The sequence below is a fragment of the Quercus robur genome, chromosome 7 (assembly GCF_932294415.1).
Source record: "Quercus robur chromosome 7, dhQueRobu3.1, whole genome shotgun sequence".
In the NCBI taxonomy this organism is placed as follows: Eukaryota; Viridiplantae; Streptophyta; class Magnoliopsida; order Fagales; family Fagaceae; genus Quercus; species Quercus robur.
In genome coordinates, this window is record NC_065540.1 from 13,092,346 (window position 1) to 13,236,524 (window position 144,179).

A 144,179-nucleotide genomic window follows, 5' to 3' on the forward strand; every position below is an offset into this window, starting at 1 on the left:
CAAAACGTCACTATAGGTATGGGGCGATTAAACTTTAAAAAAAAAAAAAAAAAAAAAAAAAATTGCAACTCGAGTTCCAAAATGCCATTATAGGGTCTTAAAACGTCACTATAGGTCTCCTTAAAACACTACTATAGGGTTCCAGAATTTTTTTTTTCTTTTTTTTCAGTTTGTTATAACTCGATTGTCCAAAAATCGAGTTTTAAGCTAAAACTCGATTTTTAGAAAGTCGAGTTTCAAAAGAGAGGCGTTTCCCTAATTAGTTTGGAAAATTGGGCAAAATGATGGATTATTTTTTTAAAAAAGGCAGAGACCAATTTTCTCCAAGGATCAAGTTAATAGGTGTCCTTTTTCTTTTTCCATAAATTTTTTTTAAATGGTTTACTAACAAATGCCCTTAGGATATTCTTTAACATTTCCCTTCCAATATAGAGATGCTAGCCTTTGGAAACCTCTTTTGGTTTAAAGTATTTACAAGTTCAAATGAAAAAAATTAATAACTACGCACCTGTATAGTGAAGTGGGGATTCTGGGTAATAACTCTTCCAACAAGAAACTGTCGGATCATCTCATGGACTTTTTGAAACTTGTCAACAGTTATTATTCCATGTTTTCAACAATATGGTTTTAAATTTTAAAATAATAATAATAATATTAATTTCAACAATAAGATTTCTGCTTATCTGAATTAGTAATAAAATGTGTTAACATGCTTTATGAATAGATTCATTCTATGGTTCAAATTAATTATATATTACAATTCTAATCATGAATATATTAATAAGTCATTTAAAATTTTAAATAACGTGATACTGTGCATATATATTCTTACATACAAGAATATGCTAAAAATAAAATACTAACGGTAATATAAAAACTCTCTCTAGAATTCACTTGGAATAGAGATGATTTTTTATAAAGTGTTTTGTCTAATCCTGCCCTAGTTTTCTTTGAATCATGATTTTGACACTCTGTCTTGTTAGGAATATAACCTAATTCATAGAACATGTGAGAAATAAAATAGAGTAAAAAAGTGCACAACAAACAATCACGAGAGATAAAGATTTACATGATTCAATAATATGTCTATGTCCACAGCAGAGGTAGCTTAACGCATTTGAGGACTTAAGGCGAAAATTAAATTAAGGCATTTTATATATATTACTTAAACTATATTCTCTTATTTTAGATGCAAAATTACTAATTTACATTAATCACGTAGATTTTTTTTTCTTATTGAGAAAGTTTATAAACACAAAAAAAATAAATAAATAAAATAACAAAACTTTTCACACTTGTTGATATGACATATTGACAGTGGTAAGTAAAAATTAATGTTACTAGTAGACTTAAATGAAAATTAGTAAAGGTTTGCCAACTTAATTGTTATGAAAAATGTTGTGAAATTTTCTGGGTATTGCCTTTTTTTTTTTTTTTGAGAAGTATTACATTCACAAAATTTTAACAACAAATCCTAAGTATTAAGTTGTTACTGGTTATAATTTGAATCCTAGGTATTAAGTTGTTACTGGTTATAATTTGAACCCACCACTTAAATTACTCTTTTGCCCACCAATGACAACCACTTAGAGTTTGTTGTGAAAATGTTGTGGACGTAGCATTTCTCACCTCTTTTTTTTCTTGTCTTTCATTTGATAAAAAAATATTATATTATTTATTAGCTAATATTTGCACTTAATTAATACTATAAAAATGAAATAAATAAACCTATTGGTTAAACTTTGGAGGTTTAGGCAACCACCTCAGTTGCCTATGCTATAGATCCGACCTTGGTCCACAGAGTTATAGTGATGACACTATATTAAAGAGAATAATATAAAAGTGATAGTACAATACAATGACACAACAAACCCTACTTTTGAAACGTCAAATATTACCCTAAACAATAAATCTAAAACAGGCAAAAATGAGCACTTCGGCTTGGGCCGATAGCCCAAGCCTCCACTCTATAGACTAAGTTTCACAAACCCCAAAAATAAAATAAAAATTAAACTATAACTCTTTTTTTTTTTTTTTTTTTGATAAGTAAACTATAACTCTTCCAAGTTAAATTGGGTAAGAAACGAATCAAGTACAAAATCAGGCTCACATACCACCGGCCTGTTGAGTTACACATGCGGTTGTCTTCTCCGGCCGGCAATTTAGACCCACTACCAAACCTATTTTAATTGGAGCTCTAAACGATAAATCGGCGTATTAATGATTAGTGCCATTGTCTAAGAGAGCCATCAAATGATTATGATGGGGACCTAAATTAAAGAGTCCAAAATTCTGCTCAGACTCAGGAACTCTCCCGAAATTAGTTACTTTCCCAAATTTGAACACAAAACGTGGTTGTTTGAAATTTCATGTATGTACACTGCTTGAAATAAACTCTCAAACGTGATTTTAGAGAGAAAGTGTCCAACATTTGTTTCGCGTTGAACATGCTAATCTATTTCATTTGGGTCAAAAGAATTAGGCTTTGTTGGAACCATCCTAGCAATTGGGTTTTGCCCTGTAAACTTACCATGAATGTGAATTTCCCAGAAGCAGGACTTAATAGCGCACATGCATGCAGCACATAGTTGTGGTTTCTCATTGATGTTGATTAAAATGAAAGTTAGTGTCTTTGTACTACTCATACGAGTGCATTTAACTATTCATGATATCAACAATTTTGTAAGCTAGTGCTTTTGTTTTTTTTTGCCGCGTTAACTGTACGGTCATATGTTCGTATCATATTGGACCAGTGCATAGAAGTCGTTGGACCTAAACTTCTCCCATTTTTCTAAAGATCTTTTCATATTTCTTGTATTTAGACATTGCTTTTGTTTTTTTTGGCCACGTTAACTGTACGGTCATATGTTCATACCGTATTGGACCCAATGCACAGAAGTCGTTGGACCCAAACTTCTCCCATTTTTCTAAAGATCTATTCATATTTCATGTATTTAGACATTTTTTCTCCTTTGGTTTTATGGCTTCATTGAGCAAATGACATGCATCTTAGACTTGGGAACTGGAGGTCTTGACATAGAAAATCCCAAAGCTACTCCTAATTATTTATATGACATCATTTGACCTAATAAATATCCAATATGAGACTCAGTATACACCCTCATAACATACACTTATTATATTCAATCGACATATTTTGAAGTATCACAATCTTTGCTACTTAAATTTTTGAAGTCCTCATTGAATCTCACATGTTATAGTGTCTCTAGCCACATAGCGTTATCAGGTTGGCCACTCAAATATCATTTTTCATTATCTAGAGAAGTGTCAGTCATGTTTGTGTTGTACCCAAAAATAATTAGTTAAATTATAATTGGAGCTTTATTGTATGTACATCTCAATTCGACCTAACAAACACTAAGGTAAAACTTAATACTTGTCCACACAACACACATTTATCCAATGAAATCCACATAACCCCAATATACAGCATAGCTAATTATTTTCCTAAAATACTCACATGTTACCATTAACTAACCACATGTATGATAAAATTGCCTGGTATTAACTAAATTAATGTCAATTTCAGAGACATCACTATTCCCCATGCAATTTTCAGCCACATGCTCCCATGTTACAGTGCCATATCTTCTTATCACTTCAAATACCATGTCATCATGCCACGTGTCATTTCATCACATGCTGAGCTCTTTTATAATACAAGAACTATTGGTTTTCAGAATTATTTTCTTCCTCTGTTCAATTTGTTTGGAATTTTGAGATCCTTCCCTATAACAATAGTACAACTTGTTAAGAATAATGGCACACTAGTTTTTTACTTCCAAACCACAATCTATTGAGTTTTTGAATAATTTAACAAAAGTATAGTCTAAAACCTAGTACACTATATCCCTAGAGAATGGACAACAGCATACATTATATGAATCTAAACTAAAAAATGGATATGAATCCCGAGGATCTTGCTAAAGTAAACTCTATCATAAAAGAGCAAGGAACAAGTCGGTCATGACTCATCAGTTAGGCCCTTCAACCAGGGGCGGCGGTACTCGAAGGCCAGGCCCTGACCTGAAATTTTTTTTTTTTTTTTTATATAATAATTTAAAATTTTATATTTGTTTACCCTTCAAAAAAAATTTTGAGATCATCTTCAATTTTTTTTATGTCAATAAAATTAAAGTTTACTTTATAATTTATTCTACTTAACAATATATTGGAGCTTTCAAGCAAAAAGAAGCCCAAAAAAAAAAATTTTGAACTAAAATCTGAAAAAAAAAAAAAAAATATATATATATATATATATATATATAACATGGCCCAATAGACTAGGAAAAAAGTTTAAGATCTATCTCTTTTATTAGATGGTATAATTTATGCTTCTTAAAAAACTTATGGATAAAAATTCCTGAAACTGTCTTCAACTATGATTCAACTCCTACTTCCTAGGCTCCTTGGCCCTTCCATACTTCATCTTTGTCACAGTGCAGGTCAATCTATCTTTAGCGACAGCAATAAATTTCCTGAAACTGTCTTCAACTATGATCCAGCTCCTACTTCCTAGGCTCATAGGCCCTTCCATACTTCATCTTTTTCACAGTGCAGGTCAATCTATCTTTAGCAACAGCAATAAATTAAAAAAAAAAAAAAAAAAAAAAAAAAAAAAAAAAACTGCAACATTTTGCTGCTACTATTAGAGCATTAGCATTGGTTTTTGCTGATTGTTCTTCCGATTTGTGGGCTTTTTTTTTTTTTTTTTGCTGGTTTTTGTTCAGACAGATTTTTCTGCTCGTTTTTTTTTGTGGTTTTCGCGGGTTTTTTTTCCCCAACCTGTGGGTTTTTCATGCTGATTTTTTTCTGCTGGTTTTTGTTTATTTTTTAATTCTTTTTTTCTGATCTGTGGGTTTTTTCTACTTGTATTTCTACTCGCTTTTTCTTTCTGGTTTTTCTGCTCTTTTTTTTGGTTCTTCTTTGCTAGTTCTTGATGAGTTTTGGTCACGGTGGTGGGCTTATGGCGCTATGCGGTTGTTTCCATGACTATGATAGTGGTTGTGATTGCAATTGCATTATAACTTTTTGAATCATATATTATTTTATTATGTTAAATACTAAAATAAAATTATTAATATTAAGTGTTATATAAAATAGAATAAATAAAGTAACTTTTTATAATATAAATTATTAAATTTTTAAAATCACTAATATTTATGCTTACATATAATCCAGAGCGTCACAAATCTCAACACTAGCTTTTACAGTTAGAAAAAAAAAAAAAAACCTTGAAGTTGTTGGCGCCATGTGTACTCCTTCTCCTACACCCTCACTGGCCACGTCACCATTATAAAACATCATACACAAAAAAGAGGTCCAGTCATAAAGAGATAAGAAAAATAAGCCTGTAACTAGTTGCCACTAACAAGTTGTTAGTAACAACCATTCAAGGAAGTACAACAAAGCCTCACCTCAAGTGCGTGAATCCTTCAGCAAAAAAAAAAAAAAAAAAGGTGCGTGAATCCAATTCCTCTATTTAAACACCTTCAACTCCAAGCTTTCCCTCTCACACTTACACGCACTCTTTGTTTTAACACTATAAACCCCCATTCAACATAAAAAAAAATGCCTTCTTCTTCGGTGTCTATAGTTTCAAAATGCACCATATGCCCACAAAAAAAATCAGAATCCAACACTAAAAAACCGCTTCTTAAGCTCTCAGTTTCAGACTTGCCTATGCTCTCCTGCCACTATATTCAAAAGGGTGTTTTACTCGCTTACCCACCTTACTCTCTAGACGACCTCGTTTCATTCCTCAAACACTCTCTCTCCTCGGCTCTCACTCACTTTCCCGCCTTAGCTGGCCGTTTGGTAACGGACTCTAACGGCTACGTTCACGTCGAGTGTAACGACGCCGGCGTCGATTTCATTCTTGCCAGGGCCAAACACCTCTCTACCAAACCGATCCTCTCCCCGTTACATGACGTCCCTGGCTGTTTCAGGGAGTTCTTCGCTTTCGACAGGACGTTAAGTTACTCGGGGCACTTCAGGCCCTTGGTTGCCGTTCAAGTAACGGAGCTATCTGACGGCGTTTTCATCGGCTGTACCGTTAATCACGCCGTTACTGACGGAACCTCCTTCTGGCATTTCTTCAACACCTTCGCTGAGATTTGCAAAGGCGAGACGAAGAAGATTACGAAGCTGCCGAATTTCGGCCGCGACACCGTGTTTAACTCGCCGGCGGTGCTCGAATTCCCTCCCGGCGGCCCGAAAGTCACTTTCTCCGGCAACGAGCCTTTGCGCGAGCGAATCTTTCACTTCACTAGAGAATCGATTCTGAAACTGAAACTCAGAGCTAACAGCAGCAGCAACGGTAATAATAACTATAATAATCAGTTACAGAAAGTTACGCGCAGTAACGGTCACGACGAATCCGCCGAGATTCTCGGGAAGCAATGCAACGACTTGGCTTGGAGAGCCGTTAAGAATCGGGCGGCGGAGATTTCGTCGTTCCAGTCCCTCTGCGCTCAGCTGTGGAGATCGGTGACGCGTGCGAGGAAATTAGATACCAACAAAACGACGACGTTCCGTATGGCGGTGAATTGCCGCCACCGCCTCGAGCCGAAGATGGATCCTTACTACTTCGGCAACGCGATTCAGAGCATCCCGACCGTCGCGACGGTCGGAGACGTTGTCAATCGAGATCTACGGTGGTGCGGGGATCTCCTACACAAAAACGTAGTGTCGCACGATAACGAAACGGTGCGTCGCGGAGTCAAGGACTGGGAGAGAGAGCCGAGGCTTTTTCCGTTGGGGAATTTCGACGGTGCAATGATAACGATGGGAAGTTCGCCGAGATTTCCGATGTACGATAACGATTTCGGGTGGGGCAAACCTTTGGCGATACGGAGCGGTGGAGCTAATAAATTCGACGGTAAGATTTCGGCTTTTCCGGGAAGAGAAGGCAACGGAAGCGTGGATCTGGAGGTGGTTTTGTCGCCGGAAACGCTGGCCGGACTTGAATCCGATTCGGAGTTCATGCAATATGTATCGGAACCGGTTTAATTTTAGTTATAAAATAAAAGGGCAAAACTGTCATATCCCCACTTTTCTGTTTTTCACGGTTAATTGTGGCGGGTATGGGTGGAATTTGGACCGTTAAAGACTGTGATGTTACGGGTCGTTGGATTTGAATGCTCTGGATAGGTGGACGGTTGTGATTGTTTTTGTTTGTATCCTCAAGTGGGAAATGAATAGTCAAAGCGGGGACGTTTTGGCTGTTTGTACTTTGTAACGAAAAAAGTTTGTTGGTGTGTATTGGATTGGTACTGTTTTGGCCAATTTGGACTGAGAAATATCTTTTGATCAAAATCCTTGTACGTGTTTTTATCGCCTTCTATGTGTGACTGTTGACTGGTACTGAGCCCATTGCAGTGAAAAACTTAGGTAATAAAGTATCTTGGATGCAGTAGATTAGATTTATTAATAATGCGTTCGAGCAGCAGAATTTTTGTATGTGAGTTTCGATTTCAGAAATGCTATATTTACAATACTTGTGACAGATTGTTATTAAGTATTATTGATAGGTAAAAATGTAATTTTAATTATAGATTTAAATTATAATAACTAATAACAACTTGTTACTTAAAATTTGTTGTAAATGTGTTATAAAAATGTTGTAAATGTAGTCATTCTCTTTGAATTTGGTTCTGGATTGGTTGGGTCATTAGCATGATAAAAACGGAACATTATTTGCGGTTTCAACCACAGCAGCATTCACCTCAACAGGTGCATTTTGAATAGTAGCTCATTATTAGTAGTAGGTATCGTTTCAATGATAGGCAGTGCCTGTATTGGTAGCATTGGTTCTTGGAACATAAGTCATTCTCAATATGCTTTAATAGACTACTCATAGAAACTCTTTAGGAGTCAAATTATTAAAATCAAAATATCTTATTTTGATAGTTTAAAAAGATCAACGATAAGGATTTTAAACTCTGAAGCCTTTGAATTTGAAATAATATCTAAACCTATGAAATTTAAAATCAAATTCAAATCTAAATTCAAGTACCCAAATGTAACATAATTGAATTCAAAAACTTTGTTGTTGTTGACCAATTAAACATAAATAGTATTATATTTTTCAAATAAATAAATAAATTTAAAACAACTATATGTTTGAATTCAACTAAAAACTAATAATATACTCGTAATTAGTAAAATATGATATGTGTATATTACGGTAAACATACGGACGGGTACAATTCGGTATCTTTCAATAAAAGTACATTTCAAAATTTTGGCATAAAAATACGGAAACGGAAAAGTAACATGGTATTAAGCGTTTCTTTTTTAAAAGTTCGTATAAAAAAAAGATAGAAACATTTAGCATATATTTTGTAAGGACCAAAAAAACTAGCAGCCTAAGCCCACTTAGAATAATGGCTGGATCAGTCCAACCGTGGCCCAAAATAATGAATTTGTATGAGCAGGAAACAAACAACCAAAGCGGGGCTCCCCCCGAGAAGGAAAATAAGGAAGAAAAGATAGACTTGTTTAAATGGATGAACCGCTTTTTCTCAATGCAAGTTGGCCCAAAGAGGCCACATTTACATAAGAAATGTTACTGTTCACTCTTTTTTTTCTTAGTGTTCTCCCTGTTTCTTTTTTATATCTTGGTACTTATGTCTGGCCCCTTTCTCTGTAAACCCCCTTTTTCTTATATACTTCTCATTCTCTCATATCTCAACCATCCATCCTGCCTAACATACCTCCTCTCAAGACTCTTGTCTCTTTTTGTACCTGAAGAAGGTGGCGGAAGGAATTTGTTTAGTTATGACTTGTACTGTTCAGTTCACTTCCTCATCAATGCAGTTGATAAAACTGTTGCCCACCATTTAATGTGGAGGCAACAAGGTACTCCAAACTAGAAACTTCCCCTATGATCACAGATTCTCTCTCTTCATGTCCTTCTTTCTACTTGGAACACCTCAAAGTCCTATGACTCATCCCTTCCTCTCCTCGGGTGACCTTCCTCCTCGGGCCCGTGGCCCGTGGCATCCTCTCACCAATACTGCAACTTTTCAACTTCATCCTCAGTCATTGAGCACCCACATATTTTTTGTGAGATAAATACAATTATTAATATATACTCACTTACAATTAGTATCTGTTTGACTTGAGCTTATAAACTCAACTTTTAACTTTTATATATAACTTTTAAAATTGCATTTTTTCCTCACTTTTTTAAAGTACAAATATACTTTAACATACTTTCAACCATTTTTTTTTAATAAAAAATCTAGATAAGTTGTTCTCAAATGGATACTTATTATTGTGCCCTCTAACTAGTGAAGGGATGAAGCATGGCAATAGGTTGCGGCAATTTTTTTGTTTAACTTTTTGTGAGTCTAACAATTTAATAAAATAAATAATAAAGCAGGAACACAACTGTGGGGCCCGGCCCAAAAATGATGGGCTATTTCAAGCTCAGGCCCGTCCGAGGAGCGTCCTGTCCAACGAAAAGCCTCATATGAAGCGCTATTCAACCCCAATAGCGTCAAGGAAACCTGTCCGAGGAGTAACTCCTCCTCGGACATCACGAAGCCCAGACGAGAAACTCTGCTCAGCCATTTCAGCTCACCTTCCCCAACATATAAAACGAATTAAATTCAAAATATCTCACGGAAGGCTACCACCACATTAATTGCGCCCCAACCACCCTCTTGGCCGCATTAATGAGGAAAAGACTCCTGAACAGTACCGCCTTGACCTCTGCAACTCACAAAGGGTCTGATAAGGGCGTCTGATGGGACAGGTGCTCGAGTGGATGCTGGGATGACTAACAGGTGTAAGGCTGGGATGAAAAGGAGGGAAATATATAATGTAGTGAAATCCCTCAAAGAAGGGACAGCAGAATTGTAAGGGGAACAAGAGAAATAAAATCAGACTTGAGGAATCCTTCTTTACGTTCTTATTTCCTTCTGCAAATAGCACATTACATGCATTAGACTTGTCAGTTTCACTGAGGCCAAGTTCTTTAACCCATTCTCTACAAGTATTTATTGTGGGTTGTGCTTTGGACCAAGGCCTGATCAACAGCAGTTGGGCCAGGAAAATCGTGCAACCACAACAACATTTTTAAAATAATTTTACAATAGAGCTTTGGTGTTAAGCGATTAATGGTAAATAAAAAAATAATATTAGTGATGAACTTAGATAAATTTACTACCTAAATTTTATTGTAAAATTATTGTGAAAATATTGTTTGCTGTATCACTATTTTAAAATAAATAAATAAAATAAGTTTTATTTTATATATAAAAAAAAAAAATTAAGCTTATTATTTGTGTTTGAACTTTGAGGGCGAGTGCAATACATTTCCTTTAGAGATTATTTTAATCGTTTATATTTAGTGTCCCATTTTGAGTCTTTGTCAGCAACAATAACTCAATAAGTTCATTAAAATTTTTTTATCTTTTGTATATATATCCGTATATAACAAACCATTCTCTACGTATTTTAACCTGGACATGTAACATATTTTTAGTCCCAAAAGTTAGCGTAGAATTCTGTACCTTTGAAAACAAAACGGAAGACACATGCTTTTTTGTTGTTTACGTACATACGCGTAATAAATGTGTAAGATACGTGTATATTAAGTATTGTATATTAAGTTTTATACTTTTATTTTTCTTGCACTAAAACAGGATAAGTCCATTTATAGATAGCCACGAGCTAGACTTAGCACACTTTCCTTTCCTTTCCTAATAATAGGAATTATAGGATGGAGGGTAATCAATATGAGAAGTGAGAAAACGTTAAGAAAATGAACTTTATATGAGTCTAAAATCTAGTAGCCATACTTTCGGTCAAAGTACAGAGGTCCTACAATTAGATTGAGGTAGAGAATGATACTGTTTAATTATAATAATTCCTTTTTATTAAAATTTTGGCTAAATATTAGGAAATTTTTAGGGCTTAAGGTGTGAAGCATTGTGATAGGCTGAGAGTACCCCCCCTTGGTCCAAAAATTGACCAATTGGGATGTCCTATGCCTTCCAAACCCAAATCTAATTGCACATCAAACTGTGTTAAAATCTCCTACTAGTATGATTTCAAATTTTAGGAACGAGCAAAATCTTCTTACTTTCACTATATTTTAGTAAAGTGGTCATAATAAATAAATTAACTATCTTTCTCTCTCCTCTCATCTCATATAAATGTAAGCTAAATGATGTTTAAGTAAGAAATGGGGACTTTACTCCGATGTTACTACTAATTAATATAATTTATAATTATCTATATTCCATACACATTCTCAAAAAATATATATATATATATATAACCAGTAATGTAACTTCTTATTTTATATACATATTTAGCATTGCCACATGACAATATATAAAAAGTGTGGTATAATTACATTAAACTCACCTCCAAATCTAAGTTTTTTTTTTTTTTTTTTTTTTTTTTTTTTAAACAGCACAAATTGATCATATCTTATGGTCCATATAATGCACAAGAAAGACTCTCATCAGTCATGTCAAACCAATTGATTACACATAATAAGCAGTAATTCCATTAATATTCCGTGCGATGGCAACAGGCTAGGTATAGCCATTTACAATGAAAAAATTTTGTTCTAGATTCAGAAAAGATGCTCAAGTTTAAAGGCACTCATCATGTGGATTATATAAATATGGTGGTAAGTCATTGTTGGTGAGATCATAGTACGAAACTCTTGGTCATTTAGTCTCTTGGTGTTTATTAATTTAGCTTGTAATTTTGTAAAAAATTCTTTGCATCTAATCAAAAACCTAAGATCAAAATCCAACCTAGGCAATGATCATTGCTATTTAATTATTAAAGAGAACTGTCTTTAATTAGACAAAGAGTTTTTAAATTCAAACATATTTATTTTCTTCAAAACTTTTGTAAAGTTGTTGAATTGTGGTGAACGCATCATAATTAAATGAATATAAAGTCTCTATTATACATATGTCAGATCCACGAATATCAATTCGATTTGAATTATTGAGCTCCATTATAATATAATGGAGGTATCATAATTAGATATATGTATCGTTTCTCTCACGCAAGTGCAAGTGTGCGTATACATTGAATTCATGAGATTTACAATATTGATAGTACATTGTAAGCATCATGATTGTACAAGTACTACAGGAATGTTACACACATCCCCCACATGTAATAGTTTGGGTGCAAGGGCAAGCCACCACAATTGACTGGTAGGGAATGACCTCAACCGTCCAATTTAGGAGCATAGAGCATAGATGAATAGGGGATGCACTGAAATAGCAAAGTGCATCGAATCCAAAAGCATAGATGTTTAGGGGGATGTGTGGTTCATGCCCCATGGCCACACCTAGCTAGAAGACTATATGTATATATTGCGGCCACGGGTTAGTAACATTCGTCATGTATAACATGTTTTTTTTTTAGGAGTCATGTATAACATGTTACTTTCAATACATTCTTACCTACACGACCCAATACAAAAACATAGGAGAAATCTAGGCATGAACGAATCTTTTCTCCTAGGCCCAATGTCTAAGCTAAAGCGATCTCGTGAAGATTGGTCCTCACCGAAAAAGAAATACTTGGTGATTGAGTTAAGGGATGGCAAAAATGACATATCCTACCCCCGTTGTGCTCGGAGTGGATTTTCCTTGCTCCAAAGAGGTAACAAGACGGGGTTGTTTTGCTTTCCCTGCCTCCCCTTGAATTTATTTCATATATATTTAACCTATTTATACAAATTATATAGTTTTCTTTCAATACGTATTCCAATTATAATATTTTTTTTATACATATTTTATATACTATTTTCAAAACATTAGTCTCTATTTCTTTTTTAGTATTCCCACTCTTTCCCTTTATGTTTCATATTTATTTTATCAATATTAAAGCCATTTCATTAAGATTAGTAAAGTAATTCCAATCTGCCCTGAATCTGACTTGCCCCACTACTGTCTCGTGTGGGTTTTTCCCATCATAAATAGGACACTATGAGAATGAGGCACCCATTATTCGATACTACCTCACCCCAATGCTACCCTTGAACCAGCACAACTACACAAGACCACCCATGGTGTGTTTGGGATAAATGTTTTTTTTTTTTTTTTTTTTTAAATTCGATAATTAGGGGTGAGGGGATTTGAAGTTTGAACCCTATATATCTCAATTGAAAACACTAGGAGGTGCTAACTAAAATACAAAATTTTGGTGTTTGGGATAAAAGAATTTGTTTCAGTATGCAGTCAATCACTCCCATTTACAGAAAATAAGCATCTTAAGAAAGTCTCAGTATATCACATCTGCATATTTCTTACGTTGTAGCAATCCTCAATTTCACATTTAATGATACAAGATAGAGAAGCATCCACTTATAGCCGTGGTTGTAGCAGTTTAAGCTCAGGTATCCTCATCCAACCCGAGGGATTGATAGATTGTTGAACCTTCCCCCTTCATAGAGAAATATTAACCAAACTCTGCCAACAAAATCTTATAAATGGAATACCCCTTCCTAAATCATTAATATGTATTCATTTCCTAACTGCCATTGTCACTATGCAGTTTTTCTTCTAAACCACTTCATTGCAACAAAAGAGGGCTTCTGAATCAACCCCAGTGGTTGATCCTCCAGAAAGTAGTTGCACTCCCTGAGTGCTTCCTCAACAATGATTGATCGTTTCGCCATTCTTATTTGGCCAAAACCCCTGTTGTGATTCTTATTCTTCAACCTATACACCTAAAATATACACAGATATGAGAAAACATAGTTATCCTTAAGGATGACTGAAAATGTGTCCTGATAATGCTTTTCCAGCCAATTCTCTACCCAGTGGAAAAGGAGGCTCTCTTTGTAGCTTCATCTGGTTAACACCTGTATGCTGCCTCATAAGACAAACAGTTTGATATGCTTGGAAATACTAAGCAATGTCATAGACAAATACCAGGAAAAATTACTTAACTTAAACTTAAAAATGTTCTCCTGTTATTACATTTAAAACTGACATCTAAGTTAATCATGCCACAAAATACAGCACAGCTGACCATTACTGAATGGTCCATTCATTATATACAGCAAATGAATGTATCGCAATCACACGTTCATCGTTCTTTGAAGTCCAGAGCAAAGCTGACAAACCACTAATGAACTGAAGGAATTTTTTTGCGTCACCTATATAACCTCTGGGGATGGAAAAAGGCGTTTTGCCAGCCATTGAAGAGGTCTCAGTAGCTGTGCTCTCTTCTTGCGCCAGAACCAGATGGCAGCATTGTATTGTTCATTGCGAATCGTTCTTGTGGCTGCCTTCCAATCATACTTCTCCATTTCTTCACGTGCGGCTTTCCCCATGGTCTCTCTCAATTCTCGGTCATGCAACAAAGGCTTCAATTTGCTCAAGCAATCATCAAGGTCGCCGGGACTATATAGATAACCAGTTTTGCCCTCCTGTTCTGGAGGTATTATATCTGGAATTCCACCAGCACGAACCCCCACAACAGGAATTCCAGAAGACATGGATTCCAAAACGACTAGCCCAAGTGTCTCAGATTCTGAAGGCATAAGAAAAACATCCCCACTGGCATATGCCTGTGAAAGCTCTTCACCTCCTAGCATCCCTGTAAAAACTGCGGGCATGCCAGCAAACAGTTTTTCCAGCTCCTCCCTGCCAAGAAAGGTATGTTTTGTAAAATGAAGTGCAGATGAACTCAAAGTAATTAGAGTAATATTTAACTTCTATTGGCTAAATCAGCACAGTTCATAGAAATGATATCCTGGAGCTGGTCGATCAGACTACAGAATTCATTATTTTGGGACCCCCTCAGTGCTGTGATGTCTCCCTCTCTAAAAGTGGGGTTGGTAATCATGATGGAATGCAATATAAGAATACTGATATTCTCTTAGAATGGCCTTCAAAATAGTAAGAAAGTATGCAACTGATCAAGTGTCAAAGTAGATTACCTATATGGCCCATCTCCAATAAAAGCAATTCGTGCCTCTGGAAGCTTATCCATTACCCTGTTAAAACATGAGTTTCAAATGTCAGCAATTGGAGAGGGAGGTGGAAAAAGTGTGTAAACATTACCCAAAAAAATATAAAGGACAGCAAATTGGAAAATTGAAACTTAAACCATCAGTGCATAGAAAACTTTGTTACTGCATTAGTTTTTCCAACTATGTATAGACAGGACTAAAGAGGAGGAGAACACCAGTTATTCATTTCCAATCTTTGTGATCGAAGAGCACTACCTCTTGGTGAAATCCAAACTTTTCTCAACTCCTAGACGTCCAACATGAACTATCAATGGCTTCTCAGGTTCACCATTGCTGTGCAAGAGGAAGTATATATGGCATAAGTGAAACTCATTGTACATGGGTAATTACAAGACAAGAAAAAAGGATTTGAGGGCTGTAATACCTTAGTCGTAATCGCATTTCTTGAGAGCGGAAACGGGGGTTGAAGCTATCAGAATCAACACCCTTCTTCCAAAGACGAATCTTGTTGGCTGTAAACAAGCATAACAAAGCAAGTCAATTTAGGATAGAGCTGCCTGGGCAAAGATGCAAGTTTTTTAGCTAAAACTTCCACAAAGGGAACTTTGGAGGCTATTAAATGAAACTATTACTGTGAGGGGGAAAAAGAGAATCCTTAAAAAAAATGAGTTTGGTGCATAATGGTATATAACAACCCCATAATGACTGAAGTCATTATAGTGTGGTTATTAAGAAGGTGCTTGACAGTTTATAGTTATACTCACCAGCTGTCACTCTAGCTGCTTCAAGATCCCTGCCAATAGCAACTGAGGGCACCAGTGTAAGATCAGCTGCTCTGTGTAGAAACTCTGCAAATGAAAGACCAAATCGTTACCTAAAGGCTCCAGTGTCAACAGTTAAGAAGGAAGCGAGGAGGGCAGGGAGGAAAAAAGAAGAGAGAGAGGGAAGCATTTACATACTTATAACCAACCACATGGGTGTCACCAGCCAACTGAATGTATATCTTGGGATATATCTGCAAATGAAAACTACAATCAGCCTACTTGACATATCTCATAGAAATTCAGCAATATATTAGAGAGAACGTACACACATGGGACTTGGAACATTATTAAACTTATTAGAGAAGCAGCCTTTGAATTTGTGAGTTTCCCACTCATCTATTTATTTTTTACTGGTAACTAACGCTTTGTTGTTCTTGTATTGGTGAGTTACACATGCACCCAATGAACCCACAGCCTAACCCTCCATGCCATAATTTTGGGAGGGGTGAATACCATTTGAGTTGGAGCTCATTAGCAATTTTCCACTCATTTAAAGTGAGAAATTAATTGTAGTATATTTCATGAAATAGTCTCTTTTCAATAATATTATTTTTACCAATCAAAAACAGAAGTTAATTGTAATATGTGCATAATAAGAATTTGGTCAAGAATAGCATTAAACTTACACTGGCACATGAGTGTGGTAAGACATAACTATGGGGACACACAATAGTTTTGCAATGGCGAGAGCTCCAAATACCTACAATACAGTCAATAAATGTCACCCACCAGCAAAGCAATATTCTTTCTTTATTACTTCAAAACACCCCCATTCGCAACAAAAAATTAAAGAAATAAGAAGACGACAAAAAATTCTAGCAAGAATTGAAAATTTACCATTATTCCTGGTGATGAAGCATGAATTATATCGGGCTTAAATCGGGCAACCTCTGAAATTATTCTAGGACTGAGTGCCAGGGAAAGTGGCACTTTCTGGTACCAGGGACATGGAAAGCTGAAAAAAAATATATATATGAGAAAATTAGGCAGACAGATAATGCTTTCACACCTACATCATTAACCAAAACAATTTTTCTTGTTTGTAAGTCAAACACTTCATCCAAAAAATTAGACGCTGAAATGGTAAAAGTGGATTGACTTAGAAATATGCAAGAAAGTATAAGGAGTTGAAGAGTGGCAATATGATGAAACCGAGAATAAGGAATGAATGCATTTGTTATACAAGTATCTTGGATGCATAGGTATGTGTGACTAATTGATTTATCATGAAGGCATGAAAGGACAAAGGACTGCCTTAAATAAAGAAATGAGCTATGGAGAAAACATGTGATTGTCAAGGACTTAGCAATGGCTGCCTGAAAATGATTCAAGAAAAAAAATCTCTAGTAGCTTAGATGCAACCTCGGGCTAATCTGAACAGGAGTAAGGGGTCAAGATGTGGAAAGCAAACTGATTAGAAATCTGATGGTTCAGCTATTGTAAAATTTAAGAATTGAACCTTAACTTCAAAAACCTTAGAACGTACGATGAAGGGGCAACCCACAACACAATCAAATACTTTTTTTGTAATAAGAAAGGATAACTAGATTTACTTATATTTGTCTATTACTTTGTTTGCCCAGTTTATAATTTTAATGAGCTCAATAAATATTATCATATGAGTTTTCTTGAAGACAAGTAATCACCTAACTTGACACTGCTATGGAATTTGAATACCTTAGATTAGTAAATACATAGTGATCTATGATTTAAAAAGTTTGTTTTGCCTTAATTACACTATAAATTGCAAGTTATTTATCAACAAAATAAAACAGCTTATATTCAATGTGACAGAAGTTAAAGAGCAATTAGGTATTGATGAGGAGATAGTTATAAGGACAAAGCATTTCAAATTAAGTAGTAAGAGCAACCTCCGCGATCCAATCAATTTTGCTCCATAAAATTCCTGGGGCACTCCTTCATGTGTGGTCACAACCATCACCTACATCATCAATAAGATGTCAGTTAATCAAAGAAGCACATTTAGAATCTAAGGCAAACTTTATGTTATACTTCTGCAGGTTTTTTTTTTTTTTTTTTTTTTTAAAGACAAAGGCAACTTCCATGGGGGTTTTTATATAAGCCAATCTAATATCAATTTGACTAGATATTGCTAATACAAGAACAAGCTAAAGTTCAGTTGAGCTTGATGAGGATGGTTTTTTTGATAGACTGGTAGTAAAATGCATATCTAAATTATCTAATTTAATTTTAATCAAAATCAGCACCAGGAAAATAAATATTTAATAAATACAACTTCAGGAAACAAGATGCTCAAGTATGATACCCTGCATAATTTGCAATGAGGCTCAGGTTAAGTTTGCATGGCTTAAAATTAAAAGGTTTGGTCAAGGACACCCCTAGACAAACAGAAAACACAGCTGCAGAGATATAAATAACATACCTCATCCCCCATTTCACGTAAATTTCTAATAAAATTCTGGAACCGGTTTTTATACCCTGATACATATCTGCAGGTAAAACAGAGAACAGACATCTTTCAGTAAAAATCCATCTTTGATATAAAGAAACACGATACAATTTATTGTAGCTCACCATATGATTCTACATGCTTATTTATAATATGACTGAACCACATTTATCCCAAAAAATACTACTACAAATCATGCATTTGTGTCAAACATTCTTAACATTTATTTAAAACCAAGATGCAGATAAAACATATTCATAATAGCATCTAAAATAACTGGCATTCTCCTCTTAAGAATGTTTGAACAGATTGTAGTGCTTTAAACCAATTTCATGTCATATGGACTCTCTGCCACTTAAGGTATCCCAAGAAACAGACATTGAACTGATTAATATTACCTGGAACTTTCTAATCATGAATCCATTAGTGCATGCAGTTTAGGATAATTATTGTGATTACTTGCAGAGCTTATATGGACCATAGCTATTTAACTCAACCTCAAGGAAGAAAACAGAGAGAAGTACAGAGTCCATATGCAAAAAAAATGAATTCTAAATTTTTTAAGAATGGCTTCTCCAGTCTGGACTGTAATTCAATATCTAATGCCAATTACCAAATGATTGGCATTGGCAATGCATATATGAGAGGCAAATCACCAATTACAAATTCTATAATTTGTGCCTCTTCCCAGGTTTCATGGTTTGGCACAATTGAGAATAACAGGAAAGTGAGGGCAAGTAGGTGCAAAAATTACAAGGTTCATAACTCATAGCCTCATAACCAAGATGGGTATGCAAAGTACAAACCAAATATGAACAAATTTAAGACCCACAGACTTACAAATAAACTCAAGAAAAATTATCAGCTAGTATAATGTGATCCACATTTGAAACATGCATAATAGTCACAGAAGCCATCATCAAAGGTCCACAAATACCACAACCGAAGCCATTGGTAAAATGCACCAGCTAAATCACAAAATCCACATAGTAGGCTATAAGACCACATCAATTCAGAACAACCACACAAATATCTGTAAGAGCCAAATGTAGCAATACAGCAACTTAAATCCAAGCTAAAAGTATCCAAGAACACCTTCTCACCAAATAATGTTTTACACTCAGAAAGCAGCCAACTGATAGAGCCAGCACAATCACATACATATAGAAAGAATTAACCAATGACACTACACATAAAAATAACAAAACCCAAAAAGCTGTAGCCGAAATTTAGCAAGTTATCCGAGTCATTCCAATTATAGAGAAATTACTCAGATCTAAACTTCAACAGCCACTTATGTTACCATACTATAATTATAGCTGTGTTGACCACCATAAAAGCAAAGCAAGAGTAGAAATAAAAAATTACATAGTCCAATATCAATTACATCAAAAACAACTAAAAAATGAATGACATCTTACCTACGAAAAGAACAAATAACCAATAAAAATAAAATAAAAAATCTTTCAAATATTTCTAAACCTAAAACAAAAAACTCACTGGATAATGCAAACAATTGCCAAGTCAAAACAAAAACAAGAAAGTCAAAAATTGACCGAAAAACAAAAGCAACAAAGCATTTGAGTAAATGGGTCTCTCATGGTTGAAGATCTAATCAAACTAAACACCCATAAAGTCTGATCAAGTACAGAATTTTCAAAGAAACTCACGCAAAAGGAGAAGGCTCAACAAAGAGAGCAATACGGCGAGGCCTTGATAAGGCCTCAGCATCAAGCAAAGGGGCATCCATCTCCTCTTCTTCTCTAACCTCAGTGATAGTCATATTGTTATTGTCAATGTTACCGTCTGCTTTAACAACAAAAATCTCTCTCTTTTTATGGCTCAAACTCTTTGGCCCTTCAAGAAAACACAACCCGGAAGCTTGTTTGGCAAAAAGGTTAATGGGTTTTGTTCTTTGGGAGCTAAAGTTGGAAACTTTAACGGGAAACTTTGAGTACAAAGAAGGAGAAGAATAAGGTGATGAAGAACAGGCAGAGAAAGATGGAGGAGAGAGAGTGGGATTTATAGAGAGAGAAGACGTGGTCATGATGGTTAAATGAGAGAGAGTGTTTGTTTATAAATATTCTCTAGGCTGCGTATATTTGTGTGTGTCATGAGTGCATTTGTGTGTGTGCGACTATGTGTGTTTTTGAGTTTTTTTGGTTTTTGGGGGTTTTGATAGAATAATATTCGAATTCGTATGGTGGGTGTGAGTGATTTTGAAGGAATCTCGGAGACTTGTAAGGGACTCTCGTATTGGATATTCTTTTCATGGAGGGGACTTTGTAAGGTATCAAACAAAATGTCTTTGAGCATATGCTATTGGCTAGTGCCCATTGGGTAACCTTCTCTCTATGCCTTCTTTCTTTGCCCAATTACCAATTTTGGCCTCCCTTTTTTTACATTTTTGGCAGTTTTAAAATTTTACAATTAAATCTTTGTAATTTTAGAAAATTAGTAAATTACCCAATTTTATTGTTGAAATTTTTGTGTCTTTTACTTTCATATCCATCTTTTAAGTTTTGAACTTTTGTATAGGCTTACTATGTCATTGTATATTTGGATGGTGTTGAAAAACACTTTTCAGTTGTGTCCTGCGTTTCTCAATAGGTCCTGTGAACAGTGCACGAAACCCATGGAACCCACAAGTACTTTTTTCTGTAATGTCAAAATTAGGTTCCACGGCACTATTCATACATTTAAAAATTATTTTGTTACAGTATTTTCAGTTTTTAGTTTTCAGCAATAAACGGTATCCAAACACATCCTCAATGCCAATTTTATAAATCCTAAATCATGGTGTTCTATACTATTTTGTATACATGCTAGTTAACACAAGTGGCTCTTATTTTTAGTTTATGAGTAAGTGAGAGTAACTAACGTAAGTAGAAATATTATTTTATCTATGCTGTCACTTATCTCCTAGCTGTATACAAATAAATTCAACTATAATTGTGTGTTATTCAAAAAATATGATTCAAGTTGTGATTCAAGCTGTTTTTTTTATTAAAAAAAAAAGAAAAAAAAAAGAAGGCAATCTTTCTTTTATTTTGATATACAAATATTATATATATATATATATATATATATATATAAACTTTCAAATAACGAGACCAACACCTGTTGTCTTACCACTTGGCCACACCCTATTTTTTATTTCTATTCAACATTTATAAAGACTAATATTGGTATTAGTTGTTCATCAATTCTAATAAAAATCCCTTTAGAATAAATTAGATTGTAGTGGGATTTTAAAACATATAGACAGCAAATTAAACGACATTTATTGATTTAATATATTATACGAAAACTTGATATTTTATATTCTCTTTTGATTTGATAATTGAAAGTTTTTTAATTGGGTTAATTCAAATAAAAAAATTATAATAACTCAATCAAATTAAATAAAACAAAGAACAAAATTTGTTTATGTTTAATTTTCTGGTTTGGTCTGTTAAAATATGAAAATATTTTTCTTTTTTCTTTTTTTTGCTAGAAAGACTAACAACTTCATTAAACAAAAAAAATTACATTACGGTAAAAAGCTTGTTCAAGAAAACAATGATTCTCTTCCACCAAAACAAAAATAAATAAATAAATAAAAATTTACAATGCCTAAAGCATGAAAATCTTTTTTTTTTTTTTTTTTTTTTGAGAAACATCATGAAATTTAATTTGTTTTATATCACGTCAAATTGAGTTATCAAGGTAGGTATGTCGCACTTTTAACTCATTTAGACTGTTAGCGTCTTATTGTTGAGTAATTGCATGACACATTTACACCCAAATTAAAGTATGGACCGAATTGGATCACTTTTAAAATTTTAAGGATTTAATTGTTACTTTTGAAATTCTAAGGACTAAATAAAAAAATAGGACAAACTTTAAGGACTACGTTTGACAATTTTTCATTTGTTTTATTTCTTTTCTTATACGGTTAGGTTTATCATTGCAAACCAATCTTTAAAAAATTCATTCCATAATAAATTAAGAATTGCCTAGGTTTCTTTTTTATAATTATTTTAGTCCCTCAGGGAAAGATTGTTTTATAATAAAAATTTGTGAAATGTCGTGAGTGTTACGTAGTTATTTTTTTATTATATTATTTTTTTATGAATTATTTAACATATATTATTATAAACATGAATATTATAATGTAATATATTTTTAGTGAAATTTTGGTATGTTCTCTGGCGTATGGTGTATCAAATATCAATGAATCTAAGTTATTTTAAATTTTGAATTGCTTGTCACATTGTTCATTTAACGTATCTTTCATTCTAATATAAGCTTCTGACCAAATCAAATTTATATTTGACACTCTTCTCAAAGTTTATTAACATTTTAAGCTTTAAAAAAAAGTGAAAGAAGATATTGCAATTAAAAAGAATCAGACCTGGAAAAAAAATATAGGACATTAAAAAGTTAATAAAATATGTCACAAAACAACTTTAATTGGAGTTTTTTTATTTCCCCAAGAATTTATCAATTTAATAGTCAGGGAGAGACTAGTTCAAAAGCATGGCAACATATATCATTGAGTTACAAGACTATTCGCTTTAATTTAAGTTTTGTATAGTTCGTATTTGTTAGCTTATTTTACTTGAGAAATAAACCAAAAAGTAATACAAATGTACATTAAAAAAAATGATTTTAAGAATTTGTGGACTTAGAGGTTGCGATTGGCATTGGCTGAAAATACTATTTTTTTTTACTATTTAGTTTATTTTTATTACTATTTATGGGTCCCATTGTATTTTTTGGTACTATTTATGGGTCTCACTTACTATTTCAGTTAGCTTTTAGATTTATCTACAATAATTTCAGTAAAAAGTTTTCAGTTTCAACTAAATAAATTGTTTCTAAATAAACACATAATTACTAAAATAAATTAAATACACTAAGACAACGAAAAATTCTTAAGAAAAGAAACAATATATTACACGCATATCTATGACCGAAGTGAAATAAAGGTTGAAATTGTGCCAACTCATTTAAAAAACTGATAACTGTAGTTTAGTTTAACCACAGTTAAATTAAATCAGTCAAAGTTTAAATGAGTGGATAGAATTTAGGCCATAAATTTTCTTTGCTTTAAATTTATGGCCCTTAAATGGGAACTTTTTATTTCATTTTAAGACCAAATGAAGGCTTCAAATATAGAGCAGCACAAAAATTAGGAGTCAGGGACATAGGTAAGACTTAGATACAGTATTTAGATATTGTTCCTTAGGTTCCCTTCCTAAAATTATGTCATATAGATTTTCTCTCATGAAATGGAAGTATATTTTACAGTTAAGTAATTACATGACTAAATTTAAATAAAAAAATAAATTTAAAAGACAATATTTAAGATACTGTACTTAAATTTTATCCGACATATTGTTAAGAAGGCAGAACAGACCTTCGCTTTCACCCTCAGATAAATATCAATGTTGTCAACTAGCATTGATAACTGCCATTCTAGCCAACATACACAGTCAACTTCTATTCTCCTCACCTATCTCTAAAAAAAAAAAAAAAAAAAACACTTCTAGTCTCATCGTCATCATCACCACTCAACTAAATATACAGGTAATTCCTTGTACCATCTTCTTGATCACGTGGAGATGAAGTGTACTTTTCCAACAAAAAGCAAGACAAACATTTAAAGCATGTGAATTATGAAGTGCATTTTTTTTGGATTTAAATAAGTGCTGTATATTTCCAAGTCTATATTCACAAAGACAGAACCTATTTAAACTTTTTTAAAAAAAAAAAGAAAGTGTCAACTAAAAAAAAAGAAAAAGAAAGACAAACAAATGTTTGACACAATGCAACGTCGTTAATAGCATTTACATTGGTGGTACTAATTTTTTAACTTTTAGCTACTTAAAAAATACTTTATTTATTTTAACATTTCATTTTATAATATACTTAACATTAAATATTTTATTTTGTTACATTTTTATTTAAATATTCTTTTATTAACACTGCGTGCTACAATAATGAAAAGATGTGACTTCCACAGAATAAACTAAAATTTTTTATAACTTTGTGTCAGTTTACGGTAGCTAGTTTGTATAAATTTTTAACTTTATCACCACTAATGTAACATGCTTTTTAGTATTTTGGCTACTAAAATAGCCACCAATATGAATGCTCTAAATTGAGCCCTATCTACTTTGATCAATGCTAAAAATTGAAATTCTAACTCTCAATTTTTCCCACTACTTTCTTATCCCAATTTTCTCTACTCACACAAATAGTTACACTCGCTCACTCGCTTACTAAAGTAATAATTATAAGTGAAATTTTGACTTTGAAAAAAAATTATAACACAACTTACTCATATATTAAAAAATTCTAACAAATAAACATAATAAATTGATATACTATCTTTTTAAGTATTTACACAAGTGTTATTTTATTGTTTAAATTGATCTCAAGTATTATATATGTATGTGTATACAGTGTGTGCTAATTAATTGTAAAATTTGTCCTCCATGAAATCAAATTTAGGCTTCATCAGTAATTACGTTTTGATTTATTCTTTTGTTAGAGTTACTCTTACAATCCTGTAATTAGTTTTTTATTTTGAGTGTGTTTAGAATGTTCTACTTACTATCTAAACCGACGAATTTCTTCTCTTCCCTATATACTTTTTTTCCTCCTTGTATGCTCAGTAAAAATTACGTTTCGATTTATTCTTTTGTTAAAATTAATCTTACAAGCTTGTCATTAGTTTTTTATTCTGAGCGTGTTTAGAATGTTCCACTTACTATTCGAACCGACAAACCTCCTCTCCCTTAGATACCTTTTGTCTTCATTGTATACTTAGTGCTAAGGAAGTAAATCTAGTGTCACAAATATTTTCACAATTTTATCACAATTTTATTACGTGACGGCTTGTAAATAGTGAAAATAAAATAGTCATTTTATATGAGTTTATAATTTCATCACTTATAAGTCGTCATATTGTAAAATTGTGAAAAAATTTGTAACACTAAATCTACTCCGACAAAAGGGTGCATCATGCATGGTCGGCTAGGTAATGTTCACTTATTGGATTGAGAGTTGTGACATTCGTGACTTGATATGCCTATTCTGAAAGAAAAAAAGATACTTTGTCACAGTAAACTCTGCCACAGGTGTCATGTCATTTTTTTATTTTCTTTCTATCCTCTTTTTCATTTTGTGGCCCCAGGGGTGTGTATGTCGATCCCTGGTGTGCTGATAAAACCTACAAACCCAAAAGATAAAAGATCATATTCTAATAGCCTACTCAATTTGTTCTACATAGGGTCCAGCCTTTTGCACTGGGAATTTTTTTTTTCTTTATAAACAAAAATTGAAAGCAATATGTGCTCAAATGGCTCATCCAGCTATCAACATGTGGCATTTGGCCTTTTTCATTATAGCTAGGTGCTCCCTTGTGGCTTTTTATATAGATTCTTTGCCTACCATCGTTTTAGACAATTTGATCATTCTTAGCACTATAGGAAATATATGTGTATGAATTACTAAAGTTAACCCTCTTTTATTTTGGTGAAACAAACACAATTTGACTTTCCATGTGTCCATGACAGGTTTTGATAGTGTTTTCTTTTTCACTTTCATGAAAACTTCATACCCTTTGATTTATCACAGATAAACCCCCAGAATAAGCAATTTGACACAATTTTTTTATTAAAAGAGAAAGCAATGTGACACTCGATGACAAATGTTTTTGGGAATTTGTCTGGGATAATGACCTACTCTACCTTTTTCTTTTTATAGTATAAAAATATGTAACAATCAGGAGATTTGCTCTATGATCCAATTCAATTAATATAGATTATAGAATCACTATTGATGATTATTCTAAAGTCAAATTGTATATTATTGTAGCCTAAATTTCTAAGAATCATAAGATATTCCAGTGCATGTCCTCTTGCTTCTTGGGTATTTGGGTCTCAATGGTCCAACCCTAAGCATGAGTCATCATTATATTTGAAACTTGTTTTATATTACGTAAAGGATATATTTTTATTTATTTATTTTAATGGTGCCTTAATTCAATTTAAAAAAAATAAAAAAAGGAGGAGTGCCTTAATTCGTATTATTGTGTGGCACATGCACTCAAACTTAATTGAGAATTGAAAGCAACATCAAATTGAATTTGAGTTTGGCTCTATCTTTGTTTCAAGTCCATTTCCATTTTGGTGAAGTAAAGAACATGAAAACCCCTGCTGTTTCTCCTCTCTGCAATGAGTTGTCATTGGTCAATACAGCTTTCGTAAAACACCAAACAACAAGTTAAAAATGAGTTGGAAACATAGGAAGAGTAGACGTTATTATTGGTGCATATACATGATTTGTCATGATATATTCTTTTCACATGTATATATACATGGTGTAAATTTAAATAATATTATATTATTTAATAATAATTTTTTATAAGGTTAATATTTTGAAAACTCTACCGCTAGATTACATATTTATTAAATTTTTAATACTCACATTAAATTTCATATCAATTGAAATGTTATTTATTATTTAATTTATAAACTTATCTATTATGCATAATTTTATAATATAAAAACTTGAATTTTAAATATTTATAGATGAGATAGATATTGATCTTTAATTAACTTGAGACTAGCGTGTACATGGAGGTTATATGGATAAAATGTAATTTTAAACACTAAACAACAAGTTAAAAATGAGTTGGAAACATAGGAAGAGTAAACGTTATTGTAGGGTCAATTTTTGGGGCCCAGGCCCAGCAGGTAGGTGATTCTGGCCCAAAAAGCCCTAGACAATGAATTTGTAGAGAGCGGGTTACAGAACTAGGACTTAACGAAGTAAGTGTTAGTTAATTTTGGGCCATGCAGCGATTGAACGTAAGAATATATCCTTTATGTCCACTGGATGTTCGGTCCAAGGAGACGTGTGGGTGCACTTCTATTCCTGATCAAAGGCTATGCTCTTTCTCTCTCTATCTCTCCTTCTTTCTTTCTCCTTTTTTTCGATCCCCTCTTCATGGGGATGTCCTTCTCTTATATAGCCTCCTTAAAGTAATCAGAGCCTTACACTTGTTGATCATCTGGACCTTCACTTGAGTGCCCGTCCCATCGGACATCTACCCTATCTTTCTGTGAGTTGCAGTGGCTAAGGTAACACTGTTCGCCTGTCCTCTCCACATTAATACGGTCAGAAAAGTAGCTTCCCTGCATTTAATGCGGCAGTTGTGATCTCCTCCTGGACATCCTATACTCTCTTCCTTCTCCTGACTTTGTGAGGCTCGTCCTTACTACCAATATTTGCTGGAGTGATTCCTTATTATGGATAGGGTGCACGTTTGGTCCATATTTGGCACGTCCGATGAGACATTCCTCCTCGGACCTCTTTTTAAATAAGTTTGGACTCATCAGAGTTGGGCCGGAAGTCCTTTTGGCGCCCCATTTTCTCCTCGGACGTGGCTGGACTTTGTATGGAGCCCAAGGCCCATTGTTTGATTTGGGAATTTTACCCCTACAGTTATTATTGGTGCATATACATGATTTGTCATGATATATTCTTTTCAAATGGATATACATGGCGTAAATTTAGGTAATATTATATTATTTAATAATAATTTTTCATAAGATTAATATTTTGAAAACTCCACCGCTAGATTACATATTTACTAAATTTTTAATACTCATGTTAAATTTTATATCAATTGAAATGTTATTTATTATTTAATTTATAAACTTATTTTTTATGCATAATTTTATAATATAAAAACTTGAATTTTAAACATTTATAGATGAGATAAATATTGATCTTTAATTAACTTGAGACTAGCGTGGACTTGGAGGTTATATGGATAAAATGTAATTCAACTGTGGACTTGTTGAAATTCGCATCCAATAAAAAAAAAAAAGAATTAAGATGTGTAAGATTGTTTGAAGTTAGACCATGTATAACTTGAACTCATCCTACAAGAAAGGAAATTCAAAAAGTTATTGACTTATTCTTCTTCTTCTTCTTTTTATTTATTAGTATTATTTTTATACTTTTTAAAGGAATTCTAATGGTTTTTGGTGTAGGTTTTGATCATCAAACCTCTTGTGTTTAGATTAATTTTTTGTTGATTTGCTAATTCATTGGAAGTGGGTAAAATTGAGTTTCAATTAACTCAATTAATAAAGTCTTTATAGTTAAATAAAAGATTTTGAATTCAATTTCTGACTATACCAAAAATTGATTGATATTTGGTCTGATGATAAAGACTATAATTATTATTAAAAAAAAATTGTCGGTAAAAGAACCCGTTATATTTAGAAAAATTGAGATTTTTTTTTTTTTTTTTTGAGTTAAGAAAAATGGAGATTCTAAAATAGGGGATATGAAGTATGAACAAATAAAGTAAAAGTAAAAAAAAGCTAGTCTGAACGCATGCTTAAACAAAACGAATAAAACTAACAAATGGGCATATTATCTTCCGGAGAATACTGTACTATTTGTTCCTCAAAAAAAAAAAGAATACTGTACTATTTTGCTTATTCGTCCTTTAGAAAAAGTGAAAAAGAAGAAAGTAAAAGAAAGATCAACTGGGAAGAAAGGAAAATCCATGGTCTGACTTCTGTGCTCTTATTTTATTCCCAGAAAGGACAGATATTAAAGGTTAATTGTGCTGCGAACATGTGAGTGATAGGCTCATGACAGTAATGTTTAGCATATAGTGACTGGCATTATGTTGGCAACTTTGTCATTAATCTGAAAGGGCTAAGCTAGCAGAAGAGACAGATCTCTGGCTCAAATTCAAAGTGTTCTTCAACTATATTAAACTTGAACAGGGCCAGTTGGTGTAGTCCAGAAAGGATAGAGCTGGGCCTGCTTTCATTCCTATTTTGTTTTCTATGCAGGCCTTTAGTCCAAACTCAAATGGGGTTGAGACCCATAGTTGTACTTGTATATGACTTTATTTATACCCCTATGATGGAAAAATTATATCACAACAACCTTCCTCTCATAATATGTGAGTCTCACGAATTGTGAGAGAGAGATCTTTTGAGACCGTCTCATGAGATGGAGTGGTGTTTATTTCATACATGCTATTGCAAACAAATTACACATAGCTTAACATAGCACAATTTTGCATTGAACTCGTGACTTGCCTATGTGTACTTTATATGTAATAGTGTGTGAAATGGTTATTACCCATTTATAGATTTGCTCCTTAGATACATTGCCTACAAAACTGCCAAAACAGCAACCAAACTATTGTCCTAAGATGACCACTAGATGGTAACTTTGGCAAGCTTTTCCATCAATATAGGACATTCAACTAGTATTATTGCAGAATTATTGGCTGTTAAGGAAGGTTTAATTCTAGCTTAGAATATGGGTTTCACAAGTATTTTTCTTGAAATAAACTCCATTTTGCTATCCTTTTAAGTTTTAAAACAAGTTTTTTTTTTTTTTTTTTTTTTTTTAAAGGTTTAAAACAAGTTGATGTTGTTGATTGAAAAAAAAAAGTTGATTTTGAATACATATTTTTTTAAGACAAATTTGAGGAATCTTTCTTAAATTGCAAAAGCATGCCTCATTTTATTTTTAAATTTTGATGACATTTTAATTTTGTCTTCTTTTTTTCAAAAAAACAACCATTTCCATTTTAGCCAATGGACAATACTAATAGTTTGAATTAGGAATCTAGTGCTTTTTTTTTTTTTTTTCTTTCTAAAATCATCCTAATAATTCTTCTTTTTTGGAATCAAATTGAGATTGAATTTTTATCTGTAACATTTGTCGACCTTATGTGTATATCATAGAGAAGTTGCATATATACTTATTACATTATTTGAGCTTTTGATTAACAAGAATAAAAAAAAAAAAAAAAGGCAACGATTTCTATTTTAGCCGACTGACAATAATAATAGTTTGAATTAAGAATCTAGTGCTTTTTTTTTTCCTTTCTAAAATCATCCTAATACTTCTTCTTTTTTTAGAATCAAATTGAGATTGAATTTTTATCTGTAACATCTGTCGACCTTATGTGTATATCATAGAGAAGTTGCATATATACTTGTTACATTATTTGAGCTTTCGATTAACGAGAATTAAAAAAAAAAAAAAAAAGGCAACGATTTCCATTTTAGCCGACTCACAATAATAATAGTTTGAATTAGGAATCTAGTGCTTTTTTTTTCTTTCTTTCTAAAATCATCCTAATACTTCTTCTCTTTTTGGAATCAAATTGAGATTGAATTTTTATCTGTAACATCTGTCGACCTTATGTGTATATCATAGAAAAGTTGCATATATACTTATTACATTATTTGAGCTTTTGATTAACAAGAATAAATAAATAAAAAAAGTGATTTTCAAAAAAAAAGAAAAAAGAATAAAAAAGTTAGTTCACACCTTAAGATTTCGTGGGAAACCTATTTCAGTAAATGATGCCCTTTGAAATTTCCAAATGCTTATAGACTCGGATGCCATTTCCACTTACCCTTTACATATTCAATGCACTTCGTACACTTGCAAAAAGAATCCTACTCTTGCAGTCCAAATGGGTTACAAAGAATCCTACTCTTGCAGTCCAAATGGATTCATACGAAGGAAATGGGCATCTCCTTTCAAAGGCGCATTTAAATCTTCTTGATACAAGTCCAAAACTCCCAAGTGGTCCATTTCAGATTACAAAAGCCTGTAGTTGAGTCATTTTTCCTATTTATGGGTCCAACTATTGACTTAGGTGCTTCTTATTTAATCTAATTTTTTTATTACATCCATTCCAATTTCCTTCCTTTCGTCTAAATGCAATAAATGCAAAGGGTAGAGACAAACTTAGTTATTCAACAATTTGATTCAAAGATTGGAAATTTGAACCCACATCATTGTTTTGATTTTTTTTTTTTGGAGCATTGCCAAACCAAATTTACTTTTAAGAGAAAATAAGGGCTGTACCCCGTAGGTGCTCATTAATGTATAGACACCTGGGGCGGCGCCACCTTAAGGCTAGGGTGGTCCCAGGACCACCTTGACCTGAATTTTTTTTTATATAATAATTTAAAAATTTTTATTTGTCTACCCTTCAAAAAAAATTTTGTGAACGCCCTCAGTTTTTTTTTTATGCTAATAAAATTAAATTTTATTCCATAATTTGTTCTATATTTAGTGGATGAATAATTACTTGGTTGTGTATATTGAAAGTGATGTAGCTTGTAGTATTGATAATGAGACTATCATATAACAATTTCAAAATATGAAAACTCGTAGAAGGCAATTGTAAACTTTATGTATTTAAGTTTTTTTTTATTGTTGTTGTTGTCAATATATGAATTTCTCTTTGTATTAGATTGTATAATTTATACTTCTTAAGGAATACCTTGAGAAAAATTCCTAGAGCCGCCCACTGTAGACACCCCATGAATTATGAAAGAAAATACTTGCTTAATTGAATAAATAGAAATTCATTTGCTTTTTATATGCAAAACTTAAATTTAGTCTAGAAAGAAATTCATTTTCATGGGCTGGCTAGCTTAGCATAGGCTCATCTTACACACACAAGTATTTCCTATAATTTCTTTGATTTCTTTTTTGGTGGATCTATTCCTTTTAGACATCCCATTTCCTCAATTGGCTCAATCCTATACCACAGTTTGTTTATCAATAAGTATAGTGAAACAAAATAAAAAATATTATAAATTTTTTCATAACTATTTGAGTTGACTGATAATAATTGTTGCACAATACAAGGTTGTGAAATAATTTTTGAAAAAAGAAGATTATATTCTTAATATTACTCTTATGGTATTTACCATGAGCATGTGAAGTTTTATTGCTTTATTGTGCAGTATTTAGACATTTAAAGTCTGTTTGGTAAGGTATTTCAAATATCTATTTTTCAGTTTTTAAACAACATTACACACTTTTTCACACACTTTTTTATCCACACGTATTTCAAAATACTACAAATAACACTACTTAAACTTCTCTATCAAACGGCCCTTAGACTTCCTTGTTCTTAGACTTCCTTGTTCTTGACAATGAATGCATTCCATTGGAAACTGGGGCCTTTTAGCTCCCAGTCAAAAAGACACACCAGCAAACAGATTTAATTTCAACCCCCCAATTTCTTCTTAGACAAGATGGTAAAAAGAAGGAAAAAGATGGGTTTCCTAATACACACGCCAAGCCCACACTCCCCCACATATTCAAAGAGATTCCCTCCCCTCCATGCCTCTCTCTCTCTCTCTCTGAAGATATATGGACCATGACTTATAGAATTCTGATTCTAAGCAGAATCAAGATGGCCAACAAAAGGAGAGGGTAGGCCATAAGAGAGCACCTAAAAAGCAACGCTGATAAGAAGAGTATCAAAGTGTGCATGCCTCTGTTGTTCCCTTTTTTTTTACTTCACTCCTCTATTCCTCTTTCATGGCTCCACCACTATCTTTTTTTTGACCAAACCCTATTCTTTCTTGATCGTGTGAAATTCTCATAGCTCCCAAATTTTTCTTGCTCTTCACACTCGTCCCTACAATACCCACAAAAGTTGTTATAGTAAGAAACATCTTTAGTTGAAATGTCAAGTCCAAAACCTTGGAGATTTGGCTTTATATATTACACTACTGTTAGGCATATATCAATATGCTATATATGTGCATGGCTCATGCTGTCCTTGACGGACGTATATATATATATTTCATTATGTAGGTGCGTGAACCTAACGCTTGCTAGGCTGCTAGCTAGTTGGTCTTACAGTCAAACTCAACCTCTTTAAACAAACCTAGCTAGTTTTCTTATGCCTTGAGAGAAAAAAATAAAATAAAAAAATGTGTTAGCATACAATTCCTATAAATTCTCATTTCAGTGAGAAGCCCTGTCCTCTCTTTTTCTTTTTCTTCAGTATCCTCTTTTACTTTATTTTTTTGTTTTTCCCTCTTTTCCTTGCACGAATTCAATAATAAATACACCCTATACAACTAACAAACTGTCCCCTCTGCTCTTAGATTTCTCTTCTTCCTCCCTCTCCTTTTTGGCTCTCTGTCTCTCCCAAAGGGTAAGAGCTAGCCATATTATACATATCAAATGTCTAGAAAAGCAAGCAAAAGAGTGAGTTTCAGTCCGGATGTGAATGATAAGCCGGCAATCTTTCTCAAACATGGTGGAGGTACCAGAGTGGCTGGAGGCAGGAAAAGGGTCATCGGAATTTGGAGTTTCAGCAGGCTGCCCAAAGACTCAGAATTCTCTCCTGTCAAATTTCTAGAGCGCCTGCAGGCTAAGGTGGTTGGAACTATACGTTTAATGTCCCTGAGAAGGTCGTCTTCACGGAAGGTTTCCTCGTCTTTGGTTAGATCACGCTCAGTATCCGACCCTATTGACTCCCATCGAGCTGAAGCCATAGAGGACTGCATCGAGTTCTTGAATTCTTCTTCATCTTTGCCGCGATCAAATTCAGTTTCCTCAAGATCTTGCTAGAGTATTTTGGCTTGGCTTTGGAAAACATGTATCATCATGTATATGAAAACGATTCTACGATTCATTTACCATAAGCAAGTCTAAGATTCATTGATCATAAGAAATAGTGCTGTTTAGATATAGGAAAACTATGTATCATGCAAATTGCACCACTAGTTTACTATACTACAAAAGGCAGTAAGAACATTTTATTATCTTACATCCAATGGACTTTCAGTGAAACTCAGTCAAACTTGTAAAGTTGCCATGTAAATCCCCTTTTCAATTCATTGAGCATAAGAAATAGTTCTGTTTAGAGATAGAAAAATTATGTATCATGAAAATTGCACCATTAGCGTACTATACTACAAAAGGCAGTAAGAACATGCATCCATAGGACCTACAGTCAAACTTGCAAAGCTGCCATGTAAATCACCCGAGATAAATTTACAATGCAGAAATATGCAATGCAATCTACAGCATCTTAGCTGGATTTCAACTATAGGGAACATAATGGAGTGGATGATCATTGGTCCGAGAGAGAGAGAGAGAGAGTATGGTAGATCAACTACATTGAAAGTTACCAGTCTTGATTGATATTTCACAACCACACAGCTCATACTCATAGACATGGACCATACTGGGACGTTGGGCCTGTCTAATATTCAAAGTGAAAAGTCACAGTCGTGAAAAGTCACTGTTGTCAGGACCACAACTTGAAAATCAGCGAATATCCCACTTTGATTTCTGCTTTTATTTCTGTCTTTTGACCTGACGATACAGACAAATTTACTCAAGAAATATACGATCATTGTACAAGATAGTGAAGATACCACGGTACCACCTCCTAGTACTGAATGCTTTCCCGTATAATTTTGCAAGTCAGTTCCATAAATCACCTCAATATTATCTTGTAGCCAATATACCAGAAATAAATTGAAATATGTTATCAAAGATGCTCCCAACAATTTGTGGGACAAGTAAACCAGTATGAGGAAAAAGCAATGGGTGTTTTAGCACAACAAAAAGTTTTTAAGGCCTACACTAATTATTGTCTATCCATTAATCAAGTAATTACTCATATATAACAAATTTAGCAACTTGAGTTTGTTATACGTCATGATCAAGAATCCAAGGAGAGCTTTTCAAGCTCTTGGATTCCATGACTGGACGATTTCTTCAATTCAAGAGCTCTCTTATAAGGAGGGGCAATAGGGGGCTGTACAGGATCCAAGCTCTTGTAAGTTCCATCAGCAACTTTTGGTAACGGATACGAACGGTCAGAATCATACCCAGAGAGGTCCCCGCAAGCTAGAAATGGGATATACACCTTATTTGGCCCTTCCAACCATCCACTACTGCAATCTGTTATCCAACATAATATCATTACTTCCACGTGAACTAACAAATATGATGATAAAATTGGCCCCATCAAACAAGAAGCCATAATTCAACCAATCCAAAAAAGGGGAAGAAGATGAAAGCTTTGGGAATTTTCTTTTCAAACTGTGACCATTTGTAAATTGTCCAAGTTCAAGACATAATCCATTAAGCAATAATGCAATTCTAAGCATGTCTAATCAATACATCATACATACAGATGCAATCATGTAGAACATCACATTACCTAGATCTTCTCCTCCAGATGGACTCCCCACCTTTTCTAGCAAGCGATATAGATCTTTTGGATTAAATCCTTCAGGAGGGGAATAATTCTCGCAAACTGCAAAGGCCTCTGTATGAAAAGAGTTAAAAGAATTAGCTTTTACTACAAATTTTATCATAAAGATGATTAAGAAGACTACTCTTCATTTCAACTCGGGAAATAGTGATGACCATGACAATTAATCTCATGTTACGGCAGATTTTCCTTAATTTGTAATAATTTCAAAATTGCTGAGTGACTCTGGGAAAGGTAAAATAGAAGTGTCAATTTTTTTATATAATTATATTTTATTTACTGAAAGAAGAAAAGAAAGTGCCTCCAAGTACAGGGGTTGTGTACTAGAGGGAAATAGAAAGTGTTACCTATACTGGAATTACGGCTGCTTTTTGGTTTTGCAAAAGTCACAAGAGGGAAAAATAATTTCAGCTGCAGCAAAGAAGCAAGACATTAAGAACATTCCATATAGGCTTGGTTCTCATCATACACTAATAAGGCATAAACAGACAAACACTAATGCCAAAGATGACAAGCATAGAAAGGGAACAAAGATGTGCCAACACTTTCCGAAGGCACTTCCTCTTAGTTATTCACTATAGTTCTTCCTTTTTAAAGAAAGGGGTGGTAGAGAAAGATTTGCACAATTGATATTCATCATAGACATGCTTATCCAAAAAGAAAATATTCATCATAGACATGATTAATTATTGTTGGATGGGGCTTGAATCAATTGGTTAGGTGCATGGAATATCATGCACAACGCCGACACCAAACTATTCCTTTATGAAGTGGGTTACACCTTAATTGATATCTACTTGTATTATAACTCTATAATGCCTTGGCCAAATTTGAAGTAACGTTGCACCACAAGTAGAAAAGCTCAACAGAAATTCCTCAGATCTATCATTAGTAGGTACCCACTGATTGAAAGCTTATTCAGTAGTGCACTCCCAGATTAGCACTGATCAGTATATATAAAATCAACTTGAGAATTGTATTCACCTCTTTTTCCTTTTCTTGTTTTATTATTGTTATTTTTTTTTTCTGTCAGGATTCAACAAAAAGCCCTTTGCCTTGGGCTATAAAAGGAGGTCCTTATTCCTGGCTTATTTTCAAATTTTCAGAAAATGTGATTTACCAATACTGTGAACACTTGGTAAAACCTAACATATTTGACAAGGAGGGTTAAATTGAATGGAAAAAAGGATTACACACGCTTTGCCCCTAAACCTCATGATATAATTTTGGAAAAAGACAGCAGTATCATATCACAGGAACATTTTTTTTGGGGATCAGTATACAGCTGTATCATATCACAGGAACTTAAGTACTGATATTGAGAATTTCAACAAGCATTTGATTTACCTGACAGTAAAGAAGACTTGTATCTTTCCCGCGAAATATTTTTGCAATAAACTTTCCACCTTCTCTAAGTACATGAGTAACAATTGTTAAACCCTGCAAGAAAGATGGTCCATGTGGAATCAATCTAATTCTAAATTTCAACAAAATTCACATATCATTGAAAGCAACTGCGTCCTGAAAAACAGCAAGCAAGGAATAGAATGGCCAAAAACAGCAGTGAAAAATGGAAGAATTTGTGGAAAATATAAAGGATTCATGGAATGGCACTGGTTCAAATTTCAATTGCAAAATTTTCTAGCTACAATTTAGTTACTGTGTAATCTCTCAAAATAAAGCAACCAAGAAATATAAGAGGAATTTTCTTTTTTATTTTACTTTCATGTAATTTTTGCTAGCATTGTGGATTCCTTGGTACACAAGGTGTGTACAGGGGAGTCTGTTTTTTAGCTATTTTTTATGCTGTAAAATTTTTATTTTATTGATAAAAAAAGAAAAAGAAAAAGAACATCAAATGTTCCTCTTACAAACTGCATTCATAAATTAAAATCATACATTTCTCCCTAACTTTCACCTAATTTTTAATCTAAACTGTTCATATTGATTAAAATTTAACATGGATACATAAATAAATCGATATATATAAAACATATGCATGTCACAAAGAACCACTGTAAACAAGGAGGACAAACCTCATAGTAGTCAATATTCCAATATTAACATGGGATATTTGAGAGAAAATGAATAATGAGGGACAGTAGCACACATGTAATCATTACATGTATTTGTGCTTCTTCTGAAAAAGTAATCATTATCCAAGACTACTCACTATAGGAAGTTGTTCCCAAGAAAGACATTGGATAGTCTATGAGGAACCAGGATTTACCGCTAGTATAAGCTGGGACTGAACAAATTCATCCATGTCATGAAGACCAGTTACTGCAAAACAGCACAGCATAAAGCAAGGTAAAGAACAATACTGGACCATTAAAAATAAATAAATGAAAACCATTATTTTACCATCAGGAGCACCATCACAAACAACCAGGTCAGCTTTGCAACCCTCAAAATGTCTAATAACCTGAAGAAAATTTGAGAGAAAAAAAAAAAAATGAAAGAAAGAAAGAGTAGGATAAACAATGGGTGACCAATATCATGATCCATAATGCAACAAAGAAATTCATTGTAAAAAAATATTGAACATGAATGACTGCAAAGTTGGGCAAAAAATATGGGAATCTCTTGTCTGTATCATCCATGTTGTCTAACTATCAAAACACACAACTCACTGGAGTTATTTGGCCATCATGAATCTATACGTGTAGATTGAAGTTGAACTGATTATGTAGTCATCATCAAAACATTAGACTTGAATAATGTGACTGACCCAAATCCAGCATAGCCACTGAAAGGAACCCAAAATGATTGAAATAACAGGGAAAGATTCCACTGAAATGAAAATGCCTTGCCCAACTAGTTGTGGTTAGTTAGGACATATATGCAGTCAATCTAAACCATTTGGTTTTCATCATCTTCAAGATCAATCAAGAGTCTATATTAAGGTAGGTGTTGGGGACATCAAATAGACTTTTTTTTTTTTTTTTGACAAGTAAAATTTGGGACATCAAGTACACAAATGGATCGTGTAACCAGCCAAAACAAAACTTCAATCATTTTAATGCATAATATTTGTTGAATACTGACTAATGCCTCCCAAGTAGTATTAATGATCAGCAAACTTTCTAAAGAAACTTGATAGTCAAGTTTAAAGTGCTCAAGAAAAACAAGAATTATTTTGAAATCCTACTAGAACACGAGCCATAACAAATTCAAGTGGCCTATAAAATTATGCAAAAGCATCACATGTAATTTGTCTTCATACATCAAATGAAAACATATAACATAGACTTGAAGGCTGTCCTTACCACTTCAGCTGTTCGAGCATTTGTTATATCACCTTGCACCTGGATAACACCTTCAATTGGAGCCATGGGCTGCAAATCAATGGCTACAATCAGAGGAAGATCACTCTCCCTGCATATTATGTTGAAGTAGGAAGTTATGGTCTTGCTAGGGAAGTAGCATGCAAGGAGAAGATTTGATATTAACAGGATTACAAAATAAAAACACATTTCAAAACATGAATTTGTTTAAGAGTGACCACCAACCTCAATTGGTAGAAATATATAAGTTAACCTTTTAAGGCAAATGAAAGGGAACTCCAAAATTTTAATTAAATATTTATAACGTGATTTTAAGTATCATAACAGCTCAATGAGATTCCTAGATAAAGAAACATGGAATGAAATTTAGCTCTATAGAATAAGAAAAATGCATTGGCCAGATCAATCTCCAAATTTCGAAAAAATACCAACAGACAGAAATCAGTTTTCTGATTTTAAGGGCGTCAAAGAAAATTATAGACATCAACATCCAATCAGAATAGTAACTATATGCAGTACCTCTGAAACATTGAGTGCGACATACTAAAGGCTTGGTGATAGTTCTCCAGAACAAGAGTTTCATATTTCATTGGATCTAATTATTGAGAACTCAAAGGATTGAAAAACGGGTTATGATAATATAAAAATGCAAATTTGTCTAAGCACATTTTTACTTATCAAAAATAATAATATAAATGCAAATTCAACTTTAACCAAATTTGATTCCTATTGATTGGAAAGGAGGAATCTAAGACATCCAATGTGAAAATTTTTGAATAAGCGCAAAAGTTCCAAAGAAAACTTGACATAAGCAAGGTGGCCTACCTTGAGTCGGGAGAAAGCTTTGCTGGCAGATACAATCTACGACTCAAAACCTACACATAAGAACAAGGTATTGAAATCCATTCAAGATGCTTCACATATTTTCACCACAAAAATTTGTCCACTAGGTATATACAGGGTAGGGAAGTCTGCTGCAAGCATTGGCGCATCAATCATCAAATATCCTGCCTCCAACAAGATGGAATGCAGGAAATATGTTTCAAAGTTCCAAACTGTGGTGTAACATGTCATTTGAAAGTAGGAAAATCATGTACCGACAAAGCATGATATGAAGTTAAGATGCTAAGAAAAAACTGATAAGTGATAACATAAATCTTGAGGTTGAACCCTTTTGGTGATAGTCAATGTGAATGCTGAAGTCACATCATTGCAAACAGTAACATTTTCTATGAAGCTCAAGAGTAGCTCAGTTAGTAAAGCAAACCTAACCCGGAAGGAGAGTAATGGGCTAATGGCTTTCTTTATAAAAGCAGTTTCACAATAAGAAGTCCTAGACCTAAAATTATGGATGATACAAAATATTGAATTATGTATACTATATATATTATCTATGAAATAAAATTCTACTTATCAAAAAAAATAAAAAATAAAAGCAGTTTCACAACATAGTTCAAAGGAAGGTAAAATTAGCATTCCAAGAGAAAATACCTGACTCCAGCTACCAGGGGCAGCACATAAATCTACCACACGCTTCACTCCTGTCGATCAAATTCTAATTAAGGAGTTGAAGGTTCGATATGTACTTAAATCATAAATACAAAATATATTCAACAACAAAAAAAAAAAAGTTTTCAAAAATTAAATTTATTTCCTAAATCAATGTGCAGCCAAATATTTCAGTAGGATGGTTGGCTAACCAAAGAGAGTTGCACATTTCGAGGCATTTGGTCAATATTTTATTATTTTTTTATTTCAGCCTCAGAATGAAGAAAATTCCTTATTAAATAAAATAAAATTAAATAAACTGTTAATGGTAACAATGCCTATTTACAGGTTTTATTATTTCTTTTTTTGATAAAAAAAAAATTAAAAAAAAAAAAAAAAAAACCTAAAAGGTTTATTATTTCTTTCAGTTTCAACAAAAGGATCATTAAAACCTAAAACATCTACACCTGAGTGCAGTAGGATCAACAACACAAATTGGGTCCAATACAGTTCTTTTCTTTTCTTTTTCTTTTTTTGGTTTCTTTTGTAAGTCAATATGGTTTTTTTTTTTCTTCTATTTGTCTATTGATAATCAATCAGATGAATAGAAATTTCTATAGAATGCTTTGACAATCACTTGAGCTCCATTTTAAAAAAAAGACAAATTGGGTCCAATATAGTTCTAATGCACCTTCAAATATGTTGAATTCCTCATCTATTTGAAGGAGCTTAAAGGCACTTCGAGCACGCCAACCTTCTTCTTTTGCTTTTCTGTAGTATATATCCTACAAATGAACGAACTAATCACTAAAAAGCTGGGAAACAAAAGAGAGAAAGGAAATTCTCACAAAATGGAAAACCTACCCTCTTATCTCTTGAAGCTTTGCCCATGTTGTAAATAACTCGTACTTATGTAGGTGGTAACTTGAAAGACCAAACTCCTGCTAACAGGGATCAGTTCAAGATGATACCAGGAATTAAGCAAGTAAGTTTAATTACTTCCTTCTAAAAATTAATTTCCAGAACCAACAATGCAAAAACAGCTCAAAAATTGTGAACTATGCAACACAAAAACATTTATTAAAGACGTTAACAACCAAGAATATGACAGACTGCCATCATTCACATACTAAGTTCAAGTTGGATTTGGTACCAAAACCCATGTCTAAAACAAAGTCTAGACTGAGTAGTTCCTTAATGTATTAAGTAACAAGGCCAGCAATAGCTTTTAAAGAATCCTACTCCTAAAACCACCATGCCCATATTCAATTTTGAACTATTAACAGTTAACACCCTCTAGTCCTAATTAATAATAAGTAATGACAGCCCAACATTCCCATATTGGCAACAATTCTCTTTCTAAAAGAAAAACAAAGTAGTTAATAAAATTATAATTCACAATAACCCTGATTAGCAGAAAGCAAATATTTGTTCTCATTGCACTAGTTTTTAGTTTAGTTCCAATGAATCGTCAATTCTTTCCATGATTGATTGCCACTATGGAAAAACTTGCTAAGGTAACCAAGCTAAAAACATACAAACTTTTCTCTCAGACATTTCTTCGAACACGTTAAGTGCATACTCAAACATGGATATGAATAAAGAAAACAAGCAACTCAAACATATATGCATGCTGATAGGGTCAAACAATCATCGGCAACACAGATAAAATTATAGAGAATAGAGATACAAGCTTACCGGTTTTTGTTTTGGAATCGACAGGTGTTAGTTACACACGTATGTTCGTTGAATTTTAAACCTAAAATGTTGTCGTTGGCGGTTTATTTCAGGACTTCTGACTGACAGAAGAACTTTTAGTTTGCAAGGATTAATGTTGGACCTGCCACTGCTGCCCTCTCATGACATGAATAAAGTCACGATTGAAATATTGGGCCTAGATTCTCAAACCAAAAATAATAATGGGCCTAAAAAATGCCACGGGAGAGAGAGAAGAAGAAAGTGGAGAGGGGAATATATATATATATATATATATATGTGGGAATAATAGTGTTCAACACTTAAAAAAAAAAGCTATTATCATTATCCGAATCTGTCAAAAACTTTTATCATTCTCAACCGAATTTGCCATAAACTATTATGGCCATCTGCTGCAGCTTTGCCCATTACCAATTAAGTCCATACAGTTTATTGTATTGTCGGCAAGAACTATTTGTAAATTATGTTTGATTTTCACTTGAGTTCCGTGGTCTATAAATAGCTAGTCAGTGTTTAAAGGAAGGCAAAATAGAGCCTTAGAGGTTTAGAAACCCTTTCTTCCTTCCTATGTAAAAACCTTGTTTAATCTAATAGTATCAATCAATCTTATGTAATCTTTTGCTCTCCTTTATACTTTTAAGCAATCTTTTATATTTCTTTAGAGAATATGAGAAAAGGCACAAATAAACGTGAGTAATACAGAGGTGGACATATAAGAAATTCAAAGGGGGTGTAAGACTAGCATGTAAAGAAATGTAAAAGATTGCTTAAAAGCATAAAGGAGAGCAACAGATTACATAAGATTGACTGATATTATTAGATTAAACAGGGTTTTTACATAGGAAGGAAAGGTTTCTAAACCTCGAAGGCCCTATTCTGTCTTCCTTCAAACACTGGCAAGCTATTTATAAATCACGGAACTCAAATGAAAATCAAACATAATTTACAAATATTTCTTGCCGATAGTACAATAAGTTGTATGGGCTTCATTAGTATTGGACAAAGCTGCTGCAAAGGGCCATAATAACTTTTGGCAAATTCGGTTGAGAATGATAAAAGTTTCCGACAGATTCAGATATATATTTCTTCTAAAAATTTTTTTTTTTTTTATTAAGACGCAATCACTTGTAGTGTTTGTAGTGCATATGTAGTATTAAATTTTGGTCCATTGACGTGACATGACCAATAAACCTACTACCCAGTTTCTAATTTCAAATTAAAAGGACATTGGGTTTATATGATTTTCACCCAAAATTCAAGGGTATTCTTAATAATATTTTTTCCCTTTTTTATTTTTTTATTTTATATTGCCCTTCACTTTAAATTAATGATTAATTAAGTTCATATTTATAATAGGCATTTATATCAATAATACATTTCGGTCCAATTTCGTCCATTACAGTTTATTTTGGTCCTTATGGTCCATTTCAATCATCTAGAACCTCTTCCCAACCCAACCCAAACCAAACCAAACTCATTGAATCCATCAGCTCTATAACCTCCATTCCATGGATCTACCCTTCACACACTGTTTAGACCTCTAGGCAGAGATCAAAGAGAGAACCATGAGATTTTTATCTTGGGCTGAGAGAGAGAGAGGAAACGGAATAAAAAATTAGCACTGCTAGTTGCTACAATGATCTGCTAGTAGCAAAGTGAATTTTTTTCCCCAAATGGCACATCAAGTGGAGCCACTTTTTTGCTATCTGGTGTACTACGACCGATGCCAACCGAAGACAGCAGGCTCTTTGGTCGCACTTCTAGCAACATCTAGACGTGGCCCTTACAAAGCGAAAAATGATAAAAACAGGAAAAAAAAAAAAAAAAAAAAAAGTTCCTAAAGAATGTAATCAAATGATTAGGATATCACGTGCAACCTGCACACAAGCAGCCAATGCAATATCCACAATGCAAACTAATCTTGGTGAGCAGGAATTGTTTTAACTTGGAGCACACTGAGGAAAAATGCTTGGAAGTCTACATAAAATGACTAATTGAACATGGCATAAGATGTTAAACAGTACAGTTTACTAACATCATGTAACAAATCAACATGGGTGTCAATTTTGGAACCCTGCTATATCAGATTGCACTACGGAGAACACAAAATTCTCAGATTGAGAAGCCTCAAAAGCAGCAGATCGTTTGTTCTCACTGCCCCAAAAGGTGGAGCTCTGTAAAGGATGAATCATGAAACCCCAAAATCAGTTTCCACTGGCAGGAGGGACTGTGGCAGGCTTTGCATCCTCAGCTTTCTCATGTTCTTTGTTTAACATCTGTAAAACACAATCTACATACATCAGCCCAATTGATACAGGTGTGCTCAATGAAGAGAGCGAGAGAGAGAGAGAGAGTATTATTTGTGTCAGGAGAGGGCATGTCACCTTATTATTGATCAAGTTGTGGAGTGCGATGACACTTCGGATGAGAGAAGAAAGATATATTACCAACATCATATCGTTTGTTTTAACTGCACAAAGGGAGAAGAGAGATTTAAAGAAAAAGGAAAAAGAAAAACTATATATACAGATTATCCCCATCTACCTGCCTAAATTAGAATGTCTACATTTGAGGCATATAGTATTACCTGCAAATGCCTTGATTAACTCATTCACGTTGAGATTTGGAAGCAGGTTGAACACATCCTGAAGTTTTAAAAGATATGAGGATACGTGGTACAGGTAAATGAAGAAGTGAAAGTATTGGGAGCACCAAAATTGATTGATATTCTTCAAATATTATTTTGAACTCAGTCAAACTTGATTTACTTCATTGAAAAAAGATAATCTTCTGAAAAAACTGGTGACACCATATGTGGGAAGAAAGATATACTTATCTTCACGAAAAATAAAAAAGAAAGGCAGGTAAATAACAATATCATGGTGAAAAGAGTAATGTGCAATAACAAAATATACCTGTAAATGATAAAGTATCTCATGATTTAAAGGAAGCTTCCCATCAATGACAAGATCAAGGTAACCACGTATCTCTCGTAGTCGCGCATCCAAACCCTTTAAAGCTGTGAGTTTTCCGGAAACCTGAACAAAACAAAAGGCAAATCTACTTCTTCAAAATGTTTTTGTTCAGAGATAAGCATCCACAATCAAAAAACTCAATTCTGAAATTTACACAAGATGTTGCTTCAGCAAACAAAGAAAAGAAACTGTGTGGGGAAAAAGGAAAAACCTCATTTGCAAGTGTACTAATGGTTGTATCCTTCACATCCCTTAACAAGTGTTCCACTCCTGTAGATAGATCATATGAGAATGCAATTAGTAATGGAGATGAAAGATCATAAATTCAAAGATGAAGTCACTTTGCATCTTATTTCAAATTCTAAATGGTGGCAAATGCTAGCAGGAAAATTGCAATTTTCATGTCATGGCATACCAATTTCCTCAACCTCATGAGCCGCAATTTCTGAAGGCACATGGACAAAAACCTTCTGGCTCTTTTGTGTAGCATTCTGTTACACATAATCAAGCATTAGATTAACATCAAGGGAGGAAAAATGGATACAGCTTGTTGAGAAAGGAACAGTAACTTTGAGACTTCCATTAGTCTCTTCTAAAATGATATATGGGAACTGCACTCAACCATTCACCATATGCAATCTCTATATAAAGATAGCAGATAAAAAAACAGGATATTTTTCTTACCTCTTTGACTTCTTCAACATCATAGTAAGCCTTAGTGGGTATCCCCAGCTCTTTGGGCTGGACATCAATAATGACCAAGACAGGATTTGGGACATAGCTACAACACCACCCAAAAATATATATATTATCACAAAAATGAACTTCACATACACTCACACAGATATATATATATATATATATATATATATAGAGAGAGAGAGAGAGAGAGAGAGAGAAAGAAGATATTGCAAACCTCTTGCTAGTGTTATAGAGTTCAATCAATATTTGATTGGTCAAAACAATAAGATATTGAACATGAGGGCCTAAAGCTAGTATTGAAGAGAGAAAATAACACACACACACACACACATATACATATATACGAATGCATGATACAGTTACATGAATAGACAGCTGTAAAATATTTTCCTCATAAATTAAGATATATGATCTTACTTGTGGAATAATCTGTGAATATCAAGATCATTCTCCCGTAGCTTCGGGCCTGTACTATACCAACCTACCACGTGCTCCTTGGCTGAAACATTATTAGAACATATAGAGAAAAGTTAGAATTCCCCATGGAATTTTTTTAACAGACATCATATTTACCCTTAAACTAAAACAAAAACTACCGTTGATTCTCTTGAACATAGAAAACATCGCTTCATGGTAATTGTGGTCAAGAAACCATATGCTTGGATCCTTATCGTCTTCTTCAAAGGGCACTGAAATTACAAGATCACCAATAAGAAAAAAGTAATACCAGTGAAACTCTTATTATGCAATGAACCATACTTTGAAATGAAATACAAAACTTAGAAACCCTTTGACCAGATAAAATTGGTCAACATTTTTTCTTTTAATTATTAGCAAGTTTGCACTTTGCAGCAACTACCATACAACATGGCAATGTGTGATGCTAGAACATTAGGAAAAATCTCCTTGATCTTCTTTCAGAAACACATATAAGTAAATTAACATATTTAGACCACACTCTTCCTAACACACCACTCTCAATGTAACAATCACAAAGCATAGAGGCCATAACAGTGATTTCATTGACTTGAAAGTTTGAAACCACTAGGAAAATAATCCTAATTATCCCATTAACCTAGTGTCATCACAAAAAATAATTAAAAGAGTGTGCCATTTAAAGTAGAACCAATCAATTTAGCGTATATAAAGTACAAACTATTACAAGGAGTCTAATTGTAACTTAACTGGTCCTTTTAGATTGTGACAACCAACTAGTACTTTTCGGGTAGCATTGGCTCTATTGTTGAAATTAAAGTTGGATACAAATCGCAAAGTTAAGCCCTCGAACAACAGCAAATCTTTCCAATAAATCTAACAATCAATCAAAGTTTCCACTATAAAACCCAGATTCATATAGTAACTCACTAAAAAACCCTAAAATCAAAGTTTTCACAAAACCATATAATTAACAAAATTACGTAATGCCACGCTCAAATTTCCAATCACATTACATAGTGCATTCAAAACCCCTAAAATCCACAATTTTGAAACCCTAAAATCTACAACTTTCATTAGATCTAAACACAAAATTAGAAAAAATTGAGGAGGTAAACGTATATATGTAAAAGAGGGATTTGGGACCTGCATAGCTGTTGGTGACATCAACGGTGCCTTTGAAGGTGCTGCCGAGTAGAACGCCGACGACTCGGCGGCGAGTGTCCTTGGCGACTCGGTTGTAGTTGTCGACGATGCTGAGGAGAACCAATGGGTGAACGATCACCTTCTCGATTGGTTTCGACGATATTTGCTGTGACTTTATCACATCCATAGTTTTTTTTTTTTTTAATTTTTTTTTTAAATTTTTCCGACGAAGAGACTTTGAAAATATGTTTTTGTTTCGAGTACTTTTCTTGCTTTGTGTTTTTTTTTTTTTCAGAGAGTTTGAGAGTGTGCGTTGTCTTGTGTAGAAAGAAATGAGTTAAAACAAAATCCAAATACGAAAAAGAGACTGAGGTTTTTTTTTTTTTTTTTTTTTTTTTTTTTTTTTTTTTTTTTTTAACTCTAAAACCGCTTTGTGAGATCGCGTTTTGTGGAATGTGATTGTAAAAGAGCTGCATCTAACAACGTGTTTGGCGAATTGGCTTGTTGAGTTAACTATTAAAGTAATTTTTTTTTTATTACTAATAATCACTCACTATATCAATAGTTTGTAAAAAAAAAAAAAAAAATTGTAAAATAGTTTGTACCTTTAGCATTTTTCCATATGAGATTTGAGAATTGATGATGATGTGGTTTTACCAATAATTAGAAGGAAAATTGGAGTAGTGTCGGCTACTAATATTTTGTCGTTTAAATTAGAGATTTAGGGCTTTTGTGCATACTTGATTTTTTAAGTCTCCAAACCTTTTTAAGGTTGGTTTGATCACTTAATAATAAATGTTCACATTAGGGGTGACCATGAATCGATCTGGGTCAGGTTTACCACAATGAATTATGCTGGACTCTTTTGGACTATAACATCTTTAACACATCTATATTTATATAATATCTAAAAGTTGAAGTGTAACATTTATTATTTCTAAGCCATATCGGCGTAATATTTCGTTCATTCGGTCTAATTTGGACCACTTTAGTCCATTTCAATTCATTGCGATCTTTTGCAGACACAATCACACTATAACAATAACATATATATATATATATATATCTATTGATCAGATATCATGAAATTTTTCTCTATATTAATAAAACCTTACTTTATATATTTTTTTAGTATTTGTATTTAATAAAAATTTCCATTGAATTATAAATTCATTAAAGGGTTCTCTGTGTGTGTGTGCGTGAGAGTAGAAGAGAGTATTGGTCTTATCTATTGTGGGGACCGGCCCATCCAAGGACGCAGCCCATCCGAGGAGCCAGCGTGACTCAAGCAATCCTTATTCAGACACACTGGGGCAAAGAAAACATGTCCGAGGAGTAATTTCTCCTCGGATACTGAAAATCCGGAGCAAAGGTACATCCAAGCCACTACAGCCCATCTTCCAAATACATAAAAAGGAAGGAAACCTGAAATATCTCAGCAAAGGCTGTCACCACCACATTAAATGCATTACAACTACTCTTCTGGTCGTATTAATATAGAGAAGACCCCTAAACAGTGCTACTTTGGCTACCGCAACTCACAAAGAACTGAGAAAGGTGTCCGATGGGACAGGTGCTCAAGTAAGGGTTTAGATGATCGACAAGTGTAAGACCCAGATGACAAGAAAGGGCCTATATAATGTGTATAAGTCCCCGTAAAAAGGGACAGAAGAAGAAAAGGGGAGAGAAAAAGAAAAAAGAAAAAGAGAGAGAAAAGACTATTGCATGAAAAGAGGTCCTGCTGCATCACTTTGTATTCGGAAATTAGTTTTTATCCTGATCCTTCTGGGAGATTTTGAAACGTAATGACTTTGTTTTTTGTTCATACATTCTCTCAGCCCATGCAGTAATCCATTTAACTTACTTAAACCTAGTTCTTAAACCCATACTCTACAAGAATTCATTGTGTTGGACTTTTTGGACCAAGACTTGAGCGACAAGGACTGGGCCACCGAATTGTTCCCCTACAATTGGCACCGTCTGTGGGAAGAACTTGAGTGTTAGTAAGTACGATGGTTAAGCATGACAGAATTAGGTCCACACCAGGAGAATCCCCACCAAGCTGACCCTCAACTGACAGAACCTATTGGGTCTCAACGGCAAAATAATCCTCCCAACCCGGGAACAAATTCAGGCAATGGAAGGAATCATGAGGGAAGCGTACATACTACCTAGACCAGTCAAAGCCATATCCAAATGGGTAGTTGTGTATCCCGAAGGCGAAACAATCATCAGGCCATGCAACGAGAGATAGAAGACCTGAAAAGAAAGCTGCGCCGTGCATGGCAAAAGCGATCTCCCTCCAGCTCAGAGGCATCCTCTAATGAGGAGGAGGACGTCAGTTACAGACGGAGGTCGAGAACTCCCCCGAGTGAAACTTTTTCTTATGAGAAGGAGTTGCGCCCTGCACAGAGGTATGAGAGCCTATCTAGCAAGGGATTGGGTAATGATGCCATAAACAAGGCATTGGATCAGATCTCCAGATCGCCCTTTACGCACAGGATTGAAGGGGCTAAATTACCCCGACGTTTCAATCAACCAACATTTGCCATCTACAACGGCCAAGCAGACCCGGTGGAGCACGTGAGCCAGTTTAACCAAAGAATGGCCATCTACTCCCAAAATGAGACCCTGATGTGCAAAGTTTTCCTGTCCAGCTTGGGGCCAATGGCGAGGAGATGGTTCAACAGCCTGAAAACAAATTCCATAGGCTCCTATAAGCAGCTCACTCAGGCTTTTTGTTCTCGCTTTATTACAAATAACAGAGTCCCTCGACTCCTAAGTTCGTTATTGTCCCTGTCCATGCGCGAGGGAGAGACCCTAAAGGCGTATTTGGATAGGTATTGGGAGATGTATAACGAGTTGGATGAGAACCACGATGATGTCGCCATCAGCAGATTCAAAGCGGTCTCCCCACCAAGCATGGCTTAAGGAAATCTCTCACTGGTAAGCCCGTTGCCAAGGTTCATCAGTTGATGGATAGGATTGACAAATACAAAAGGGTGGAAGAAGACCAGCTACAAGGAAAAGGAAAGGAGAAGATCATTCCCCCCAAAAGGAATGATTTCAGGTTGGAACGATATAACCATAACCAACCGATGAAAGATTTTTCGAGACAGGCTGGACAACGCAACATGCAAACGGTTAATGCCGTGTTCAAAGAGCCAGTACAGCAAATTCTAGAGAAAGTCAAGAACGAACCCTTCTTCAGATGGCCCGGAAAAATGGCTGGAGACCCTTCGAAATGCAACCAAAACCTGTATTGTCACTATCATCAAGACCATGGGCATACCACTGAGGATTGCAGGAATCTATGGAATCACCTAGATCAGCTGGTCCGAGAAGGAAAGTTACGTCACCTTTTACACCCCTCAAGCGGTCATCTGGGCCAGGCAATGCAAGAGCCTCGAAAAGATGTATCATTAAGACCTCCTACGAGGACGATACACGTCATCCTCGCCGCTCCAAGAAGAACCGGCTCATTTCCTTCCAGGGTGCTATCCGTGGCTCGGCTCTCCGCCGAGGACAGGGAAAGAGAATTTAAAAGGTCTAAAAAGGGAAGTCCTTTAATGTTAGGATTCTCGGACGAAGATAAGAGGGGAACTATCCAACCTCACGACAATACTTTAGTGGTTACGCTGAGAATCGGAGGTTTCGATGTGAGGAGGGTACTGGTAGACCTGGGCAGCGCAGTAGAGGTAATGTACCCTGATCTATACAAGGGGCTGAACTTAAGGTCGGAGGATTTGACGGCTTATGACTCTCCCCTTATCAGCTTCGAAGGGAAGACTGTTGTACCAAAAGGGCAAATCAGATTACCCATACAGACCGGATCAGAGGTGGTGGAGGTGGACTTTATCGTGGTCGATGCCTACTCGCCCTACACAGCGATAGTAGCCAAGCCATGGATCCATGCTCTGGAAGCCGTATCTTCCACACTTCACCAAAAGGTAAAATACCTGTCCGGAGGCCAAGTGGAGGAGATTCGTGGATATCAGACCATGGCTAGGCAATGTATGGTGGCCGCCATCTCACGTTAGTCCAATGCCGAGTCCTCGGCTTCAGAAAACTTATAGCAATCAACCACCTCAGCAGGGCAAGTCAGTGAGCTAGCCGAGGAGGTAAGGTGTGAAAGTTTGGAAAAATTTACCGTTGACAATGACCCAGAGAGATTTTTCCAGGTCGGCTCGGAGTTACCTCCTCAAGAAAAAGAGGAACTGGTCAGGTTTCTAAGGAAAAATGTTGATGTATTTGCATGGGACGCTTACGATGCCCCGGGGGTCGACCCTAGTCTCATTTGTCATTACTTAAATGTTAACCCATCTTTTATTCTAAAGAAGCAGCCACCCCGACGCCTCTCGAAAGAACATGCCAGTGCCGTTAGAGACGAAGTAACGAAGCTGAAAAGGGCAGGGGCTATCAAAGAAGTCTTTTACCCCGAATGGCTGGCAAATACAATGGTGGTAAGAAAGAAAACGAGGAAGTGGCGAGTTTGCATGAACTTCACAGACTTGAACAAGGCATGCCCGAAAGACCCGTTCCGTTACCTCGAATAGACCGATTGGTAGATGCAACTGTAGGCCACCCTCGAATGAGCTTCCTGGACGCCTTCCAGGGCTATCATCAGATACCACTGGCATCAGAGGATCAGGAGAAAACGGTGTTCATGACACCCGTCGGAAACTACCACTATAAGGTGATGCCTTTTGGACTAAAGAACGCAGGGTCAACTTACCAAAGGATGATGACCAGAATGTTCGAACCGTAGCTAGGCAAGGTTATTGAAGCCTACATAGACGATATGGTGGTAAAAAGCAAGGTGGTGTCCGAGCACGTGAAAGACCTGGAGATCATCTTTAGCGTCTTAAGGGAGCATAAGTTGCGGCTCAATGCTTCCAAGTGTTCATTTGGGGTCGGGTCTGGGAAATTCCTAGGCTATATGGTAACTCACAGAGGAATAGAGGTAAGCCCAAATCAAATTAAAGCGATTAATAGCCTACAGGCTCCTCGGAATCCAAAAGAAGTGCAGAAACTCACTGGCATGATCGCAGCGTTGAACCGGTTCATATCACGATCTGTAGACCGATGCCGACCTTTCTACCTCTTAATAAATAAGTGGAAAGGGTTTGAGTGGTCAAAGGATTGTGTCCTGGCCTTCCAGCAACTCAAAGAATACTTGTCACGACTACCCATCATGTCTAGCCCTGAGGCGGACGAAGTACTGTTCGCATACATAGCAGTAGTCCCTCATGCTGTAAGCCTGGTACTGATACGGGATGATAATGGAATACAGTGACCAGTGTATTATGTAAGTAAATCATTGCATGAGGCTGAAGTGCGCTACTTACCATTGGAGAAAGCAATTCTGGCAGTAGTGCATGCCATGCGAAAACTCCCCCATTACTTTCAGGCACACACGGTCATTGTTCTAACCCAACTTCCCCTTCGATCGGTGCTCCGAAGCGCCGATTACATGGGAAGAATCGCCATGTGGAGCGCGCTCTTGGGGGCTTTTGACATTAAATACATGCCTAGGTCCTCTGTAAAGGGTCAAGTCCTCGCGGATCTAGTTGCAGAATTCGCTGAACCTTCTGTGGAAACAGTAACACAAAGGGAAAACATGGATGGAAAATCGGTTGGCATAATCTCAGCTCGAGAAACCTCGCGTTGGAAGGTCTATGTGGACGGCGCGGCCAACCAAAAAGGATCTGGGATCGGGCTAGTTCTGATATCGCCCGAAAGTATTACCATTGAAAAATCGATAAGACTCGGGTTCTCAGCTATGAACAACGAAGCCGAGTACGAGGCCTTGCTTCAAGGAATGATGATGGTTCAAAAATTGGGCGGAAAGGCAATGGAAGCGTTCTCGGACTCCCAATTGGTCGTTGGCCAAGTGATGGGTGAGTTAGAAGCTAGAGATGCTAGAATGCAAGAGTATCTCGGTCGAGTCAAACGCCTGCAGTCAGACTTTGAATCCTTTAACCTGACGCATGTTTCTAGAAGTGGGAACACACATGCGGATTCGTTGGCCATTCTTGCCACGTCCTTTGCGCATGATCTGCCACGAATGATCCTTGTTGAGGATTTATGCCAAACAAGTTCAATCGGAAGAGACACAGCTCAGATCCATCAGATTAGAAGGAATCCCAGCTGGATGGATCCTATAATGAACTTCCTCAAAGGCGATACATTACCAGAAGGAAAACTGGAGGCCGAGAAGATACGGAGGAATGCTCCTCGGTTCTGGTTGTCAGAGGACCACAAGTTATACCGGCGCTCCTATTCTGGACCGTACCTATTATGTGTACACCCAGAGGAATCCGAGTCCTTACTCAAAGAACTATATGAGGGGATTTGTGGAAGTCACACAGGAGGAAGATCGCTGGCGAACAGGGCACTTACCCAAGGGTACTGGTAGCCGAACATGCAGAGAGAGGCCCAAGAATATGTAAAGAAGTGTGATCAATGCCAGAGATTCGCCCCAAATATCCACCAACCGAGGGGAGTTCTTAACCCCCTCTCCAGCCCTTGGCCGTTTGCTCAGTGGGGCCTTGATATTGTCGGCCCTTTCCCAAAAGCAGCAGGGAATAAGCGGTACATAATAGTCGGCACCGATTATTTCACCAAATGGGTAGAGGCTGAACCTTTGGCCAACATCAGGGATGTGGATGCCAAGAAATTCATTTGGAAAAACATCATTACGTGCTTCGAAACCCCTTACACCCTCATCTCGGACAACGGTCTTCAATTTGATAGTAAAAACTTCAGGGAATACTGCCGCGACTTTGGGATCACAAACCGATATTCCACTCCTGCCTACCCCCAAGGAAACGGGCAAGCCGAGGCCATGAATAAAGTCATAGTGAGTGGGCTGAAAAAGAGGTTGGATGATGCAAATGGGAGATGGGTGGAAGAGCTACCACACGTCTTATGGACCTATCGAACGACGCCGCGACGGTCAACAAGAGAAAAAACTCCTTTTTCAATGACTTATGGGGCCGAAGCCGTACTCCCACTCGAGGCCAGCTTCCCCACATTGAAATCTAGCACCTTTACCCCAAAAAACAATGACGAGTTACTGGGGAGAAGTCTAGACTTAGCTGAGGAAAAAAGGGAAAAAACGATGATCCATATGGCCTATTATCACCAGAAGCTAAAGCAGGGGTATGATATTAATGTAAAGCTGCGACCTTTGAGTCCAGGCGACCTCGTCTACCTCGAGTTTTGGGCTCCAAGTACGCGGATTAACACGCACTTCAACTTGGTCCCCATCCTCCCGACTTTCAACGGATGGAGCCCTTTTATCCCTCTGCTCCCAGGTTGTTTTTTGCTGTTTACTCGAGCGGGGGCCCACCTCGCCTTCCTTAAGGGTTTCAACCGGCCTTTTCTTCTTCAGGTCCGGGTTAACTTTTAGGCCGAGATCAGAAGGGAGCTGAGGAGCAACGGGAGGAAGAATAGGGGTCTGGGACTAGGAGGGCACCTTTGATGATTGACCTTTGCCTCGGGAGGCCATCAACTCTCGTAGGCTTTTTCCTTTATTGGAAGCCATATTATCTACCTCGTCGTCTGAGGAGTCTTCCGAGCAGGCTATAACAATTGACACGCCGACCACTGAATTTCGGTCCTGCTCTCCTTCGGGATCTGAAAGCTCAATCAGATGAGTTTTAGGGATATCTTCTTTGAAGTAGAACTCGTCTATCTCCTCCTCTAGAGAAAGACGAGATGATTCAGCTTCTTCTTCAGCTTGTGCGGCAACTTCGAGATTATCTGGTGGAGGCAATTGCGCAACTGGTGGAGGATTTTGAATGTGGGGCAAAATGACTGGCTTGAGATCGTTTCGGGCTAAAAACTTGGGCTTGGACACATCGATCCTAGCTAACCTCGGACTACCAGCTCTTATGGCTTGGCCAATGTCTTGGAAGGTGCGGGATTGGGGTTGGTAGCCCAAAACCAGATGAGCTGCGCATAGTTACCCGTCCTCGTTAACGTAGATTTCTGACCTCAAAAGATAGTTCAAGGCCGGAACGTTTACGTGGCTCAGCCGAGGAGCAACATGAGCTTTATCTGCAAAATAGCCGAGGAGGAGATTGTGGTTAAGTTATAAAATTTTTTGATTCTTAAGCAAAAAAAAAGGAATGAATCTAAAGAGCTAAGCCCCCTCCCTAAAGGATTGGCCCTAGAGGCACCGCACCTGGAATTCCTGCCTGAGTTGGACAATGAAAACCATCGCTCCACTCTCTTGAGGCAATGAGGAAGTCATCCTTCATAGTCTTATTGAATATGGGGAGGCAGGAGATTAGTCTAACGACCTCGGACCGAGATTTAAGATAATACCCCCCCCCTTCTCGAGGTAGTGGGACTCGTACGGATGAACTACATCGTGCCAGGTAAGGCCTAGACCCATCCGCTCGTTCAGGACATCTATGCTGCCTAAGATCCTGAACATGTTTGGAGTGCACTGATGCGGTGTCAACCTATGGTTGAACAAGTAGTCTCGGGTAATCCTACGCATGGGAAGTGTCATTCCTCCTTCTATAAAAGCAATCATGGGAATGATGACTTGACCCACGTCTCTATCTGTTAATACTCCTTCTAGGGGACAGTACTGCAGAACCACCCCCGGTGGGATATGATATTTTGCCCTAAAAGCCTCCATGGCAGCCGGAGTATCTACTAGATCCTTGAATCTACCCATCTAAGTTAAATCAGAGGGACGGGAAAGAAAACCGAAGTGAAAATTGAAAGCCGAGGAGAAATTTGAAGCAACGAAGCGAGTGGAACTTACAGGTGTCCTCACAACAATCACTGAAACGCTTGGAAATCTCTTCAAGGAAGGATGCTTCACGGAGGTAGCAATAGGAATTTGAAGGTCGGAAGTGTTCATAAATCTCTGAACGCTGGAGTTCTCTGGAGTTCTTTGAACTTCTTATATGCTGGTGAACGAAAAGAAAAACAAGTCTCTTTAAGGCTTTATATAGCAAGGGGGAAAAAAGGAATCGCTCTCGTTCAAGAACTCTGGGAAGAATGTCAGCCGTTAGATCTGGACCTCGCCGTTAGATAGGGGAGACATAAAGCCGCCTAGAGTAAATAGCCCGCCTCGTAAATTGTAGCGCGTCAAAAGTAACTGCCCCCACACGTGTGAACCAGGAACTAATTAATTTCATCTTTTGTAATGTCAAAACCCCGCTTTTCTCTTCGGAAGGAGATCAAAAACTGGAGTTTTTAGGGGCTATTGTGGGGACCGGCCCAAAATAACAGGCTAGGCCCTAGGCCCATCTGAGGAGCCAGCGTGACTCAAGCAATCCTTATTTAGATCCACTGGGGCAAAGAAAACATGTCCGAGGAGTAATTTCTCCTTGGATACTGAAAATCCGGAGCAAAGGTACATCCAAGCCACTACAGCCCCATCTTCCAAATACACAAAAAGGAAGGAAACCCGAAATATCTTAGTAAAGGCTGCCACCACCACATTAAATGCATTATAACTACTCTCCTGGCCGCATTAATGTGGAGAAGACCCTTGAACAGTGCTACTTTGGCTACCGCAACTCACAAAGAACTGAGAGAGGTTTCCGATGAGACAGGTGCTCAAGTAAGGGTTTAGATAATCGACAAGTGTAAGGCCTAGATGACAAGAAAGGGCCTATATAATGTGTATAAGTCTCCGTAAAAAGGGGCAGAAGAAGAAAAGGGGAGAGAAAAAGAAAAAAGAAAAAGGAAAAAGAGAGAGAAAAGACTATTGCATGAAAAGAGGTCCTGCTGCATCACTTTGTATCCGGAAATTAGTTTTTATCCTGATCCTTCTGGGAGATTTTGAAACGTAATGACTTTGTTTTTTGTTCATACATTCTCTTAGCCCATGCAGTAATCCGTTTAACTTACTTAAACCTAGTTCTTAAACCCATACTCTACAAGAATTCATTGTGTTGGACTTTTTGGACCAAGACTTGAGTGACAAGGACTGGGCCACCGAATTGTTCCCCTACATCTATTATTTTCATTTTTCACTAAACCAAAAAACATATCATCAAAACCTATCCAATACATGGAATACCTTTTAATTTCATAGGTAAGAATGTAAGACCAACAACAAATAAGGGTGGAAAACTAGTCATTTCCAAGACATCCTAATTAATATATAGTTTAGGGGTAAGTGTGCAATTTCATAGCTTGGTTATATATATATAGTTTTTACTTGACAACACTAATTGGATTTAGTAAGAATAATAATGGACATATATGATTATAAGTGTGACTCAACTTTCATGGTTCATACTATTTTGATTATAGAATAATTGTATTTCTATCTATTCTTTCAATTTTTACTATAGATAAAACAAACATTTTTAGTCATAAAATATTTCAAAAACTAGCTTTCTAAATAAAAAGTGATGCATTAACAGATTCTTAGAAAATTTTTATATTAAAAGGAAAATTTAATATAAAAATTTTTGTGACATTTAGTACGGAATCAACCATAAGTGATTTTGATGTAAAAGAATTTCAAATTTCATTTTGATAAATTACAAATGATTAAGTAGAAATGTATTAAAAACAATAATTTTGTATCTTTTCTTTTGTTTATATTTTGTTAATATTAAATAGCTGCTAGTTTTATTTTTCGTATATTAGTTTAGTTTAAATTTTAGGAGATTACTTATATATTTTGTTAATGTTAAATATAGATGCTAGTTTGGTGGCAAACTGGCAATGATCGTATGATCTTATAGTTTTTTTTTTTTTTTTTTTTTTTTTTTTTTTTGAGGAATGTATTCTTATAGTTATATTATGTGAGTCACATGTAGCATATTTGTTTCTTACAGTATAGGTCAAGGAAAGAAAAAGGAAATAATTCGATTCAAAGGAATCTGAAACTGATTAGAAAAAAATTATGCTGCTCATGGACCTCATTTTTCTTTCATCAGCCAAAATAACACCAAAAAGAGGTGGCTTGTTTAATATTCCTTCACCCCCACTAGTATTTTCAGGCAACATCTTCTATGACTTCCTTTTTTTTTTTTTTTTTTTTTTTTTTTTTCTATAAACATCATTTTGATATACATTTGATCTAAAGTTTGCTTAATCTTTATAAAGGAGATCCTACAAGCTTACCATTTCTAGAAGGTAAGAATATTTTTGAACTTTATGGTCTTCAACCATATGTGCTGAACTTAGTATTTTAATATACTGGTTCCAACTTCCCACTGTTTTTGTAGTATTTTTGTATTATAGAAAGCCGAGGTTTACTGGTCAACATGGCATCCTTTTTCAGCATATCAGGTGATCCAACTAATAGTTTATAAATAATCTACCATTTCAGTACATCTGCTTAAGTTAATAAAAAATCTAGCTTGTAAACTAATTTAATGCGACAGGATTTTTATCTGTAAGAAGTTTATAATATTATTTATTTAGTTTTAAGTCATCATAAAAATTATAACATCACGATGTATGTTAAAACACTAAACTTGAAATAAAAAATGTAGAGTGACATTACTTTGAGCAGAAGGTGTAAAAAAACTGAATGAATGCTTAACTTTGCACGCTTATTCAGGAAGGACCTAATGTAATACAGATTCACATGCTATAGATAAATTCGCTTTTACAAATAAGTGATTGTGAATTCAAAAAACTGAACAACACATGAAACCAATGTTATTACTTGGTTCTTTACAATACAGTGAATGTTATTAGTTTCAATAGAGAAGAAGTCCCCTGCATTTCATCCTTATTTTCCTTACCTTACAAGTGATATGGAACCTATCTGCAAAAGCTGGCATATTTGGATGGAGAGGATTTATTTCCATTTGCTCCATTTTTTCATAAAGTCGTCCAAAATTTGTAATGGTGAAAAGTGACTATGCTGAAGCACCATTTATGGCCATAGATCTTTAAAATATTCATATTAACATCTTGTATAGTTCTTAAGATAACTCCACCAAAGACTTTAAAACCCTATCTATTCATTGTGAAATAAGTGGATTGAAGTTTGCACCCTGATAATCCAGAATATTCAACATAAAGTAATCGAAAAGGCAACTCTTCAACCCTTGAAATCAAGTTTGCCTATGGAAAGTTGTAAAATTTCAAAGAATTCAATTGATGACTATTGCTTTAAAGTTATTCTACTTGACAGTCATGTCATCAAAGGGTTAGTTCAACTGGAGGGTTACAAATTCTTCACCTATATACTAAGCCACCTTAGTTTTTGTTTATTTAATTGTTAGTGTATTCTAAAGGCACTTTTTTTCCTATTCCATTGCAGTTCTGGTATGGACTGACATGGTAGCAGCTTATGCTGTGTGGGTGATGATGACATACTTAACATCTTGTAATGGTGAAAAGTGACTATGCTGAAGCACCATTTATGGCCATAGATCTTTAAAATATTCATATTAACATCTTGTATAGTTCTTAAGATAACTCCACCAAAGACTTTAAAACCCTATCTATTCATTGTGAAATAAGTGGATTGAAGTTTGCACCCTGATAATCCAGAATATTCAACATAAAGTAATCGAAAAGGCAACTCTTCAACCCTTGAAATCAAGTTTGCCTATGGAAAGTTGTAAAATTTCAAAGAATTCAATTGATGACTATTGCTTTAAAGTTATTCTACTTGACAGTCATGTCATCAAAGGGTTAGTTCAACTGGAGGGTTACAAATTCTTCACCTATATACTAAGCCACCTTAGTTTTTGTTTATTTAATTGTTAGTGTATTCTAAAGGCACTTTTTTTCCTATTCCATTGCAGTTCTGGTATGGACTGACATGGTAGCAGCTTATGCTGTGTGGGTGATGATGACATACTTAACATCTTGTAATGGTGAAAAGTGACTATGCTGAAGCACCATTTATGGCCATAGATCTTTAAAATATTCATATTAACATCTTGTATAGTTCTTAAGATAACTCCACCAAAGACTTTAAAACCCTATCTATTCATTGTGAAATAAGTGGATTGAAGTTTGCACCCTGATAATCCAGAATATTCAACATAAAGTAATCGAAAAGGCAACTCTTCAACCCTTGAAATCAAGTTTGCCTATGGAAAGTTGTAAAATTTCAAAGAATTCAATTGATGACTATTGCTTTAAAGTTATTCTACTTGACAGTCATGTCATCAAAGGGTTAGTTCAACTGGAGGGTTACAAATTCTTCACCTATATACTAAGCCACCTTAGTTTTTGTTTATTTAATTGTTAGTGTATTCTAAAGGCACTTTTTTTCCTATTCCATTGCAGTTCTGGTATGGACTGACATGGTAGCAGCTTATGCTGTGTGGGTGATGATGACATACTTAACATCTTGTAATGGTGAAAAGTGACTATGCTGAAGCACCATTTATGGCCATAGATCTTTAAAATATTCATATTAACATCTTGTATAGTTCTTAAGATAACTCCACCAAAGACTTTAAAACCCTATCTATTCATTGTGAAATAAGTGGATTGAAGTTTGCACCCTGATAATCCAGAATATTCAACATAAAGTAATCGAAAAGGCAACTCTTCAACCCTTGAAATCAAGTTTGCCTATGGAAAGTTGTAAAATTTCAAAGAATTCAATTGATGACTATTGCTTTAAAGTTATTCTACTTGACAGTCATGTCATCAAAGGGTTAGTTCAACTGGAGGGTTACAAATTCTTCACCTATATACTAAGCCACCTTAGTTTTTGTTTATTTAATTGTTAGTGTATTCTAAAGGCACTTTTTTTCCTATTCCATTGCAGTTCTGGTATGGACTGACATGGTAGCAGCTTATGCTGTGTGGGTGATGATGACATACTTAACAAATGTCTGGAGGCTTGACTTAACCCATGCTGCTGCAATTGTGAATGTGTTTACTGGTGCTGCCACAATAATGCCTATAGGCATGGCCTTCCTTGTTGATGCTTTCATGGGTGATTATTGGATGCTCTTGCTCTCTAGTCTTGCTTATAGCTTTGTAGGTTTTCCAAAATTTCCTTCACTCATTTATGTGTTTCTACTCTGCAACCAATATTGCAATTTTTATTTTGGTTTAAGTTGCTTTAATTTATATTTACCACTTCAAACATCATATAATATTGGTGCAACAATGTAGAATGAATAATCGAGAAGCAACATTGTCTTTGATAACGTTCGTAGTAGTATAGATCTTAAAATGTTCAATTCAATCTTTTGCACCATATAGGCTTTGAAAAAGTCTGTACTTCTACCAGGAGATGTACTAAGTATTGGGTGTCACTGCAGGGGATGAGCTTCTTGGCAATGTCAACACCACCTGTCCTTTCTAATGTTGCAGGCAACTGTAGTGCCTACAAGCCAGATTGCATTGGTGAAGCCCAGAAAGCTCTCTTCTACACGGCATTAGCACTCATAGCTATTGGGATATCTGGCCATATCACATCCTCAAGAGTCTTTCCTGAATCAACAAAAGCTGAACCAAACAGGTGATAGGAAAAAGCTATGGAATTGTGTTGGCAACTTTGCTGTGATTCTTCTCGCACTTATTGGAAGTATTGCACTTCCATATATAAAGCCATGGTCTGTCCGATTTGGAATACCAGCAATATGTACAGTACTGTCAACTTTTCTATTCATATGTGGCTCGTGTAAGTCGTGTTCATATGAACCAGGCAGCAAAAATGAGGTGAAGGATACAAAAATCTTTATACGCATGATGCCCATGTGGATGACCTTCATTATTTGTGGGGTTGTGATTTCCATAGGAAACACTTAACTTTTTAGAGCAAGCAAAAAATATGAATCACAAGGTTGGAAAATTGAAGGTCCCTCTTCCCATATTTAAAATTTTCTATGACCTTGTAAAAGATCTTTTCACCAAACTGTATATTGAAGCAAAAAAAATAATTCCACGAAATTATTTAGCCCCCTGTGGAATCATTGTAGCAATGCTACTTTCAGTACTATGTTGTATCACAGCTGCAAAAATGGAATCCAGAAGGCTAGATGTGATTAGAAGGCATTGTTTACATGACAAACCTAATGGCAAAATCCCAATGAGCATGTTCTTGCTTCTTCCACAGTATCTCCTTCTTGGTGCCCTTGATGGAATCTGTAATTTCAGCATTGACTGTTTCTTCTCCGATCACATTCCTGCATCAATGAGACATTACTCGCAATTTTTCACTTATGGGGTAATTGGAACAGGAACTATGGGTAGTGTCCTTTCAGTGTATGTTGTTGGAAAGGTCAGTGAAAGTGGAGGGAAACCAAGTTGGTTTCAGGACACACTGAATAAAAGTCGTTTGGATAACTATTATTGGACACTGACAGTATTGAGTACTATAAATCTTGTTTTGTACATCTTGGTGGCATTGTGGTACAAACCGTACAATAAGAAGTGTGAACAATCAGTCCAGCTTCATGAAGATGATTAGTGCTAGTGGTTTGTTTGTATCATGGAATTTAATGAGAATGATTTGGATTTCAATATTTAGTTTAGATGACTTAAATAGAGTATGAAATGACAAATTTTTTTTGTTTCTATTGATTAAATTTACGGAGGGATTTGAGCTTTTTTGTTAATATGTGAATTTGAAATGAATAGGAATAAAATGCCATTTTAAATTCATAATATCACAAATGTTTTTGTTTAAACTAAATCCCCAAAGCTTACATCATCGTGCATTGTTACATTTATACTACCAATTATTCTTCTAATCCTTTGATTTTAAATCTTCAATTGAAACACAACCTCGGGAATTTTCGAATTTTGCTTATCAAACACACCATGGAAAAAAAGAAAGGAACGGAATAATAATTTCATTGTTATAGTCCCTTCTCTTTTCATGGTTAAAAAAGCCCTAATAATAATTTCTTCTTACGTTCAATAAGAAAAAGAAAGGTCTGGTGAGAAACGTTATCAAAAGCAGGAGAAGGAAAAAGAAATCACTTAAGTTTCATTAACTTCAGCTTGTTGATACACTGCACTTCACAAACGTCAATCAATACAGAGAATACTGACACATTGAATTGGAGAATACAAGGAAATGGATGTAAAATGAAATTCATCTAAGAATAATAACAACAACAACAACAATAATAACAAAGCACATCATCTTCCTAAGGTTGGGTAGGTTCTTCATTCTTTGATGTTTAAATCGGCATCTTCATCTGGTGGGTCTCTATAGGTGTACTGCAATGCCACCAAGATGTACAAAAAAAGATTTATAGAACTCAACACTGTCAGTGTCCAATAGTAGTTATCCAATCGACTTTTATTCAGTGTGTCCTGAAACCAATTTGTCCTTCCTCCCCTTTCACTGAATTTACCCACAACATAAACCGAAAGGACACTACCTACAGTTCCAACTCCAATTACACCGTGGCGGAAAAGTTTCAAGTAGCGCCTCATTAAGGCAGGAGCTTGATTAGTGAAGAATTGATCAATGCTGAAGGTAGACATTCCTTCAACGGCACCAAGAAGGAGAAACTGTGGAAGAAGCCAAAACATGCTCATTGGGATTTTGATTTTCTCATTACTGTCATTAGGTTTGTGAAGTAACAGGTACCTTCTAATCATGTCAAGCCTCCTGGTTTCCACACTTGCAGCTGTGATACAACATAATATAGAAAACAGCATTGCTACAAAGATTCCAATGGGGGGTACATATCTTCCTTGAATCATTAATTTTTCAGTTACTTTGACATACTGTTTATGGAACTTTTCTTTTACAAGGTCATAGAAAAATTTAAATATGGGAAGAGGGACCATCAATTTTCCAAGCTTGCGATTCATATCATTTGCTTGATCTAAAAAATAAGTGTTTCCTATGGAAATCACAACCCCACACATAATGAAGGTCATCCACATGGGTATCATGCGTATAACCATTTTAGTATCCTCCACATCTTCTCTGGTGCAAAGTTTCCATCTACTTTGTTCAATCTGCTCTTGATTTTGGGTTTGGACTTCAATGGCAGCCTTGTCAAGGCACCTGTATTAAAAAATTATGTTTCAGAAAATATGTAGGCAACATGTGGTAAAAAATTTTGTAGCTTGTAAGTCATATCTAATAGCTGATTACATATTGTAACATTTCTGCCAACTATTAGAAGTTAGTAAATTGGAAAATAGTTATTGGTAGAAATCATGAACATTGGTGAGGTCATATGCTTTCTAATAACTCTGTTAAATGCAAAAATGTGGGCACTTGGTTTTGAAATAAATGACTTCATATTATCAAGTTTCTAGGTTGAGAGAGAAAGAACCTGAGACTCCGCGTGTAAGGCTCCTGAATATCATTTGGTGGGAGATGACAAAACGTCTTGGAAGCAGAGGCTACAAAGACTCTACATACAGTTGTAAGAGGACTCCCCTCTGGCCGCGGTCCAGACGGTTTGTATGAACATGAGCCAGTTGTGAATAGAAAAGTTGCCACTACAGTGCATATTGCTGGTATTCCAAATCGGACAGACCATGGCTTTATATATGGAAGTGCAATACATCCAACAATTGCAAGGAGGACCACAAAAAGGCTGCCTGCCACTTGATGTGGCATTAGCTTTGGCTTTTCAAAATTTTCTTGAGCACTTGTTTGGTTCTCCTTTTGTTGTTCCAGGAAAGACTCTAAGGATGTGATATGACCAGATATCCCAATGGCTATCAGTACTAACGCTGTATAGAAGAGAACCTTTTGGGCATCACCAATGCAATCTGGCTTCTGTGCATCACAGTTCCTTGCAGCATCTGGAAGAACATGTGGTGTTGACATTGCCAAGAAGCTTAACCCCTGCAGTGACACCCAATAATTAGTACATCTTCTGGTAAGTCCTAAGACCTTGTCAAAACCTATACTGTGCAAAAGAATGAATTGGGAAACATTTTCTGATCAATAACATTGTTATAACAGCATTACAAATTGATAAAAATAATTGGCTTATTTTTCAATGCATAGTACAAAATATAAAGCAGGTTAATAACACACATTACTCTGAAAATACAAGGGCATTGCAATGAGCACCCAAAATACAATATTCTGCAATTGACACCCTTCTTTAAGATTAATTTGTAATGTTCACTGCATCATCCAATTCAATATTTTAATAAACATATTTATGAGTAGCTATTCACCTAAACTATGAAAGGATTTGCAATGTCCAACCTAACCTATAAAATTTTTGCAATTGACAGTTTTATTTGAGAGAAATTTGCCCACAAAAATTTACATAGTAATATGGACGGCAGGGTGAACAATGTAAGTTAATCTCAAGTAGGGTGTTGATTCCATTACGTTATAATTTAGGGTGGGCAATATAAATGCTCCCAAAATTTAAGGCAGATAGCTGCAATTAATTCAAATTTAAAAGAAAAAGAAGAAGAAGATATGATCATGCAGCATAATATTCCTCAGTCAAAATAATCCATGTATCAATGATGTTTGAGCGATTTATATAGATGAGATACCCAATGTTGCTCCTTGATCACTTATTCTACGTTTTGTGCTATATTACTATGATGTTTGAAGTGGTAAATATTTATTTATATAATTTCAATTGTTACAGTAAGTGGGAAGGGGGAATTTGAACCCCAAGACCAGGCAATGTGATTAAGCTACAAGACTCTTGGCGAAATGATAAATATAACTAAAGTAGATTTAAACAACAAAAGTGGCAATACTCATTACTCATAGCATAGTAGAAACACATTTAAAAAATGAGGGAAATTTTGAGAACCTACAAAGCTATAAGCAAGACTAGAGAGCAAGAGCATCCAATAGTCACCCATGAAAGCATCGACAAGGAAGGCCATGCCTACAGGCATTATGGTCGCAACACCAGAAAACACATTCACAATTGCAGCAGCATGGGTAAAGTTAAGCTTCCAGACATTTGTCAAGTATTGCATCATCACAAACAGGGCATAAGCTGTTAGTATGTCAGCCCATATCAGAACTGCAATGGAAGAGGAGAAAGTGTCTATATAATACACCAATAATCAAATAAACAAAAACTCTAAGGTGGCTTAATATATGGATGTATAATTTGTAATCCTCTATTTGAACTAACCCTTTGATGACATAACCATCAAGGAAAATAACTGGCTTTAAAGCAGTAATCACCAATTGAATTAATTGAAATATTACAAATTTCCGTTGGCATACTTGGTATCAAGGGTTGAAGAAGTGCCTTTTCCATTGGGTTTTGGATTAGAATGTGGCAAAATCAAAACTACTAATTTCATACTGAATGGATAGGATTTTAAGAATTTCGAGGTGAAGTTAGCCAAAAAACTCTGAAAAGATCCTAGTTGGAATATTATAAGAAAATAACTGGCTAAGTACCTGTTATTCTGACAAAGGATGAGGATGCCATGTTCACCAGTAGCCTCAACTTTCTGTAATACAAAAAAACTACAAAATCAGTTGGAACAAGTTCTGAGAGAGAACAACCAAAGCAAAATGCATCAGAGATATTTGAAGTGGCAAGAATTGGGGAAATTTCTGTCTACCAATAACATTTCCCAGATCCCAAAGAAGTGGGAGGTTTGTGGACTGAGTAGACCTCTAAGAAGGTCAGCAGACTCAACACATATATAGTTTAAAAAAAATGCTTAGCTTCAAGAAATGGTAAGCTTTAGGACTCCTAAGATTATGATAAACAAACTTAAGATTAAAATTGTATCAACAAGAGGGTTCTTTGAGACAGCATGAAAAAAAGAAAAGAAAAAGAAAAGAAAAACATGAACAAGAAAAAAGAAGAAGCAAGGCATAGAAGATGTTACCTGGGGTTGAAGGAATGTTGTAGTACAAAGCGTGGGAGAGAGATTTCTGGGAGAGACAATATCAGAGGCTAGCCTTCACTGCGTTCACGCTCATTATAGACACTCTTCAGTCATTCAACTTTCCTAATTCCTCGTAAACCGTGGGGTTGCATTCTTTACTCATGTCAGATTGACTTCTTAGTTCTTAGTCAATAGATAAAATCTATCAGTGCGTCTTCATTCTTTTCAAGTATCCAAGAATGTGAAACACAAGTACAAATACTGGCCCGACAGTGAAACACAAATACTAATACTTTTTACCCATTTCATACGTTTCCGATTGACTGTTTCACGTTTACGAGATCTATATGATTTTGCAGCAACTACATTGAAGACTTGTTTATTTGATCCTATTCACGTAATTTTGTGGGCTTCGCTTTTTTAAATTTATATCTAGGTCCAAGTTATGCTTGGAATAATTCTAAGTAATTTTACATCATTCAATAACTTATTATAAAATTTATATTTTAAAAATTTCATCATTGAACTACATATTCTATAAATTTTTTAAGTATGAAAAATATACGAAAATTGTGTAATTTAACGGTGGATTTGTTGAAATTTGTATCCAATTAAAAAAATATTACTTAAAGTTACATCTAGTGTAATTTAAACCCGACCCATCTATATAATATTTAAAAACTAGAATATAGTATTTATTATTGTTACCTTCTTATTGATCCATATCTTCGTAATATTATGGTAAAAATTGAATCTAATATTTATTCTTACTACATCACCTTAATATTTCAATTTATTTTGATCCACTTTGGTCCATTTTAGTTAATTTGGTTCAATTCGATTTATTTTGGTCCAATTCAGTCCACTTGAGTTCACTTCGGTTTATTCAATCCATTTTGGTCCAATTCGGCCATGTTCAGTCTATTTTTGGTCATTTCTGTTTATTTTGGTCTATTTTAGTCAACAACTTACACATGGACAATTTCATAACAAATTTTAAATAACAAGTTATTATTGGTTTTAATATGAGTATATCACTGTCATCACTTTTGTACCCGTCAACAACAACTTGCCACTTAAGGTTTGTTATGGTAATCATTTAAAAGTTAGGAAATTTCCTAACTTATTGAAAAATTTCTACTTATTGCGCAGTTTACGACTAGCAATATTTAAAAACTGAAACATAACATTTAACGTTATTACATTCATTTTGAGCCACACTAGTATAACATTTCAATCATTTTGGTCCATGTTGGTTTTTTTAGTCAACTTTGGTCCATTTCTCTCTCTCTCACGGTAGAAGAGAGGATGCTTCGGTTATATTTGATCTATTCGTCTATTTTGGTTCATTTCTTTCTCTCGAGTATAAGAGAGTGCCCCTATACACAAAGCACCGCTTGTGACAGTGCTTCCCAGAAGCAAGTTTCTCTACGGGATCCACGTTAGCTTTCAGGCAACGATGTTCTTCGCTGAGTCATAGTCCCCTCATTTTGCAGAACCAGATATCAGTTCTTGAGTTATAGTCCCTACTCTTTTCATTGTTAAGAAGGCCCTTATAATCAATTCTTCTTACTTTCTTTACAAAAAAGAAAGGAACGAAGAATTAGAAATCAAGGTCAGTTTCACTTCATGTAGTCTGGTGAGAAGAAAAAGAGATGAGAAAGAAATCTCTACTGTTTCAATAACTTAAGCTTGTTGAATCATTGCACTTCACAAACGTCAATGAATACAAAGAATACTGCCACATTGAATTGGAGAATACAAGGAAATGAATGTAAAATGAAATCGTTCTAAGAATACTAACCACAGAAACAACAACAACAACAATGCACATGAACTTCCTAAGGTTGTGTAGGTTCTTCACTTGGTGGGTCTTTATAGGTGTAAAACATTGCCACCAAGATGTACAAAATAAGATTTGCAGAACTCAACACTGTCAGTGTCCAGTAGTAGTTATCCAATTGACTTTTATCCAATGTGTCCTGAAACCAACTTCGTTTCCCTACACTTCCACTCACCTTTCCCACAACATAAACTGAAAGAACACTACCCACAGTTCCTGCTCCCATCACACCGTAGCTGAAAAGTTGCAAGTAGCGCTTCATTGAAGTAGGAGCTTGATTAGTGAAGAATCGATCAATGCAGTCCTTAGAGATTCCTTCAACGGCACCAAGAAGGAGAAACTGTGGAAGAAGCCAGAACATGCTCATTGGGATTTTCTCATTATTGTCATTAGAATTGTCAAACCCGTGCCTTTTAACCACGTCTAGCCTCCTGGTTTCCACCTCTGCAGCTGTGATACAACACAGTATAGAAAACAGCATTGCTGCTGTGATTCCACAGGGGGGTATATATTTTTCTCTAATAACTAGTTTAGTTACCTTGACATACAGATTAGGGAAATAGTCTTTTACAAGGTCATAGAATAGTTTAAATATGGGAAGAGGGATCTTCCATTTTCCGACCTTTTGATTCATATCCTTTGCTTGCTCTATGAAATAAGTGTTTCCTATGGAGATCACAACCCCACACATGATGAAGGTCATCCACATGGGTATCATGCGTACTACACTTTTTGTATCCTCCACCTCTGCTAGGCTGCAAAGTGTCCATCTATTTTTTTCATTCTGTTCCTGATTTTGGGTTTCGACTACAATGGCAGCCTTGTCGAGGCACCTGTATTGAAAAATTATGTTTCAGAGAATAATGTCATAACTAACAGTAGATTACATATTGTTCTGCCAACTATTAGAAGTTAGTAGATTTGAAAATAGAGACTAGCAGAAATCATGAACATTGGTGAGGTCATTATACTTTCTAATAAGTCTGTTAAATGCAAAAATGTGGTACTTGGGTTTCGAAATAAATGACTTTGTATCATCAATTTCTAGGTTGAGAGAGAGTGAGAGAGAACCTAAGACTCCGGGTGTGAGGCACCTGATTATCATTTGGTGGGAGATGATGAAACATCTTGGAAGCAGAGGCTACAAAGACCCTACATACAGTTGTAAAAGGACTCCCCTGTGGTGCAGAATTTCTGTATACACATGAGCCAGTTGTGAATAGAAAAGTTGCCACTCCAGTACATACTGCTGGTATTAAAAATTGGACAAACCATGGCTTTATATTTGGAAGTGCAATACATGCAACAATTGGAAGAAGAATCACACCCAAGCCGCCTGCCGCTTGCCATGGCCTAAGCTGCTCTGAATTATCTTCTTGTTGTTGTTTCAGGAAAGACTCTAAGGATGTGATATGACCAGATATGCCAATAGCTACAAGTGCTAACGCTGTATAGAAGATAGCCTTTTGGGTATTGCCAATGCAATCTGGGTTCAGTGGCTTGTATGCACCACAGTTGCCTGCAGCAACATCAGAAAGGACAGGTGGTGTTGACATTGTCAAGGAACCCATCCCCTGCAGTGACACCCAATACTTAGTACATCTTCTCGTAAAAAGTTCTATGACTCTGTCAAAGCTTATATGGTGCAAAAGAATGAATTGGGTAACATTTTTAGATCAATGACATTGTCATAATGGGCCAATGGCATTACAAATTGATTGACATAAACAGGCTTATTTCACTGCAGAGTACAAAAGATAAAGCAGGTTAATAATAAATCTATCTCCCATATTACAAGGGCATGAAAATGTGCACCCTAAATACAATATTTTGCAAATGACACCCTTCTTTAAGATCAATTTGCGATGTTCATTGCATCATCCTAATCAATGTTTAAATAAAATATTTAAGAGTAGCTATTTGCTTAAACTATGGAAGCATTTATAATGTGCAACCAAACAAATAAAAAATTTGCAATCAACTCTTTAATTTGAGAGTAATTTTCCCTCAAAATGATTAATTTACACACTAATATGGATGGTGGGGTGAACATTGCAAGTTATTCTCAAATTAGAGTGTTGATTCAATTACTTTATAATTTAGGGTGGGCATTATAAATGCTCCCATAATTTAAGGCAAATAGCTACAATTAATTCTAGTTAGAAATGAGGAAGAAGAAATAATTATGCAGCATAACATTCCTCAGTAAAAATCATCCATGTATCAACAATCGAGTGATCTTATTAGATGAGATGCCCAATGTTACTCCTTGATTATTCATTCTACATTGTTGTGCCTATATTACTATGATGTTGGAGTGATAAATATAACTTCTTTCGATAATTCAAATGTTACAACAAGTGGGGAGGGGGAATTTGAACCTGGTTCTCCTTATAAAGAAGACTAGGCAATGCCATTGGACTACAAGGCTTTGGCGAAATGATAAATATAACTAAAGCAGATTTAAACAAAAAAATGGCAATAGTCATAGAAACATATAAAAATGAGGGAAAATTTGAAAACCTACAAAGCTAAAAGCAAGACTGGAGTGCAATAGCATCCAATAGTCACCCATGAAAGCATCAACAAGGAAGGTCATGCCTATAGGCATTATGGCTGCAACACCAGTAAACACATTCACAATTGCAGCAGCATGGGTAATGGTAAGACTCCAGACATTTGTCAAGTATGTCATCATCACAAACAAGGCATAAGCTGTTAGTATGTCAGCCCATACCAGAACTGCAATGGAAAAGGAAGAAAGTGCCTTTAGATTACATCAATAATTAAATTATAAAAAACAAGGTAGCTTGATATATGGATGAATAATTTGAAACCCAGTAGTTGAACTAACCCTTTGATGACATGACTGTCAAGTAAAAGAACTGCCTTTAAATCAGTAATCACCAATTGAATTCTTTGAAATCTTACAAATTTCCATAGGCATACTTGATATTTCAAGAGTTGAAGAACTGCCTTTTTAATTGGATTCTGGATTAGAATGTGGCAAAATCTAGGCTACTAGTTTCATGGTGAATGGATATGATTTTAATAATTTCACAGTGGAGTTACCCAAAAAACTCTAAAAGATCCTAGTCCAAATATTATAAGGATTAAGGATCTATGAACATAAATGGTGCTTCAAAGAATTACTTTCTGTACTGATAATTTGTTAAAATCTTGCGGAAAGAAAAGCAAATAAAATGTGCCAGATTTTGCAGATAGTTCCATATTACTTGTAAGGTAAGGAAAATAAGGGATGGAACGCAAGGGACTTATTTTCTTTTCTTTAAAAAAAAAAACAAAAAAAAAAACCAGCAATTGAAATCCTCTCTATAGGATAATGCCAAATATGAAATTTCAGGGAATTCATGTGTTCTTAAATCTTAGTACCTCTATAGCTAAAATTAAAGATTAAAAAAAAAGACCCATATAAGCCAACAATTAGAATGAGATGCCAAGTGTGTGTTTGTGTGATTTCTTAACTCATTTGTGTAACAACTGAACCCAAAGCGCTGAAACTACTAGATTATTTATAAACTAGTGCAAAGTACCTGTTATTCTGACAAAGGATCCCATGTTCTCCAGTACCCTCAGCTTTCTGTAATACAAAAACTACAAAATCATTTGGAACAAGTATATTGAAATATACTAAGTTCTAAGAGAGAACAACCAAACTAACATGATGCAACAGAGAAATTCCAAGTTGCAAGAATTGGAGATAAGACTGTCTACCAATCAGCTCTCCCCAGATCCCATAAAAGTGGGAGGTTTGTAGGCTTAGTACTACCTCTAAGAAGGTCAGCACACATGGTTGAAAACCATGAAGTTCAAAAACATGCTTACCATCAAGAAATGATAAGCAAACATAAATGATATGAATTAAGACGTTTCTTGGAGAAAGCCAGAGAAAAAAGTATGTTATAGAAGGTGTTACCTGGAAGGACAAGTGGGGTTGAAGCTATATTGTACAAACCGTAGAGGGAAATTTCTGAGTTCCTTGTAACTGTGCTGTTGCATTTTACTACATCAGTTGACTTCTTAGTTTCTTAGTCAATGTCAATATATCTATCAGTGTGTCTTCAAATATCTAACATGAGGCGGCCCGACGGTGAAATGGAAGTACTTTTAACCCTTTTCATACGTTTCCGTTTGACCGTTTCCCATCTAGAACAGTGAGGCATCCACGTTTGGATTACATTGTTTATGAACTGTAATCTCCTATTAGGTTTGTTTATTTGTTCATATGCACTTTTATAAGGCTTCACTTTTTTAAATACTGAAAAGACCCTCTCCTCACAAACTCTGACTTCGGCTCTAAAATACTTTATGGTCATGTGTGTAAGGACGTGTGTAATTAAATACAAAAATCTTGATATGCATTGTACCCATGTGGATAACATTCATTATGTGTGGGACTGTTTTGCACAGGAAACATTTACTTTCGAGAGCAAGCAAAAAATATGAATTACAAGGTTGGAAATTAAAGGTCCTTCCTATATTTAAAATTTTCTGACCCTGTAAAAGATCATTTTACTGATCTGTATGTCAAAGTAGCTAAAAAAGTAATTCCAGGAAAATATGTAGCCCCAAGTGGAATCAATGTAGCAAAGCTGTTTTTTATACTATGCTGTATTGCGGCTGCAAAAATGAAAACCAGGAGGCTAGATGTGATTAGAAGGCACATGTTATATGACAAAACTAATGAGAAAATTCCAATGAGCATCTTTTTGCTTCTTCCACAGTTTCTCCTTACTAGTGCCCTTGATAAAATCTCTGAGGACACCATTGATGATAGTTACTTCACAGATCAAGTTCCTGAATCAGTAAGATGCTACTCGCCATTTTCACTTATTGGGGTAATTGAAGCAGGAACTATGGGTAGTGTCCTTTTCAGTTTAAGTTGTGGGTAAGATCAGTGAAAATGGAGGGAAACCAAGTTGGTTTCAGGACACATTGTATAAAAGTCTTTTGGAAATTGGATAACTACTATTGGACACTAACATATTGTGTTCTATAAATCTTGTTTTGCACATCTTGGTGGCATTGTGGTACACCTATCAAGACCCAGCAATTGAAGACTTCAATTAAGCACCAGCAAATGAGCAATTTTCCCAGCCTCAAGAAGAAGATTAGAGATAGTTGTTTGTTTGTGCAAAGGAATTTAATAGGAATGATTTGGGGAGGATTTCAATATTTAGTTTAAATGACTTGAATAGAGTATGAAATGACATTTTTGTTTTCTATGGATTAAATTTATGGAGGGATTTGAGCTTTGTTAATACGTGGATTTGAAATGACTAGGAGTAAAATGTCATATCAAATTCATAATATCACAAATGTTTTTGTTTAAATGAAATCCTCAAAGGATAAAAAAAAAAAAAAAAAAAAAATGAAATCCTCAAAGATTAAAACCATCATGTGTCGTAGCATTTATTCTAGCAACTATTTCTTCTAATCATTTGATTTTAAATCCTCATATCGAAACACAATCTTGGGGAATTTTCTCATCTTGCTTATCAAACACACCATGGCTCTTAATTTCATCTGGCTACATAACAAACTATTCAAATTTTCAATGTTAGTGGACTGGAGCCCCATCACAAGCAGGTTTGTCTGAAGTGGAACTTGCATAAATCAATAATGGTGGCCTTTTCCTGTTGGAGATTCAAAAGACTCTCTCACCCTTCCATTTTGCAGAACCAGAGGTCAGTTCTTGAGTTGTAGTCCCTCCTCTTTTCACTTTTAAAAAACCATTATAATCATTTCTTCTTGCGTTCTTTAAGAAACGAAAGGAACAAAGTATTAGAATTCAAGGTCAGTCTCACTTCATGTGGTCTGGTGAGAAACATTATCAAAAAGGGCAGAAGGAAAAAGAAGGGAAATTTCTGCTGTTTGATTAACTGAAGCTTGTTGATACAGAGAATACTACCACATTGAATTGGAGAATACAAGGAAATGGATGTAAAAGGAATTTGTTCTAAGTTTACTAACCACAGCAACAACAACAATGCTCATCATCTTCCTAAGGCTGGGAAGATTCTTCATTCTTTGTCGCTTTATTGGCATCTTTACTTGGGTCTCTACAGGTGTACCACCATGCCACCAAGGCGTACAAAATAAGATTTTATAGAACTCAACACTGTCAGTGTCCAACAGTAGTTATCCAATCGGCTTTTATTCAGTGTGTCCTGAAACCAATTTGGTCTTCCTCCCCTTTCACTGACTTTACCCACAACATAAACTGAAAGGACACTACCCACAGTTCCTGCACCAATTACACCATGGCTGAAAAGTTTCAAGTAGCGGGTCATTGAGGCAGGAGCTTGATTAGTGAAGAATTGATCAATGCTGAAGTTAGACATTCCATCAACAGCACCGAGAAGGAGAAACTGTGGAAGAAGCCAGAACATGCTCATTGGGATTTTCTCATTAGGTTTATCAAGAAACCTGTGCCTTCTAATCACATCAAGCCTCCTGGTTTTCACTTCTGCAGCTGTGATACAACATAGTATAGAAAACAGCATTGCTACTATCATTCCAAAGGTGGGTACATACCTTTCTGGAATTACTTTTTTAGTTACTTCAACATACAGTCTTTTGAAATGGTCTTTTACAAGTTCATAGAAAAATTTAAATATGGGAAGAGGGACCTTCAATTTTCCAAGTTTGCGATTCATATTATTTGCTTGCTCTAAAAAATAAGTACTTCCTATGGAAATCACAACCCCACACATAATGAAGGTCATGCACATGGGTATCATGCGTATAAAGTTTTTTGTATCCTCCATCTCTTCGTAGCTGCAATGTCTCCATCTATTTTGTTCTTTCTGCTCTTGATTTTGGGTTTGGACTACAATTGCGGCCTTGCCAGGGCACCTGTATTTAAAAAAATTCCTCTTTCAAGAACATTGTAGAGCTTGCTAAAAATTTGTGTGTCATAACTAACAATTGATTACATATTGTTCTGCCGACTGTTAGAAGTTAGTAAACTGGGAAATTGTTACTAACAGAACTCATGAACATTGGTGAAGTCATTATACTTTCTAAAAACTCTGTTAAATGCAAAAATGTGGATACTAATGACTATCATCAAATTTCTAGGTTGACAGTGAGAGAGAGAGAACCTGAGACTATGTGTTTGAGGCAGCGGATTATCATCTGGTAGGCTACAAAAACTCTAAATATAGTTGTAAGAGGGCTCCCCTGCGGATGCGGTTCAGAACGTTTGTATGAACATGAGCCAGTTGTGAATAAAAAAGTTGCCACTACAGTACATATTGCTGGCATTCCAAATCGGACAGACCATGGCTTTATAAATTGAATTGCAATAAATCCAACAATTGCAAGAAGAATCACAATAAAGCCACCTGCTGCTTGCCATGGCATTGGTTGTTTTGAATCTCGTTGTTTCAGGAAAGCGTCCAAGGATGTGATATGACCAGATATCCCAATAGCTAAGAATGCTAACGCTGTATAGAAGAGAACCATTTGGGCATCTCCAATGCAATCTGGCTTGTATGCACCACAGTTCCCTGCAGCATTAGAAAGGATAGGTGGTGTTGACATTGCCAATAAGCTTAACCCCTGCAGTGACACCCAATAATTAGTACATCTCTAGTAAGTCCTATGACTTTGTCAAAACCTATACAATGCAAAAGAATGAATTGGGTAACATTTTCAGATCAATAACATTGTCATGACAGCATTAGATATTGATAAACATAGTTGGCTTATTTCATTGCAGAGTACAAAAGATAAAGCAGGTTAATAACAAATATCACTCCTAAATTACAAGGGCGTTGCAGTGTGCACCCCAAAATACAATAGTTTGCAATTGACACCCTTCTATTCAAGTTTAATTTGTAATGTTCACCGCATCATCCAAATCAATGTTTTAATAAACATATTTGAGAGTAGCTATTCACCTAAACTATAAAAGCATATGCAATGTCCAACCTAACCTATAAAAATAATGCAATCAACATTTTAATTTGAGAGTAATCTTCCCAAAAATTCAATAATTTTCACAGTAATATGGATAGCGGGGTGAACAATGCAAGTTAATCTCAAATTAAAGTGTTGATTTGATTACATTATATTTAGGGTGGGTGTTATAATTATAAATGCTCACATAATTTTAAGTCAGATAGCTGCAATTAATTCAAATTAGAAAAGAGAAGAAAGTAAGTTATAGAAGACATTATACCTGAAAAAACTAGTGGGGTTGAAGCTATATTTTACTACAAAGCGTGGGAGGGAAATTTCTGGGAGAGACGATGGTGTGAGAGATAGACCATCACCGCGTTAACCTACTTTTTGTCACTTTCAGAGTTCAGTCATACAACTTTCCTAATTCCTCCTACATTTTGACACGCTCAAGTGCACATAACCATACACACAATTGCCACACGGCTAAATAAAAGAATAAAATATAATACATTTAACTATCCCAATTCCATGCAAGCATTCTTCCTATTATCCAAGATTAAACCAATCAAATGATCAAGCACTTATTTAAATCAGACTCAAACTCACCCTCTCTCCCAAATTCCCAAGTGATGGTTCTTGAAGAGCATGAGTAATGGAGGTTGGACTGTGTTCTTGAAGAGCACAAGTAACAGGGGCTACAATGAAGAGAGACTCCAATGGCAATAGAAGAGGTGGGCTCAACCCTCTCCTTCCCCAAAGGGTCCAGCTGAGCTTTTCAAGAGATGGACTATTAGGGTCTAGTTAAGCTTCCAGCTTACAGGAATGCAATGGAAAAATCGAAAATAGACATATGGGTTTTGGGTACTCTTGGTTTTTTGAAAAGGAAATCAAATGAGGAAAATCTATACTAATGTGATGAAACAATCTCTTAACTTCACCCTCTCTTTTCCCAAGCATCTACAATATATATAGTATTTAGGTTTTTTGATGTTAAATTGAATGTATATATTTAAAACTGAATTTGTGTTTGTAAGATACAATTTTTTGTATAACCTATATTTAAAACTAAAATTGTGTTTCTAAGACACAAACCTTAAAGGTTTGGATATTTGATACCAAAACTGATATGTAGAATTGAAACCATGTTTTTAAGACAAGATTTCTTTATAACAATAATACTATGAATTTTTGCCTTGAAAGGGAAAAGAGAATCTCTTTGAGATCCAATTCCCCTTACCCAAAAAATAAAAAAACCCAATGTCACAAAACTGAAACAGAACCTAAAGAATTAGAGCTTTCCCACACCTTAATACCCTCCTATATAATAGCAAACCCAATTATAGTACCCTCCTATAGATCAGTTCTTGAGTTATAGTCCTTTCTCTTTTCATTCTTAAAAAAGCCTTTATAACCATTTCTTCTTTACTTTCTTTAAGAAAAAGAAAGGAACAAAGAAATAGAATTCAAGGTCAATTTCACTTTGTGTGGTCTGGTGAGAAACATTATCAAAAAGGGTTGAAGGAAAAGAAGGAAAACTCTGCAGTTATATTAACTTAAGCTTGTTGCTACATTGCACTTGACATACGTCAAGGAATACAGAGAATACTGCCACATTGAATTGGAGAATACAGGGGAATGGATGTAAAATGAAATTCTTCAAAGTTCACCAACCACAGAAACAACAACAATGCTCATCATCTTCCTAAGGCTGGGCAGATCCTTCATTCTCTGGTGCTTCATCGTCATCTTCAATTGATGGGTCCTTATAGGTGTACCGCGATGCCATCAAGATGTACAAAATAAGATTTATAGAGCTCAACACTGTCAGTGTCCAATAGTAGTTATCCAATCGACTTTTATTCAGTGTGTCCTGAAACCAATTTGGTCTTCCTCCCCTTTCACTGACCTTACCCACAACATAAACTGAAAGGACACTACCCACAGTCCCTGCACCAATTACACCGTGGCTGAAAAGTTTCAAGTAGCGGCTCATTGAGGCAGGAGCTTGATTAGTGAAGAATTTATCAATGCTGAAGTTAAACATTCCATCAACAGCACCGAGAAGGAGAAACTGTGGAAGAAGCCAGAACATGCTCATTGGGATTTTCTCATTAGGTTTATCAAGAAACCCGTGCCTTCTAATCACATCAAGCCTCCTGGTTTCCACTTCTGCAGCTGTGATACAACATAGTATAGAAAACAGCATTGCTACTATCATTCCAAAGGAGGGTACATACCTTTCTGGAATTACTTTTTTAGTTACTTTTTCATCCAGGCTTTTGAAACGGTTTTTTACAAGTTCATAGAAAAATTTAAATATGAGAAGAGGGACCTTCAATTTTCCAAGTTTGCGATTCATATCATTTGCTTGCTCTAAAAAATAAGTGTTTCCTATGGAAATCACAACCCCACACATGATGAAGGTCATCCACATGGGTATCATGCGTATAAAGTTTTTTGTATCCTCCACCTCTGCTAAGCTGCAAAATGTCCATCTATTTTGGGGTTGGACTTTAATGGTAGCCTTGTCGAGGCACCTGTATTAAAAAATTATTTTTCAGAGAATATTGTAGGCAATATGTGTTAAGCTTGATAAAAAAATTTGTAGCTTGTAAGTCATAACTTATGGCTGATTACATATTGTAACAGTTCTGCCAACTATTAGAAGTTAGTAAATTGGAAAATAGTTACTGGTAGAAATCATGAGCATTGGTGACAGCATTATACTTTCTAATAACCCTGTAAAATGCAAAAATGTGGGCAATTGGTTTTAAATTAATGACTTCATATCATCAAGTTTCTTGGTTGAGAGAGAGAGAGAACCTGAGACTCCGGGTGTGAGGCACCTGATTATCATTTTGTAGTTGATGACAAAACATCTTGGAAGCAGAAGCTACAAAGACTCTACATACAGTTGTAAGAGGACTCCCCTGTGGCTGCGGTTCAGATGGTTTGTATGAGCGTGAGCCAGTTGTGAATAGAAAAGTTGCCAATACAGTGCATATTGCTGGTATTCCAAATCGGACAGACCATGGCTTTATATATGGAAGTGCAATACATCCAACAACTGGAAAAATAATCGCACTAACAACGGCTACCACTTTCCCAGGCGTTTGGTTCTCCATTTTTTGTTTCAGGAAAGACTCAAAGGATGTGATATGACCAGCTATCCCAATAGCTATGAGTGCTAATGCTGTATAGAAGAGAACCTTTTGGGCATCACCAATGCAACCTGGCTTGTGTGCATCACAGTTCCTTGTGGCATCAGGAAGAACATGTGGTGTTGACATTGCCAAGAAGCTTAATCCCTGCAGTGACACCCAATAATTAGTACATCTTCTGGTAAGTCCTATGACTTTGTCAAAACCTATACTGTGCAAAAGAATGAATTAGGTAACATTTTCGGATCAATAACATTGTCAAGACAGCATTACAAATTGACAAGCATTAAGTGGCTTGCAAAGTGCACCCCAGATACAATAGTTTGCAATTGACACCCTTATTTTTAGATTAATTTGTAATGTTCGCATCATCCAAATCATTGTTTTAATTAACATATTTATTAACACTTTAATTTGAGAGTAATCTGCCCAAAAAGTCATTCATTTTGATGGTAATATGGATAGCAGGGAGAACAATGCAAGTAAATCTCAAAGTATAGTGTTGATTCCATTACATTATAATATGGAGGGCGTTATAAATGCTTCCATACATTAAGGCAGAGAGCTGCAATTAATTCAAATTAGAAAAGAAGAAGAAGAAATAATCATGAAACATGACATTCCTCAGTCAAAATAATCCATGCATCAACGATTTTCAAGTAATTTATTTAGATGAGATGCCCAATGTTGTTCCATGATTATTCTTTCTACATTGTTGCAAAATGTAGGGAGGGGAATTTGAAGCCCAAGACCAGGCAATGTGATTGGGGTATAAGGCTCTTGGCAAAATGATAAATATAACTAAAGCAGATTTATATACCAAACTTGGTAATACTTGTAGCATAGTATAAACACAAAAAAATGAGGGAAATTTTGAAAACCTACAAAGCAATAAGCAATACTGGAGAGCAAGAGCATCCAATAGTCACCCATGAAAGCATCAACAAGGAAGGCCATGCCTATTGGCATTATGGCCGCAACACCAGAAAACACATTAACAATTGCAGCAGCGCGGGTAATGTTAAGCTTCCAGACATTTATCAAGTATGGCGTCATCACAAACAAGGCATAAGCTGTTAGCATGTCAGCCCATAGCAGAACTGCAATGGAAGAGGAAGAAAGTGCCTTTAGAAAACACCAATAATTAAATAAATAAATAAAAAATCTAAGGTGGCTTAATATATTAAACTATTTCCTATAAATGAAAATTTTGTAACCCACTAGTTGAACTAACCCTGTGATGACATGACTGTCAAATAAAATAACTGGCTGAAACAGTAATCACCAATTGAATTCTTTGAAATCTTACAAATTTCCATAGGCATACTTGGATATCAAGGGTTAGAGATTTTCCTTTTCCATTGGTTTTTGGATTAGAATGCGCCAAGTTTGAATCTACTAATTTCATAGTGAATGGATAGGATTTTAAGAATTTCATGGTGGAGTTACCAAAAAAACTCAAAAAGATCCTAGTTCGAATATTATAAGGATTAAGGATCTATGGCCCTAAATTGTGCTTCAAAGAAATTTCATAATTCATGAATGGCTTTTGGAAAGAAAAGAGCAAATGAAATATACTAGATTTTGCAGAAAGTTTTTTTTTTTTTTTTTTTTTTAAACAGTAGATAGTTCCATATTACTTGTAAGGCAAGGAAAATAAGGGAGGGAATGCAAGGGGCTTTATTTTCTATTAAAACACTGAGCAATTAAAATTTTATCTATAAAATAATGCCAAATTGCAGGGGATTCGTGCGTTCTTAAATCTTAGTACCTCTATAGCTATGATTAAAGTAATAATTAAAAAAAAAAAACCCAAATAAGGAGCAATCAGAATAAGATGCCAAGTGTGCGTCTGTGTGATTTCTCTTTGACTCATTTGCGTAAAACGTTAACCCAATGTGCTGAAACTACTACATTATTTATAAACTAGTGCAAATTACCTGTTATTCTGACAAAGGACGCCATGTTCACCAGTAACCTAAATTTTCTGTAATACAAAAAAACTACAAAATCAGTTGGAACAAGTTCTGAGAGAGAACAACCAAAGCAAAATGCATCAGAGATATTTGAAGTTGCAAGAATTGGGAAAATTTCTGTCTACCAATCACCTTTCCCAGATCCCAAAGAAGTGGGAGGTTTGTGGTCTGAGTAGACCTCTAAGAAGGCCAGCAGACCCAACACATATAAAGTTAAAAAAAAAATGCTTAGCTTCAAGAAATGGTAAGCTTTAGGACTCCTAAGATAATGATAAACAACCTTAAGATCAAAATTGTATCAATAAGAGGGTTCTTTGAGAAAGCATGAAAAAAAGAAAAAAGAAAAAAAGAAAAGAAAAACATGAAGAAGAAAAAAAAAAAAAAAAACCAAGGCAGAGAAGATGTTACCCGGGGTTGAAGGACTATTGTAGTACAAACTACAAAGCGTGGGAGGGAAATTTCTAGGAGAGACAATGTCAGAGGCTAGCCTTCACTGCGTTCACGCTCATTTTAGACATTCAGTCATACAACTTTCCTAATTCCACGTAAACCGTGGTGTTGCATTTTTTACTCATGTCAGTTGACTTCTTAGTTCTTAGTCAATAGATAAAATCTATTTCATTGTTAAAGTATCCAAGAATGTGACTCTCAAAAAACAAGTATCCAAGAATGTGAAAGACACAAGTACTAATACTGTGGCCGACAGTGAAACACAAATACAAATACTTTTTACCCTTTTCATACGTTTCCGTTTGACTGTTTCACGTGTAGGATTAGAAGGTATCTACTTTTGGATTACATTGCCGCTCAAAATGAGAAAATTCAGCATGATTCGGAAACATGCATCCTCTCCTCACAAGGGGTGGACCCCACATGTTTCCGAAACATGCAATATCTTCTCGCTCTAAATCCTCTTACGTCTTAGCCTACCTATATGATTTTGTAGCTACCACTTTGAAGGCTTGTTTATTTGATCATATTCATGTTTTTGAGGCTTCACTTCTTTAAATCTATATTTATATAGGATAGGGTTTCAGTTATATCTGGTATAAATCTAAGTATGTTGCACCATTTAATAATTTGTTATAGAATTTATATTTTAAAAATTCCACTATTAAATTACAAGTTCTATATATTCTTAACACTCGTGCTAATTTTCATATTAATTGGATATTATTTACTATTCGATTCATAAACTCATCTTTTATACATTACTTTAAACTAGAAAAACTTTAATTTAAACAAATGATTGATGAGATAGCTATTAATCTTTGATCACCTTAAAATTTTGCAAGTATAAAGAATATATGAAGATAATGTAATCTAATGGTGGGTTTGTCAAAATTCGTATCCAATTAAAAAATATTGAGTAGTGTAATATTGCTTAAAGTTACCTCGTATGTAACTTAAACCTAACCAATCTACATATAATATCTAAAAACTAAAATATAGTATTTATTATTACTACCCTCTTATTGAGCCATATCATCATGGTATTCCGATAAAAGTTTAATCTAATATTTATTCTTACTGCATCACCTTAGTATTTCGATCTATTTTGGTCCAATTCAGTCCACCTTAGTTCACTTTGGTTTATTCGATCCATTTTGGTCAAATTTGACCAAGTTTGGTCTATTTCTATTCATTTCGGTCCACTTTGGTCAACAACTTACACATGGACATATGTGAATATACATATATATACACGCGCGCACACACTCAAGAGAAATGCTTTATTGTTGACAATTTCATAACAAATTTTAAATAGTAAGTTATTATTGATTCTAATATGGGCATATTATTGTTGTCGCTTTTGTACCCATCAATAACAACTTGCCACTTAAGGTTTGTTGTGGTAATCATTCGAAAATTAGGAAATTTCCTAACTTATTGCAAAATTTCTACCCATCACGAAATTTACGACTAGCAATATCTAAAAACTGAAGCATAACATTTAATATTATTACACTCATGTTGAGTCACACTAGGTATAACATTTTGGTTCATGTCAATCTATTTAGTCAACTTTGGTCCATTTCTCTCTCTTATAGTAGAAGAGAGGATGCTTTGGTCATATTTGATCTATTTGGTCTATAACGACCCCGCCCCAACTGTGTAGATATTGTCTGCTTTAGGGCCCATACCCCTCACGGTTTTGTTCTCCCTCAAAGCATAAAGCAGTGGGGGAAAAAGCTTCTGCACATTGAAGGGAGGTTATTCCTTATAAACACATTCTCGTGTGGAGCCCAGACTTCCGGCTAGGGCACCGCTCTGATACCATCTGTAACAACCCAAGGAAAAGCACTAGCTACATCTGCGTTATACCTCAAAAGGACTAGTCACAATTGAGGCTCCTTGTAGTTGTTAATAAAGCCTAGTTCAATCCAATAAATATCCGATGTGGGACTCATCACACACCCACACACATCACACAATCAATCAAATTGGGGCATTACAATTTCCCCTACTTAAATCCCTAACGTCCTCGTTAGGGCCCACTTTATGAGGTAGTGTCTCTGAGCCCATATGGGATTACCGGGCTGACTCTGATACCATATGTAACAACCCAAGGAAAAATGCTAGCCACATTTGCGCTATACCTCAAAAGGACTAGTCACGATTGGAGGAGGCATCTTGGGAGCGAGAAGATGAGATGAAATCAAAGCATCCAGAGTTGTTCGTTAACGAAGGTATGTACAATTTCGAGGACGAAATTTTTTAAGGGGAGAAGGATGTAACACCCCATAATTTTGATACCAATTTAATTATTATACGTAAATTAAAAAGGAGACCTACAATTAAATGAATTTAATTGATTTGGGCCTAAGATATTTAAAAAAAAAAAAATACTATGGGATATGAAGCTCAAGTGAAGTGACATAAGTAAATATATGGGCCTTGAAAACCCTAGTATTTTACCCCTTAAGCTACACATGCATATTCTTATGAGACTTCCTTTTTGCTTCAGCCGCATCACACTACTGAACTTTGCTTCTCTTCACTGTGGCTGTGAGTAGAGATTACAGGTACGGTTTCTATGATTATACTAATAGAGAAAGGGCTCTTAGAATTGTTATTATATTTGATTAAGAATGGTATTATTGTCGTATGTCAGGAAGACTTTGAATTGAACCAAATAGAGTAATAGGCTTGGACTTTGTCACCATGTTAAAGGGAAAAGAGTGTTTGTGGTTAATTTGCTTTCACGCATAGCCTCAATTGTTGACCGGTTAATATGCATTCACACTAGTTTAGCCGTGTACTAGATTTTGAGTCTTTGGGTTGATAATTACAATATTATAATAGGAATTGTTATATAGCTATATGGTCCAGGCTTTGAAATTTGATTATGTATGAATAGTATGTATGGTCATATGGACCTCTATTGGCTCTAAGATTGATTTGGCAGAACTATATTATTGCACTAGCTATCTTTTAGCTATATTGAAGTTTCATGAATATTCCGATTAGGCAGCAATATTTATAAGTCCAAAAATCTTATCAAAGTTGAAAGTAAATTGGATAGTTTGGTGAATAAATAGAGGATTTTGGATAAATCAATATTGTCTAGGATAAAACCATTTTAAGTGTGAAAATAGATTTTTAAGTGGGAAATTGTGTATTGATGAACCTATTTTTGGTGTTGCTAGGTTCTAGTTCTATTGAATTGTTGTGATTCAAGGGAGGTTGATTTCCTTTATTTTTGCAACTAAGAGGTAAGTAAGTGGTGTTTACTAATTTTGGGGGTTTTCCCAAACAGTGTTGGTTATTAAACTATTATATATCAAAGAAATATATTGTTATTCTATACATATAAATGGATATTTTATAATTTTTTGATGTGCACATTAATTATTCGTTTTATGAAAAACTTGTGAGACAACCTAAATTTATTTAAATTTGTATGTGCGATATATCCTTATGAAAGTTCAATAAGTGTATAAAACATTTTGAACGTTTAGACTCTCAATTTACAAATTACCAATTTAAGCTTAATATCAAACAATTAATGTGCAGAATATGAACATAAGCTTAATACAGAATTGATAAACAATCTAAACCAAATAAAATCACATCCACATCAGAAATTAAATGGAAAAGATTAAGGGAAGAGAGATGTAAACACAAGGACAATACTCGATGTGTTATCGAAGAGGAAACCAAAGCCCTTAGTATAAAACCTCTCTGCCGCCCTCCAAGTGGTAAACAATCCACTAAAGAAGGTAGTTGGGATACATGAACAGCAGAAGACCCTCCAAGCCTAATCTACCCAATGTACCTAAGCCCTTCAAGCTTCTACTCCAACGAGGTTACGCCGAACCTATTTCTTCTTTAGTTTGCCGGATTCCGCTACTTGACCATAGCATCAACCAATATGAAATTGGTCCCTTCTTAACTGCTTCCCAAACACCAAATGGCCTCCTCATAGATATAGGTATGGTGAGAAAAGGTTTTGGTAATGTACCTCTCAAGGATTTGACAATGGAGAGGAAGAGAGTAGAGGAATTTGAAGAGTCTCTGAGTCTGTTTGGATAGAACTTATTTTGCTGAAACTGAAAACTGAAAATACTGTAGCAAAATAATTTTTAAATGAGTGAATAGTGCCGTGGGACCCATTTTTAATGAAAAAGTTGTTGAAAAGTGGAATTTGTGGGTTCGTGAACAGTGCACGGATGCACTGTTCATCGTGGAAAAGTCAACAAAACTGGCTCAAAAAAAAAAAAAGCTGCTGAAAACACAAACGTAAAACGCAAAAGCTGAATCCAAACCCAACCTCTATGTGAAGATTGTGGATGAATTAATCTTGTTTTTCTTTAGGGTTTCTCTCTCAAAATTCTCTTTGGAAGCTCTCTCAATATCGTGGGTATAAGGGTATATATATAGTAGGGTGAGAAGAAATGTGAAAAGTCAGTTTTTCCCAGACAGGGTGTTCTGGCGACTTGACCTCGTGACTAGGTTGAGTCGCGAGTTCAAGCCGCGAGCTAACAGCCTGGCCAGCCTGAGATTTTTGTCCTGTAGTGCAACAGCTGGTGCGACTCTTCAGCTTCTGGCATGTTTGGCACATGTGCAACTTTCTGGCGGCTTGCAAGCCGCGAGCCACCCGCAAGATCCAGTTGCGAGTCCCTACTTCTTTGCACAATCTTGAATATTTCTTCACACTCTCACACACACTACCCTTACATGATTCCCACCTAAATACAAGATTACTAATTGCTAAAATACAAGCAAATTTGACACGGAATAAAGCCAACAAGATGGTTGATAAAATTCAACCTTACACCTTATATTTTCGAGAATTATGATTGGATTATTTTTGTGAGCATCTTGAATGGATTATTTATGTGAGCATCTTGTAAATGTTTTGAAAACCTATGGCAAGTCATGATTAGAAGCTCAGTATGGTATTTAGTCTTTAGCAAGGGACAATCATACTGTAACTAGTCCTTAGTAAGGGACGGTCCCAAAAGGGGACAGTGCACGTTTGATAGCTCCTTAGCAAGGGAGTATACTATTGAGGATCCAAAAAGGAAGCTCCTTAGCAAGGGAGTGCACCTTTAGGTTCCAAAGGAGCCATCCTTAAGAAATGGGATGAAAAGAAGGTTCTAGTCCCAAAAAGGGGACAACACAACCCTGTCAACGGAGCGTAAACATTAACCATGAGAAAAGGCTTCTGTACATTGAAGGGAGGTTATTCCTTATATACACATTCTCATGTGCTTCCCTAGGCGATGTGGGATTCCATGGAATACAAGACCCCCCTTTTTGGGTCCCTACATGGTCCATTTCTGTCCGTTTCTCTTTCTCTCTAGTAGAAGAGAGTGCCTCTATACAGAAAGCACCGCTTGTGACAGCGCTTTTCACAAGCACGTTTCTCTATGAGATCCACATCAGCCATCCGGCAACAATGTTCTTCGTTGGGTTATAGTCCCCTCATTTTGATGAACCAGATATCAGTTCTTGAGTTGTAGTCCCTACTCTTTTCATTGTTAAAAATGCCAATATAATAAATTCTCCTTACTTTCTTTACGAAAAAGGAAGGAACGAAGAACTAGAAATCAAGGTCAGTTTCACTTCATGTAGTCTGTTGAGAAGAAAAAGAGATGAGAAAGAAAATCTCTGCAGTTTCATTAACTTAAGCTTGTTGAATCATTGCACTTCACAAACGTCAATGAGTACAAAGAATGCTGCCACATTGAATTGGAGAATACAACTAACAAGGAAATGAATGTAAAATGAAATTGTTCTAAGAATACTAACTACAGCAACAACAACAACAACAATGCACATGATCTTCCTAAGGTTGTGTAGGTTCTTCACTTGGTGGGTCTTTATAGGTGTAAAACAATGCCACCAAGATGTACAAAATAAGATTTGCAGAACTCAACGTTGTCAGTGTCCACTAGTAGTTATCCAATCGACTTTTATCCAATGTGTCCTGAAACCAACTTCGTTTCCCTCCACTTCCACTGACCTTTCCCACAACATAAACTGAAAGAACACTACCCACAGTTCCTGCTCCAATTACACCGTAGCTGAAAAGTTGCAAGTAGCGCTTCATTGAGGTAGGAGCATGATTAGTGAAGAATCGATCAATGCAGTCGTTAGAGATACCTTCAACGACACCAAGAAGGAGAAACGGTGGAAGAAGCCAGAACATGCTCATTGGGATTTTCTCATTATTGTCATTAGAATTGTTGAGTAACAAGTGCCTTTTAACCACGTCTAGCCTCCTGGTTTCCACCTCTGCAGCTGTGATACAACACAGTATAGAAAACTGCATTGCTGCTGCGATTCCACATGGGGGTATATATTTTTCTTTAATAACTAGTTTAGATTAGGGTAATAGTCTTTTACAAGGTCATAGAATAGTTTAAATATAGGAAGAGGGATCTTCCATTTTCCGACCTTTTGATTCATATCCTTTGCTTGCTCTAAAAAATAAGTGTTTCCCATGGAAATCACAACCCCACACATAATGAAGGTCATCCACATGGGTATCATGCGTATAGCACTTTTTGTTCATTCTGTTCCTGATTTTGGGTTTCAACTACAATGGCAGCCTTGTCGAGGCACTTGTATTAAAAAATTATGTTTCAGAGAATAATGTAAGTCATAACTAACAGTAGATTTCATATTTTTCTGCAAACTATTAGAAGTTAGTAGATTGGAAAATAGTGACAAACAGAAATCATGAACATTGGTGAGGTTATTATACTTTCTAATAAGTCTGTTAAATGCAAAAATATGGTACTTGGGTTTTGAAATAAATGACTTTGTATCATCAATTTTCTAGGTTAAGAGAGAGAGAGAACCTGAGACTCTGGGTGTGAGGCGCCCGATTATCATTTGGTGGGAGATGACGAAACATCTTGGAAGCAGAGGCTACAAATACTCTACATACAATTGTAAAAGGACTACCCTGTGGTGCAGACTGACTGTATACACATGAGCCATTTGTGAATAGAAAAGTTGCCAATGCAGTACATACTGCTGGTATTAAAAATCGGACAAACCATGGCTTTATATAAGGAAGTGCAATACATGCAACAATTGGAAGAAAAATCACACCAAAGCCACCTGCCGCTTGCCATGGCCTAAGTGGTTCTAAATTATCTTCTTGTTGTTTTAGGAAAGACTCTAAGGATGTGATATGACCAGATATCCCAATAGCTACAAGTGCTAATGCTATATAGAAGAGAGCCTTTTGGGTATTGCCAATGCAATCTGGCTTGTATGCACCACAGTTGCCTGCAACATCAGAAAGGACTGGTGGTGTTGACATTGTCAAATTGCTAATGTTGTATATATATATATATATATATATTGGTAAGCATTCCATGATATGCTTTCTTTTGTCATTCAAGACATTACATGATAATCATTATTTATTTGTTCATCATCCATTCATGAAGTGAAATATGCTTTAAGACTTCTCGCTTGTGACTTCAGTTGACAGTTGACTTTGATCTAAAAACAGGGTTTCTCTCCATCTTCTGCATCATGACTTTACAGAGACAATTACAACAACTGGAGAATGGATGAAATGGAGGAGATAGAGACTGTCATAGTTGGTGGTGGCATTTGTGGTCTTGCTACTGCTCTTGCTCTTCATAGGTACTAATTCTATTCACTTCTTTCTTGACTTCTTTCTTATACCATGTTCAGTAACTTATAACTTCTGAGACATAAAAAAAAAAAAAAAAAAAAAAAAGGAGAGAGAGATTGAAATATGGAAATGTGTATACTGTAACTGTATAGGAAGGGTATAAAAAGTGTAGTATTAGAAAAATCGGAGACACTGCGTTCAACAGGAGCAGGTATCACTATCAGGACAAATGGTTGGTGTGCTCTTCATCAGCTTGGTCTTGCTTCAAACCTCAGACTAACTGCCCTCCCTATGTTCTTTTTATTATTTGATAGATGTTTCTTAATCCTCCTTTGGCTTGTGTGTTCCCTTGTCTCAGGATTCTACTACTAAAAAGGGTTACATTTGCAAACCGAGACTCTCTCTCTCTGCCATCCTCAATGCCTGCCCGGTCCTTCTAGACTTGTCCCTCGATGTGAATGATAATGATCTGGAAAATTTGGAGGAGCTCAATGTCATTGTCCTTGTAGCTACGCTAAAAAGATTACATCTACATTGGAAGGTTCAGCCTTCATCGGAGTACATATTCCAGATATACACCCCAGCTCTCGAGTACTTACATTTCAATGGTTATTTGAACGGGGATGATGTGTGGGAAAACCTCCCAAGCGTGGTTGAATCTGTCATTCAAATTAAGGATTGTGATTCGATTAATGATTATGCAAAGAGAGTATGGGACTTAATGGGAAAACTCTATAATGTTGTATCCGTGGAATTGAGCACAGTTACTGCATAGATTCTCTGCCATGGTTCTAATCATGAAAATAATCCCACATTTCATAATTTGTCCCCCTTGAAGTTTTGTGGTGACATTTGGCATGAGTGGTATGCATGGCATGCAGTACGGCTCTTGCTTTGTCGGGCTCCAAAGCTACAAACACTTGTCTTTGAACATTCATTTTTGCATCGCTCTAATCTTGATAATCGTAACCCTTGCTTGGAGGAGCCACTCTATGTTCCTGAATGTATGTCATCACACCTTACAACCTGTCTTTATAAAGGATTTATGGGGGTTGAGAACAAGATGGAACTTGTTAGGCAAATCCTGAAGGCAGCAAGAGTACTAAAGACAATGAAAATCACCAGTCACAGTGATCTAGACCAAAGGAATAAGCCTAGTGTTCGCAAGAAATTGAGGAAGTTTCAAAGGAGCACTCGGAATTGTCAAATTGCATTTGTCGAAGGACATTTCACATTTCACAAAAATAGCTAAAGGTATTTTTGTTTGCTATCTAAAAAAAAAAAATTTGTTTATCGAGGGGTGTTTATTTGACACGCCCAAGTGCACATAACCATACACACAATTGTCACACGGCTAAATAAAAGAATAAAATATAATACATTCAACTATCCCAATTCCATATAAGCATTCTTCCTATTGTCCAAGATTAAACCAATCAAATGATCAAGCACTTATTAAATCATACTCAAATTCACCCTCTCTCCCAAATTCTCAAGTGATGGTTCTTGAAGAGCATGAGTAATGGAGGTTGATTGTGTTCTTGAAGAGCAAGAGTAATGGGGGCTACAGGGAAGAGAGGCTCCAATGGTAATAGAAGAGGTGGGCTCAACCTTCTCCTTCCTCCAAGGGTCCAGCTGAGCTCTTCAAGAGATGGACTATTAGGGTCTAGCCAAGCTTCCAGCTTACAGGAATGCAATGGGGAAATCGAAAATAGACATATGGGTGTTGGGGGGTACTCTTGGTTTTTTGAAAAGGAAATCGAATGAGGAAAATCTATACTAATGTGATGAAACAATCTCCTAACTTCACCCTCTCTTTCCCCAAGCATCTACAATATATACAATATTTAGGTTTTTTGATGTCAAATTGAACGTGTGTATTTAAAACTGAAATCGTGTTTGTAAGATACAATTTTTGTATAACCTATATTTAAAACTAAAATTGTGTTTGTAGGACACAAACCTTAAAGGTTTGGATATCTAATACCAAAACTGAAATGTAGAATTGAAACGGTGTTTTTATGACACGATTTCTCTATAACATTAATACTATGAATTTTTGCCTTAAAAAGGGAAAAGAGAGTCTCTTTGAGATCCAATTCGCCTTACCCAAAAAATAAAAAAACCCAATGTCACAAAACTGAAACAACACCTAAAGAATTAGAGCTTTCCCATACCTCAATACCCTCCTATATAATAGCAAACCCAATTATAGTTCCCTCCATTATGCAGAACCAGAGATCAGTTCCTGAGTTATGGATGGTCCCTCCTCTTTTCATTCTTAAAAAAGCCCTTTTAATAATTTCTTCTTATGTTCTTTAAGAAAAAGAAAAGAACAAAGAATTAGAATTCAAGGTCAATTTCAATTCGTGTGGTCTGGTGAGAAACATTATCAAAAAGGGTTTGAAGGATAAAAGGGAAATCTCAGCAGTTTCATTAAATTAAGCTTCTTGCTACATTGCATTTGACAATTGTCAAGGAATACAGAGGAATGGATGTAAAATGAAATTCTTCCAAGTATACCAACCACAGCAACATCGACAACACACATCATCTTCCTAAGGCTGGGCAGATTCCTCATTCTTTGTTGCTTTACTGCCGTCTTCATTTGGTGGGTCTTTAAAGGTGTACTGCAATGCCACCAAGATGTACAAAATAAGATTTATAGAACTCAACACTGTCAGTGTCCAATAGTAGTTATCCAATCGACTTTTATTCAGTGTGTCCTGAAACTAACTTGGTCTTCCTCCCCTTTCACTGACCTTACCCACAACATAAACTGAAAGGACACTACCCACAGTTCCTGCTCCAATTACACCGTGGCTGAAAAGTTTCAAGTAGCGCCTCATTGGGGCAGGAGCTTGATTAGTGAAGAATTGATCAATGCTAAGGTTAGACATTCCTTCAACAGCACCAAGAAGGAGAAACTGTGGAAGAAGCCAGAACATGCTTATTGGGATTTTCTCATTAGGTTTATCAAGAAACCCGTGCCTTCTAATCACATCAAGCCTCCTGGTTTCCACTTCTGCAGCTGTGATACAACATAGTATAGAAAACAGCATTGCTGCTGCGATTCCACATGGGGGTATATATTTTTCTTTAATAACTAGTTTAGATTAGGGAAATAGTCTTTTACAAGGTCATAGAATAGTTTAAATATAGGAAGAGGGATCTTCCATTTTCCGACCTTTTGATTCATATCCTTTGCTTGCTCTAAAAAATAAGTGTTTCCTATGGAAATCACAACCCCACACATAATGAAGGTCATCCACATGGGTATCATGCGTATAACAATTTTTGTATCCTCCACCTCTGCTAAGCTGCGAAGTGTCCATCTATTTTGTTCATTCTGTTCCTGATTTTGGGTTTCAACTACAATCGCAGCCTTGTTGAGGCAACTGTATTAAAAAATTATGTTTCAGAGAATAATGTAAGTCATAACTAACAGTAGATTTCATATTTTTCTGCAAACTAATAGAAGTTCGTAGATTGGAAAATAGTGACAAGCAAAAATCATGAACATTGGTGAGGTCATTATACTTTCTAATAAGTCTGTTAAATGCAAAAATGTGGTACTTGGGTTTTGAAATAAATGACTTTGTATCATCAATTTTCTAGGTTGAGAGAGAGAGAACCTGAGACTCTGGGTGTGAGGCGCCCGATTATCATTTGGTGGGAGATGACGAAACATCTTGGAAGCAGAGGCTACAAATACTCTACATACAATTGTAAAAGGATTCCCCTGTGGTGCAGACTGACTGTATACACATAAGCCAGTTGTGAATAGAAAAGTTGCCAATGCAGTACATACTGCTGGTATTAAAAATCGGACAAACCATGGCTTTATATAAGGAAGTGCAATACATGCAACAATTGGAAGAAGAATCACACCAAAGCCACCTGCCGCTTGCCATGGCCTAAGTGGCTCTAAATTATCTTCTTCTTGTTGTTTCAGGAAAGACTCTAAGGATGTGATATGACCAGATATCCCAATAGCTACAAGTGCTAATGCTATATAGAAGAGAGCCTTTTGGGTATTGCCAATGCAATCTGGCTTGTATGCACCACAGTTGCTTGCAACATCAGAAAGGACTGGTGGTGTTGACATTGTCAAGGAACCCATCCCCTGCAGTGACACCCAATACTTAGTACATCTTCTTGTAAAAGTTCTATGACTTTGTCAAAGCCTATATAGCGCAAAAGAATGAATAGGTTAACATTTTCAGATCAGTAGCATTGTCATAATAGGACAATGGCATTACAAATTGATCGACATAAACTGGCTAATTTCATTGCAGAGTACAAAAGACAAAGCCAGTAAATAATAAATCTCTCTCCCAAATTACAAGGGCATCACAATGTGCACCCTAAAATGCAATATTTTGCAATTGACACCCTTCTTTAAGATCAATTTGTGATGTTCATTGGATCATCCAAATCAATGGTTAAATAAAATATTTAAGAGTAGCTATTTGCCTAAACTATGGAAGCATTTGCAATGTTCAACCAAACCAATGAAAATTTTGCAATCAACACTTTAATTTGAGAGTAATTTGCCCTTAAATTGATTAATTTACATGCTAATATGGATGGTCCGGTGAACATTGCAAGTTATTCTCAAGTTAGAGTGTTGCTTCCATTACTTTATAATTTAGGGCTGGCATTATAAATGCTCCCATAATTTCAGGAAAATAGCTACAATTAATTTTAATTAGAAATGAAGAAATAATCATGCAGCATAATATTCCTCAGTCAAAACCATCCGTGTATCAACAATTTCTGAGTGATTTTATTAAATGAGATGCCCAAGTTGCTCCTTGATTATTCATTCTACACTGTTGTGCCTATATTACTACGATGTTTGAAGTGATAAATATAACTTCTTTTGATTATTCAGTTGTTACAAACTGTGGGAGGGGAATTTGAACCCGGTTCTCCTTATAAAGAAGACCAGGCAATGCCATTGGACTACAAGGTTCTTGGAAAAATGATAATGATAAATTTAACTAAAGTAGATTTAAACAACAACTTGGCAATAGTCATAGCATAGTAGAAACATATAAAAAAAATTAGGGAAATTTTGAAAACCTACAAAGCTATAAGCAAGACTGGAGAGCAATAGCATCCAATAGTCACCCATGAAAGCATCAACAAGGAAGGTCATGCCTATAGGCATTATGGCAGCAACACCAGTAAACACATTCACAATTGTAGCAGCATGGGTAATGTTAAGACTCCAGACATTTGTCAAGTATGTCATCATCACAAACAAGGCATAAGCTGTTAGTATGTCAGCCCATACCAGAACTACAATGGAAAAGGAAGAAAGTGCCTTTAGATTACATCAATAAATAAATTTTTTTTAAAAAAAAGAAAAAGAAAAAAGAAAAGGTAGCTTGATATATGGATGAATAATTTGAAACCCAGTAGTTAAACTAACCCTTCGATGACATGACTGTCATGTAAAAGAACTGCCTTTAAATAAGTAATCACCAAATGAATTCTTTGAAATCTTACAAATTTCCATAGCCATACTTGATATATCAAGGTTTGAAGAACTGCCTTTTTAATTGGATTCTGGATTAGAAAGTGGTAAAATCTAATCTACTAGTTTCATGGTGAATGTCTATAAAAAAAAAAAAAAAAAAAAAGTTCCATGGTGAATGGATATGATTTTAATAATTTCACGGTGGAGTTACCCAAAAAAAACTCTAAAAGATCCTAGTCCAAATATTATAAGGATTAAGGATCTATGAACATAAATGGTGCTTCAAAGAATTACTTTCTATACTGATAATTTGTTAAAATCTTTCGGAAAGAAATGCAAATAAAATGTGCCAGATTTTGCAAATAGTTCCATATTACTCGTAAGGTAAGGAAAATAAGTGATGGAATGCAAGGGACATATTTTCTTTTAAAACAAACAAGCAATTGAAATCCTCTCTATAAGATAATGCCAAATTTGAAATTTTAGGGAATTCATGCGTTCTTAATTCTTAGTACCTCTATAGCTAAGATTAAGGATTAAAAAATAAAGACCCATATAAGTCAACAATCAGAATGAGATGCCAAGTGTGTGTTTGTGTGATTTCTTTTAACTCATTTGTGTAACAACTGAACCCAAAGTGCTGAAACTACTAGATTATTTATAAACTAGTGCAAAGTACCTGTTATTCTGACAAAGGATGCCATGTTCTCCAGTACCCTCAGCTTTCTGTAATACAAAAACTACAAAACAAGTATATTGAAATACACTAAGTTCTAAGAGAGAACAACCAAAGTAACATGTTGCAACAGAGAAATTCCAAGTTGCAAGAATTGGAGATAAGACTGTCTACCAATCAGCTCTCCCAAGATCCCATAAAAGTGGGAGGTTTGTAGGCTTAGTACTACCTCTAAGAAGGTCAGCACACATGGTTGAAAAATATGAAGTTCAAAAACATGCTTACCATCAAGAAATGATAAGCAAACATAAATTATATGAATTAAGAAGTTTCTTGGAGAAAGCCAGAGAAAAAAATATGTTATAGAAGGTGTTACCTGGAAGGGGTTGAAGCTATATTGTACAAACCATAGAGGGAAATTTCTGGGAGAGAGAAGGGGAAAGACAATGCCAGAGACAAGCCATCACCTCGTTAACCTTCATTTTGGACATCCAGTCATACAACTTTCCTAGTTCCTTGTGACTGTGCTGTTGCATTTTACATCAGTTGACTTCTTACTTTCTTAGTCAATATCAATATATCTCAGTGTCTTCAAATATCTAACCTGAGGCAGCCCGACAGTGAAATAGAAGTACTTTGTTCATATAAACTTTTTTAAGGCTCCACTTTTTTAAGTACTAAAAAGAACCTCTCCTCACAAACTCTGGCTTCGGCTCTAAAATACTTTATGGTCGTGTGTGTAAGGACGTGTGTAATTAAATACAAAAATTTTGATATGCATTATACCCATGTGGATAACATTCAATATGTGGGGGGATTGCTTTGCATAGGAAACATTTACTTCGAGAGCAAGCAAAAAATATGAATTACAAGGTTGGAAATTGAAGGTCCCTCTTCCTATATTTAAAATTTTCTATGACCCTGTAAAAGATCATTTTACTGATCTGTATGTCAAAGTAGCTAAAAAAGTAATTCCAGGAAAGTATGTAGCCCCATGTGGAATCAATGTAGCAAAGCTGTTTTTTATACTATGTTGTATTGCGGCTGCAAAAATGAAAACCATGAGGCTAGATGTGATTAGAAGGCACATGTTATATGACAAAACTAATGAGAAAATTCCAATGAGCATCTTCTTGCTTCTTCCACAGTTTCTCCTTACTAGTGCCCTTGATAAAATCTCTGAGGACACCATTGATAGTTACTTCACTGATCAAGTTCCTGAATCAGTAAGATGCTACTTGCCATTTTCACTTATTGAGGTAATTGGAGCAGGAACTATGGGTAGTGCCCTTTCAGTTGACGTGGGTAAGATCAGTGAAAATGGAGGGAAACTATCAATGCCCTTTCAGTTGCCATTTTCACTTATTGGACTCCAATTGCAGCCTTGCCAGGGCACCTGTATTAAAAAAAATTCCTCTTTCAAGAACATTGTAGAGCTTGCTAAAATTTTTGTATGTCATAGCTAATAATTGATTACATATTGTTCTGCCAACTATTAGAAGTTAGTAAACTGGGAAATTGTTACTAAAAGAACTCATGAACATTGGTGAAGTCATTATATTTTCTAAAAACTCTTGGGTTTGAAAATAAATGACTATCATCAAATTTCTAGGTTGACAGTGAGAGACAGAGAACCTGAGACTCTGTGTTTGAGGCAGCCGATTATCATCTGGTAAGCGATGATGAAAAATATTGGAAGCAGAGGCTACAAAAACTCTAAATATAGTTGTAAGAGGGCTCCCCTGTGGTCCAGTACGTTTGTATGAACATGAGCCAGTTGTGAATAAAACAGTTGCCACTACAGTACATATTGCTGGCATTCCAAATCGGACAGACCAAGGCTTTATAAATTGAATTGCAATAAATCCAACAATTGCAAGAAGAATCACAATAAAGCCACCTGCTGCTTGCCATGGCATTCGTTGTTCTGAATCTTGCTGTTTCAGGAAAGCGTCCAAGGATGTGATATGACCAGATATCCCAATAGCTAAGAATGCTAACGCTGTATAGAAGAGAACCATTTGGGCATCTCCAATGCAATCTGGCTTGTATGCACCACAGTTCCCTGCAGCATTAGAAAGGATAGGTGGTGTTGACATTGCCAATAAGCTTAACCCCTGCAGTGACACCCAATAATTAGTACATCTCTGGTAAGTCCTACGACTTTGTCAAAACCTATACAATGCAAAAGAATGAATTGGGTAACATTGTCAGATCAATAACATTGTCATGACAGCATTAGATATTGATAAACATCGCTGCCTTATTTCATTGCAGAGTACAAAAAGATAAAGCAGGTTCATAACAAATATCACTCCTAAATTACAAGGGCGTTGCAGTGTGCACCCCAAAATACAATAGTTTGCAATTGACACCCTTCTATTCAAGTTTAATTTGTAATGTTCACTGCATCATCCAAATCAATGTTTTAATAGACATATTTGAGAGTAGCTATTCACCTAAACTATGAAAGCATATGCAATGTCAAACCTAACCTATAAAAATAATGCAATCAACTGTTTAATTTGAGAGTAATCTTCCCAAAAATTCAATAATTTTCACAGTAATATGGATAGCGGGGTGAACAAAGCAAGTTAATCTCAAATTAAAGTGTTGATTTGATTACATTATATTTAGGATGGGTGTTATAAATGCTTACATAATTTTAAGTCAGATAGCTGCAATAAATTCAAATTAGAAAAGAGGAAGAAGAAATAATCATGCAGCATGATACCCCTCAGTCAAAACAATCCCTGTATCAACGATTTTCAAGTGATTTGTTTAGATGAGGTGCCCAATGTTGCTCCTTGATTATCCGTTCTACATTGTTGCACCTATATAGGCTATATTATTATGATGCTTGAAGTGATAAATATAACTTCTTTTATATATATATAAAATTCAATTTTTAAAACGTGTGAGGAGGGGAATTTGAAGCAACCAGGCAATGTGATTGGGGTGCAAGGCTCTTGGAGAATTGATAAGTATAACTATAGAAAATTTAAACAACAAAATCAGAAATACTCATAGCATAGCAGAAACACATAAACAAATAAGGGAAATTTTGAAAACCTACAAAGCTATAAGCAAGACTGGAGATCAAGAGCATCCAATAGTCACCCATGAAAGCATCAACAAGGAAGGCCATGCCGATAGGCATTATGGTTGCCACACCAGAAAACACATTCACAATTGCAGCAGCATGGGTAATGTTAAGACTCCAGACCTTTGTCAAGTATGGCGTCATCACAAACAAGGCATAATTTGTTAGGATGTCAGCCCATATCAGAACTGCAATGGAAGAGGAAGAAAGTGCCTTTAGAATACACCAATAATTAAATAACAAAAAATCTACGGTGGCTTTATATTAAACATTTTCATTAAACGGAAAATTTGTAACCCTCAAGTTGAACTAACCCTTTGGTGACATGACCGTCAAGTGAAATAACTGCCTTTATAGCAGTAATCACCAATTGATTTCTTTGAAATCTTAATTTCCATAGGCATACTTGGATATCAAGGGTCGAATATTTTCCTTTTCCATTGGTTTCTGAATTAGAATGTGGCAAATTCCATTATTCTTATTTCAAGTGAATAGATAGGATTTTAAGAATTTCATGGTAGAGTTATCCAAAAAACTCAAAAAAGTTCCTGGTAGGATTAAAGATCTATGATAATAAATGGTGTTTCAAAGAAATTTTTTATTTTTTACTAATAATTTGAAAATGGCTTTCAGAAAGAAAAGAGCAAATGGGGGCTTATTTAATATTAAAACAAGTGAGCAATTAAAATCCTCTCTGTAGAATAATTCCAAATTTCAGGGAATTCCTTTGTTCTTAAATCTTAGTACCCCTATAACTATGATTAAAAAAAAAATTAAAAAAAAAAAAAGCCCAGTTAAGTCAACAATCAGAATGAGATGTCAAGTGTGTGTCTCTGTGATTTCTCTTGAGCTCATTTGTGTAGCAAGTTAACCCAATGTACTTAAAATACTAGATTATTTACAAACTAGAGCAAAGTACCTGTTATTCTGACAAAGGATCCCATGTTCACTAGTACCCTCCCTCGGTTTTCTGTAATACAAAAAACCTACAAAATTAGTTGAAACTATTATATCAAAGCAAGCTAAGTTCTGAGAGAGAACAGCCAAAGTAACATGCAACAAAGCCTACCAATCACTACTCCTAGATCCCACAGAAGTGAGAGGTTTGTGGACTAAGTATGATCTCTAAGAAAGTCAGCACATATGATTGAAAGCTTTAAAAGCTAAAAAACAAGCTTATTGAAGATGATAAAATATTGTGCCTGATGGGCTTACCTTGATGGGCCTGACGGATTGGGTCTCTTGGGCCTGTGTGAAGATGGTCCCAGCTTTGAAGGCCCATCACTGACTGACACAGTAAGGGCCCATGATCCGAAACGTCCATAGCCCAAAAAAACCCTAAGATCCGGAAGTGGCAATCCTTGCTCACCACGCTTAGAAGAATTGGGAGTAGAGTCCCACATTGAAAAGATGTGGAAACCAAAAAGGAAAAGTCAACCCTCTATCACTATAAAAGGTCTAATACCCACAAAAATCGAGGTACGCTTTAATTGACCCTCTCTAACGCTCTAAGTAAAACAGAACAATTCTAACTTGACCGTCGGAGAACCTTTGGCCGGCACCACACCGGTGCTCTCCGAAGGACTTCCGTCGATTGTTCTTGTCGTGCAGGTTCGATTCGAGTCGCGAGTACGGTGTGACCCATTGGTGACAATTTTCGACGTCATCACTTATTTTCAAGAAATGATAAGCAAACATAAGATCAAAATTGAATATGAATAAGAAGTTTGTTGGAGAAAGCAAAGAAGAAAGTAAGTTATAGAAGACGTTATACCGGAAAAGACTAGTGGGGTTGAAGCTATATTTTACTACAAAGCGTGGGAGGGAAATTTCTGGGAGAGACAATGTGAGAGATAGGCCAATAGGCCATCACCGCGTTAACCTACATTTTTGTCACTTTCAGAGTTCAGTCATACAACTTTCCTAATTCCTCGTAACCATGCTGATGCATTTTACTCCATCAGTTGATTTCTTAGTAGTTTCTTAGTCTATGACCATAGATACTTTTAACTTTATCAGTGTCTTTAAGTATCTAAACTGTTGGTGCCGGTCCAATAGGGAAATAGAAGTGTATTTTTTTTTCATTAAAAAAAAAAAAAAAAAAAAAAAAAAAAAAAAAACTAGAATTTTTGTTTGCTATCTAAAAAAAAAAAAAAATTGTTTATCGAGTGGTGTTTATTTGACACACTCAGGTGCACATAACCATACACACAATTGCCACATAGCTAAATAAAAGAATAAAATATAATACATTCAGCTATCCCAATTCCATTCAAGCATTCTTCCTATAGTCCAAGATTAAACCAATCAAATGATCCAGCACTTATTTAAATCAGACTCAAACTCACCCTCTCTCCCAAATTCCCAAGTGATGGTTCTTGAAGAGCATGAGCAATGAAGCACGGGTGCGTTTCGGGACTCGAGTGCGAGTGCGGGTGCTGGTGCGGGACTTGGCAATTTTTGAAAAAGGTGGGTGCGGGTGCGGCAGGACTTGGCGATTAAAAAATTATTAAAAATATTTTTATAATATATGTTTATTATATTGCTAAGCATACTTTTACTTTTTCACATTATATAAACAAATACCAAATTTAAGAGCAATAGTAGATAACAACTAAAACATGATATTCATAAATTAAATATAATCCACAAGATTAAAACTAAAACATTCCATGATGTTTGGAAATTAGAATACAACTCATAAGTTTGAAACTAAAACAAAATAAAAGATAATCAACAAGACTGAAGCAAATGCAGTGTGCACACAACACTCACTATGGACGGAGCACACAGAGATGAAGGACGGAGTACACAGAGAAGGTAGAAGGGAGATGAGGGACGGAGTGAGAGAGGAGTTTTGGACAAAGTGTGAGGGTCTGAGGGGTCTGGGTATTTAGGTTAAGACCTTAAGTCAAATGGTGCGTTTGCACCTTTTTTTTTTTTTTTTTTTTGAATTTCGGCCTGACTCGGCCGATACAGGCCGATACGGACCGAGTCGGCCCGATTTGGGCCACGTTGGCACCGATTTTGGCCACGTCGGCACCGATTTTGGCTGCGTCGGCCCGAGTTGGGATCCGCCACCTGGCGCGACGTGGCACGACGCGGGACGGACACGCGGTCTGCGGCGTCCCTCCCGCGTCGGATGCGAGTGCGCCGGCCTGGGAGCCACGTCCGTGCATCCTTGAGCATGAGTAATGGAGGTTGACTGTGTTCTTGAAGAGCACGAGTAACGGAGGCTACAATGAAGAGAGACTCCAATGGAAATAGAAGAGGTGGGCTCAACCCTCTCCTTCCCCCAAGGGTCCAGCTGAGCTTTTCAAGAGATGGACTATTATAGGGTCTAGCTAAGCTTCCAGCTTACAGGAATGCAATGGGGAAATATAAAATAGACATATGGGTTTTGGGTACTCTTGGTTTTTTGAAAAGGAAATTGAATGAGGAAAATCTATACTAATGTGATAAAACTATCTCTTAACTTCACCCTCTCTTTTCCCAAGCATCTACAATATATATATAGTATTTAGGTTTTTTGACGTTAAATTGAACGTAACTATATTCTATATATTTCTAAAAGCTGAACCGTAACATTTATTGTTATCATGTTCCAGTTGAGCCACATCAGCGTTCACGTCATTATCTTCTTCTTCTTTTTTTCCAAATTTTCTATAATTGTTTTTAACATTTATTTTTTTAATATTTACACTTCTCCAACTTTTCTCCCTCCCCTACCTTTTTATCTCCCCATTACTTCTCCAACATTTCTCCCTTCCTTACCTTTTCATCTTCCCACTACCCTCTAAAATAATATCATTCTTCCTGTTTCCCCTCATTTTCCTTTATTTTTGTTTTTTCTTATTCACACCCTCTTACTATAAATTTGTCGTTATCTCTTCCATTCTATGCATAGTTTTCCCTCACAACAAAAATGTTGTTTCTCTCTCTCTCTCTCTCCCACACACACACACACACACACAAATTTTTGGTGGATTTTTTTTCTTGCATATCTGCTTTAGGTTGATAATTTTTTATATTCTTTGAAACTCTACTTTGGGTTAATGCGATTTAGTTTTGTTTTTTAAATTGATTTTTTTTTTTTGTTCTCTTTTATTGTTAAATGTTATCTTATTGCATTATAAAGAATTAAATATAACATTTTAAAATATAATATTATTCTATTACATAACATGATTTGGATAATTTGTTATTTATTGTAAATTGATGTTTCTTCTATTACATAGTATGTTTTTTTTTATAGTGCTCAATTTAGATGTTAAACTATAAGACTTTACTAATTTTGTTTATTCTTCAATCCGGTGGACAAAATACTCTTAATAGTTGTATTAGAAGTACACTATAATGCCATTTATTTAGAAAAAAGCAAAATTTGACGAAACGAAAATAATTGGATGGGTGACAAATTTTAGCTTTTGCAGTTTTATTTTAATTATTATTATTATTTTATAACAATGCATATATAGAAATTTAATTCTTAGATTTTGCTAATAATTTTTTATTTGATAATATGTTTTGGGTGGATGAAATTGCAACAAATTGTTTTCCTAATTGGTCCAATTAATCATTGTTAAATTTTATTAATTTTCTTAGTTAGATTTTTCTGTGTTTTGGATTGTAGGCAGAAAAAAAATAAAGTTTGAGAAAGTTTGTTTAAAACTAAAAGAATAATTTCCAAATTTTATATTCTTTTTAGTGATTCACAAAATGTTACAAACAACTTTTATTAAAAAATGAATATTTTCGTTAACTTGCCTTTTAAATTTCTGAGAAAAATTGTTTTGTTTTCATTTTGGTATGACAAAATTTATATTTATGATTTATGATTATTCCTATAATAAATAAAAATATGATTAGCAAATACATTACTCTTTATTAAATTAGTTTAAATTGTAAAAAAAAAAATAAATAAATAAAATCACCATAATATAATTATCAAGTGTAACGCGCGGGTTCGCAGCTAGAATATTTAAAACTAAAATCGTGTTTGTAAGATACAATTTTTGTATAACCTATATTTAAAACTAAAATTGTGTTTCTAAAACACAAACCTTAAAGGTTTGGATATCTGATACCAAAACTAATATGTAGAATTGAAACAATGTTTTTAAGACATGATTTCTCCATAACATTAATACTATGAATTTTTGCCTTAGAAGGGAAAAGAGTCTCTTTGAGATCCAATTCCCCTTACCCAAAAAATAAGAAAACCCAATGTCACAAAACTGAAGCAGAACCTAAATAATTAGAGCTTTCCCATACCTCAATACCCTCCTATATAATAGCAAACCCAATTATAGTACCCTCCTATAAATCAGTTCCTGAGTTATGGTCCCTCCTCTTTTCATTCTTAAAAAAGCCCTTTTAATCATTTCTTATTACGTTCTTTAAGAAAAAGAAAAGAACGACTTAGAATTCAAGGTCAATTTCAATTCGTGTGGTCTGGTGAGAAACATTAACAAAAAGGGTTTGAAGGAAAAAAGGGAAATCTCAGCAGTTTCATTAAATTAAGCTTCTTGCTACATTGCACTTGACAAACGTCAAGGAATACAGAGAATACTGCCACATTGAATTGGAGAATACAGGGGAATGCATGTAAAAAGAAATTCTTCCAAGCATACCAACCACAGCAACAACAACAACAATGCACACCATCTTCCTTGGGCTAGGCAGATCCTTCATTCTTTGTTGCTTTATCGTCATCTTCATTTGGTGGGTCTTTATAGGTGTACTGCGATGCCACCAAGATGTACAAAATAAGATTTATAGAACTCAACACTGTCAGTGTCCAATAGTAGTTATCCAATCGACTTTTATTCAGTGTGTCCTGAAACCAATTTGGTCTTCCTCCCCTTTCACTGACCTTACCCACAACATAAACTGAAAGGACACTACCCACAGTTCCTGCTCCAATAACACCGTGGGTGAAAAGATTCAAGTAGCGCCTCATTGAGGCAGGAGCTTGATTAGTGAAGAATTGATCAATGCTGAGGTTAGACATTCCTTCAACAGCACCAAGAAGGAGAAACTGTGGAAGAAGGCAGAACATGCTCATTGGAATTTTCTCCTTGCTGTCATTAGGTTTGTCAAGCAACCCGTGCCTTCTAATCACGTCTAGCCTCCAGGTTTCCACTTCTGCAGCTGTGATACAACATAGTATAGAAAACAGCATTGCTACTATGATTCCAAAGGGGGGTACATATTTTCCTGGAATTACTTTTTTAGTTACTTTGACATACAGACCTTTGAAATGGTCTTTTACAAGGTCATAGAAAAATTTTAATATAGGAAGAGGGACCTTCAATTTTCCAACCTTGCGATTCATATCAGTTGCTTGCTCTAAAAAATAAGTGCTGCCTATGGAAATCACAACCCCACACATAATGAATGTCATCCACATGGGTATCATGCGTATAACCATTTTAGTATCCTCCACCTCTTCTCTGTTGCAAACTTTCCATCTATTTTGCTCTTGATTTTGGGTTTTGATTACAGCCTTGTCAAGGCACCTGTATTGAAAAATTATGTTTCAGATAACATAGTAGGAAATATGTGTACAGCTTGATAAAAAATTTTGTAACCTGTAAGTCATTAGTCAAAACTAACAGCTGATTAAATATTGTGCTGTCAACTATTAGAAGTTAGTAAATTGGAAAATAGTTACAAGCATGTATCATGAACATTAGTGAGGACATTATACTTTCTAAACTCTGTTAAATGCAAAAATGTGGGTACTTGGGTTTCAAAATAAATGACTTCATATCATCAAGTTTCTAGAGAGAGAGAGAGAGAACCTGAGGCTCCGGGTGTGAGGCAGCGGATAATCATCTGGTGGGAGATGACGAAACATATTGGAAGCAGAGGCTACAAAGACTCTACATATAGTTGTAAGAGGACTCCCCTCTGGTCTAGAATGTTTGTATGAACGGCCAGTTGTGAATAGAAAAGTTGCCACTACAGTACATATTGCTGGTATTCCAAATCGGACAGACCATGGCTTTATGTACGGAAGTGCAATACATCCAACAATTGGAAAAATAATCACACTAAACATGCCTAACGCTTGACATGGTGTTGGCTCTAGCTTTTCTGATTCATCTTGATCACTGTTTTGGTTCTTTTTTATTTGTTGATTTGTTGGCTGTTGTTTTTCTGAATCATCTTGATCACTTTTTTGGTTCTTTTTTATTTGTTGATTCAGGAAATACTCTAAGGATGTGATATGACCAGACATCCCAATAGCTATGAGTGCCAACGCTGTATAGAAGAGAGCCTTTTGGGTATCACCAATGCAATCTGGCTTGTATGCACCACAGTTTCCTGCAGCATTAGAAAGGACAGGTGGTGTTGACATTGCCAAGAAGCTCACCCCCTGCAGTGACAACCAATAATTAGTACATCTTCTGGTAAGTTGCATGACTTTGTCAAAACCTATACAGCACAAAAGAATGAATTGGGTAACATTTTTGGATCAACTAACATTGTCACAACAGCATTACAAAAATTGATAAACATAAGTGGGTTATCTCATTGCAGACTGCAGAGTACAAAAGATAAAGCTGGTTAATAACCAATATCACTCCAAAATTACAAGAGCATTGCAATGTGCACAACTAAATACATTATTTTGCAATTGACACCCTTCTTTAATATTAATTTGTAATTTTCACTACATCATCCAAATCAATGTTTAAATAAACATATTTATGAGTAGCTATTCACTTAAACTATGAAAGCATTTGCAATGTGCAACCTAACCAATAAAATTTTTGCAATCAACACTTTAATTTAAGAGTAGTTTACCCACAAATTCATTAATTTACATAGTAATATGGAAGGTGGGATGAAAAATGCAAGTTAATCTCAAATTAAGTGTTGATTTCATTACTTTATAATTTAGGGTGGGTGTTATAAATGCTCCCATAATTTAAGGCAGAAAGCTGCAATTAATTCAAATTAGAAAAGAAGTAGAAGAAATAATCATGCAGCATAACGTTCCTCAGTTAAAATAATCCATGTGTCAATGATTTTTAAGTTATTCTATTTGGATGAGATGCCCAATGTTGCTCCTTGATTGTTCATTCTATGTTGTTGTGCCTATATTTCTATGATGTTTGAAGTGATGAATATTACCTTTTTTTATTATTATTTACTTTTTATAATTCTATTGCTACAACAAGTGGGGAGGAATCTGAACCCAAAGACCAGGCAATGTCATTGGGCTACAAGGCTCATGGAGAAATGATAAATATAACTAAAGCAGATTTGAACAACAAAAATTCGCAATATTCATAGCATAGCAGAGACACATAAAAAAATGACGGAAATTTTGAAAACCTACAATGCTATAAGCAAGACTGGAGAGCAAGAGCATCCTATAGTCACCAATGAAAGCATCAACAAGGAAGGCCATGCCTATAGGCATTATACTCGCAACACCATAAAACACATTCACAATTGCAGCAGCACGGGTAATGTTAAGATTCCAGACAGTTGTCAAGTATGGCATCATCACAAACAAGGCATAAGCTGTTAGTATATCAGCCCATACCAGAACTGCAATGGAAGAGGAAGAAAGTGCCTTTAGAATATACCAATAAATAAATAAATCTAAGGTGGCTTAATATATGGAAGAATAATTTGTAACCCTCTGGTTGAACTAACCTTTTGATGACATGACCATCAAGTAAAATAACTGCATTTAAAGCAGTAATCACCAATTGAATTCTTTGAAATCTTACAAATTTCCATAGGCATACTTGATAGCAAGGGTTAAAGAACTGCGTTTTTCATTGTTTTCTACAAAATCCTATCTACAAATTTCATGGTGAGAGGATAGGATTTTAAGATTTCACAGTGGAGTTATCCAAAAAACTCTTTAAGATCCTAGTCTGAATATTATAAGGATTAAGGATCTACGACCATAAATGATGGCTCAAAGAAATTACATTTTGTACTAATTATTTGTGAATGGCTTTTGGGAAGAAAAGAGCAAATGGAATATGCCAGATTTTGCAGATAGTTCCATATTACTTGTAAGGTAAGGAAAATACAGGATGGAATGCAAGGGACTTATTTATTTTCTATTAAAACAAAGAGCAATTAAACTCCTCTCCGTAGAATAATGCCAAATTTTGAGGGATGCATGTGTTCTTAAATCTTCGTAACTCTACAGCTATGATTAAAGATTAAGAAAACTCTGAAGACCCAAAATAAGTCAACAATCAAAATGAGATGCCAAGTGTGAGATTTCTCTATTAATTCATTTGTGTAACAACTTAACCCAATGTGCTGAAACTACTACATTATTTATAAACAAGTGCAAAGTACCTGTTATTCTGACAAAGGATGCCATGTTCACCAGTTACTTCAGCTTTCTGTAATACCAAAAAAAAAAAAAAAAAACCTACAAAATCAGTTGGAACAAGAATAAATTGTGTCTACGAAGGTGAGCAGAGCACATATGGTTGAAAACCACAAAGTTAAAAAAAAAAAAAAACATGTTTACCTTCAAGAAATGGTAAGCTTTAGGACCTCCTAAGATTATATAAATAAACTGTTTATTGGAGAAAGCCAGAGAAAAGTTATAGAAGATGTTACCTGGAAAGACTAGTGGGGTTGAAAGCTATATTGTAGAAACCGTAGGAGGGAACTTTCTGGGAGAGACAATGTCAGAGACAAACCATCACCGCGTTGACGACATTCACCATACAACTTTCCCAATTCCTTGTAACTTCGGTCTTTCATTCTACTCGAGTCAGTTGACTTCTCAAGTTCTTAGTCTATGAAAAAATATATTCTATCATTGTGTCTTCAAGTACCTAAACCTGAGACTACCCAATTAATTATACAAGTACCTGTACTTTTTCCACTTACATAGGTTTCTGTTTGACTGTTTGACCGTTTTAGGCTAAGCCCATGTGATTTTGCAACAACTACTTAAGCTTTGTTACTTGTTCATATATAATTTTTTTAATTAGTGAAATACAAGCTAGTAAGCACGAACATGGATACAATGGTAAAATATGTGTAGATCATCCCAAATGAGGTGTTAGTGCTTCTTAGAGGGACACTTTCTTATCTAAAGCTATAGAAGTAGTAATTTTCAACAAATGGATTGCTTGAATTCCAGTTGGGAAAAGCCCAAGAATGGCTATATAGCCCACTTAGGCTTCTGCCTTTGTGTGAACACAATTATTAAGAGTAATTTTTAGGTATTTCAGTGCATCAATAGTGTTTTTTCTTTTTATATTTATGGTGGAATCCATCATAAATATAAGATGAGGAAGCACAAAAAAAGGTCCAAGAATGGATCAACCATAGACTGAGGACACAATCATAGTCATTCAAAAGCTTAAATCAAATTACATTACAAATTATACGATGCACAGAGAGAAAAGAGAGCCTCTTTGAGATCCAATTCCCCATTTACCCAAAAAAATTATACACAAAACCCAATTGTCACAAAGCTGAAACAGTACCGGAAGAATGAGAACTTTCCCAAACCTCAATACCCTCAACATTTTCTCTACTAACAAACAACCTATCCCCACCACCTTCAATTCTTGTAATAATCCCTCTCTCACAATCCTCAACTTTGTCCACAAAATTCCTCCTATGTAAAAAACCCTCTTCACTCTCATTTTCCACTCCATTTTCTCTTCCTTCCACTCTTGACCAAACCTCTAAACCCCCACCTCTTCCCACAAACACTTGCTTCTTATAACACTGAATTACGCTATTGCCCCCACCTCCTCCACTTGTTGTGTTTCTCATACTTGGGTTCCTATCTTTCAAATATACCCACGGATCGTCCCCTAATTTACGAACATCTGCCATTCCCAAATCACCCGATTTCGAACATATTTTGTACAGAGTTGACTCGTCCGTGTCAACCGCCACGTCAGCGAACGAGTCTCCGTACCTACTGCTGCGACCCGAACCTGGCTCGCTCGTTTCCCAAACCACATCGCCAGACCTCGCGTCCCACAATCTGATGTACCCTGAGTAGCCGAAAGCGCCGCCAGTGACGGCGGTTCCGACTAGAAGGTTTTTCTCCGGGATCCACGTCAGCTTTCCGGGGACGATGTGTTTTGCGGAGTTTCCGGACCGGCGGCCGAGCTCCGACGCGATCTGGAGCGTCGATTTGTCGATCACGAGCACGCAATTCTCTTTGTGCGGGCAATCGAAAGAGGCGAATATCGAATTCTCTGAGTCGGCGATTGCTGTGACTCGCGCTTTGTAGATACGCGTGTCGGTCGGGTCGGTCCACTGCGTGGTGCCGACGTGGCGGCCGCCGGAGAAATTGTAGAAGTGAAGTCCGGCGGCGGATTGTGATCCTAAAACTGCGATCTCCGGCCAAACTCTGCAGATCGAGGTGATATATTCCAAGTGAGTCCGAATCGTCGCGGTGTGGTAGAGATTCCAATCGTAGCTCGAGATCTGACCGCCATGAGCGATCCAGATCGATCCATCGCCGGCGGCGGCTGTGAACGCCGAGGGAAGTCCTTCGGAGGCAGGACGGATGGTGGAGACGACGGAGGCGTCGATTCCGGCGAAAGGAGGAGGAGACATCGCCGACTTGAGATGCGATTCGATGCCGTAGTAGAGAGCTTCATCGGCGAGCTCTTGTTTGGAGAATCGGCGAGACGTGGAGGGGAGGCGATTCGATCGGAGGAGAGAGAGGAGGACAGAGAATATCTCCGGGTCACGGTCTATGAAAACCGGGCTCGGGTTCGGGTCGTCAGTGGTCCGGTTCGATAAGGCGGCTAAGAGTGAATCGGAGCCACCGGACTGTATGGTTGAGAGTGTGGTTTCGAAGAGCTTGCCACCAACGTTGAGCTTGATACGGTCGTTGTGGTGGGGTCCAGGGGCAGAATTGGAATTTTCGTCGCCCATTAATGGAAATACTGTGAAAATTGACGATTCCGAAGAGATTGGGAAGAAGAAGAAGAAGAACAACAACAACAACAAGAGGATGAGAATTTTCTGTGGCGAAAATGGCTGTTATACCCTTGTCTTTTCCGGAAATCACGATGAAATTGCAGATAAGGATTGGTACAATCAAGGGTGATGCGGTAATTGTCTAAAAAAAAATCAGAGGTTTTCATAGGAATTATAATAATAAAATATTATTATGTCGGTTTGGGTTTTAACTTTTATCAACTATGGGCTCGACTTGGGCTGACCCAAGTAGAGCACAAAATTACAGACATTTATGGTTTGCAAATCACAGTAACCCAAGCCCAATAACTTACTTGGGGTCAGGAGACTCAGGACTTGCTTATGGGGAAGAAAAATTATGTAATTCTTCTACTATTGGTTCATGGGGCCGTAGATGGCTTTAAAAAAAGAGTAGGTCAAATTAATATGATATATAATTAAAAAAAATAAAATATTATACATGAACCTACCGCAAGGTCCACAACTCAAAACAAAAGTAATTTGAAAATGTTGTGAAATTTTGTTGTGTTCCCAAACTTTCACTAATTGAAAATATAAGATTTGAGTAAGGTTTTATTCAGTTCTTAGAGTTTTAAAAAGCTTAGTAAAAAAAATTGTAGATGTTCCAAATTAGTTCTATTTAGTTTTGTTATTATGAACTATGGCTTTTGAGTGGAGGGTTTTTTTTTTTTTTTGAGAAAGGTTTTGAGTAGAGTTTATAGTGTGTTTTTATGTTAAATTTAAAATCATTTTCCTTATGTATGTGTTCGTGTTTGTTTCGTAAAAGAAAAAAAAAAAGTTATGTCATTATGACAGAGCACCATGTGGCATTGTAGATATTTTTTTCTTGTAACCCAGAGTTATAACGACAATTGAACAAGAATTGGATGGATTAGGTTAATATGTTTTCAAGTGAAATAGAATTTGACCAAAAATACGTTTTTACCACCCAAAAAAATAAAATACATTTACTATTATTGAGAGAGAGATGACGGCTGAATAGTTGATAATGTGGGCCTTTAGTGGACCTTGGTAGATTTGTGTAAAGTACAAACTTAAACCTGATTTATAGGGATGAATATCTAGCCTAAATATGAGTTATGTCTGGAACTCTAGGCCTCTACAACCTGGCTTCAGGCTTTAGGCTAACTGAAATGTTTGAAATATCCGGACAAATTCGGTCTTTTAAAGTTTTTCTTGGTTCACCCCTTTTATTTATTGCTTTTTTGGTAAACTTTTTATATTTATTATTATTATTATATATGTTATAAGTTATTAAAGTTTTTTTTTTGGTTCAAAAAGTTATGTTTATTCATCCATGAAAATAAGGCTCAAAAGGAAAAATAAAAAGCTACAATTATTATTATTTTAAAAAAAAAAATTTTTGAATCTTGCAATTTACACTATTGACTATTATAATAATATGAATTTGCCCTTTCAATTATGTTCCATGGTATTTTCATTGTTACTCCGCTTAAAAACAATGTCGCTTTATCTATTTCATGTTCAAAACAATAATTTTTGGTGGATCAATGATAAGATTATAAAGAAAGTTAACGGAATGTGCATATTGACATTATTGTGATAGTTGACAATGTAAATTACAAGTTTTCAAGAGACCTATTTAAAAATTATCCTCCAAAAGAGACTAATTTAGATGCAACCCTAAACTTAAAGAATGTAAATAATATTTTGGTCTATAGATTGAGATCTATATAACTTGTGGTTGCACAAAGGGTTGGGTTGTATGCAACTTATAATTGTGCACCTCCTAAATGTTTTAATAATAGGCATGTATGAAAATACCTCCTCACTTTAAATACCATAACGTAACTCTAATTTATGCAAAAAGTACCTTATTCCAAAAGATACAACATTATTATTACATGCATATGAATTTATGAGATTTATAGACTTAGAAAACCCATATACATAAAAGAGTGATATTATATGTGCCTAGCTATCACACAAGATACCACCTCCAATTTATGCAAACCTTTAGTTTTATTTATTTATTTTTTATTATTATTTTTTTTTTTGGGTTGGGCTAGAAAAGACCTTTATATAACAACAAAAGGACAAAAGTCCATCTCAGGAGCTTGTTCTAGGGCCTTGGAGAAATGAGTAAGATTTACCAACCCATAATAATATAATACAAAGATAGAGAGGATGTTGACCCAACTAATGAGAGGCAGAGTTTGCCAATCTACCAACTTTAGAAAAATTTACAACTAACAAACTCTTTGAACTCTATCACATCTCTAGCAATTGTGGCTAAACTGTACGATCGATGCTTCAACCCCACCCTTTAATTAAGAGAGGATCAAGTTAGCACCAAGCAATTAAGCAAGCATCACCTTCAACTAAAATTTTCCTTCACATCATCCTGCAGGGAAGGGCTAATGCCCATTTCACTATCAAAGCCAATAAGGATGTTAAAGAGAGAGGGGGTATACTTATTTAAAGGAATGGGTCCATGCTTCTCAACAACAAAAAGTCTAGAACAAAATTTTCATACTCCCTTTTTCCTATGTGCCCAAGCAAATTAAGTGAGGTACCAACCGCATTTGAGGCAGATTGGAAAGAGGGGAGAGTAGGTTTAAGTCGTGGGGCAGCATATCTAGTATTTCTAACCAAGCTAAATAGATAAATAAAAAAGATAATCAAGTAAGGAGAGTAGCATGTCTATGTGAGAGCGTGAAATTTTCGGTGCCTGTAATTGTCTCAACAAAATGGGCAAAAAGGGATTGAGGGGTTAAGGTGGGGATCAAATGGAAAAGAACTAAAAATAAATTTAGAGATACGAAATTTTTTTGATTTATCGCAAAACTATTGATTTGATATGTTGTTATTGTTACTAATAAAAATAATTTCAGTAGTCAGATTCTATGAAAATGATATTACTCTAATTTCAACTTACCTTTTAAAAAATAATGGTAAAATGAGGTTGCAGTGTTAAGGTGTGGACAAAATGGAAGGAAATAATAATGAATTTAGGGTACAAAAATTTTCACAATCTTTTTTCACAATTGCCAAGATCGATGGTATGTTGTGATTAGTCTTATAGAAAAAGTGTTAGAAATGAGCCCATTTGAAAGTGATGTTGCTCCAAATACAACTTATTGAGTCAACATTAATTGTAAAAAAATATTGTTACAATTTTTGTGTTTTTAACATTACTCAACAACTAATAAACCCATCATTGGCAATGAGTACAATGGTAGAGTTATAAAGACATCTTTTTCAGTGCATCATGTCTGATTCAAACCTCACCTCCCTCTTCCAAATTCCAATTATCTACCTATGAGAAAGAGTAACCAAGGTTTTATTGCAGCGGGGCAAGCCCTACAAATCACAGTTTTTTTTTTTTTTTTTTTTGAGAATCTACAAATCACAGTTAATAGCATGTTGCTTCATTAAACGATTAGGGTGCTGTGCTATGGACCGCGTTATAAAGAATTACTGCATGATGTAGAAATAGAATCCTAGATAAAAGTTTTCATGAGGTAGATCTCATTTGAGTGGTGCTGATTTCCCTGTTAAATTAAGATAGAGCATTCAATTAAGTGGGATTCAAGACTAAATAGACTCATTTCTTTAACGTAGTTACATTTAAATATTTCACGTATTCAATTGAAGGTTACTGGTAGCTTTTGTAAGTTCTGGAGAATGATAGTGGGATTTTTTTTTTTTTTTTTTTTTTTTTGAAAACGTACTAAAATATCATTTAAGAAGCAATATGAGCTAAATCAAAATACAATCATTCCAGGATCAGAGGAGGAGAGTCCTCAATCCATACTACATCATGAGAAATGTGCCTAACATATCTAGCTAAAGAATGAGCTACATTTATTAGATAAATGGCAAACTTAGGTATAGTTTATTTGGTTCATCATAACCAAATTCAAACACATAGACCATACAAATGATATTATCTTTTTTAAGAATAATTAAATTTAATACATCTATACATTTATGTATATGAATTTAATTAAAAAATATAATGTACTGTATGTAAAGAACGGTATCAAAATTTTACCCTTAAATTTTTTTTTGAAGTATTTATCTTTAAGTTACGTAGTTGGACCTTTTTGCTAAGTATGGTTGACCTGACCAGTTACTAATCAAAAAACGAAATGTTAACTAATTATGACCTAACACTAAAAGAGAGTCACCAACCCTTTTTCTTTTGTTTTTTTTTTTTTTTTTGTTGAGAAACAAACACACACACACAAGGGAGAAAGAAAAGTTGGACCTTTTTGCTAAGTATGGTTGACCTGACCAGTTACTAATCAAAAAACAAAATGTTAACTAATTATGACCTAACACTAAAAGAGAATCACCAACTTTTTTTTTTTTTTTTTTGAGAAACAAACACACACACACACACAAAAGAGAGAGAAATGAGTTCTAACATAAAAGTACACCACAACTCCACTCAGAAGTCATGGGAGAGTCACCAACTTAGCTTATTAAGTTTATATATATATATATACTAGCTTCTGAGTATGTGCTCACACGCGTGCTTAGAGATTTCTTTTTTTTTTTTTTTTTTTTTTTGGTAAAAGTTAATAATTTGCATCTATTATAATTTAAAAATATATTTTTCTATTTTTCAAACAAATAAAAAAGATAAACTTTAGAGATAAGAAATAACTGTAATTTCTTTTTTGAACGTGAAAGGAAAAAATCCTAAATTTTTTTTTTTTTTTTTTGATGAGAAAAAATCCTAAATTTTTTATTTGAAATTTATGACTATATTTCTAAATGAAGTTTACCCTTCCTTAATGAATGTATTTTTGAACCACATAAACGTTCAGTTGAAAGAGGAGAATTCTTTTATATATAATATAGATATATAAGGGTGAAACTAGCCAAATACCACGTTTTGGCCAATTTGTGGCAAACTAGAACTGTTTTGGAAATATTTAGTAATCTATCACTTTTTTAATACTCGAGTTTCATAAAATTGAGTTGTAAATAATACTCGAGTTTCGTAAACTCGAGTTCCTAGGTGAGTCGCTAGCATGACACTACTGACCTGGAATATGTGTAATTAAAAAAACAATATGGTACTCGATATTATGAAAATTGAGTACTTATTTATAGTACTCGAGCTTCACAAAGTCGAGTACCTTGTTTTTCTTTTTCTTTTTTCCTACTTTTTGTTTTGTACAAAACTTTTGTGAACTAAGTACCTACAGATTTTTCTATGCTCTATTGCGTTAAGTGTAAAAAGAAGCTGTAGATTTTTAGGCTTTTGGGTTCGGTTTTGCACAAGTTACCAAAGTGTGAATTTGGGTGAATAGGAAAGGTCAAATAGACTAGGCTTGAGGCTTGACAAGTTCTCAAATATCACATGTGGTGTTGTCCTCATCTCAAAAGAAAATTAATGGTAGCAAGTGGCAGAAAAAGAAAAAAAAAAGGGAAAAAAAAAAGAAAAAGAAAAGAAAAGAAGACCGTATAGAAGAAGATGGGTCTAGGATGGATCTTCAGTAAATTCTGCAACAGTGCCAGCCTTAAACCTTGTTAGGAAGTCAGTAAGATCCAAAATGACCCTTACCTTGGATAACACCTAAACAAAGCATCGGATGGCAAAGGTCTCATTGAGTATACTGTTGTAAATGTGTTGCACAAAAAAAATGATTAGAGTTGGTAATTTGATATGATTCTAAACAAAAAAAAAAAAAAAAAATGATAAGAGTTGGTAATTTTATCTGATGGACAAGCTAACAAGGAAGGAAATGGAGCACTGAGCCATTACGTAATGGGCAATATGGAACGCCAGAAACAAGTATTATTTTGAAGACACACAAGAGCAACCTGAGGCTATTTTATGTGGGGCATCTTCTTTACTTGATAAATATCAAACGCTAGTGGCAAATCAAAGAACTATGTAGCTAGTGCTAGGTTTGTACTACTGATATATGTCTTGTCCATGGGCTTAGGATAGCTGTTTCAGCCTATGTTTAGCTCCTGGACCCTCTTACACATGTATTACTTTATTCTTTTAATAAGATATTCTACATATTCAGTCAAAAAAAGAAAAAAGAAAAAAAGATGAAATAAGTAAAAATTTGTACAAAACAAAAAAGTAGGAAAAAGAAAAGAAAAATAAGGTACTCGACTTTGTGAAGCTCGAGTATTATAAAGAAGTACTCGATTTTCATAATATTGAGTACCATATTGCTTTTTTTATTACACAAATTTCAGGTCAGCAATGTCACGTTGGCGACTTACATAGAAACTCGAGTTTACAAAGCTCAAGTACTATTTAAAACTCGATTTTGTGAAACTCGAGTACTAAAAAGGTAATAGATTGCTAAATATTTCTGAAACAGTACTAGTTTGCCACAAATTTTGCCAAAACGTGGTATTTGACTCTTTTCACCGACATATAAGCCTAGATGTACCATGCTTATATAGTCTGACCTTCATTTAGCTTATTTCACATATTCAAAGAATATGATAAATTACAACTGGATCAAGAAATTTAAATTGTTAAGAAATAATGAATTTAATATTTTCAAAGTAATGTATTATTATTATTATTATTATTATACAAATGATCAATTTTGAGATGATGAACATATAGGAACAAACTAAAAGAATGTACAGTCTGTGAAGGTTCGGCTAGAGGAATAAATAAATTTGTTGACATTACAGTCTGTCTCTTTCTTTTTTTTTGGTTGTATTTCTTTGGGTCTTAAATATTACACTGTCCTACCACGTGCTTTACATAAAAGGCCTGAGAGTGTTTTTTTTTTTTTTTTTTTTTTTTTTTTTTTTTTTTTTTTTTTTTTTTTTTGAGAAACAAATACACACATGGGAGAGGGAAAGTGGTTCTAACACAAAGACACACCACAACTCCACTCAAAAGTAATGATAGCTTATTCAATTATTTGATTACAAGAAATTTTCTCAAAAAAAATTAAATTAAAAGAAAGAGAGCTTAATAGCTTATGGTCCCACCTTTCCATCTAGTTCATGAAGAAAGAGAATGGAAGAAAAAAAGAAAAGAAAAAAACTCATAATGATTAATTAATGGGTAACCAAAAATAAATCCATTTAAGGCCAACAATTGTAGTTGGGACTTAGAAAAAGATGCAATTTGTGAGTCCATAAAATGAGCTATTTGGCACATCCTCTGCATTTTTTTTCCCAATTTCGTAAACTGGATTTGATTTATGATTACAAGAAAATAGCTTTCCACTTATGGTGTTGGTCCCCACTTCCCCTCAAATTCATGAAGAGAATGGACCACAAATTAATTAAAATCCAGAATAATAAAAATTGATAGTAAGACCAGAAAAAATGGAACTGCCAACTCAAAGTGATCCTATTTCGACCCTAAAAATGGTATATAGAACTAGGTGCATTTATGAACCTACGTTGGCTATTTGGCACATCTCCTTGCAAATCTGTAGATGGTATTCACTATTCACAATTGCAATGCAATTGGACTTGGTATTGTTAGTATCAAAGTGACAACATATTGCAATTTCAAATGTACATCCACATAGTAGAGATGCCAATTTTTAATGAGTTTGTTTGTGGCTATGGATCTCCTTTAGTCGTAAAATATTTATTAGTATTTTCAATGTAGATGTATAAGATTTAAATCTTCCTTCCTCCATTTATTATACTAGCTATAGTTAATGTATGGTTAGTCTAGCCTCTTATAAATGCTCATATGAATAAGGTTTTTCTCCAAACCAATTTGAAAGAATTTCCTCTAACCCACTACTTGTTAGTTTATAAGAATATCAACATTATTATATAAACTAGCATGTAACCCGTGCTTACGCACGACACAAACTTATATATTAACAGAAGCCCATCAAGTTTAAAAGAAGAGAAAGAAGATAATGTGTCATTGACAATCTGGCAAAGCACAACCCAACACAACCCAAACCACTTTTTTTAATCTATCTAGTCAACATACAAATAAGTCAAAAAAAAAAAGTTACCAAAATACTACGTTTGGATGCTAGAGTGAGACCCAAAAAAAAAAAAAAAAACACAATGTTTACTCCAAAATATTACAAACTTCTTTTCATATTCCGTGATTCTTAGCAACCCAAAATATAACATAAAACCGAAAAAGTAAATGTGGATATAAAAAATTAGGTACAAATTTATTATGTTAACGTTTCAACCAAGAATAAAAAGGAACTGGAAAAAAAAAAGGGCAAAATGTAACTTTCTAACTCCTAAGTCCTCAATTTGACACTAACAATGGCATGCCTTCAAAATGTGAGGAAATGGACTCAAAAGTGTTTTTTTTTTTTTTTTTTTTTTTTAATATATCGGCAACAAATGTAATATTGAGTAAATAGCAAACATTACATAAATAATCAGATTGCAATTTTCTCTTCTTCTTCTACAATAGCTCAAAATTTTATAAAATAAGAACAAAGTACATAATAAGTGTCTGTTTGGTTAGCTTATTTTTTGCTAACTTATTTTATTATTTAGCTTATTTTTGCTACTATTCATGGGTTCCATTACACTTTTTGATACTATTCATGAGTCTCACTGAACTATTTCAACTAATATTTCCCTTTATCTAAAATATTTTTAACAAAAATTTTTCAGTTTCAACAAAATAAGCAGATCTCAAACAGACCCTAAATGCACCATCTCTATCTCAAACACACTCATTTTTCAATTCCATGACATTATGTGTCTCTTAAGTATATATGTTTACATTCTCAAAAAAAAAAAAAAAGTATATATGTTTAAATTTTTTCAAGAAAATTGTGCAAGAAAAATGCATCAAAAAAAAAAAAAAAAAAAAAAAGCATCTAGCAATGAAAAGAAATGATACTGAAATCAATTTTCCACTATATTTTAAAATGCTAATGAGTGCAAGTGCAGATCTCCAATGTGTATATGCAAGTCACTTGAAGTAGCAGAGTAAATGATAGAAGATTTCAAATTTTTAGAGTTAGGGATACCCCATATGTATATATTATTATAGGTATAACTATTGTAGATACTGTGACTACTATAAATCCCTATCCAGAGTAATAATTGTAGAATGGATATAGAACTATATCATTGAAGTCAATTTCATGTCCACAAAATACCTTTCTCTAAAACTTGATCCTTACAGTTACTTTCAAATGCATAGTCCCATGGAGAGTCAAAAGGATAAGAAGATATCAAACTGAAATTCATAACCGCATATGTGTAAATCCAACTGAAATCCATCAACAATAAATGGCATTACATCCTTTGCATCAAACTATTTTCTGCTAACAGCTAAGTTGTGCATTTGTCAAGACAAGACATTTATATTTTTGTGGTTAATTCAAACGAAACAGAAGAAAAATTAACAATGATCTAGTCGTGTAAAATTAGGAAATCTCCTCAAGAGTCAAGCATTAGTAAAGGAAACTTCAGCTTTTGTAGAAATCCATTTAATGTCAAATTTCCTAAATAAAAAATGATGATACATAAGCCAAATTGAAGTACATAGTTTTTATTTTATTTTATTTTTTTTATTTTATATTTTAAATTGAAGTACATAGATATCCAAAATGCAAAAACAAAACAAATCTTAATCAACAAAAAAAAGGGGACCTATGGATCTTACGGTCTCAAAAGAGATCCAGATGTTTTTGTTCTTCCATTCAAATCCCCTAATTTTAGTGGGTCTAGATGAAGATATCCAAACATAATTATATCAAAAGACACATATGGAGAGAGTCAATTTGTAATGGCAGAAAATATCTTGAAATGCTTGGAAAATAATAAAATGGAGACAAAGCACCAGTAACAATACTCTAATATAAAAAAGTAAATTTCATATACTCAATTTAAACCCACAAAAAATGAGAGGAAAACATACATAAAATACAAATTTATAATAAAGGATGGAGCAGTTGATGATGGTTTTAGGCCATGTATGGGCTCCAATATTGACGATGGTGTTGTTTTCCAAGGATCTATAGTCTTTTTGGGCTTATATCGGTCCTTCCATTGCGTTTAATGTCTTATATCTTTTCATATTAAAAAGACAAATTCTATTAAATTAAAGAAAACCTTCAAACGCATAACCATTAAAAAGAACAACCATAAGCTAACAGCGTGCTCAAAGGTTTGCAAAATTTTTATTAAACAAAATAAGGTTTTTGTTTGATGTACTGTTTCGTTGACAAACTTCCACCAACAATTCCAAATCCTTCAACATAACTTTGAACCCACGTAATCTCAAAATCATTTTAATGGTCACATTAAAATTTGAAAACACAAGAGAGAAAGATTTACCAGAAGAGGGCGAAGAAGAAAACCTAGAATAAAAATTTAACCTATGCCAGAGGACCCAAGCACTTCAACTCTTCAAGTTTATGTGAGAATAACTGTGTATGCTAAATTGCTAATGGGGTGGTAGGGTCGTGTGTAAGTTAAACCTTCAACTATATACATTGCAAACTATAAAAACCTAAGATCAATATTCATAGAAACTGTACAATAAATAGAAGCGCTTTACTTTCCATTGATTAGTAAGGGGTATGGCAATAAGTATCATGTCTATGGTTCATTACGTGCATATCCTCTCTCTCTCTCTCTCTCTCTCTCTCTCTCTCTTAATGAATAGCAAACTCAGTGCATTTCATCCCTATAAAAAAAGTCATGTGTTACCATCTTAATGGCTGGATGCATTGTACCCAAGCAAAGTTCTTATGCTGGATGCATTATACCCGAACCAAGTTCTTATTATAATCTCCTTGGTTTTCACATTTAGCAGCAAAATTAAGAAAACTTAATTGATACAATAACACACTTAGCACAAAAATTCAAAAACTTATATGAAACACGTGGCGCAAAATTAGACTTTAATTGAATTTCAATTTGAAAATTCATTGGATTTTCTCTCTACTTTACCTATTATTATATATATAGATAAGTTACATGATTCATTAGAAAATTCATGCGATTAAAAGTATTTATAGATAGTTTTTTTAATCGGCACATAGAAGGTTAGAAGAAGTCTCTTCCAAACTAGTAACTTTTTCCAAATAGATATACCAATTTTTAATGAGGTTGTTTGAGATAATTTATAGGTCAAATTATATAATTTTATATATATATATATATATATATATATATATATATATATATATATATATATATTAATAATTCTAAAGGACCATTTAAATTATGTAAAATTAAAAAAAAAAAAAAAAAAAAAGTCCAAAAGATTTATGCTAAGAAGGAAATTGTACTTTGTTAGGTTCTAAGGAATTAGGAACTAATGTATTAGAACTTTAACGTGTAATGTTGGCAAACCATGATCTAAACATTTAGTCTAGATTTAGGCTGCTCAAAGTATGTTTTTGTGTAAAATTAGAATCGAGTGTACTGCAGGATTTATTATGTAAATTTGCAAAGTTCGATCGATTGAAAATTAGACTCGATCGATCGAAGCTCATGCAAATTGTCTTTCTATAGAAATTTTCAACTCAAGTTCAAGCCCGTTTGATGTGTAGGGTTTTATGTTTTGCCTTAAGTATAAAAGGAAAAACCCTAACCATGTTTTACTGTTGTTATTTATGTTGTGTGTATAAATCTCTTGTGAGATCTAGATGTATTTGCCTTCATATATACTTAGGATTATCAAGAATCAAGATTCATATCAAGAGCTTGATGATCGTTTTAGTTGCTGCATAAAGAGCTTAAAGAGAAACACAAGTGGGAGTACTTGTGGTTACTGTGTATCTAAGAAAGAAGTAGTCCGTGGACTCAGAGCTGTCACATGGTCGTGGTAATAAGTTTCCTACTCAAGGTAACAATAAGAAATTAGTAGTCTAAGTCGCTATTATGTAAATTTCAATTCTTTCATAATGGATCTGTTTTACTTTAAGAATAGCTAAGTTAAATCCTTTCCAAATTTTTTATCGATTTGGTTTTTCTGGATTATCATATCGTTGTATTTTTTATTTTTCGCACTGTTTCAATGACATAATATATCTGTGTTAACTTAGAACTGTATAATTAACATAAGTTAATCCATTGGTTAAGAACATTTGCAGCAGTGTAGCTATATTTCTATATTTTAGCTACACTGCTACTAAAATGATGCTCCAGCAGTGGAGCTAAATCTAAAAATTTTAGCTCCACTGTTCATGAGGAGCAAAAAAAAAAAATATAATATATATATATATATATATATATTTTAATCACTCCCGGGTTAAAATAATCCTCTCTCTCTCTCTCTCTCTCTCTCTCTCTCTCTCATCTCTGAACATCACTCTCTCTGTCTCTCCGGCCTCTCACTCCCTCACTCCGGCCGGCCTTTCACTCTCTCACTTCGATCTCTCACTCTTTCAACTCCGATCACCCAAGCCGCCACTGTCACTCCGATCTCTCACTCTCTCAACTCCGATCACCCAAGCCGCCGATCCACCCCTTGTGCTGACCCAGCTTGCCGACGTGATCGGTGCTAGCTCGTCATGGTTTTTTTTTTTTTTTTTTTATTTTATTTTTTGTCTGCTGTGGACTGCTGGTGGTGTTGGTGGTGGTTGTGGCTGTAGTTGTGGCCGTGGCTGAGGAAAAAGATTGGAGATTTGGATTTTTTTTTTTTTTTTTTCCTTTCCTGCTGTGGACTGCTGGTGCTAGTGGTGGTTGTGGCCATGGTTGAGGAAAAAGATTGGAGATTTGGATTTTTTTTTTCCTTCCTGCTGTGGACTGCTGGTGGTGGTGCTAGTGGTTGTGGCTATGGAAAAAGATTAGAGAATTGGTTTTTTTTTTTTTATTTATTCCTGCTGTGGACCAGTGGTGGTGGTGGTGGTGGTTGTGTCTGATGGTAGAGGTGTTTGTGGTTGGTTTTTTTGGTAGTAGGATATATTATTTTATTGTAGTGGTTATATTATTTTATTGTGATATTTATATTATTTTATTGTATTGAAAGTTAAAATAGATCAGCTGCTGCAGCATGCATGTAAATAAAATAGATAAAATAAGTTTTGATAATGTTAAATAGTTAAAATTATATCTCCACTGCTGTGGATACTCTAAATAACTAGGTTAATTTGTTTTCGGAATCTAAAAATGTAAATACTTTAAAAAGGTCGGTTTGAAACTGCATTCTTATCAAACAGACAATTACTATTAATCTATTACTATTAGCATAGTGACATTTCATCGCTTGTTACTCTCCTATTGGGGGAGACGTTCCTGTCCATTATAAACCCCATATTAAGACAGAAATGGTACATATATTACTATTAGGTGAGTTTGACTTTTTTTATCATAAAATATTTTTTCCTCCCTATATGTGACCTCTTGATTCAAGCCGGTCCCACAATTAATGGACAACAATAACGAACCTTTCAGTCCCAACCCAACCAAACCTTCAAAAGAGACAACTACCAATTCTTTTAATTTGGGGTTGGTCTTCTAACATGCATGTTAAAACAGAAATGCCATTAATGCCATAAATACACCGAGTACCTAATTTTTCCACGCTTGTCACATCTCACCATCACCATTGTTGCTGCTGTCTCTAGAACACAAAATGTAATGGGGCAAAATACAGTGGATTTGGGCACTGACCCAATAGCAGAAACTAAAATATATTTTGTATACATCAAACTAAAAAGTATACAATAACATAAACGGCTACTCAAAAAAAAAAAAAAAAAAAAAAACCATAAACGGTCATTTTGCAACAATCATCACAATCAATTTTATTGTTATAATAAAACGTTTTCTGACATTAAAAAAAAAAAAAAAAAAAAAAAAAAAAAAAAAAAAAAAAAAAAAAAAAAAAAAAAAAAAACCCAATATAGAGAATGATTGGGATTTGCTTTGTCCAAATCTTAAGCCTTTTCCTTCTTAGATGGAACCTTGCCATCTGTTCCTGCAAGCATAGCATACTTGTCCTTCCTAGTCAAATTTGTGCACTCAAAGCCCAATGTTCCACCAAGCACCCTTTGAATGTAATTTGCAACTTCAATGGCTGATTTCCCACCTTTGCAAGTGAGCTCCTTTGGAAGTTGATTCAAGAAAGTGATCTCATAGATTGGCATTGGATTCATGAACACAAAATAAGGGTCCAACAGTTTATGCCCACGTACAGTAGTCCCATAAAACACAGTTTGCTTAGTGTTAATTGCAACAGGCACAATCCTATCAGTTAGCTCAGCAAATAGTGCACTAAATCTCAATAGGAATGGCTCTCTACAAGTGGTTCCCTCGGGGCAAATAACCAAGTCTCCTTCTTGAAGCAAGCGTTGAATATTAGCCGCATCTTTCTCTCTTTCCCTTGACAATGCAACTGCCTTAATTGGCGAAATCAATTCGCTAAATTTACTTATACTATATGTGACACAACTAATTTTTCTTCCAAGGGCAACAGCTATAACAACTGGGTCTAAAACTGTACGATGGTTGCAAACAAATAGGACACCACTTTGTCCTTTCTTAGGTGGAGGTGGAGGGGTACCCTTAACAGTGAGTTTAATGCCTAGTACCTTGTAGTTGTAATAGACAATTCTTTCAGGCAAAGGGATATTAAGGTAGACTCTGAGGATGGAGAGGACAATACCAATTGGCATCCATAAGAAGCTTAAAAGGGCAACTAGAGGGGTGGGTCTCTGAACTAGCCTGCCATCATGAAAAATAATTGGGCTTAATAGCTTGTTTCTTGGTAGTGGCTCACATTTGGTTTTTGGCACCATGTAACCTTCCTGCACTTGATAAAAGATAAAAGTCAAAATTATGGGCTATTCACATACTTAATGAACAATTATAGAGTCGAACTCAATCGCATTCCTAATTTTACAATTTGTTGATTTGTGTAATTGTAAGTGGTTGATATTTTCTACCTATTAATGACTTGTGTGACTTACAACTTTTCGTTAATCCACTTACAATTACACAAGGCAGTAAGTTGTGAAATTTGGAGTGTGAATGATTATGTATCCATAATACTGTTGAAATTTGCATACTTGATTTAATGGATTTAGATAAGAACAATTCTATGAGGACACGCCTCTTTTCACAATTTTTTATTTTTATTATTTATAAATGGTAAAGTTATAATTAAACTAACATCAATTTTATGGACCCATCACTTAAGCCGCTTTTAATATGCATTAATTGTAACAGACTACATCTATAGTTATGAAAATAATTTATGATAAATTTTGCTTCTTTAGACTTTTTGTTTAGATAATTATCACGGTAATCTTCCTAAGTTCTAACTATTCAATTAAAGTACTAATTAATTTTATCTACATAAACAAACAAACAAACAAACAAGATTTGATCAGTTGATTGAATTAAAATTACTAAATAAACCCTTGGATATGGTGGGCATTTTCTTTCTCTAACGGTTCACTGGAACTCAACAATTATTGGGTAGCATCCACAACAGGAGCACACTTTATTTTATAAGTCACACATTTGTGTATTTATATAAAAAGCAGAAATTCTGTTTTGATGTTATTGGTTACACCTAATTGACAGTTTGTAAAGAAGAGAGAGAGAGAGAGGTCACAAGGATTGTGCCAAGGAAATTAATGATGAGATCCACATAGCAACACGTAAATTATTGCTTCATAATTCTTTTATGAGGAGATGCATAAAATTTAGCTTGGATTTAATAAAAAGAGTGGGTTGTACATGAAGAACTTATTGTGGGTGTCAGTTGTCTTTATAGTTTGAAATAAATGTTCTTTGTAGTTCATTAATCACAAATTAGAGGCAAGAATCATTATTATAGAAAGAGTTACATCAAATAAGAGGGAAATATTATTTTATACTAACTAATAATTCAAATGATACAAAAAAATTTCACAATTTTTTTCATGATGTGACATATTTTTTTAATTGATTTATAATAAAATTGAAGTTTGTGTTTAGTTCTAGTGATGTGTAACCGTTAGAGAATTCAAATAAAACCATTTGAAGTTTATTTACAAAAACATTTCAAGATAAGATTTTTTTTTATTTTTTTTGGTTTTAAAAATTTCAAGAACAAGACATTATTGCCATGAACGCTCTCACCAAACCTGTAATAAATTTAGATAATAATGAGTGTGTTATAATCTTAGCTAAGAAAAAGAGGAAATCATGAGTGGTTGATTATGAGAACAAACCTTGCAAAGAGACATGAAATCATGGTCAGTTTCTCGATCTCCAAGACCCAAATCGGGACAGTCGTTGGTGCCAAATTCCTTAACAATGGCTGCTTTTTTGTGTTCACCAACAAGAATTCCTGGTCTCTTAGCAAACCCAGTTGCCCTCCCAGATTTTGTTACCTCCAACTCTGTACCAATCACCTTGTCAGCCCCTAAAAAGGTCTTAACAAATGGTTCCACCATGATTCTAGGATTGGCAGTAATAATGTATCGTTTCCCAAAGGAATTGAACACTCTCCAAGTCTCTGGGTGCACATCCTCAGCATAAAACTTAGGGAGGACAGACTTTGAAACAAGGTCAATGTCCTTGATTTTCAACCCCGCAAAAGTAATGAACACAAAGGTTTGGATTGCAATAGCTTCAGAAACAAATAAGTACGTGAAATATACGAATGGAACTGATGATAAAAGCACTAGTGCCCTTACAAGGCTACCAGCTTCAAGAGCAATAAGCATGAAATATGGGAAAGCACTACGTGACACCAAAAGTGTGCCATCTAAGTCTGAAGCCACAGTTTGATTTGATCTCCCTTCGGAGCTACATTTTGATATTGGTTCAAATCGACGGTGAGCCCCCATGACCATAAGATAGTAAAAGAAAAAAGAAAAAATGAGAGAGTTTATGGTTTTTTTTTTTTTTTTTTTTTGTTGGTGGGGGTGAGTGTATGAACAAAGTCTATGTTATGAGAGGGGGTTTTAAAAGGAGTGGAGAGAGATGGGAGTTACTAATAGCATGAAAAATATTTATGTGGTTGAGAGGGAGAGAGATTGTAGTATTCAAGTTATTAGGGCTGAGAGGTTACTTTAGACAATTGCTAGAAAATTTTGTCGTAGAAATTAGGGCAGTTGTGAATGAGGGGTCGTAGTAGTTGGAGGTCAATACCAACACCAACAATTCATTCAATTAGCCTACATATTAGTTAATAGGCGCCGGCCACTCAACTCATTAAAGCTTGGCTAAGCTCATCAAGGGCTTTGTATTTGCCTCAAGAACTTCATAGTTTGAGCTATATTTTGCTTGTGTGTTTGGGTAGAAGTTTATAATTTTAGCTACATTTTCTGGTTTTATATATATATATATATATATATATTTTTTTTTTTTTGGGTTGGGGGGGGGGGGGGGGATAGGTGAGCTTTATAGCTGTTTTCATTGGCTATATAATATGTAAAATTCCTTATTTTTCTTCATCAATGCCATTTCCTTGCATCAAGGGTCCACCAATTCAGTGCCATCATACATGTAGAGCTTTTTGTCAATCAAGAATGGTGATAATTAATGGTAGAAAGAACTGTGTGCTCTATTGATTGAACAATGGGGAAAAATAAGAGCTTTGAATGTTTTAACTTTTAACCCTTGAGGGTTTAAATGCAAGGCTGCTAGTGATCATGACAACCTTTTTAGCTTTGAATTGTTTTAACCCTTGTGAGGTTTAAATGCTAAACTGCTAGTAATGACAACTTTTGAGCTCCCCTCTCTCTCTGAAACTACAGTAGTGGTTGGGCTGTTAATTTCGGTACTGTCCTAATAAATCGGCTATTGCATTTGCTAACATGGCCATCGGGTGTGGTTTGAAGAGTGTCCACAGTTTTAGGCAGTGGCGCCGAGTTGAAGGCAGGGTGGTCACAGGACCACCCTGACCTAAAATATTTTTTTTTTTAAAAAAATATTATATATAATATATTTAAAATTTTATGATTTGTATACTTTAAAGAAAAAAAGTGACCATCCTAAAAATATATATATATATATATATATTTTTTTTTTGACCATTCTGAAATAAAATCCTTTAGACGAAATTTGGTCAGCTTCTTCTTCAGCCCTTTATTGTCATCTTCTTGCTCAGTTCTAGTGCTTTGTATTCTTCAGTTCTGTCATTTTTGTTTTTGTTTTTTTTGTTTTTTGTTTTTTGTTTTTTGTTTTTTGTTTTTTTTCTCCCTTGTTGTTCGGCCCTTTACCACACGTGAATGAAGTTATTAGAATTTGAAATACCAATAGATGATAGACTACTGGATAGTACACTACTATTAGATAATAAATTGACGAAACAAGTTACTGACTTCACTTTTTTTACGGGACCTTGGGTCTCGTGTAAAAGGCATTAAAGCTCAAAATTAAAATTATAAGTTATATTAGTTATTGAATTAGAGTCCGTTTAAAAATAATTTATTTTATTAAAAATTAAAAATACAGTAATAAAATAATTTTTAAATGTGTAAATAGTATTGTGAAACCAATTTTTAAAATTTTTTTTAATAAAGTGATTGTAGGTCCCGTGAACAGTGCGTGAATAGTGCATAATACTCCTGCATAGTGTAATCTACATGCATGAACAGTGCATGTTACTATTTATAAGCCTAAATGCACTATTCATGTTCCATGAACAGTGCAAGAGGCATTGAGGGAAAAAAAAAAGCAAAAAACACAAACGCAGGAGCTAGACGCAAAACCCAAACGCACACTTATCGTGATATTCGTATCAACGTGAAATTTTTTTTGTCTATTTTAGTATAAGAATGTATCCTTTTTATTTTATACAATCATTTTTCAAAATACCTTGTATCAAATTATTTATTTTATATTACAATCATTGGAGTAAGGCAATGTATTTACAGCTTTTACACATTGAATTGTTAATAGAGTAACACTAGTTACACAAACAAAATTAAAGTATTAAGAAAGATTTTTTAATGATATGCATACAACAAAAATGATGCAACAACAAAAATTAAAGTTGAGTTGAATTTTCATCTCAATTGAGTAATTCTACAAACACAATATTGGATGAATGATTGTTTAGTTATGTATATTAATGAGATATAACTTATAGCATTGGTGATGAAACTATTATGTAACGAATTCAAAATATGAAAATTTGTAGAATGAAATTATAAAATTTTATGTATTTGCATGCATATTTTGTAATGTCAATATATTCAAGTTTTTTATTAAATTTTGTATAATTTAAATTTCTTAGTAACCACTTTAAAAAAAATTTCTGGAGCCGCCACTGGTTTTAGGGTTGTAATATAAGGTGACTTCAACATTAATGAAATAAAAATGAAAGAGAAAATGGAAGGTAGCTAAGAGAGTGCCAAGAGAGAGATAAATAACAAATATTATAAGTAAGATACATATAAAAATTAAAAAAACTAAATTATAAAAATACATAAATTAAATTATATATATATATATGTATTTATTTATATACACTACAACCTCTAATTAGTCTAACCAACTGCATATTATTAAGAGAAAATTATATTTTTTTCACTCTAAACTATACTTCATGTTACACTTTACTCCATAAATTATTGAAATACAAGTTTGACTCCCAAAATTATATATTTCTAACACTTAACCCCTTTTCGTTTGTTTTAGGGTTAAGTCTAATGAGATTTAATATTAAAAGACCAATTTACTTCTCCCTTCAAAACAGACGGTAGAGGGTGAAATTATAAAATTTTATGTATTTGCATGATATTTTGTAATGTCAATATATTCAAGTTTTTTATTAAATTTTGTATAATTTAAATTTCTTAGTGACCACCCTAAAAAAAATTTATGGAGCCGCTACTGGTTTTAGGGTCGTAATATAAGGTGACTTCAACATTAATGAAGCAAAAATGAAAGAGAAAATGGAAGGTAGCTAAGAGAGTGCCAAGAGAGAGATAACAAGTGTTCTTGAGATGGTAATAAGATATATAATAACAAATATTATAAGTAAGATATGTGGGGTCCAATAACTGACGGGCCAGGCCCATTTGCTGATGAAGGGTCTAAAGGCCTGAGCCGAAAAAAGGTCATGGCCAGAGTTCAAGAATAGTATGGCCCAATTGGCCCAGAGAAGCAGCCGAGGACAGTGCAGTCCTCGGCTGACCCAAGAATAAGGGCAGAAAGGTAAAAGGACGGGCTTGAAGGGAAATCTAAAATATCTAAGAAAAGCTTCCTTTGCCACCTTCCCCATGCATATCTCTGCGCCTAGCAGAACCTTATCCATTAACCTTATCAACAACTCTCTACGACTTAGGCCTGGGACTGATGGGACAAGTATCAGTCTTGGAAAGGTCGACCCTACACGTGGACGAAGGAAATTGAACGCATGCTAGTATAAAAGAAAAATATGTAACCTAAAGAAGGGGGGGGGCCTCCAATCCTACGGAAAAAAGGGAGGTGCTTCAAAGGAAAATTGGAACCATGCATAAATATCTTAAGAAATCCACAGCCGGGTAAACATGACTTAGCCTTTCGATCCCACTCTCTACAAATGATATTGTATGGGCCCATTTACGTGCGAACCCAACTCAACTGCGGTTCCACGCAAATCGTGTGCTTACAATTGGCGCCGTCTGTGGGAATGGCTTGCGTGTTAGCTCGAGCGGTGGCGAGGTTGAGTTTCTGTCGAACAAGAGACTATGAGGATGCCCGTATCACCGGCGACGCATTGTTGTTATTCCCAACATAGGCTCCTGCTAGGGGCTACGTTCCACGGTGTCAACGACATGGGCAAGCTTAGGGGCTTCAAACATCAGGCCGACTTCTTCCACCTTATTCGAGGAGCAAAACCTTCGGAAGAAGAATCATACAAGTTTTGGACAGAACCAAGGCCTTGCATGGTCCTCGGACCCAAGCCTCTGGGGAAACCAACTACTTAAAAAGAATCAGACAAGTTTTGGACAGAACCAAGGCCTTGCATGGTCCTCGGACCCAAGCCTCTGGGGAAACCAACTACTTAAAAAGAATCAGACAAGTTTTGGACAGAACCAAGGCCTTGCATGGTCCTCGGACCCAAGCCTCTGGGGAAACCAACTACTTGAAAAGAATCATACAAGTTTTGGACAGAATCAAGGCCTTCCATGGTCCTCGGACCCAAGCCTCTGGGGAAACCAACTACTTAAAAAGAATCAGACAAGTTTTGGACAGAACCAAGGCCTTGCATGGTCCTCGGACCCAAGCCTCTGGGGAAACCAACTACTTAAAAAGAATCAGACAAGTTTTGGACAGAACCAAGGCCTTGCATGGTCCTCGGACCCAAGCCTCTGGGGAAACCAACTACTTAAAAAGAATCAGACAAGTTTTGGACAGAACCAAGGCCTTGCATGGTCCTCGGACCCAAGCCTCTGGGGAAACCAACTACTTAAAAAGAATCATACAAGTTTTGGACAGAACCAAGGCCTTGCATGGTCCTCGGACCCAAGCCTCTGGGGAAATCAACTACTTAAAAAGAAGCATACAAGTTTTGGACAGAACCAAGGCCTTGCATGGTCCTCGGACCCAAGCCTCTGGGGAAACCAACTACTTAAAAAGAAACATACAAGTTTTGGACAGAACCAAGGCCTTGCATGGTCCTCGGACCCAAGCCTCTGGGGAAACCAACTACTTAAAAAGAATCAGACAAGTTTTGGACAGAACCAAGGCCTTGCATGGTCCTCGGACCCAAGCCTCTGGGGAAACCATCTACTTAAAAAGAAGCATACAAGTTTTGGACAGAACCAAGGCCTTGCATGGTCCTCGGACCCAAGCCTCTGGGGAAACCAACTACTTAAAAAGAAGCATACAAGTTTTGGACAGAACCAAGGCCTTGCATGGTCCTCGGATCCAAGCCTCTGGGGAAACCAACTACTTAAAAAGAAGCAGACAAGTTTTGGACAGAACCAAGGCCTTGCATGATCCTCGGACCCAAGCCTCTGGGGAAACCAACTACTTAAAAAGAGTCAGACAAGTTTTGGACAGAACCAAGGCCTTGCATGGTCCTCGGACCCAAGCCTCTGGGGAAACCAACTACTTAAAAAGAATCATACAAGTTTTGGACAGAACCAAGGCCTTGCATGGTCCTCGGACCCAAGCCTCTGGGGAAACCAACTACTCAAAAAGAAGCATACAAGTTTTGGACAGAACCAAGGCCTTGCATGGTCCTCGGACCCAAGCCTCTGGGGAAACCAACTACTTAAAAAGAAGCATACAAGTTTTGGACAGAACCAAGGCCTTGCATGGTCCTCGGACCCAAGCCTCTGGGGAAACCAAATACACAAAAGCGCCATCGGAGCTCCCTAACTCCCAGTCGACTGCTCAGATGGATTATTTATAAATCATCAGCCTTGGACGACATTCACGCGCTTATCACAGAATGTCCAACTGATATCCCGGTTAGTTTCCTAAGTTTAACTTACTATGAGTTATTATTATTCTGCCTGATAGTGTCGGTAGATTAGAATTGGTTGGATCGTGTTTCAAGAGTTCTTGCTTTAAATACTGCCAAGGAGAAACACACACATGGAGCACATCAACTCACAAAGTAGTTTTATCAAAGGAACAGCATTCAAAACAAGTAAAGAAATCGCCATTTTTTAACTAAAGCAAAGAGATAGTACAGTGTACAATGAAAAACTAGAGTCAGTTTGTGTCAAAGCTCACTACATAACCAAAGAGAAAGGAAGATGCAAGAGAATAAAGTAAAAGCCGAGGAAGTAGACCAGAGGAGAGGTTGGTTACAGCTCCAAGACGTTGTTCTTCCTCAATGCTTTCACTTGCCCACAACTCAAACAGCAAAAGAGACCCAACTTGAGCCTGACACCGCTGAAGGAAAGGTGCAGGGAGTTGGAAGCTGAGGGGCTTTCTCTAAATATTCGCCCGCCACAAGGCAGAGGCGCTGATGGCGGAGAATTTTTCTTCTGACACACCAAAGTTCTGGCATGAACAGAACCTGCTTCGGATTTTGACTAAAAGAGGGAGAGACATCCTTTCCCCTCGATTGAAATGGAGCACTCTCTTGAACTTATGCTTTCTGTGCCCATACCTCACCGTTTTTAGTCTCATAAGGGCACGGCGCTCCTGTGATGGATGGAGTTCTTTCTTCCCAACTCTCGCCTCAAACATGTTGTGCTAAGGGAGGACAGCACTGAGTATAGGAGCTGTGATTTGGGAGAAAACTAAGGAATTGGTGCGAGGATGAAGTAACTTTCTCTTTTATTTATTTATTTAAAGAAATAAGGTGGTGGCATTTAATGCACGCAGCGCCCCCAGGAACGCTACGGACAAGATGGCTTAGGCTCAATCTCCAATGCCACCTGTAACCAGGGGATTAAAGGAGTCTCTGGAAGGTGCACCTCGAACATTGGGACGCTAGAAAGCACCACGTAACCATAAACTACGTAAATACCCTTAAAGTTATGGGCCAAGTAAATTCGTGGTCCAGGCCTGTTCTGCATGGAGGCCCAGGGACAATGGCCCCCACCGAGGAATAACAGTTGCCGAGGACAACTTGCTGCTCGGCACCTCGTGAAATACCTGAGGAAGAGGAGAAAACTAAGCTCAAAGAATCTTGGACAGAACCTAGGCCTTGTTTAGTTCTTGGACCCAAACCTATGGGGAAACCAAGTACTGAAAAAATCTAAGTTTAAGGCAGAACCTAGGCGCTACGAAGTCCTCGGACTCAAGCCTTTTGGGAAATCAACTGCTCGGATGGAGAAGTTTCTCGGCTCAAATACTGGAAAAGGTTAATGCCAGTATGCTCAGGAGATGGCGAAATGGCCTGATGATCGTTAGCCCGAGGAAACTACTCATTATGAAGGTGACATATCCTCGGACAGCTACTTCTTACACCTTATCTAGCACTTAGCCCCCATCTCGGCTAATTTAAGTGCTACTCATATCAGGAGACGAACCTTTTTAGAAAAAGATGAAGGAGAAGGAAGAAGAATTGGAACACATGGAAGCACTTCAGCAAGCTCTTGTCACCGAAGAGTGCCGAGGAAGAAGAAGATGGAGGAGATGAATGAGGAAGATGGAGGACATGAGTAAGAGAAGGAGGAGAAGAAGAGGGAAGCAATGAAAAGAAAGTAAAAGGAGCAAAAGAGGGAGAAGGAAAGGCCCCGGGATGGAGCTGGTGGTGGAAAGAAGAAGAAAGAAAAGTAGAAGGTGGCACCAGTGAACAAAGAGAGGAAGAAGCAGGGACATTTAATCCCTGCCCCAATCCTGACTCCTAGCACACCGGAACCACATTAGATATGCTCATGAGAGAGCGGGTGGTGATGATGCTGTGTGATCTCGGCTCAGTCACGTCGAAGATGCAACGTGACGAGTTCCTGCTTCGGATTTTGGCTGAAAGGTAGGCGAGACAAATCTTGAGTCTCCGCCACCCTTGCCCCAATCGAGCCATCTCGAGCTTAGCCAGAACAAGGTATTTTTGGGACGAAGAAGGTTTCTTCATCACCTATGATTGTGGTGAACGTATTATGAGTCAAGGTATAATCGGAGGGAGAATGTAAATTCTGGAAGGAATCTAAGGATTTCAATTTTCTGGGGGATTAAATGATTCATATATGAAAGAAACAACTCATATCCACCCTCTTTATACAAGGGACGTAAAGGATGGCATTAAACATGTTCTGATCTTAAAGGAAATCTGCCAGCAAGAAGGTGACTGTTCCGCTCCCCCACGTTATCAGTAGCCATTGAATTCGAGAGGTCTCGTGAAGGAGAAACATTAAAGACCTACTTTGGGTAGCCAAACGGACAGAACGGATAAAGGATAAATCAAAAAGGATATCTCGTAGATAGGAGCGTTTCCTGGATATTCGGATAACTGCCAACGCCAGGGAAGGGACGAATTAAATGAGCCGTAATAAAGGCTCGGAGTCACCAAAACCCCCCTCTCCAACCAAGAGGCCGGACAGCAGGGTTTTGAGGGGCTATTGTGGGGTCCAATAACTGACGGGCCAGGCCCATTTGCTGATGAAGGGTCTAAAGGCCTGAGCCGAAAAAAGGTCATGGCCAGAGTTCAAGAATAGTATGGCCCAATTGACCCGGAGAAGCAGCCGAGGACAGTGCAGTCCTCGGCTGACCCAAGAATAAGGGCAGAAAGGTAAAAGGACGGGCTTGAAGGGAAATCTAAAATATCTAAGAAAAGCTTCCTTTGCCACCTTCCCCATGCATATCTCTGCGCCTAGCAGAACCTTATCCATTAACCTTATCAACAACTCTCTACGACTTAGGCCTGGGACTGATGGGACAAGTATCAGTCTTGGAAAGGTCGACCCTACACGTGGACGAAGGAAATTGAACGCATGCTAGTATAAAAGAAAAATATGTAACCTAAAGAAGGGGGGGGCCTCCAGTCCTACGGAAAAAAGGGAGGTGCTTCAAAGGAAAATTGGAACCATGCATAAATATCTTAAGAAATCCACAGCCAGGTAAACATGACTTAGCCTTTCGATCCCACTCTCTACAAATGATATTGTATGGGCCCATTTACGTGCGAACCCAACTCAACTGCGGTTCCACGCAAATCGTGTGCTTACAAGATAAATATAAAAATTAAAAAAAAAAACTAAATTATAAAAATACATAAATTAAATTATATATATATATATGTATTTATATATATACACTACAAACTCTAATTATTCTAATCAACTGCATATTATTAAGAGAAAATTATATTTTTTTTTCACTTTAAACTATACTTTATGTTACACTTTGCTCCATAAATTATTGAAATACAAGTTTGACCCCCAAAATTATATATTTCTAACACTTAACCCCTTTTCGTCTATTTTAGGGTTAAGTCTAAAGAAATTTAATATTAAATGACCAATTTACTTCTCCCTTCAAAACAAACAGTAGAGGGTGAATTAGTCTTTTAATACTATATTCCATTAGCCTTAATTAAGAAAGTGACCGGAAGGGGTAAAATGCTACACGAGTTTTAGTTTAGGGAGTTGATTGTGTAGTTCAAAGGGGTAAGTATATAATAGAATATAGTTTAGGGTGGAAACAAAATACAATTTCCTCTATTATTTTAAAAAATAAAAATAAAAACTGCATGTAATGTAAAATCAAATTAGTTCAATATGTTAACTAATTAAACCTTTTAAAAAAAATTATTAAGCATTTCACTTTTTATCTTGTCTCTGTTAAACTAAAGTCTTGTCCTCTCTCTCTCTCTCATATTAAATTTCAACATCCAAAAAAAGATGAAGGCAATAAATTATAAAGGATGATACTTGCTCATTGCCAGCAATGCCTTTTTAAGTAAAATCTCTAGTTGGAATTGTGAGTTGAAAATACGATTTTAAGTTGAAAATTATGTAATAATTTCTGTGGGGTCCAATAATTGACGGGCTAGGCCCATTTGCTGATGAAGGGTCCAAAGGCCTAAGCTGAAAAAGGTCATGACCAGAGCTCAAGAATAGTATGGCCCAATTGGCCTAGAGAAGCGGCCGAGGACAGTGCAGTCCTCGGCTGACCCAAGAACAAGGGCAGAAAGGTAAAGGGACGTGCTTGAAGGGAAATCTAAAATATCTAAGAAAGGCTTCCTTTGCCACCCTCCCCATGCATATCTCTGCGCCTAACAGAGCCTTATCCGTTAACTTTATCAACAACTCTCAACGACTTAGGTCTGGGACTGATGGGACAAGTATCAGTCTTGGAAAGGTTGACCCTACACGTGGACGAAGGAAATTGAACGCATGCTAGTATAAAAGAAAAATATGTAACCTAAAGATGAGGGGGTTCCGGAAGGGGAGACACCTGAACCATTTATGAGCTCCTTAACAAAACCACAGCCGGGTAAACATGACTTAGCCTTTCGATCCCACTCTCTACAAATGATATTGTATGGGCCCATTTATGTGCGAACCCAACTCAACTGCGGTTTAACGCAAATCGTGACCCTACAATTGGCGCCGTCTGTGGGAAGGCATGCGTGTTAGCTCGAGCGGTGGCGAAGTTGAGTTTCTGTCGAACAAGGGACTACGAGGATGCCTGTATCACCGGCGACACATTGTTGCTATTCCAACATAGGCTCCCACTAGGGGCTACGTTCCACGGTGTCATCGACATGGGCAAGCCTAGGGGCTTCAAACATCAGGCCAGCTTCCCCCATCTTATTCGAGGAGCTAAATCTTCGGAAGATAAGCAAATAAAAAGAAGCTTACAAGTTTTGGACAGAACCAAGGCCTTGTATGGTCCTCGGACCCAAGCCTCTGGGGAAACCAACTATTTAAAAAGAAACTTACAAGTTTTGGACAGAACTAAGGCCTTGTATGGTCCTCGGACCCAAGCCTCTGGGGAAACCAACTACTTAAAAAGAAGCTTACAAGTTTTGGACAGAACCAAGGCCTTGTATGGTCCTCGGACCCAAGCCTCTGGGGAAACCAACTACTTAAAAAGAAGCTTACAAGTTTTGGACAGAACCAAGGCCTTGTATGGTCCTCGGACCCAAGCCTCTGGGGAAACCAACTACTTAAAAGGAGATTACAAGTTTTGGACAGAACCAAGGTCTTGTATGGTCCTCGGACCCAAGCCTCTGGGGAAACCAACTACTTAAAAGGAGAATACAAGTTTTGGACAGAACCAAGGCCTTGTATGGTCCTCGAACCCAAGCCTCTGGGGAAACCAACTACTTAAAAGGAAAAGCTGTGTTACATGGACTCTCTAGTTTGCCCTCGGATCCTCAACACTAAAGGGACTAGTATGGAATGGAGTAACGTGTTTCCAAAAGCATAACCAAAGTCATGCAATGCTCGGTCGTGCCCTTGGATGAATTATTTAAAGTTTGTCGTCCTCAGACAATACTCCCGCGCTTATTACAGAACGTTCAACCGTCATCTCGGTTAGTTTCCTAAGTTTAACTTACTATGAGTTATTATTATTCTGCCTGATAGTGTCCATAGATTAGAATTAGTTGGATCGTGTTTCAAGAGTTCTTGCTCTAAATACTGCCGAGGAGAAACACACACATGGAGCACACCAACTCACAAAGTAGTTTTATCAAAGGAACAGCATTCAAAACAAGTAAAGAAATCGCAATTTTTTACTAAAGCAATGAGATAGTACAGAGTACAACGAAAAGCTAGAGTCAGTTTGTGCCAAAGATCACTACATAACCAAAAAGAAAGGAGTATACAAGAGAATAAAGTAAAGCCGAGGAAGTAGATCAGAGGAGAGGTTGGCTACAGCTCCAAGATTTTGTTCTTCCTCAATGCTTTCACTTGCCCACAACTCAAACAGCCAAAGAGACCCAACTTGAGCCTGACACCGCTGAAGGAAAGGTGCAGGGAGTTGGAAGCTGAGGGGCTTTCTCTAAATATTCGCCCGCTACAAGGCAGAGGCGCTGATGGCGGAGAATCTTTCTTCTGACACACCAAAGTTCTGGCATGAACAGAACCTGCTTCGGATTTTGACTAAAAGAGGGAGAGACATCCTTTCCCCTCGATTGAGATGGAGCACTCTCTTGAACTTATGCTTCCTGTGCCCATACCTCACCATTTTTAGTCTCATAAGGGTGCGGCGCTTCTGTGACGGAGGGAGTTCTTTCTTCCCAACTCTCGCCTCAAACATGTTATGCTAAGGGAGGACGGCACTGAGTATAGGAGCTGTGATTTGGGAGAAAACTAAGGAATTGATGCGAGGGTGAAGTGACTTTCTCTTCTATTTATTTATTTAAAGAAATAAGGTGGTGGCATTTAATGCATGCAGTGCCCCTAGGAACACTACGGACAAGATGGCTTAGGCTCAATCTCCAATGCCACCTGTAACCAGGGGATTAAAGGAGTTTCTGGAAGGTGCACCTCGAGCATTGGGACGCCAGAAAGCACCACATAACCATAAACTACGTAAATACCCTTAAAGTTATGGGCCAAGTAAATTCGCGGTCCAGGCCTGTTCTGCATGGAGGCCCAGGGACAATGGCCCCCACCGAGGAATAACTGTTGCCGAGGACAACTTGCTGCTCAGCACCTCGTGAAATACCTGAGGAAGAGGAGAAACTAAACTCAAAGAATCTTGGACAGAACCTAGGCCTTGTGCGGTCCTCGGACCCAAGCCTATGGGGAAACCAAATACTGAAAAAATCTAAGTTTAAGGCAGAACCTAGGCGATACGAAGTCCTCGGACTCAAGCCTTTTGGGAAATCAACTGCTCGGATGGAGAAATTTCTCTGCTCAAATACTGGAAAAGGTTAAGGCCAGTATGCTCAGGAGATGACGAAATGGCCTGATGATCGTTAGCCTAAGGAAACTACTCATTGGGAAGGTGACATATCCTCGGACAGTTACTTTTTACCTCTTATCTAGCACTTAGCCCCCATCTCGGTTAATTTAAGGTAAGCCTCGTTTCTCACTGGTCGGATTGTTATGTCGAATATTAATAACCTTATTAAAGTTGTGGTGGCGTCTTTTTATTAACAAATATTTCAGCCTTAGTTACCATTAATTCAAATGCTATATTATTTGTGCCAAGCAGCGTGTGTAAACTTATAAAACATGAAAATAGAACATGTAAAATAAATGAATAGTAACTTTTATTAATATGGAAAATTGTTACAACGTACAAAGAAGGGCTTAAACAAGCCTATACAAAAAATGAACTGTCAAAATAACACTAGCATCCGCAGTACAGATAAGTAAATAATCAGCTGCCTTTTAAACTCGCCTTCAAAGCTTTTCCAATCTCTGCCTCAGTGCTACTCATATCAGGAGACGAACCTTTTTAGAAAAAAAATAAAGGACAAGGAAGAAGAATTGGAACACATGGAAGCACTTCAGCAAGCTCTTGTCACCGAAGAGTGCCGAGGAAGAAGAGGATGGAGGAGATGAATGAGGAAGATGGAGGACATGAGCAAGAGAAGGAGGAGAAGAAGAGGGAAGCAATGAAAAGAAAGTAAAAGGAGAAAAAGAGGGAGAAGGAAAAGCCCCAGGATGGAGCTGGTGGTGGAAAGAAGAAGAAAGAAAAGTAGAAGGTGGCACCAGTGAACAAAGAGAGGAAGAAGCAGGGACATTTAGTCCCTGCCCCAGTCCTGACTCCTAGCACACCGGAACCACATTAGATATGCTCATGAGAGAGCGGGTGGTGATGATGCTGTGTGTTCTCGGCTCAGTCACGTCGAAGATGCGACGTGACGAGTTCCTGCTTCGGATTTTGGCTGAAAGGTAGGTGAGACAAATCTTGAGTCTCCGCCACCCTTGCCCTGATCGAGCCATCTCGAGCTTAGCCAGAACAAGGTATTTTAGGGACGGAGAAAGTTTCTTCATCACCTATGACTGTGGTGAACGTATTATGAGTCAAGGTATAATCGGAGGGTAAATGTGAATTCTGGGAGGAATCTAAGGATTTCAGTTTTCTGGGGGATTAAATGATTCACATATGAAAGAAACAACTCATGTCCACCCTCTTTATATAAGGGACGAAGAGGATGGCATTAAACATGTTCTGATCTTTAAGGAGATCTGCCAGCAAGAAGGCGACTGTTCCGCTCCCCCACGTTATCAGTAGCCATTGAATTCGAGAGGTCTCGTGAAGGAAAAACATTAAAGGCCTACTTCGGGTAGCCAAACGGACAGAACGGATAGAGGCTAAATCAAAAAGGATATCTCGTAGATAGGAGCGTTTCCTGAGCATTCGGATAACTGCCAACGCCAGGGAAGGGTCGAATTAAATGAGCCGTAATAAAGGCTCGGAGTTACCAAAACCCCCCTCTCCAACCAAGAGGCCGGACAGCAGGGTTTTGAGGGGCTATTGTGGGGTCCAATAATTGACGGGCCAGGCCCATTTGCTGATGAAGGGTCCAAAGGCCTAAGCTGAAAAAGGTCATGACCAGAGCTCAAGAATAGTATGGCCCAGAGAAGCGGCCGAGGACAGTGCAGTCCTCGGCTGACCCAAGAACAAGGGCAGAAAGGTAAAGGGACGTGCTTGAAGGGAAATCTAAAATATCTAAGAAAGGCTTCCTTTGCCACCCTCCCCATGCATATCTCTGCGCCTAACAGAGCCTTATCCGTTAACTTTATCAACAACTCTCAACGACTTAGGTCTGGGACTGATGGGACAAGTATCAGTCTTGGAAAGGTTGACCCTACACGTGGACGAAGGAAATTGAACGCATGCTAGTATAAAAGAAAAATATGTAACCTAAAGATGGGGGGGTTCCGGAAGGGGAGACACCTGAACCATTTATGAGCTCCTTAACAAAACCACAGCCGGGTAAACATGACTTAGCCTTTCGATCCCACTCTCTACAAATGATATTGTATGGGCCCATTTATGTGCGAACCCAACTCAACTGCGGTTTAACGCAAATCGTGACCCTACAATTTCAGTTTGAAAAAAAAAAAAAAAAGTATGTAATAAGTTGTGTGTAACATATAATAGCTAATATTCAAACCGTTATAGATTGTGATAAAGAAGGAAAAGAAAACATAATAGGCAGCAGGGGCGGAGCCAGAAATTTTTGTTTGGGGGGGCCGATTTGTGTTGCTAATTTATTAGTCTATACAAACTTTTATACACATACACAAACACATATATCTATACACACACAAAAAATTAGTATCTTTCATAATGAATCCTTAAAATTAAATGTTTCATAGAATTAAATTAATCTTTCACCATCTTCCATAGTAAAATCCTTACAATTTTCATTTTCAATATAAGTTACCAAATTGTCTACCGTTGTGAGTAAAAAGAAAATTCAATTAAATTAATGAAGTATTTAAAGACATAAATGATCCAAAACTTTAAAAAATACGAGAACACATATTACCATAAAAAATGAATTTGAGAAACAATATGTTCTCTAAAACTACTAGACAAATTGGACAATTTTTTTTAAGAACATTATTGGACCAACTCAAATAGTTGGGAGGGCCAAGTCCCATTTTTGAGGGCTAATTATTAAAATATTAAATATTTCTATATAGTAAAAAAAAAAATTCAAAATTTTGGGGGGGGCCATGGCCCCCCCCACCTTAACATGTAGATCCGCCCCTGATAGGCAGTAACAAATTTATATAAGGAAGAGAAAAAGAAAGCGACTTTTCATGTAAGAAGAGAAGCGTAGAAGAAAGGAAATTGCTCCTATTTCTTGTATAGTACTAGGACAATGCCCCCCCACCTTAACATGTAGCTCCGCCCTGGCCCCCCCACCTTAACATGTAGCTCCGCCCCTGATAGGCAGTAACAAATTTATATAAGGAAGAGAAAAAGAAAGCGACTTTTCATGTAAGAAGAGAAGCGTAGAAGAAAGGAAATTGCTCCTATTTCTTGTATAGTACTAGGACAATGCCCCCCCACCTTAACATGTAGCTCCGCCCTGGCCCCCCCACCTTAACATGTAGCTCCGCCCCTGATAGGCAGTAACAAATTTATATAAGGAAGAGAAAAAGAAACCGACTTTTCATGTAAGAAGAGAAGCGTAGAAGAAAGGAAATTGCTCCTATTTCTTGTATAGTACTAGGACAATGTCGAGTCACATTCTACACGTAGCTCATCAGTCGTACAATCATTAATGTAGGATAGGAACAGTTCGAAATTTTATTTTATTTTATTTTTGATAAACTAGAATTTTTTTTTAATAAACTACAAAATTTTTATTTGTGTTGGTGATTCTCGATCATGACCTTTCATTTCTGTAACATGAGTGGAAACATGCACGTCATCGGTGGTGGCATTGGCCTATTGGTCTACAAAACGTGGTACATTACCGCATGTATTTCTTTCTTTCTTTTTTCCTTTTTTTGATGGATTACCGCATGTATTTCAATTTTAAATATTTCATCAACTTTTGTGCCCTTTAGAGTTTCTGTAATTTTGATGTTACATACACTTTCAATTCTGTAACATCAATGGGGACATGCACATCATCGGTGGCATTGGCCTATTGGTCTAAAAAATGAGGTACATTAGTGCATGGCATTCTATTATAAATATTTCATCAACTTTGTGTACCGGGAGTTTCTGTAAAAGTAGGTAGATAATACTTAAGAAGCCTAGCTCCAATTGCGTATTTAATATAGCATATAAAGAGATATTATACTTAGTCGAAAAGTTTAAGCCTAATGAATATAAGTTCAATTGTGTTATATTAATCATTTATTTTTCCTTCGCTACTTGATCAGCCACATTTCTCACACGTGAATAGTCCAATACTTATAAAATAATGCATGATAAAGTATGAAGAAATG

At 35.7% G+C, this 144,179-nt stretch overlaps 9 protein-coding genes and 1 pseudogene across 18 annotated transcripts; 2 read left to right on the forward strand and 8 right to left on the reverse strand.

Annotated features, from left to right (window-relative positions):
- The first annotated feature begins 5,428 nt into the window (after window positions 1-5,428).
- Window positions 5,429-7,338, forward strand: LOC126692325 (uncharacterized acetyltransferase At3g50280). The gene has a single exon (XM_050387892.1). The coding sequence runs from the start codon at window positions 5,593-5,595 to the stop codon at window positions 7,030-7,032; it is 1,440 nt and encodes a 479-aa protein (XP_050243849.1). The 5' UTR covers window positions 5,429-5,592; the 3' UTR covers window positions 7,033-7,338.
- Window positions 7,339-13,943: 6,605 nt separating this feature from the next.
- On the reverse strand, window positions 13,944-20,401 carry LOC126692326 (sulfoquinovosyl transferase SQD2). Its single transcript, XM_050387894.1, has 11 exons — window positions 19,918-20,401; window positions 18,221-18,287; window positions 17,688-17,758; window positions 16,654-16,771; window positions 16,443-16,516; window positions 15,952-16,007; window positions 15,757-15,840; window positions 15,417-15,504; window positions 15,248-15,325; window positions 14,960-15,016; window positions 13,944-14,663 (listed from the first exon to the last, which is right to left on the reverse strand). The coding sequence occupies exons 1-11, from the start codon at window positions 20,292-20,294 to the stop codon at window positions 14,174-14,176; spliced, it is 1,560 nt and encodes a 519-aa protein (XP_050243851.1). The 5' UTR covers window positions 20,295-20,401; the 3' UTR covers window positions 13,944-14,173.
- A 14,149-nt stretch (window positions 20,402-34,550) lies between these two features.
- On the reverse strand, window positions 34,551-42,064 carry LOC126692327 (putative tRNA (cytidine(32)/guanosine(34)-2'-O)-methyltransferase). Of its 2 annotated transcripts, none has more exons than XM_050387895.1 (12): window positions 41,819-42,064; window positions 40,985-41,061; window positions 40,812-40,905; window positions 40,124-40,173; window positions 39,458-39,507; window positions 38,615-38,723; window positions 37,710-37,770; window positions 37,576-37,628; window positions 36,693-36,785; window positions 35,693-35,756; window positions 35,292-35,399; window positions 34,551-35,029 (listed from the first exon to the last, which is right to left on the reverse strand). In XM_050387895.1, exons 2-12 carry the CDS (start codon window positions 41,009-41,011, stop codon window positions 34,788-34,790), a joined length of 951 nt encoding a protein of 316 aa, XP_050243852.1. In that variant the 5' UTR covers window positions 41,012-41,061; window positions 41,819-42,064; the 3' UTR covers window positions 34,551-34,787. The 2 variants fall into 2 exon arrangements, with proteins under 2 accessions (XP_050243852.1, XP_050243853.1); XM_050387896.1 differs by having other exon boundaries at window positions 40,985-41,064.
- A 1,638-nt stretch (window positions 42,065-43,702) lies between these two features.
- On the reverse strand, window positions 43,703-47,391 carry LOC126692328 (26S proteasome non-ATPase regulatory subunit 7 homolog A-like). Its single transcript, XM_050387897.1, has 10 exons — window positions 47,095-47,391; window positions 46,110-46,202; window positions 45,931-46,012; window positions 45,496-45,592; window positions 45,227-45,302; window positions 45,023-45,081; window positions 44,752-44,874; window positions 44,424-44,481; window positions 44,221-44,306; window positions 43,703-44,112 (listed from the first exon to the last, which is right to left on the reverse strand). The coding sequence occupies exons 1-10, from the start codon at window positions 47,279-47,281 to the stop codon at window positions 44,041-44,043; spliced, it is 933 nt and encodes a 310-aa protein (XP_050243854.1). The 5' UTR covers window positions 47,282-47,391; the 3' UTR covers window positions 43,703-44,040.
- A 5,176-nt stretch (window positions 47,392-52,567) lies between these two features.
- Window positions 52,568-62,541, forward strand: LOC126691034 (protein NRT1/ PTR FAMILY 5.5-like; annotated as a pseudogene).
- A 442-nt stretch (window positions 62,542-62,983) lies between these two features.
- Window positions 62,984-96,070, reverse strand: LOC126692332 (protein NRT1/ PTR FAMILY 5.5-like). Of its 6 annotated transcripts, none has more exons than XM_050387907.1 (5): window positions 66,829-67,139; window positions 66,389-66,441; window positions 65,785-65,972; window positions 64,317-64,837; window positions 62,984-64,042 (listed from the first exon to the last, which is right to left on the reverse strand). In XM_050387907.1, exons 2-5 carry the CDS (start codon window positions 66,417-66,419, stop codon window positions 63,187-63,189), a joined length of 1,596 nt encoding a protein of 531 aa, XP_050243864.1. In that variant the 5' UTR covers window positions 66,420-66,441; window positions 66,829-67,139; the 3' UTR covers window positions 62,984-63,186. The 6 variants fall into 6 exon arrangements, with proteins under 6 accessions (XP_050243864.1, XP_050243861.1, XP_050243860.1 ...); XM_050387904.1 differs by having other exon boundaries at window positions 65,785-65,999; window positions 66,389-66,457; window positions 66,829-67,136; XM_050387903.1 differs by having other exon boundaries at window positions 65,785-65,999; window positions 66,829-67,135.
- LOC126692329 (protein NRT1/ PTR FAMILY 5.5) lies at window positions 68,498-72,983 on the reverse strand. 3 transcript variants are annotated; one of them, XM_050387899.1, is made up of 6 exons: window positions 72,767-72,983; window positions 72,609-72,677; window positions 72,226-72,272; window positions 71,199-71,287; window positions 69,743-70,245; window positions 68,498-69,504 (listed from the first exon to the last, which is right to left on the reverse strand). In XM_050387899.1, the coding sequence occupies exons 1-6, from the start codon at window positions 72,853-72,855 to the stop codon at window positions 68,670-68,672; spliced, it is 1,632 nt and encodes a 543-aa protein (XP_050243856.1). In that variant the 5' UTR covers window positions 72,856-72,983; the 3' UTR covers window positions 68,498-68,669. The 3 variants fall into 3 exon arrangements, with proteins under 3 accessions (XP_050243856.1, XP_050243855.1, XP_050243857.1); XM_050387898.1 differs by having other exon boundaries at window positions 71,199-71,413; window positions 72,767-72,982; XM_050387900.1 differs by having other exon boundaries at window positions 71,199-71,413; window positions 72,609-72,682; window positions 72,767-72,972.
- On the reverse strand, window positions 78,126-109,311 carry LOC126692330 (protein NRT1/ PTR FAMILY 5.5-like). 2 transcript variants are annotated; one of them, XM_050387902.1, is made up of 7 exons: window positions 108,727-109,311; window positions 108,457-108,503; window positions 107,468-107,682; window positions 105,921-106,498; window positions 105,252-105,635; window positions 92,739-92,862; window positions 78,126-78,638 (listed from the first exon to the last, which is right to left on the reverse strand). In XM_050387902.1, the coding sequence occupies exons 2-7, from the start codon at window positions 108,479-108,481 to the stop codon at window positions 78,306-78,308; spliced, it is 1,659 nt and encodes a 552-aa protein (XP_050243859.1). In that variant the 5' UTR covers window positions 108,482-108,503; window positions 108,727-109,311; the 3' UTR covers window positions 78,126-78,305. The 2 variants fall into 2 exon arrangements, with proteins under 2 accessions (XP_050243859.1, XP_050243858.1); XM_050387901.1 differs by lacking the exons at window positions 78,126-78,638; window positions 92,739-92,862 and having other exon boundaries at window positions 104,595-105,635.
- Window positions 109,312-109,435: 124 nt separating this feature from the next.
- Window positions 109,436-111,202, reverse strand: LOC126692333 (protein ENDOPLASMIC RETICULUM-ARRESTED PEN3). The gene has a single exon (XM_050387910.1). The coding sequence runs from the start codon at window positions 111,022-111,024 to the stop codon at window positions 109,588-109,590; it is 1,437 nt and encodes a 478-aa protein (XP_050243867.1). The 5' UTR covers window positions 111,025-111,202; the 3' UTR covers window positions 109,436-109,587.
- A 13,395-nt stretch (window positions 111,203-124,597) lies between these two features.
- LOC126692334 (glycerol-3-phosphate 2-O-acyltransferase 6) lies at window positions 124,598-127,894 on the reverse strand. The gene is made up of 2 exons (XM_050387911.1): window positions 127,182-127,894; window positions 124,598-125,768 (listed from the first exon to the last, which is right to left on the reverse strand). The coding sequence occupies exons 1-2, from the start codon at window positions 127,806-127,808 to the stop codon at window positions 124,899-124,901; spliced, it is 1,497 nt and encodes a 498-aa protein (XP_050243868.1). The 5' UTR covers window positions 127,809-127,894; the 3' UTR covers window positions 124,598-124,898.
- Window positions 127,895-144,179: the final 16,285 nt, after the last annotated feature.

Coding starts and splice junctions, on each gene's coding strand:
- LOC126692328 (XM_050387897.1), bottom strand. CDS start 47,281: ATGGATGTGATAAAGTCACAGCAAATATCGTCGAAACCAATCGAGAAG. Junction 45,082..45,226: donor TCATGAGGTTGAGGAAATTG/GTATGCCATGAC, acceptor ATCTATCTACAG/GAGTGGAACACTTGTTAAGG. Junction 44,482..44,751: donor AGATACTTTATCATTTACAG/GTATATTTTGTT, acceptor TTAAAACTTCAG/GATGTGTTCAACCTGCTTCC.
- LOC126692330 (XM_050387901.1), bottom strand. CDS start 108,481: ATGGCATCCTTTGTCAGAATAACAG. Junction 107,683..108,456: donor ATCCTTTGTCAGAATAACAG/GTACTTTGCACT, acceptor CTTCCATTGCAG/TTCTGGTATGGGCTGATATA. Junction 105,636..105,920: donor CCTCACACCCGGAGCCTCAG/GTTCTCTCTCTC, acceptor TTTTCAATACAG/GTGCCTTGACAAGGCTGTAA.
- LOC126692329 (XM_050387898.1), bottom strand. CDS start 72,855: ATGCCTCACTGTTCTAGATGGGAAACGGTCAAACGGAAACGTATGAAA. Junction 72,273..72,608: donor AACCCCACTTGTCCTTCCAG/GTAACACCTTCT, acceptor TTTGTATTACAG/AAAGCTGAGGGTACTGGAGA. Junction 70,246..71,198: donor CCAGTCTTGCTTTTAGCTTT/GTAGGTTTTCAA, acceptor GTGTCACTGCAG/GGGATGGGTTCCTTGACAAT.
- LOC126692325 (XM_050387892.1), top strand. CDS start 5,593: ATGCCTTCTTCTTCGGTGTCTATAGTTTCAAAATGCACCATATGCCCA.
- LOC126692327 (XM_050387895.1), bottom strand. CDS start 41,011: ATGGGCAAAGCTTCAAGAGATAAGAGG. Junction 38,724..39,457: donor AAGCTTTCTCCCGACTCAAG/GTAGGCCACCTT, acceptor CATAATATGCAG/GGAGAGTGATCTTCCTCTGA. Junction 35,400..35,692: donor CAGCCGTAATTCCAGTATAG/GTAACACTTTCT, acceptor CTTTTCATACAG/AGGCCTTTGCAGTTTGCGAG.
- LOC126692333 (XM_050387910.1), bottom strand. CDS start 111,024: ATGGGCGACGAAAATTCCAATTCTGCCCCTGGACCCCACCACAACGAC.
- LOC126692332 (XM_050387904.1), bottom strand. CDS start 66,419: ATGGCATCCTCATCCTTTGTCAGAATAACAG. Junction 64,838..65,784: donor CTAGTCTTGCTTATAGCTTT/GTAGGTTCTCAA, acceptor GTGTCACTGCAG/GGGTTAAGCTTCTTGGCAAT. Junction 64,043..64,316: donor CCTTACACGCGGAGTCTCAG/GTTCTTTCTCTC, acceptor TTTTTAATACAG/GTGCCTTGACAAGGCTGCCA.
- LOC126692326 (XM_050387894.1), bottom strand. CDS start 20,294: ATGACCACGTCTTCTCTCTCTATAAATCCCACTCTCTCTCCTCCATCT. Junction 18,288..19,917: donor GTTGAGCCTTCTCCTTTTGC/GTGAGTTTCTTT, acceptor TTTTACCTGCAG/ATATGTATCAGGGTATAAAA. Junction 15,017..15,247: donor AGTTTGGATTTCACCAAGAG/GTAGTGCTCTTC, acceptor ATGTTTTAACAG/GGTAATGGATAAGCTTCCAG.
- LOC126692334 (XM_050387911.1), bottom strand. CDS start 127,808: ATGGTCATGGGGGCTCACCGTCGATTTGAACCAATATCAAAATGTAGC. Junction 125,769..127,181: donor ATTTCATGTCTCTTTGCAAG/GTTTGTTCTCAT, acceptor TATCAAGTGCAG/GAAGGTTACATGGTGCCAAA.